The sequence below is a fragment of the Pimephales promelas genome, chromosome 10, assembly GCF_988280905.1.
Source record: "Pimephales promelas chromosome 10, fPimPro1.hap1.1, whole genome shotgun sequence".
NCBI classification, from domain to species: Eukaryota; Metazoa; Chordata; class Actinopteri; order Cypriniformes; family Leuciscidae; genus Pimephales; species Pimephales promelas.
Genome location: NC_142778.1, coordinates 26,450,933 through 26,593,518, shown reverse-complemented (window position 1 = coordinate 26,593,518; position 142,586 = coordinate 26,450,933). Strand labels below are relative to the sequence as shown.

General features: G+C 38.6%; 8 protein-coding genes and 2 long non-coding RNA genes across 12 annotated transcripts; 3 read left to right on the top strand and 7 right to left on the bottom strand.

The window, feature by feature from the left end:
* Positions 1–32,983: 32,983 nt before the first annotated feature.
* On the top strand, positions 32,984–34,563 carry LOC148977418 (uncharacterized). The gene is made up of 3 exons (XR_016145452.1): positions 32,984–33,913; positions 34,046–34,119; positions 34,201–34,563. It is a non-coding gene; the product is annotated as an uncharacterized LOC148977418 (long non-coding RNA).
* A 20,216-nt stretch (positions 34,564–54,779) lies between these two features.
* On the bottom strand, positions 54,780–66,289 carry uri1 (URI1 prefoldin like chaperone). Its single transcript, XM_039650487.2, has 11 exons — positions 65,587–66,289; positions 64,416–64,450; positions 64,005–64,083; positions 63,419–63,554; positions 63,244–63,335; positions 63,061–63,121; positions 62,784–62,970; positions 61,918–62,176; positions 59,406–59,554; positions 59,074–59,317; positions 54,780–55,585 (listed from the first exon to the last, which is right to left on the bottom strand). The coding sequence occupies exons 1-11, from the start codon at positions 65,668–65,670 to the stop codon at positions 55,403–55,405; spliced, it is 1,509 nt and encodes a 502-aa protein (XP_039506421.2). The 5' UTR covers positions 65,671–66,289; the 3' UTR covers positions 54,780–55,402.
* A 162-nt stretch (positions 66,290–66,451) lies between these two features.
* pdf (peptide deformylase, mitochondrial) lies at positions 66,452–67,870 on the top strand. The gene is made up of 3 exons (XM_039650488.2): positions 66,452–66,676; positions 66,880–67,502; positions 67,635–67,870. Exons 2-3 carry the CDS (start codon positions 66,917–66,919, stop codon positions 67,790–67,792), a joined length of 744 nt encoding a protein of 247 aa, XP_039506422.1. The 5' UTR covers positions 66,452–66,676; positions 66,880–66,916; the 3' UTR covers positions 67,793–67,870.
* Positions 67,871–68,064: 194 nt separating this feature from the next.
* Positions 68,065–71,754, bottom strand: spata2l (spermatogenesis associated 2-like). The gene is made up of 3 exons (XM_039650486.2): positions 71,605–71,754; positions 69,976–70,315; positions 68,065–69,870 (listed from the first exon to the last, which is right to left on the bottom strand). Exons 2-3 carry the CDS (start codon positions 70,312–70,314, stop codon positions 68,500–68,502), a joined length of 1,710 nt encoding a protein of 569 aa, XP_039506420.1. The 5' UTR covers position 70,315; positions 71,605–71,754; the 3' UTR covers positions 68,065–68,499.
* A 508-nt stretch (positions 71,755–72,262) lies between these two features.
* LOC120462057 (peroxisomal trans-2-enoyl-CoA reductase) lies at positions 72,263–76,630 on the top strand. The gene is made up of 6 exons (XM_039650489.2): positions 72,263–72,421; positions 73,061–73,168; positions 73,278–73,417; positions 73,556–73,652; positions 75,041–75,165; positions 75,325–76,630. Exons 1-6 carry the CDS (start codon positions 72,337–72,339, stop codon positions 75,499–75,501), a joined length of 732 nt encoding a protein of 243 aa, XP_039506423.2. The 5' UTR covers positions 72,263–72,336; the 3' UTR covers positions 75,502–76,630.
* A 669-nt stretch (positions 76,631–77,299) lies between these two features.
* On the bottom strand, positions 77,300–98,375 carry vps9d1 (VPS9 domain containing 1). Of its 2 annotated transcripts, none has more exons than XM_039650482.2 (16): positions 98,230–98,375; positions 97,587–97,659; positions 96,493–96,684; positions 95,821–95,983; positions 94,405–94,516; positions 92,283–92,345; positions 91,199–91,251; positions 90,945–91,032; positions 90,245–90,330; positions 89,637–90,160; positions 89,253–89,382; positions 87,833–88,038; positions 86,938–87,022; positions 83,050–83,154; positions 80,894–81,006; positions 77,300–78,402 (listed from the first exon to the last, which is right to left on the bottom strand). In XM_039650482.2, the coding sequence occupies exons 1-15, from the start codon at positions 98,326–98,328 to the stop codon at positions 80,895–80,897; spliced, it is 2,091 nt and encodes a 696-aa protein (XP_039506416.1). In that variant the 5' UTR covers positions 98,329–98,375; the 3' UTR covers positions 77,300–78,402; position 80,894. The 2 variants fall into 2 exon arrangements, with proteins under 2 accessions (XP_039506416.1, XP_039506418.1); XM_039650484.2 differs by lacking the exon at positions 77,300–78,402 and adding an exon at positions 78,409–78,805.
* Positions 98,376–99,654: 1,279 nt separating this feature from the next.
* Positions 99,655–107,377, bottom strand: utp4 (UTP4 small subunit processome component). Of its 2 annotated transcripts, none has more exons than XM_039650504.2 (17): positions 107,239–107,377; positions 106,734–106,899; positions 106,401–106,589; positions 105,802–105,886; positions 105,630–105,719; positions 105,313–105,518; positions 104,716–104,887; positions 104,525–104,616; positions 104,332–104,428; positions 103,304–103,368; positions 102,556–102,678; positions 102,267–102,420; positions 101,706–101,812; positions 100,542–100,637; positions 100,264–100,449; positions 99,990–100,100; positions 99,655–99,895 (listed from the first exon to the last, which is right to left on the bottom strand). In XM_039650504.2, the coding sequence occupies exons 2-17, from the start codon at positions 106,890–106,892 to the stop codon at positions 99,779–99,781; spliced, it is 2,049 nt and encodes a 682-aa protein (XP_039506438.2). In that variant the 5' UTR covers positions 106,893–106,899; positions 107,239–107,377; the 3' UTR covers positions 99,655–99,778. The 2 variants fall into 2 exon arrangements, with proteins under 2 accessions (XP_039506438.2, XP_039506440.2); XM_039650506.2 differs by having other exon boundaries at positions 107,184–107,324.
* Positions 107,378–108,227: 850 nt separating this feature from the next.
* On the bottom strand, positions 108,228–121,035 carry wfdc1 (WAP four-disulfide core domain 1). The gene is made up of 7 exons (XM_089116367.1): positions 120,549–121,035; positions 111,085–111,280; positions 110,801–110,884; positions 109,376–109,516; positions 109,128–109,178; positions 108,970–109,031; positions 108,228–108,876 (listed from the first exon to the last, which is right to left on the bottom strand). The coding sequence occupies exons 1-6, from the start codon at positions 120,666–120,668 to the stop codon at positions 108,973–108,975; spliced, it is 651 nt and encodes a 216-aa protein (XP_088972493.1). The 5' UTR covers positions 120,669–121,035; the 3' UTR covers positions 108,228–108,876; positions 108,970–108,972.
* A 6,910-nt stretch (positions 121,036–127,945) lies between these two features.
* Positions 127,946–129,227, bottom strand: LOC148977417 (uncharacterized). Its single transcript, XR_016145451.1, has 3 exons — positions 129,157–129,227; positions 128,460–128,927; positions 127,946–128,284 (listed from the first exon to the last, which is right to left on the bottom strand). It is a non-coding gene; the product is annotated as an uncharacterized LOC148977417 (long non-coding RNA).
* A 1,311-nt stretch (positions 129,228–130,538) lies between these two features.
* Positions 130,539–139,931, bottom strand: LOC120461978 (monocarboxylate transporter 13). The gene is made up of 4 exons (XM_039650362.2): positions 139,526–139,931; positions 138,946–139,089; positions 136,125–136,970; positions 130,539–132,975 (listed from the first exon to the last, which is right to left on the bottom strand). Exons 1-4 carry the CDS (start codon positions 139,773–139,775, stop codon positions 132,803–132,805), a joined length of 1,413 nt encoding a protein of 470 aa, XP_039506296.2. The 5' UTR covers positions 139,776–139,931; the 3' UTR covers positions 130,539–132,802.
* Between the last annotated feature and the right edge of the window lie 2,655 nt (positions 139,932–142,586).

Here is a 142,586-nt window from a genome sequence, read left to right as displayed (position 1 = left end):
CAATCTTCCCAAAACTCTGAATTCTGATAGAGGGCCATGAGACTTAGACCTGAGTGCAAAAATGGAGGCTCTAGACCCTTCCAGAGCTGAGATATCGAAACTCAAAAATTGGGCCCGAAAAAAAACGACAGTGGTACCCCTTACGTTTTTTTTTTGGGCGAAAAATTAAGTTTCTCCAATCTTCCCAAAACTCTGGATTCTGATAGAGGGCCATGAGACTTAGACCTGAGTGCAAAAATGGAGGCTCTAGCCCCTTCCAGAGCTGAGATATCGAAACTCAAAAATTGGGCCCGAAAAAAAAAACGACAGTGGTACCCCTTACGTTTTTTTTTTTTGGGCGAAAAATTAAGTTTCTCCAATCTTCTCAAAACTCTGGATTCTGATAGAGGGCCATGAGACTTAGACCTGAGTGCAAAAATGGAGGCTCTAGCCCCTTCCAGAGCTGAGATATCGAAACTCAAAAATTGGGCCCGAAAAAAAAACGACAGTGGTACCCCTTACGTTTTTTTTTTGGGCGAAAAATTAAGTTTCTCCAATCTTCCCAAAACTCTGGATTCTGATAGAGGGCCATGAGACTTAGACCTGAGTGCAAAAATGGAGGCTCTAGCCCCTTCCAGAGCTGAGATATCGAAACTCAAAAATTGGGCCCGAAAAAAAAAACGACAGTGGTACCCCTTACGTTTTTTTTTTTTTGGGCGAAAAATTAAGTTTCTCCAATCTTCCCAAAACTCTGAATTCTGATAGAGGGCCATGAGACTTAGACCTGAGTGCACAAATGGAAGCTCTAGCCCCTTCCAGAGCTGAGATATCGAAACTCAAAAATTGGGCCCGAAAAAAAAAACGACAGTGGTACCCCTTACGTTTTTTTTTTTTGGGCGAAAAATTAAGTTTCTCCAATCTTCCCAAAACTCTGGATTCTGATAGAGGGCCATGAGACTTAGACCTGAGTGCAAAAATGGAGGCTCTAGACCCTTCCAGAGCTGAGATATCGAAACTCAAAAATTGGGCCCGAAAAAAAACGACAGTGGTACCCCTTACGTTTTTTTTTTGGGCGAAAAATTAAGTTTCTCCAATCTTCCCAAAACTCTGGATTCTGATAGAGGGCCATGAGACTTAGACCTGAGTGCAAAAATGGAGGCTCTAGCCCCTTCCAGAGCTGAGATATCGAAACTCAAAAATTGGGCCCGAAAAAAAAAACGACAGTGGTACCCCTTACGTTTTTTTTTTTTGGGCGAAAAATTAAGTTTCTCCAATCTTCTCAAAACTCTGGATTCTGATAGAGGGCCATGAGACTTAGACCTGAGTGCAAAAATGGAGGCTCTAGCCCCTTCCAGAGCTGAGATATCGAAACTCAAAAATTGGGCCCGAAAAAAAAAACGACAGTGGTACCCCTTACGTTTTTTTTTTGGGCGAAAAATTAAGTTTCTCCAATCTTCCCAAAACTCTGAATTCTGATAGAGGGCCATGAGACTTAGACCTGAGTGCAAAAATGGAGGCTCTAGACCCTTCCAGAGCTGAGATATCGAAACTCAAAAATTGGGCCCGAAAAAAAACGACAGTGGTACCCCTTACGTTTTTTTTTTGGGCGAAAAATTAAGTTTCTCCAATCTTCCCAAAACTCTGGATTCTGATAGAGGGCCATGAGACTTAGACCTGAGTGCAAAAATGGAGGCTCTAGCCCCTTCCAGAGCTGAGATATCGAAACTCAAAAATTGGGCCCGAAAAAAAAAACGACAGTGGTACCCCTTACGTTTTTTTTTTTTTGGGCGAAAAATTAAGTTTCTCCAATCTTCTCAAAACTCTGGATTCTGATAGAGGGCCATGAGACTTAGACCTGAGTGCAAAAATGGAGGCTCTAGCCCCTTCCAGAGCTGAGATATCGAAACTCAAAAATTGGGCCCGAAAAAAAAACGACAGTGGTACCCCTTACGTTTTTTTTTTGGGCGAAAAATTAAGTTTCTCCAATCTTCCCAAAACTCTGGATTCTGATAGAGGGCCATGAGACTTAGACCTGAGTGCAAAAATGGAGGCTCTAGCCCCTTCCAGAGCTGAGATATCGAAACTCAAAAATTGGGCCCGAAAAAAAAAACGACAGTGGTACCCCTTACGTTTTTTTTTTTTTGGGCGAAAAATTAAGTTTCTCCAATCTTCCCAAAACTCTGAATTCTGATAGAGGGCCATGAGACTTAGACCTGAGTGCACAAATGGAAGCTCTAGCCCCTTCCAGAGCTGAGATATCGAAACTCAAAAATTGGGCCCGAAAAAAAAAACGACAGTGGTACCCCTTACGTTTTTTTTTTTTGGGCGAAAAATTAAGTTTCTCCAATCTTCCCAAAACTCTGGATTCTGATAGAGGGCCATGAGACTTAGACCTGAGTGCAAAAATGGAGGCTCTAGACCCTTCCAGAGCTGAGATATCGAAACTCAAAAATTGGGCCCGAAAAAAAACGACAGTGGTACCCCTTACGTTTTTTTTTTGGGCGAAAAATTAAGTTTCTCCAATCTTCCCAAAACTCTGGATTCTGATAGAGGGCCATGAGACTTAGACCTGAGTGCAAAAATGGAGGCTCTAGCCCCTTCCAGAGCTGAGATATCGAAACTCAAAAATTGGGCCCGAAAAAAAAAACGACAGTGGTACCCCTTACGTTTTTTTTTTTTGGGCGAAAAATTAAGTTTCTCCAATCTTCTCAAAACTCTGGATTCTGATAGAGGGCCATGAGACTTAGACCTGAGTGCAAAAATGGAGGCTCTAGCCCCTTCCAGAGCTGAGATATCGAAACTCAAAAATTGGGCCCGAAAAAAAAAACGACAGTGGTACCCCTTACGTTTTTTTTTTGGGCGAAAAATTAAGTTTCTCCAATCTTCCCAAAACTCTGGATTCTGATAGAGGGCCATGAGACTTAGACCTGAGTGCAAAAATGGAGGCTCTAGCCCCTTCCAGAGCTGAGATATCGAAACTCAAAAATTGGGCCCGAAAAAAAAAACGACAGTGGTACCCCTTACGTTTTTTTTTTTTTGGGCGAAAAATTAAGTTTCTCCAATCTTCCCAAAACTCTGAATTCTGATAGAGGGCCATGAGACTTAGACCTGAGTGCACAAATGGAAGCTCTAGCCCCTTCCAGAGCTGAGATATCGAAACTCAAAAATTGGGCCCGAAAAAAAAAACGACAGTGGTACCCCTTACGTTTTTTTTTTTTTGGGCGAAAAATTAAGTTTCTCCAATCTTCCCAAAACTCTGGATTCTGATAGAGGGCCATGAGACTTAGACCTGAGTGCAAAAATGGAGGCTCTAGCCCCTTCCAGAGCTGAGATATCGAAACTCAAAAATTGGGCCCGAAAAAAAAACGACAGTGGTACCCCTTACGTTTTTTTTTTTTGGGCGAAAAATTAAGTTTCTCCAATCTTCTCAAAACTCTGGATTCTGATAGAGGGCCATGAGACTTAGACCTGAGTGCAAAAATGGAGGCTCTAGCCCCTTCCAGAGCTGAGATATCGAAACTCAAAAATTGGGCCCGAAAAAAAAACGACAGTGGTACCCCTTACGTTTTTTTTTTTTGGGCGAAAAATTAAGTTTCTCCAATCTTCCCAAAACTCTGGATTCTGATAGAGGGCCATGAGACTTAGACCTGAGTGCAAAAATGGAGGCTCTAGCCCCTTCCAGAGCTGAGATATCGAAACTCAAAAATTGGGCCCGAAAAAAAAACGACAGTGGTACCCCTTACGTTTTTTTTTTTGGGCGAAAAATTAAGTTTCTCCAATCTTCCCAAAACTCTGGATTCTGATAGAGGGCCATGAGACTTAGACCTGAGTGCAAAAATGGAGGCTCTAGCCCCTTCCAGAGCTGAGATATCGAAACTCGAAAATTGGGCCCGAAAAAAAAACGACAGTGGTACCCCTTACGTTTTTTTTTTTTTGGGCGAAAAATTAAGTTTCTCCAATCTTCCCAAAACTCTGGATTCTGATAGAGGGCCATGAGACTTAGACCTGAGTGCAAAAATGGAGGCTCTAGCCCCTTCCAGAGCTGAGATATCGAAACTCAAAAATTGGGCCCGAAAAAAAAACGACAGTGGTACCCCTTACGTTTTTTTTTTTTGGGCGAAAAATTAAGTTTCTCCAATCTTCCCAAAACTCTGGATTGTGATAGAGGGCCATGAGACTTAGACCTGAGTGCAAAAATGGAGGTTCTAGCCCCTTCCAGAGCTGAGATATCGAAACTCAAAAATTGGGCCCGAAAAAAAAAACGACAGTGGTACCCCTTACGTTTTTTTTTGTTGGGCGAAAAATTAAGTTTCTCCAATCTTCCCAAAACTCTGGATTCTGATAGAGGGCCATGAGACTTAGACCTGAGTGCAAAAATGGAGGCTCTAGCCCCTTCCAGAGCTGAGATATTGAAACTCAAAAATTGGGCCCGAAAAAAAAACGACAGTGGTACCCCTTACGTTTTTTTTTTGGGGGGCGAAAAATTAAGTTTCTCCAATCTTCCCAAAACTCTGGATTCTGATAGAGGGCCATGAGACTTAAACCTGAGTGCAAAAATGGAGGCTCTAGCCCCTTCCAGAGCTGAGATATCGAAACTCAAAAATTGGGCCCGAAAAAAAAACGACAGTGGTACCCCTTACGTTTTTTTTTTTGGGCGAAAAATTAAGTTTCTCCAATCTTCCCAAAACTCTGGATTCTGATAGAGGGCCATGAGACTTAGACCTGAGTGCAAAAATGGAGGCTCTAGCCCCTTCGAGAGCTGAGATATCGAAACTCAAAAATTGGGCCCGAAAAAAAAAACGACAGTGGTACCCCTTACGTTTTTTTTTTTTGGGCGAAAAATTAAGTTTCTCCAATTTTCCCAAAACTCTGGATTCTGATAGAGGGCCATGAGACTTAGACCTGAGTGCAAAAATGGAGGCTCTAGCCCCTTCCAGAGTTGAGATATCGAAACTCAAAAATTGGGCCCGAAAAAAAAACGACAGTGGTACCCCTTACGTTTTTTTTTTTGGGCGAAAAATTAAGTTTCTCCAATCTTCCCAAAACTCTGGATTCTGATAGAGGGCCATGAGACTTAGACCTGAGTGCAAAAATGGAGGCTCTAGCCCCTTCCAGAGCTGAGATATTGAAACTCAAAAATTGGGCCCGAAAAAAAAAACGACAGTGGTACCCCTTACGTTTTTTTTTTTTGGGCGAAAAATTAAGTTTCTCCAATCTTCTCAAAACTCTGGATTCTGATAGAGGGCCATGAGACTTAGACCTGAGTGCAAAAATGGAGGCTCTAGCCCCTTCCAGAGCTGAGATATCGAAACTCAAAAATTGGGCCCGAAAAAAAAACGACAGTGGTACCCCTTACGTTTTTTTTTTTTGGGCGAAAAATTAAGTTTCTCCAATCTTCCCAAAACTCTGGATTCTGAAAGAGGGCCATGAGACTTAGACCTGAGTGCAAAAAATGGAGGCTCTAGCCCCTTCCAGAGCTGAGATATCGAAACTCAAAAATTGGGCCCGAAAAAAAAACGACAGTGGTACCCCTTACGTTTTTTTTTTTTTGGGCGAAAAATTAAGTTTCTCCAATCTTCCCAAAACTCTGGATTCTGATAGAGGGCCATGAGACTTAGACCCGAGTGCATAAATGGAGGCTCTAGCCCCTTCCAGAGCTGAGATATCGAAACTCAAAAATTGGGCCCGAAAAAAAAACGACAGTGGTACCCTTTACGTTTTTTTTTTTGGGCGAAAAATTAAGTTTCTCCAATCTTCCCAAAACTCTGGATTCTGATAGAGGGCCATGAGACTTAGACCTGAGTGCAAAAATGGAGGCTCTAGCCCCTTCCAGAGCTGAGATATCGAAACTCAAAAATTGGGCCCGAAAAAAAAACGACAGTGGTACCCCTTACGTTTTTTTTTTTTGGGCGAAAAATTAAGTTTCTCCAATCTTCCCAAAACTCTGGATTCTGATAGAGGGCCATGAGACTTAGACCTGAGTGCAAAAATGGAGGCTCTAGCCCCTTCCAGAGCTGAGATATCGAAACTCAAAAATTGGGCCCGAAAAAAAAAACGACAGTGGTACCCCTTACGTTTTTTTTTGTTGGGCGAAAAATTAAGTTTCTCCAATCTTCCCAAAACTCTGGATTCTGATAGAGGGCCATGAGACTTAGACCTGAGTGCAAAAATGGAGGCTCTAGCCCCTTCCAGAGCTGAGATATTGAAACTCAAAAATTGGGCCCGAAAAAAAAACGACAGTGGTACCCCTTACGTTTTTTTTTTGGGGGGCGAAAAATTAAGTTTCTCCAATCTTCCCAAAACTCTGGATTCTGATAGAGGGCCATGAGACTTAAACCTGAGTGCAAAAATGGAGGCTCTAGCCCCTTCCAGAGCTGAGATATCGAAACTCAAAAATTGGGCCCGAAAAAAAAACGACAGTGGTACCCCTTACGTTTTTTTTTTTGGGCGAAAAATTAAGTTTCTCCAATCTTCCCAAAACTCTGGATTCTGATAGAGGGCCATGAGACTTAGACCTGAGTGCAAAAATGGAGGCTCTAGCCCCTTCCAGAGCTGAGATATCGAAACTCAAAAATTGGGCCCGAAAAAAAAAAACGACAGTGGTACCCCTTACGTTTTTTTTTTTTGGGCGAAAAATTAAGTTTCTCCAATTTTCCCAAAACTCTGGATTCTGATAGAGGGCCATGAGACTTAGACCTGAGTGCAAAAATGGAGGCTCTAGCCCCTTCCAGAGTTGAGATATCGAAACTCAAAAATTGGGCCCGAAAAAAAAACGACAGTGGTACCCCTTACGTTTTTTTTTTTGGGCGAAAAATTAAGTTTCTCCAATCTTCCCAAAACTCTGGATTCTGATAGAGGGCCATGAGACTTAGACCTGAGTGCAAAAATGGAGGCTCTAGCCCCTTCCAGAGCTGAGATATTGAAACTCAAAAATTGGGCCCGAAAAAAAAAACGACAGTGGTACCCCTTACGTTTTTTTTTTTGGGCGAAAAATTAAGTTTCTCCAATCTTCTCAAAACTCTGGATTCTGATAGAGGGCCATGAGACTTAGACCTGAGTGCAAAAATGGAGGCTCTAGCCCCTTCCAGAGCTGAGATATCGAAACTCAAAAATTGGGCCCGAAAAAAAAACGACAGTGGTACCCCTTACGTTTTTTTTTTTTGGGCGAAAAATTAAGTTTCTCCAATCTTCCCAAAACTCTGGATTCTGAAAGAGGGCCATGAGACTTAGACCTGAGTGCAAAAAATGGAGGCTCTAGCCCCTTCCAGAGCTGAGATATCGAAACTCAAAAATTGGGCCCGAAAAAAAAACGACAGTGGTACCCCTTACGTTTTTTTTTTTTTGGGCGAAAAATTAAGTTTCTCCAATCTTCCCAAAACTCTGGATTCTGATAGAGGGCCATGAGACTTACCTGAGTGCAAAAATGGAGGCTCTAGCCCCTTCCAGAGCTGAGATATCGAAACTCAAAAATTGGGCCCGAAAAAAAAAACGACAGTGGTACCCCTTACGTTTTTTTTTTTTTTGGGCGAAAAATTAAGTTTCTCCAATCTTCCCAAAACTCTGGATTCTGATAGAGGGCCATGAGACTTAGACCTGAGTGCAAAAATGGAGGCTCTAGCCCCTTCCAGAGCTGAGATATCGAAACTCAAAAATTGGGCCCGAAAAAAAAAACGACAGTGGTACCCCTTACGTTTTTTTTTTTTGGGCGAAAAATTAAGTTTCTCCAATTTTCCCAAAACTCTGGATTCTGATAGAGGGCCATGAGACTTAGACCTGAGTGCAAAAATGGAGGCTCTAGCCCCTTCCAGAGTTGAGATATCGAAACTCAAAAATTGGGCCCGAAAAAAAAACGACAGTGGTACCCCTTACGTTTTTTTTTTTGGGCGAAAAATTAAGTTTCTCCAATCTTCCCAAAACTCTGGATTCTGATAGAGGGCCATGAGACTTAGACCTGAGTGCAAAAATGGAGGCTCTAGCCCCTTCCAGAGCTGAGATATCGAAACTCAAAAATTGGGCCCGAAAAAAAAACGACAGTGGTACCCCTTACGTTTTTTTTTTTTTGGGCGAAAAATTAAGTTTCTCCAATCTTCTCAAAACTCTGGATTCTGATAGAGGGCCATGAGACTTAAACCTGAGTGCAAAAATGGAGGCTCTAGCCCCTTCCAGAGCTGAGATATCGAAACTCAAAAATTGGGCCCGAAAAAAAAACGACAGTGGTACCCCTTACGTTTTTTTTTTTGGGCGAAAAATTAAGTTTCTCCAATCTTCCCAAAACTCTGGATTCTGATAGAGGGCCATGAGACTTAGACCTGAGTGCAAAAATGGAGGCTCTAGCCCCTTCCAGAGTTGAGATATTGAAACTCAAAAATTGGGCCCGAAAAAAAAACGACAGTGGTACCCCTTACGTTTTTTTTTTTTTGGGCGAAAAATTAAGTTTCTCCAATCTTCCCAAAACTCTGGATTCTGAAAGAGGGCCATGAGACTTAGACCTGAGTGCAAAAATGGAGGCTCTAGCCCCTTCCAGAGCTGAGATATTGAAACTCAAAAATTGGGCCCGAAAAAAAAACGACAGTGGTACCCCTTACGTTTTTTTTTTTTTTGGGCGAAAAATTAAGTTTCTCCAATCTTCCCAAAACTCTGGATTCTGATAGAGGGCCATGAGACTTAGACCTGAGTGCAAAAATGGAGGCTCTAGCCCCTTCCAGAGCTGAGATATCGAAACTCAAAAATTGGGCCCGAAAAAAAAAACGACAGTGGTACCCCTTACGTTTTTTTTTTTTGGGGCGAAAAATTAAGTTTCTCCAATCTTCCCAAAACTCTGGATTCTGATAGAGGGCCATGAGACTTAGACCTGAGTGCAAAAATGGAGGCTCTAGCCCCTTCCAGAGCTGAGATATCGAAACTCAAAAATTGGGCCCGAAAAAAAAAACGACAGTGGTACCCCTTACGTTTTTTTTTTTTGGGCGAAAAATTAAGTTTCTCCAATTTTCCCAAAACTCTGGATTCTGATAGAGGGCCATGAGACTTAGACCTGAGTGCAAAAATGGAGGCTCTAGCCCCTTCCAGAGCTGAGATATCGAAACTCAAAAATTGGGCCCGAAAAAAAAACGACAGTGGTACCCCTTACGTTTTTTTTTTTTGGGCGAAAAATTAAGTTTCTCCAATCTTCCCAAAACTCTGGATTCTGATAGAGGGCCATGAGACTTAGACCTGAGTGCAAAAATGGAGGCTCTAGCCCCTTCCAGAGTTGAGATATCGAAACTCAAAAATTGGGCCCGAAAAAAAAACGACAGTGGTACCCCTTACGTTTTTTTTTTTGGGCGAAAAATTAAGTTTCTCCAATCTTCCCAAAACTCTGGATTCTGATAGAGGGCCATGAGACTTAGACCTGAGTGCAAAAATGGAGGCTCTAGCCCCTTCCAGAGCTGAGATATCGAAACTCAAAAATTGGGCCCGAAAAAAAAACGACAGTGGTACCCCTTACGTTTTTTTTTTTTTTGGGCGAAAAATTAAGTTTCTCCAATCTTCTCAAAACTCTGGATTCTGATAGAGGGCCATGAGACTTAAACCTGAGTGCAAAAATGGAGGCTCTAGCCCCTTCCAGAGCTGAGATATCGAAACTCAAAAATTGGGCCCGAAAAAAAAACGACAGTGGTACCCCTTACGTTTTTTTTTTTGGGCGAAAAATTAAGTTTCTCCAATCTTCCCAAAACTCTGGATTCTGATAGAGGGCCATGAGACTTAGACCTGAGTGCAAAAATTGAGGCTCTAGCCCCTTCCAGAGCTGAGATATCGAAACTCAAAAATTGGGCCCGAAAAAAAAACGACAGTGGTACCCCTTACGTTTTTTTTTTTTTTGGGCGAAAAATTAAGTTTCTCCAATCTTCTCAAAACTCTGGATTCTGATAGAGGGCCATGAGACTTAAACCTGAGTGCAAAAATGGAGGCTCTAGCCCCTTCCAGAGTTGAGATATCGAAACTCAAAAATTGGGCCCGAAAAAAAAACGACAGTGGTACCCCTTACGTTTTTTTTTTTGGGCGAAAAATTAAGTTTCTCCAATCTTCCCAAAACTCTGGATTCTGATAGAGGGCCATGAGACTTAGACCTGAGTGCAAAAATGGAGGCTCTAGCCCCTTCCAGAGCTGAGATATCGAAACTCAAAAATTGGGCCCGAAAAAAAAACGACATTGGTACCCCTTACGTTTTTTTTTTTTTTGGGCGAAAAATTAAGTTTCTCCAATCTTCTCAAAACTCTGGATTCTGATAGAGGGCCATGAGACTTAAACCTGAGTGCAAAAATGGAGGCTCTAGCCCCTTCCAGAGCTGAGATATCGAAACTCAAAAATTGGGCCCGAAAAAAAAACGACAGTGGTACCCCTTACGTTTTTTTTTTTGGGCGAAAAATTAAGTTTCTCCAATCTTCCCAAAACTCTGGATTCTGATAGAGGGCCATGAGACTTAGACCTGAGTGCAAAAATGGAGGCTCTAGCCCCTTCCAGAGTTGAGATATCGAAACTCAAAAATTGGGCCCGAAAAAAAAACGACAGTGGTACCCCTTACGTTTTTTTTTTTGGGCGAAAAATTAAGTTTCTCCAATCTTCCCAAAACTCTGGATTCTGATAGAGGGCCATGAGACTTAGACCTGAGTGCAAAAATGGAGGCTCTAGCCCCTTCCAGAGCTGAGATATCGAAACTCAAAAATTGGGCCCGAAAAAAAAAACGACAGTGGTACCCCTTACGTTTTTTTTTTTTTGGGCGAAAAATTAAGTTTCTCCAATCTTCTCAAAACTCTGGATTCTGATAGAGGGCCATGAGACTTAGACCTGAGTGCAAAAATGGAGGCTCTAGCCCCTTCCAGAGCTGAGATATCGAAACTCAAAAATTGGGCCCGAAAAAAAAACGACAGTGGTACCCCTTACGTTTTTTTTTTTTGGGCGAAAAATTAAGTTTCTCCAATCTTCCCAAAACTCTGGATTCTGAAAGAGGGCCATGAGACTTAGACCTGAGTGCAAAAATGGAGGCTCTAGCCCCTTCCAGAGCTGAGATATCGAAACTCAAAAATTGGGCCCGAAAAAAAAAACGACAGTGGTACCCCTTACGTTTTTTTTTGTTGGGCGAAAAATTAAGTTTCTCCAATTTTCCCAAAACTCTGGATTCTGATAGAGGGCCATGAGACTTAGACCTGAGTGCAAAAATGGAGGCTCTAGCCCCTTCCAGAGCTGAGATATCGAAACTCAAAAATTGGGCCCGAAAAAAAAAACGACAGTGGTACCCCTTACGTTTTTTTTTTTTGGGCGAAAAATTAAGTTTCTCCAATTTTCCCAAAACTCTGGATTCTGATAGAGGGCCATGAGACTTAGACCTGAGTGCAAAAATGGAGGCTCTAGCCCCTTCCAGAGTTGAGATATCGAAACTCAAAAATTGGGCCCGAAAAAAAAACGACAGTGGTACCCCTTACGTTTTTTTTTTGGGCGAAAAATTAAGTTTCTCCAATCTTCCCAAAACTCTGGATTCTGATAGAGGGCCATGAGACTTAGACCTGAGTGCAAAAATGGAGGCTCTAGCCCCTTCCAGAGCTGAGATATCGAAACTCAAAAATTGGGCCCGAAAAAAAAACGACAGTGGTACCCCTTGCGTTTTTTTTTTTTTGGGCGAAAAATTAAGTTTCTCCAATCTTCTCAAAACTCTGGATTCTGATAGAGGGCCATGAGACTTAAACCTGAGTGCAAAAATGGAGGCTCTAGCCCCTTCCAGAGCTGAGATATCGAAACTCAAAAATTGGGCCCGAAAAAAAAACGACAGTGGTACCCCTTACGTTTTTTTTTTTTGGGCGAAAAATTAAGTTTCTCCAATCTTCCCAAAACTCTGGATTCTGATAGAGGGCCATGAGACTTAGACCTGAGTGCAAAAATGGAGGCTCTAGCCCCTTCCAGAGCTGAGATATCGAAACTCAAAAATTGGGCCCGAAAAAAAAACGACAGTGGTACCCCTTACGTTTTTTTTTTTTGGGCGAAAAATTAAGTTTCTCCAATCTTCCCAAAACTCTGGATTCTGATAGAGGGCCATGAGACTTAGACCTGAGTGCAAAAATGGAGGCTCTAGCCCCTTCCAGAGCTGAGATATCGAAACTCAAAAATTGGGCCCGAAAAAAAAACGACAGTGGTACCCCTTACGTTTTTTTTTTTGGGCGAAAAATTAAGTTTCTCCAATCTTCCCAAAACTCTGGATTCTGATAGAGGGCCATGAGACTTAGACCTGAGTGCAAAAATGGAGGCTCTAGCCCCTTCCAGAGCTGAGATATCGAAACTCGAAAATTGGGCCCGAAAAAAAAACGACAGTGGTACCCCTTACGTTTTTTTTTTTTTGGGCGAAAAATTAAGTTTCTCCAATCTTCCCAAAACTCTGGATTCTGATAGAGGGCCATGAGACTTAGACCTGAGTGCAAAAATGGAGGCTCTAGCCCCTTCCAGAGCTGAGATATCGAAACTCAAAAATTGGGCCCGAAAAAAAAACGACAGTGGTACCCCTTACGTTTTTTTTTTTTGGGCGAAAAATTAAGTTTCTCCAATCTTCCCAAAACTCTGGATTGTGATAGAGGGCCATGAGACTTAGACCTGAGTGCAAAAATGGAGGTTCTAGCCCCTTCCAGAGCTGAGATATCGAAACTCAAAAATTGGGCCCGAAAAAAAAAACGACAGTGGTACCCCTTACGTTTTTTTTTGTTGGGCGAAAAATTAAGTTTCTCCAATCTTCCCAAAACTCTGGATTCTGATAGAGGGCCATGAGACTTAGACCTGAGTGCAAAAATGGAGGCTCTAGCCCCTTCCAGAGCTGAGATATTGAAACTCAAAAATTGGGCCCGAAAAAAAAACGACAGTGGTACCCCTTACGTTTTTTTTTGGGGGGGCGAAAAATTAAGTTTCTCCAATCTTCCCAAAACTCTGGATTCTGATAGAGGGCCATGAGACTTAAACCTGAGTGCAAAAATGGAGGCTCTAGCCCCTTCCAGAGCTGAGATATCGAAACTCAAAAATTGGGCCCGAAAAAAAAACGACAGTGGTACCCCTTACGTTTTTTTTTTTGGGCGAAAAATTAAGTTTCTCCAATCTTCCCAAAACTCTGGATTCTGATAGAGGGCCATGAGACTTAGACCTGAGTGCAAAAATGGAGGCTCTAGCCCCTTCCAGAGCTGAGATATTGAAACTCAAAAATTGGGCCCGAAAAAAAAAACGACAGTGGTACCCCTTACGTTTTTTTTTTTTGGGCGAAAAATTAAGTTTCTCCAATCTTCTCAAAACTCTGGATTCTGATAGAGGGCCATGAGACTTAGACCTGAGTGCAAAAATGGAGGCTCTAGCCCCTTCCAGAGCTGAGATATCGAAACTCAAAAATTGGGCCCGAAAAAAAAACGACAGTGGTACCCCTTACGTTTTTTTTTTTTGGGCGAAAAATTAAGTTTCTCCAATCTTCCCAAAACTCTGGATTCTGAAAGAGGGCCATGAGACTTAGACCTGAGTGCAAAAAATGGAGGCTCTAGCCCCTTCCAGAGCTGAGATATCGAAACTCAAAAATTGGGCCCGAAAAAAAAACGACAGTGGTACCCCTTACGTTTTTTTTTTTTTGGGCGAAAAATTAAGTTTCTCCAATCTTCCCAAAACTCTGGATTCTGATAGAGGGCCATGAGACTTAGACCTGAGTGCAAAAATGGAGGCTCTAGCCCCTTCCAGAGCTGAGATATCGAAACTCAAAAATTGGGCCCGAAAAAAAAACGACAGTGGTACCCTTTACGTTTTTTTTTTTGGGCGAAAAATTAAGTTTCTCCAATCTTCCCAAAACTCTGGATTCTGATAGAGGGCCATGAGACTTAGACCTGAGTGCAAAAATGGAGGCTCTAGCCCCTTCCAGAGCTGAGATATCGAAACTCAAAAATTGGGCCCGAAAAAAAAACGACAGTGGTACCCCTTACGTTTTTTTTTTTTGGGCGAAAAATTAAGTTTCTCCAATCTTCCCAAAACTCTGGATTCTGATAGAGGGCCATGAGACTTAGACCTGAGTGCAAAAATGGAGGCTCTAGCCCCTTCCAGAGCTGAGATATCGAAACTCAAAAATTGGGCCCGAAAAAAAAAACGACAGTGGTACCCCTTACGTTTTTTTTTGTTGGGCGAAAAATTAAGTTTCTCCAATCTTCCCAAAACTCTGGATTCTGATAGAGGGCCATGAGACTTAGACCTGAGTGCAAAAATGGAGGCTCTAGCCCCTTCCAGAGCTGAGATATTGAAACTCAAAAATTGGGCCCGAAAAAAAAACGACAGTGGTACCCCTTACGTTTTTTTTTTGGGGGGCGAAAAATTAAGTTTCTCCAATCTTCCCAAAACTCTGGATTCTGATAGAGGGCCATGAGACTTAAACCTGAGTGCAAAAATGGAGGCTCTAGCCCCTTCCAGAGCTGAGATATCGAAACTCAAAAATTGGGCCCGAAAAAAAAACGACAGTGGTACCCCTTACGTTTTTTTTTTTGGGCGAAAAATTAAGTTTCTCCAATCTTCCCAAAACTCTGGATTCTGATAGAGGGCCATGAGACTTAGACCTGAGTGCAAAAATGGAGGCTCTAGCCCCTTCCAGAGCTGAGATATCGAAACTCAAAAATTGGGCCCGAAAAAAAAAACGACAGTGGTACCCCTTACGTTTTTTTTTTTTGGGCGAAAAATTAAGTTTCTCCAATTTTCCCAAAACTCTGGATTCTGATAGAGGGCCATGAGACTTAGACCTGAGTGCAAAAATGGAGGCTCTAGCCCCTTCCAGAGTTGAGATATCGAAACTCAAAAATTGGGCCCGAAAAAAAAACGACAGTGGTACCCCTTACGTTTTTTTTTTTGGGCGAAAAATTAAGTTTCTCCAATCTTCCCAAAACTCTGGATTCTGATAGAGGGCCATGAGACTTAGACCTGAGTGCAAAAATGGAGGCTCTAGCCCCTTCCAGAGCTGAGATATTGAAACTCAAAAATTGGGCCCGAAAAAAAAAACGACAGTGGTACCCCTTACGTTTTTTTTTTTTGGGCGAAAAATTAAGTTTCTCCAATCTTCTCAAAACTCTGGATTCTGATAGAGGGCCATGAGACTTAGACCTGAGTGCAAAAATGGAGGCTCTAGCCCCTTCCAGAGCTGAGATATCGAAACTCAAAAATTGGGCCCGAAAAAAAAACGACAGTGGTACCCCTTACGTTTTTTTTTTTTGGGCGAAAAATTAAGTTTCTCCAATCTTCCCAAAACTCTGGATTCTGAAAGAGGGCCATGAGACTTAGACCTGAGTGCAAAAAATGGAGGCTCTAGCCCCTTCCAGAGCTGAGATATCGAAACTCAAAAATTGGGCCCGAAAAAAAAACGACAGTGGTACCCCTTACGTTTTTTTTTTTTTGGGCGAAAAATTAAGTTTCTCCAATCTTCCCAAAACTCTGGATTCTGATAGAGGGCCATGAGACTTACCTGAGTGCAAAAATGGAGGCTCTAGCCCCTTCCAGAGCTGAGATATCGAAACTCAAAAATTGGGCCCGAAAAAAAAAACGACAGTGGTACCCCTTACGTTTTTTTTTTTTTTGGGCGAAAAATTAAGTTTCTCCAATCTTCCCAAAACTCTGGATTCTGATAGAGGGCCATGAGACTTAGACCTGAGTGCAAAAATGGAGGCTCTAGCCCCTTCCAGAGCTGAGATATCGAAACTCAAAAATTGGGCCCGAAAAAAAAAACGACAGTGGTACCCCTTACGTTTTTTTTTTTTTGGGCGAAAAATTAAGTTTCTCCAATTTTCCCAAAACTCTGGATTCTGATAGAGGGCCATGAGACTTAGACCTGAGTGCAAAAATGGAGGCTCTAGCCCCTTCCAGAGTTGAGATATCGAAACTCAAAAATTGGGCCCGAAAAAAAAACGACAGTGGTACCCCTTACGTTTTTTTTTTTGGGCGAAAAATTAAGTTTCTCCAATCTTCCCAAAACTCTGGATTCTGATAGAGGGCCATGAGACTTAGACCTGAGTGCAAAAATGGAGGCTCTAGCCCCTTCCAGAGCTGAGATATCGAAACTCAAAAATTGGGCCCGAAAAAAAAACGACAGTGGTACCCCTTACGTTTTTTTTTTTTTGGGCGAAAAATTAAGTTTCTCCAATCTTCTCAAAACTCTGGATTCTGATAGAGGGCCATGAGACTTAAACCTGAGTGCAAAAATGGAGGCTCTAGCCCCTTCCAGAGCTGAGATATCGAAACTCAAAAATTGGGCCCGAAAAAAAAACGACAGTGGTACCCCTTACGTTTTTTTTTTTGGGCGAAAAATTAAGTTTCTCCAATCTTCCCAAAACTCTGGATTCTGATAGAGGGCCATGAGACTTAGACCTGAGTGCAAAAATGGAGGCTCTAGCCCCTTCCAGAGTTGAGATATTGAAACTCAAAAATTGGGCCCGAAAAAAAAACGACAGTGGTACCCCTTACGTTTTTTTTTTTTTGGGCGAAAAATTAAGTTTCTCCAATCTTCCCAAAACTCTGGATTCTGAAAGAGGGCCATGAGACTTAGACCTGAGTGCAAAAATGGAGGCTCTAGCCCCTTCCAGAGCTGAGATATTGAAACTCAAAAATTGGGCCCGAAAAAAAAACGACAGTGGTACCCCCTACGTTTTTTTTTTTTTGGGCGAAAAATTAAGTTTCTCCAATCTTCCCAAAACTCTGGATTCTGATAGAGGGCCATGAGACTTAGACCTGAGTGCAAAAATGGAGGCTCTAGCCCCTTCCAGAGCTGAGATATCGAAACTCAAAAATTGGGCCCGAAAAAAAAAACGACAGTGGTACCCCTTACGTTTTTTTTTTTTGGGGGCGAAAAATTAAGTTTCTCCAATCTTCCCAAAACTCTGGATTCTGATAGAGGGCCATGAGACTTAGACCTGAGTGCAAAAATGGAGGCTCTAGCCCCTTCCAGAGCTGAGATATCGAAACTCAAAAATTGGGCCCGAAAAAAAAAACGACAGTGGTACCCCTTACGTTTTTTTTTTTTGGGCGAAAAATTAAGTTTCTCCAATTTTCCCAAAACTCTGGATTCTGATAGAGGGCCATGAGACTTAGACCTGAGTGCAAAAATGGAGGCTCTAGCCCCTTCCAGAGCTGAGATATCGAAACTCAAAAATTGGGCCCGAAAAAAAAACGACAGTGGTACCCCTTACGTTTTTTTTTTTTGGGCGAAAAATTAAGTTTCTCCAATCTTCCCAAAACTCTGGATTCTGATAGAGGGCCATGAGACTTAGACCTGAGTGCAAAAATGGAGGCTCTAGCCCCTTCCAGAGTTGAGATATCGAAACTCAAAAATTGGGCCCGAAAAAAAAACGACAGTGGTACCCCTTACGTTTTTTTTTTTGGGCGAAAAATTAAGTTTCTCCAATCTTCCCAAAACTCTGGATTCTGATAGAGGGCCATGAGACTTAGACCTGAGTGCAAAAATGGAGGCTCTAGCCCCTTCCAGAGCTGAGATATCGAAACTCAAAAATTGGGCCCGAAAAAAAAACGACAGTGGTACCCCTTACGTTTTTTTTTTTTTTGGGCGAAAAATTAAGTTTCTCCAATCTTCTCAAAACTCTGGATTCTGATAGAGGGCCATGAGACTTAAACCTGAGTGCAAAAATGGAGGCTCTAGCCCCTTCCAGAGCTGAGATATCGAAACTCAAAAATTGGGCCCGAAAAAAAAACGACAGTGGTACCCCTTACGTTTTTTTTTTTGGGCGAAAAATTAAGTTTCTCCAATCTTCCCAAAACTCTGGATTCTGATAGAGGGCCATGAGACTTAGACCTGAGTGCAAAAATTGAGGCTCTAGCCCCTTCCAGAGCTGAGATATCGAAACTCAAAAATTGGGCCCGAAAAAAAAACGACAGTGGTACCCCTTACGTTTTTTTTTTTTTTGGGCGAAAAATTAAGTTTCTCCAATCTTCTCAAAACTCTGGATTCTGATAGAGGGCCATGAGACTTAAACCTGAGTGCAAAAATGGAGGCTCTAGCCCCTTCCAGAGTTGAGATATCGAAACTCAAAAATTGGGCCCGAAAAAAAAACGACAGTGGTACCCCTTACGTTTTTTTTTTTGGGCGAAAAATTAAGTTTCTCCAATCTTCCCAAAACTCTGGATTCTGATAGAGGGCCATGAGACTTAGACCTGAGTGCAAAAATGGAGGCTCTAGCCCCTTCCAGAGCTGAGATATCGAAACTCAAAAATTGGGCCCGAAAAAAAAACGACATTGGTACCCCTTACGTTTTTTTTTTTTTGGGCGAAAAATTAAGTTTCTCCAATCTTCTCAAAACTCTGGATTCTGATAGAGGGCCATGAGACTTAAACCTGAGTGCAAAAATGGAGGCTCTAGCCCCTTCCAGAGCTGAGATATCGAAACTCAAAAATTGGGCCCGAAAAAAAAACGACAGTGGTACCCCTTACGTTTTTTTTTTTGGGCGAAAAATTAAGTTTCTCCAATCTTCCCAAAACTCTGGATTCTGATAGAGGGCCATGAGACTTAGACCTGAGTGCAAAAATGGAGGCTCTAGCCCCTTCCAGAGTTGAGATATCGAAACTCAAAAATTGGGCCCGAAAAAAAAACGACAGTGGTACCCCTTACGTTTTTTTTTTTGGGCGAAAAATTAAGTTTCTCCAATCTTCCCAAAACTCTGGATTCTGATAGAGGGCCATGAGACTTAGACCTGAGTGCAAAAATGGAGGCTCTAGCCCCTTCCAGAGCTGAGATATCGAAACTCAAAAATTGGGCCCGAAAAAAAAAACGACAGTGGTACCCCTTACGTTTTTTTTTTTTTGGGCGAAAAATTAAGTTTCTCCAATCTTCTCAAAACTCTGGATTCTGATAGAGGGCCATGAGACTTAGACCTGAGTGCAAAAATGGAGGCTCTAGCCCCTTCCAGAGCTGAGATATCGAAACTCAAAAATTGGGCCCGAAAAAAAAACGACAGTGGTACCCCTTACGTTTTTTTTTTTTGGGCGAAAAATTAAGTTTCTCCAATCTTCCCAAAACTCTGGATTCTGAAAGAGGGCCATGAGACTTAGACCTGAGTGCAAAAATGGAGGCTCTAGCCCCTTCCAGAGCTGAGATATCGAAACTCAAAAATTGGGCCCGAAAAAAAAAACGACAGTGGTACCCCTTACGTTTTTTTTTGTTGGGCGAAAAATTAAGTTTCTCCAATTTTCCCAAAACTCTGGATTCTGATAGAGGGCCATGAGACTTAGACCTGAGTGCAAAAATGGAGGCTCTAGCCCCTTCCAGAGCTGAGATATCGAAACTCAAAAATTGGGCCCGAAAAAAAAAACGACAGTGGTACCCCTTACGTTTTTTTTTTTTGGGCGAAAAATTAAGTTTCTCCAATTTTCCCAAAACTCTGGATTCTGATAGAGGGCCATGAGACTTAGACCTGAGTGCAAAAATGGAGGCTCTAGCCCCTTCCAGAGTTGAGATATCGAAACTCAAAAATTGGGCCCGAAAAAAAAACGACAGTGGTACCCCTTACGTTTTTTTTTTGGGCGAAAAATTAAGTTTCTCCAATCTTCCCAAAACTCTGGATTCTGATAGAGGGCCATGAGACTTAGACCTGAGTGCAAAAATGGAGGCTCTAGCCCCTTCCAGAGCTGAGATATCGAAACTCAAAAATTGGGCCCGAAAAAAAAACGACAGTGGTACCCCTTACGTTTTTTTTTTTTTGGGCGAAAAATTAAGTTTCTCCAATCTTCTCAAAACTCTGGATTCTGATAGAGGGCCATGAGACTTAAACCTGAGTGCAAAAATGGAGGCTCTAGCCCCTTCCAGAGCTGAGATATCGAAACTCAAAAATTGGGCCCGAAAAAAAAACGACAGTGGTACCCCTTACGTTTTTTTTTTTTGGGCGAAAAATTAAGTTTCTCCAATCTTCCCAAAACTCTGGATTCTGATAGAGGGCCATGAGACTTAGACCTGAGTGCAAAAATGGAGGCTCTAGCCCCTTCCAGAGTTGAGATATTGAAACTCAAAAATTGGGCCCGAAAAAAAAACGACAGTGGTACCCCTTACGTTTTTTTTTTTTGGGCGAAAAATTAAGTTTCTCCAATCTTCCCAAAACTCTGGATTCTGATAGAGGGCCATGAGACTTAGACCTGAGTGCAAAAATGGAGGCTCTAGCCCCTTCCAGAGCTGAGATATTGAAACTCAAAAATTGGGCCCGAAAAAAAAAAACGACAGTGGTACCCCTTACGTTTTTTTTTTTTTGGGCGAAAAATTAAGTTTCTCCAATCTTCTCAAAACTCTGGATTCTGATAGAGGGCCATGAGACTTAGACCTGAGTGCAAAAATGGAGGCTCTAGCCCCTTCCAGAGCTGAGATATCGAAACTCAAAAATTGGGCCCGAAAAAAAAAACGACAGTGGTACCCCTTACGTTTTTTTTTTTTGGGCGAAAAATTAAGTTTCTCCAATCTTCCCAAAACTCTGGATTCTGAAAGAGGGCCATGAGACTTAGACCTGAGTGCAAAAAATGGAGGCTCTAGCCCCTTCCAGAGCTGAGATATCGAAACTCAAAAATTGGGCCCGAAAAAAAAACGACAGTGGTACCCCTTACGTTTTTTTTTTGGGGGGCGAAAAATTAAGTTTCTCCAATCTTCCCAAAACTCTGGATTCTGATAGAGGGCCATGAGACTTAAACCTGAGTGCAAAAATGGAGGCTCTAGCCCCTTCCAGAGCTGAGATATCGAAACTCAAAAATTGGGCCCGAAAAAAAAACGACAGTGGTACCCCTTACGTTTTTTTTTTTGGGCGAAAAATTAAGTTTCTCCAATCTTCCCAAAACTCTGGATTCTGATAGAGGGCCATGAGACTTAGACCTGAGTGCAAAAATGGAGGCTCTAGCCCCTTCCAGAGCTGAGATATCGAAACTCAAAAATTGGGCCCGAAAAAAAAACGACAGTGGTACCCCTTACGTTTTTTTTTTTTTGGGCGAAAAATTAAGTTTCTCCAATCTTCTCAAAACTCTGGATTCTGATAGAGGGCCATGAGACTTAAACCTGAGTGCAAAAATGGAGGCTCTAGCCCCTTCCAGAGCTGAGATATCGAAACTCAAAAATTGGGCCCGAAAAAAAAACGACAGTGGTACCCCTTACGTTTTTTTTTTTGGGCGAAAAATTAAGTTTCTCCAATCTTCCCAAAACTCTGGATTCTGATAGAGGGCCATGAGACTTAGACCTGAGTGCAAAAATGGAGGCTCTAGCCCCTTCCAGAGTTGAGATATTGAAACTCAAAAATTGGGCCCGAAAAAAAAACGACAGTGGTACCCCTTACGTTTTTTTTTTTTGGGCGAAAAATTAAGTTTCTCCAATCTTCCCAAAACTCTGGATTGTGATAGAGGGCCATGAGACTTAGACCTGAGTGCAAAAATGGAGGTTCTAGCCCCTTCCAGAGCTGAGATATCGAAACTCAAAAATTGGGCCCGAAAAAAAAAACGACAGTGGTACCCCTTACGTTTTTTTTTGTTGGGCGAAAAATTAAGTTTCTCCAATCTTCCCAAAACTCTGGATTCTGATAGAGGGCCATGAGACTTAGACCTGAGTGCAAAAATGGAGGCTCTAGCCCCTTCCAGAGCTGAGATATTGAAACTCAAAAATTGGGCCCGAAAAAAAAACGACAGTGGTACCCCTTACGTTTTTTTTTGGGGGGGCGAAAAATTAAGTTTCTCCAATCTTCCCAAAACTCTGGATTCTGATAGAGGGCCATGAGACTTAAACCTGAGTGCAAAAATGGAGGCTCTAGCCCCTTCCAGAGCTGAGATATCGAAACTCAAAAATTGGGCCCGAAAAAAAAACGACAGTGGTACCCCTTACGTTTTTTTTTTTGGGCGAAAAATTAAGTTTCTCCAATGTTCCCAAAACTCTGGATTCTGATAGAGGGCCATGAGACTTAGACCTGAGTGCAAAAATGGAGGCTCTAGCCCCTTCCAGAGCTGAGATATCGAAACTCAAAAATTGGGCCCGAAAAAAAAAACGACAGTGGTACCCCTTACGTTTTTTTTTTTTGGGCGAAAAATTAAGTTTCTCCAATTTTCCCAAAACTCTGGATTCTGATAGAGGGCCATGAGACTTAGACCTGAGTGCAAAAATGGAGGCTCTAGCCCCTTCCAGAGTTGAGATATCGAAACTCAAAAATTGGGCCCGAAAAAAAAACGACAGTGGTACCCCTTACGTTTTTTTTTTTGGGCGAAAGATTAAGTTTCTCCAATCTTCCCAAAACTCTGGATTCTGATAGAGGGCCATGAGACTTAGACCTGAGTGCAAAAATGGAGGCTCTAGCCCCTTCCAGAGCTGAGATATTGAAACTCAAAAATTGGGCCCGAAAAAAAAAACGACAGTGGTACCCCTTACGTTTTTTTTTTTTTGGGCGAAAAATTAAGTTTCTCCAATCTTCTCAAAACTCTGGATTCTGATAGAGGGCCATGAGACTTAGACCTGAGTGCAAAAATGGAGGCTCTAGCCCCTTCCAGAGCTGAGATATCGAAACTCAAAAATTGGGCCCGAAAAAAAAACGACAGTGGTACCCCTTACGTTTTTTTTTTTTGGGCGAAAAATTAAGTTTCTCCAATCTTCCCAAAACTCTGGATTCTGAAAGAGGGCCATGAGACTTAGACCTGAGTGCAAAAAATGGAGGCTCTAGCCCCTTCCAGAGCTGAGATATCGAAACTCAAAAATTGGGCCCGAAAAAAAAACGACAGTGGTACCCCTTACGTTTTTTTTTTTTGGGCGAAAAATTAAGTTTCTCCAATCTTCCCAAAACTCTGGATTCTGATAGAGGGCCATGAGACTTACCTGAGTGCAAAAATGGAGGCTCTAGCCCCTTCCAGAGCTGAGATATCGAAACTCAAAAATTGGGCCCGAAAAAAAAAACGACAGTGGTACCCCTTACGTTTTTTTTTTTTTTTTGGGCGAAAAATTAAGTTTCTCCAATCTTCCCAAAACTCTGGATTCTGATAGAGGGCCATGAGACTTAGACCTGAGTGCAAAAATGGAGGCTCTAGCCCCTTCCAGAGCTGAGATATCGAAACTCAAAAATTGGGCCCGAAAAAAAAACGACAGTGGTACCCCTTACGTTTTTTTTTTTTGGGCGAAAAATTAAGTTTCTCCAATCTTCTCAAAACTCTGGATTCTGATAGAGGGCCATGAGACTTAAACCTGAGTGCAAAAATGGAGGCTCTAGCCCCTTCCAGAGCTGAGATATCGAAACTCAAAAATTGGGCCCGAAAAAAAAACGACAGTGGTACCCCTTACGTTTTTTTTTTTGGGCGAAAAATTAAGTTTCTCCAATCTTCCCAAAACTCTGGATTCTGATAGAGGGCCATGAGACTTAGACCTGAGTGCAAAAATGGAGGCTCTAGCCCCTTCCAGAGTTGAGATATTGAAACTCAAAAATTGGGCCCGAAAAAAAAACGACAGTGGTACCCCTTACGTTTTTTTTTTTTGGGCGAAAAATTAAGTTTCTCCAATCTTCCCAAAACTCTGGATTCTGAAAGAGGGCCATGAGACTTAGACCTGAGTGCAAAAATGGAGGCTCTAGCCCCTTCCAGAGCTGAGATATTGAAACTCAAAAATTGGGCCCGAAAAAAAAACGACAGTGGTACCCCTTACGTTTTTTTTTTTTTGGGCGAAAAATTAAGTTTCTCCAATCTTCCCAAAACTCTGGATTCTGATAGAGGGCCATGAGACTTAGACCTGAGTGCAAAAATGGAGGCTCTAGCCCCTTCCAGAGCTGAGATATCGAAACTCAAAAATTGGGCCCGAAAAAAAAAACGACAGTGGTACCCCTTACGTTTTTTTTTTTTTTGGGCGAAAAATTAAGTTTCTCCAATCTTCCCAAAACTCTGGATTCTGATAGAGGGCCATGAGACTTAGACCTGAGTGCAAAAATGGAGGCTCTAGCCCCTTCCAGAGCTGAGATATCGAAACTCAAAAATTGGGCCCGAAAAAAAAAACGACAGTGGTACCCCTTACGTTTTTTTTTTTTGGGCGAAAAATTAAGTTTCTCCAATTTTCCCAAAACTCTGGATTCTGATAGAGGGCCATGAGACTTAGACCTGAGTGCAAAAATGGAGGCTCTAGCCCCTTCCAGAGTTGAGATATCGAAACTCAAAAATTGGGCCCAAAAAAAAAACGACAGTGGTACCCCTTACGTTTTTTTTTTTGGGCGAAAAATTAAGTTTCTCCAATCTTCCCAAAACTCTGGATTCTGATAGAGGGCCATGAGACTTAGACCTGAGTGCAAAAATGGAGGCTCTAGCCCCTTCCAGAGCTGAGATATCGAAACTCAAAAATTGGGCCCGAAAAAAAAACGACAGTGGTACCCCTTACGTTTTTTTTTTTTTGGGCGAAAAATTAAGTTTCTCCAATCTTCCCAAAACTCTGGATTCTGATAGAGGGCCATGAGACTTACCTGAGTGCAAAAATGGAGGCTCTAGCCCCTTCCAGAGCTGAGATATCGAAACTCAAAAATTGGGCCCGAAAAAAAAAACGACAGTGGTACCCCTTACGTTTTTTTTTTTTTTGGGCGAAAAATTAAGTTTCTCCAATCTTCCCAAAACTCTGGATTCTGATAGAGGGCCATGAGACTTAGACCTGAGTGCAAAAATGGAGGCTCTAGCCCCTTCCAGAGCTGAGATATCGAAACTCAAAAATTGGGCCCGAAAAAAAAACGACAGTGGTACCCCTTACGTTTTTTTTTTTTTGGGCGAAAAATTAAGTTTCTCCAATCTTCTCAAAACTCTGGATTCTGATAGAGGGCCATGAGACTTAAACCTGAGTGCAAAAATGGAGGCTCTAGCCCCTTCCAGAGCTGAGATATCGAAACTCAAAAATTGGGCCCGAAAAAAAAACGACAGTGGTACCCCTTACGTTTTTTTTTTTGGGCGAAAAATTAAGTTTCTCCAATCTTCCCAAAACTCTGGATTCTGATAGAGGGCCATGAGACTTAGACCTGAGTGCAAAAATGGAGGCTCTAGCCCCTTCCAGAGTTGAGATATTGAAACTCAAAAATTGGGCCCGAAAAAAAAACGACAGTGGTACCCCTTACGTTTTTTTTTTTTGGGCGAAAAATTAAGTTTCTCCAATCTTCCCAAAACTCTGGATTCTGAAAGAGGGCCATGAGACTTAGACCTGAGTGCAAAAATGGAGGCTCTAGCCCCTTCCAGAGCTGAGATATTGAAACTCAAAAATTGGGCCCGAAAAAAAAACGACAGTGGTACCCCTTACGTTTTTTTTTTTTTTGGGCGAAAAATTAAGTTTCTCCAATCTTCCCAAAACTCTGGATTCTGATAGAGGGCCATGAGACTTAGACCTGAGTGCAAAAATGGAGGCTCTAGCCCCTTCCAGAGCTGAGATATCGAAACTCAAAAATTGGGCCCGAAAAAAAAAACGACAGTGGTACCCCTTACGTTTTTTTTTTTTTGGGCGAAAAATTAAGTTTCTCCAATCTTCCCAAAACTCTGGATTCTGATAGAGGGCCATGAGACTTAGACCTGAGTGCAAAAATGGAGGCTCTAGCCCCTTCCAGAGCTGAGATATCGAAACTCAAAAATTGGGCCCGAAAAAAAAAACGACAGTGGTACCCCTTACGTTTTTTTTTTTTGGGCGAAAAATTAAGTTTCTCCAATTTTCCCAAAACTCTGGATTCTGATAGAGGGCCATGAGACTTAGACCTGAGTGCAAAAATGGAGGCTCTAGCCCCTTCCAGAGTTGAGATATCGAAACTCAAAAATTGGGCCCAAAAAAAAAACGACAGTGGTACCCCTTACGTTTTTTTTTTTGGGCGAAAAATTAAGTTTCTCCAATCTTCCCAAAACTCTGGATTCTGATAGAGGGCCATGAGACTTAGACCTGAGTGCAAAAATGGAGGCTCTAGCCCCTTCCAGAGCTGAGATATCGAAACTCAAAAATTGGGCCCGAAAAAAAAACGACAGTGGTACCCCTTACGTTTTTTTTTTTGGGCGAAAAATTAAGTTTCTCCAATCTTCCCAAAACTCTGGATTCTGAAAGAGGGCCACGAGACTTAGACCTGAGTGCAAAAATGGAGGCTCTAGCCCCTTCCAGAGCTGAGATATCGAAACTCAAAAATTGGGCCCGAAGAAAAAACGACAGTGGTACCCCTTACGTGTTTTTTTTTTGGGCGAAAAATTAAGTTTCTCCAATCTTCCCAAAACTCTGGATTCTGATAGAGGGCCATGAGACTTAGACCTGAGTGCAAAAATGGAGGTTCTAGCCCCTTCCAGAGCTGAGATATCGAAACTCAAAAATTGGGCCCGAAAAAAAAAACGACAGTGGTACCCCTTACGTTTTTTTTTTTTGGGCGAAAAATTAAGTTTCTCCAATCTTCCCAAAACTCTGAATTCTGATAGAGGGCCATGAGACTTAGACCTGAGTGCAAAAATGGAGGCTCTAGACCCTTCCAGAGCTGAGATATCGAAACTCAAAAATTGGGCCCGAAAAAAAAAACGACAGTGGTACCCCTTACGTTTTTTTTTTTTTGGGCGAAAAATTAAGTTTCTCCAATCTTCCCAAAACTCTGGATTCTGATAGAGGGCCATGAGACTTAGACCTGAGTGCAAAAATGGAGGCTCTAGCCCCTTCCAGAGCTGAGATATCGAAACTCAAAAATTGGGCCCGAAAAAAAAACGACAGTGGTACCCCTTACGTTTTTTTTTTTTGGGCGAAAAATTAAGTTTCTCCAATTTTCCCAAAACTCTGGATTCTGATAGAGGGCCATGAGACTTAGACCTGAGTGCAAAAATGGAGGCTCTAGCCCCTTCCAGAGTTGAGATATCGAAACTCAAAAATTGGGCCCGAAAAAAAAAACGACAGTGGTACCCCTTACGTTTTTTTTTTTGGGTGAAAAATTAAGTTTCTCCAATCTTCCCAAAACTCTGGATTCTGATAGAGGGCCATGAGACTTAGACCTGAGTGCAAAAATGGAGGCTCTAGCCCCTTCCAGAGCTGAGATATCGAAACTCAAAAATTGGGCCCGAAAAAAAAACGACAGTGGTACCCCTTACGTTTTTTTTTTTTTGGGCGAAAAATTAAGTTTCTCCAATCTTCTCAAAACTCTGGATTCTGATAGAGGGCCATGAGACTTAGACCTGAGTGCAAAAATGGAGGCTCTAGCCCCTTCCAGAGCTGAGATATCGAAACTCAAAAATTGGGCCCGAAAAAAAAACGACAGTGGTACCCCTTACGTTTTTTTTTTTTGGGCGAAAAATTAAGTTTCTCCAATCTTCCCAAAACTCTGGATTCTGAAAGAGGGCCATGAGACTTAGACCTGAGTGCAAAAATGGAGGCTCTAGCCCCTTCCAGAGCTGAGATATCGAAACTCAAAAATTGGGCCCGAAAAAAAAACGACAGTGGTACCCCTTACGTTTTTTTTTTTTTGGGCGAAAAATTAAGTTTCTCCAATCTTCCCAAAACTCTGGATTCTGATAGAGGGCCATGAGACTTAGACCTGAGTGCAAAAATGGAGGCTCTAGCCCCTTCCAGAGCTGAGATATCGAAACTCAAAAATTGGGCCCGAAAAAAAAACGACAGTGGTACCCCTTACGTTTTTTTTTTTTGGGCGAAAAATTAAGTTTCTCCAATCTTCCCAAAACTCTGGATTGTGATAGAGGGCCATGAGACTTAGACCTGAGTGCAAAAATGGAGGCTCTAGACCCTTCCAGAGCTGAGATATCGAAACTCAAAAATTGGGCCCGAAAAAAAAAAACGACAGTGGTACCCCTTACGTTTTTGTTTTTTTTTGGGCGAAAAATTAAGTTTCTCCAATCTTCCCAAAACTCTGGATTGTGATAGAGGGCCGTGAGACTTAGACCTGATTGCAAAAATGGAGGCTCTAGTCCCTTCCAGAGCTGAGATATCGAAACTCAAAAATTGGGCCCGAAAAAAAACGACAGTGGTACCCCTTACGTTTTTTTTTTTTGGGCGAAAAATTAAGTTTCTCCAATCTTCCCAAAACTCTGGATTCTGATAGAGGGCCGTGAGACTTAGACCTGATTGCAAAAATGGAGGCTCTAGCCCCTTCCAGAGCTGAGATATCGAAACTCAAAAATTGGGCCCGAAAAAAAAACGACAGTGGTACCCCTTACGTTTTTTTTTTTTGGGCGAAAAATTAAGTTTCTCCAATCTTCCCAAAACTCTGGATTCTGATAGAGGGCCATGAGACTTAGACCTGAGTGCAAAAATGGAGGCTCTAGCCCCTTCCAGAGCTGAGATGTCGAAACTCAAAAATTGGGCCCGAAAAAAAAACGACAGTGGTACCCCTTACGTTTTTTTTTTTTGGGCGAAAAATTAAGTTTCTCCAATCTTCCCAAAACTCTGGATTCTGATAGAGGGCCATGAGACTTAGACCTGAGTGCAAAAATGGAGGCTCTAGCCCCTTCCAGAGCTGAGATATCGAAACTCAAAAATTGGGCCCGAAAAAAAAACGACAGTGGTACCCCTTACGTTTTTTTTTTGTTGGGCGAAAAATTAAGTTTCTCCAATCTTCCCAAAACTCTGGATTCTGATAGAGGGCCATGAGACTTAAACCTGAGTGCAAAAATGGAGGCTCTAGCCCCTTCCAGAGCTGAGATATCGAAACTCAAAAATTGGGCCTAAAAAAAACGACAGTGGTACCCCTTACGTTTTTTTTTTTGGGCGAAAAATTAAGTTTCTCCAATCTTCCCAAAACTCTGGATTCTGATAGAGGGCCATGAGACTTAGACCTGAGTGCAAAAATGGAGGCTCTAGCCCCTTCCAGAGCTGAGATATCGAAACTCAAAAATTGGGCCCGAAAAAAAAACGACAGTGGTACCCCTTACGTTTTTTTTTTTTGGGCGAAAAATTAAGTTTCTCCAATCTTCCCAAAACTCTGGATTCTGATAGAGGGCCATGAGACTTAGACCTGAGTGCAAAAATGGAGGCTCTAGCCCCTTCCAGAGCTGAGATATCGAAACTCAAAAATTGGGCCCGAAAAAAAAACGACAGTGGTACCCCTTACGTTTTTTTTTTTTGGGCGAAAAATTAAGTTTCTCCAATCTTCCCAAAACTCTGGATTCTGATAGAGGGCCATGAGACTTAGACCTGAGTGCAAAAATGGAGGCTCTAGCCCCTTCCAGAGCTGAGATATCGAAACTCAAAAATTGGGCCCGAAAAAAAAACGACAGTGGTACCCCTTACGTTTTTTTTTTTTGGGCGAAAAATTAAGTTTCTCCAATCTTCCCAAAACTCTGGATTCTGATAGAGGGCCATGAGACTTAGACCTGAGTGCAAAAATGGAGGCTCTAGCCCCTTCCAGAGCTGAGATATCGAAACTCAAAAATCGGGCCCGAAAAAAAAACGACAGTGGTACCCCTTACGTTTTTTTTTGTTGGGCGAAAAATTAAGTTTCTCCAATCTTCCCAAAACTCTGGATTCTGATAGAGGGCCATGAGACTTAGACCTGAGTGCAAAAATGGAGGCTCTAGCCCCTTCCAGAGCTGAGATATCGAAACTCAAAAATTGGGCCCGAAGAAAAAACGACAGTGGTACCCCTTACGTTTTTTTTTTTTTTGGGCGAAAAATTAAGTTTCTCCAATCTTCCCAAAACTCTGGATTCTGATAGAGGGCCATGAGACTTAGACCTGAGTGCAAAAATGGAGGTTCTAGCCCCTTCCAGAGCTGAGATATCGAAACTCAAAAATTGGGCCCGAAAAAAAAAACGACAGTGGTACCCCTTACGTTTTTTTTTGTCGGGCGAAAAATTAAGTTTCTCCAATCTTCCCAAAACTCTGGATTCTGATAGAGGGCCATGAGACTTAGACCTGAGTGCAAAAATGGAGGCTCTAGCCCCTTCCAGAGCTGAGATATCGAAACTCAAAAATTGGGCCCGAAAAAAAAACGACAGTGGTACCCCTTACGTTTTTTTTTTTTGGGCGAAAAATTAAGTTTCTCCAATCTTCCCAAAACTCTGGATTCTGATAGAGGGCCATGAGACTTAGACCTGAGTGCAAAAATGGAGGCTCTAGCCCCTTCCAGAGCTGAGATATCGAAACTCAAAAATTGGGCCCGAAAAAAAAACGACAGTGGTACCCCTTACGTTTTTTTTTTTTGGGCGAAAAATTAAGTTTCTCCAATTTTCCCAAAACTCTGGATTCTGATAGAGGGCCATGAGACTTAGACCTGAGTGCAAAAATGGAGGCTCTAGCCCCTTCCAGAGTTGAGATATCGAAACTCAAAAATTGGGCCCGAAAAAAAAACGACAGTGGTACCCCTTACGTTTTTTTTTTGGGCGAAAAATTAAGTTTCTCCAATCTTCCCAAAACTCTGGATTCTGATAGAGGGCCATGAGACTTAGACCTGAGTGCAAAAATGGAGGCTCTAGCCCCTTCCAGAGCTGAGATATCGAAACTCAAAAATTGGGCCCGAAAAAAAAACGACAGTGGTACCCCTTACGTTTTTTTTTTTGGGCGAAAAATTAAGTTTCTCCAATCTTCCCAAAACTCTGGATTCTGATAGAGGGCCATGAGACTTAGACCTGAGTGCAAAAATGGAGGCTCTAGCCCCTTCCAGAGCTGAGATATCGAAACTCAAAAATTGGGCCCGAAAAAAAAACGACAGTGGTACCCCTTACGTTTTTTTTTTTTCGGCGAAAAATTAAGTTTCTCCAATTTTCCCAAAACTCTGGATTCTGATAGAGGGCCATGAGACTTAGACCTGAGTGCAAAAATGGAGGCTCTAGCCCCTTCCAGAGTTGAGATATCGAAACTCAAAAATTGGGCCCGAAAAAAAAACGACAGTGGTACCCCTTACGTTTTTTTTTTTGGGCGAAAAATTACGTTTCTCCAATCTTCCCAAAACTCTGGATTCTGATAGAGGGCCATGAGACTTAGACCTGAGTGCAAAAATGGAGGCTCTAGCCCCTTCCAGAGCTGAGATATCGAAACTCAAAAATTGGGCCCGAAAAAAAAAACGACAGTGGTACCCCTTACGTTTTTTTTTTTTGGGGCGAAAAATTAAGTTTCTCCAATTTTCCCAAAACTCTGGATTCTGATAGAGGGCCATGAGACTTAGACCTGAGTGCAAAAATGGAGGCTCTAGCCCCTTCCAGAGTTGAGATATCGAAACTCAAAAATTGGGCCCGAAAAAAAAACGACAGTGGTACCCCTTACGTTTTTTTTTTTGGGCGAAAAATTAAGTTTCTCCAATCTTCCCAAAACTCTGGATTCTGATAGAGGGCCATGAGACTTAGACCTGAGTGCAAAAATGGAGGCTCTAGCCCCTTCCAGAGCTGAGATATCGAAACTCAAAAATTGGGCCCGAAAAAAAAAACGACAGTGGTACCCCTTACGTTTTTTTTTTTTTGGGCGAAAAATTAAGTTTCTCCAATCTTCTCAAAACTCTGGATTCTGATAGAGGGCCATGAGACTTAGACCTGAGTGCAAAAATGGAGGCTCTAGCCCCTTCCAGAGCTGAGATATCGAAACTCAAAAATTGGGCCCGAAAAAAAAACGACAGTGGTACCCCTTACGTTTTTTTTTTTTGGGCGAAAAATTAAGTTTCTCCAATCTTCCCAAAACTCTGGATTCTGAAAGAGGGCCATGAGACTTAGACCTGAGTGCAAAAATGGAGGCTCTAGCCCCTTCCAGAGCTGAGATATCGAAACTCAAAAATTGGGCCCGAAAAAAAAAACGACAGTGGTACCCCTTACGTTTTTTTTTTTTTTGGGCGAAAAATTAAGTTTCTCCAATCTTCCCAAAACTCTGGATTCTGATAGAGGGCCATGAGACTTAGACCTGAGTGCAAAAATGGAGGCTCTAGCCCCTTCCAGAGCTGAGATATCGAAACTCAAAAATTGGGCCCGAAAAAAAAACGACAGTGGTACCCCTTACGTTTTTTTTTTTTTTTGGGCGAAAAATTAAGTTTCTCCAATCTTCCCAAAACTCTGGATTCTGATAGAGGGCCATGAGACTTAGACCTGAGTGCAAAAATGGAGGCTCTAGCCCCTTCCAGAGCTGAGATATCGAAACTCAAAAATTGGGCCCGAAAAAAAAAACGACAGTGGTACCCCTTACGTTTTTTTTTTTGGGCGAAAAATTAAGTTTCTCCAATCTTCTCAAAACTCTGGATTCTGATAGAGGGCCATGAGACTTAGACCTGAGTGCAAAAATGGAGGCTCTAGCCCCTTCCAGAGCTGAGATATCGAAACTCAAAAATTGGGCCCGAAAAAAAACGACAGTGGTACCCCTTACGTTTTTTTTTTTGGGCGAAAAATTAAGTTTCTCCAATCTTCCCAAAACTCTGGATTCTGAAAGAGGGCCATGAGACTTAGACCTGAGTGCAAAAATGGAGGCTCTAGCCCCTTCCAGAGCTGAGATATCGAAACTCAAAAATTGGGCCCGAAAAAAAAAAACGACAGTGGTACCCCTTACGTTTTTTTTTTTGGGGCAAAAAATTAAGTTTCTCCAATCTTCCCAAAACTCTGGATTCTTATAGAGGGCCATGAGACTTAGACCTGAGTGCAAAAATGGAGGCTCTAGCCCCTTCCAGAGCTGAGATATCGAAACTCAAAAATTGGGACCGAAAAAAAAAACGACAGTGGTACCCCTTACGGTTTTTTTTTTTTGGGAGAAAAATTAAGTTTCTCCAATCTTCCCAAAACTCTGGATTCTGATAGAGGGCCATGAGACTTAGACCTGAGTGCAAAAATGGAGGCTCTAGCCCCTTCCAGAGCTGAGATATCGAAACTCAAAAATTGGGACCGAAAAAAAAACGACAGTGGTACCCCTTACGGTTTTTTTTTTTGGGAGAAAAATTAAGTTTCTCCAATCTTCCCAAAATTCTGGATTCTGATAGAGGGCCATGAGACTTAGGCTGCGTCCGAAACCGCATACTTCCCTACTATATAGTAGGGAAAAAGCAGTAGGCGAGCGAATAAGTATGTCCGAATCCTTAGCATCCATAAAGAGTAGGCGAGAATTACCAGAGTTTTACCAGAGATTCGGGCATACGTATACTTATAGTACGTCCGAATATTCCTACTTTCGTACTATATAGTAGGGGAAAACAGTATTTGAAAGGAGTAGTATGTCCGAAACCTCAGTACTCATAAAAGAGTAGGCGAGAAGTTCCCGGAAGATCTCCTGCTTTCGCCAAGATTTTTGAGTGTTCATCCGATGGATACTCTTCTATCCCAGGAGGCCACGGGAAAGCATTCGTCATTATCAACATCGCGGAGATCAGCGAAGCAGGGGAATTTCAAATGTGAGTAAACACGGTTCCTTGTGTTTAAATTGTATGTGTTAAACTACTATAGAGTACACGTTTTAACTGTTGAAGGTCTAAAGGACTTAGACAGTATAGTATAGTTGTGATTTTGCTGTAAACACATGTTTTATTAGTTAGTTAAACAGGGGAGCTCCAGTAAGTAGGCTACATGTAAGTTTCTAAAATGGATTTACATAGCTAACCATATAACGTTACATCTTAAACACGCTTATTTAAAATGTCTATTTACATCTGAAATGAAAATATTGTTTAAGTATTGCAGATGAGCACATCCCAACATGAAAAATACATCTGAGTGATGTAACGTTATGTGTGCTATTATGAAGGATAGTTCACTGTTGTCAACACTACTTACATTAGACAAATGTGCTGTAAATACGGTAAATAAACAAATCTATAAAGTAACTAAATATGTTATATTTAATTTGTCCCTTATTAGTGTTGATATATTAAGGATCATTTAAGTTGGATTAAAAGTGAGTTAACACATCAACCTCAGCATGTAAATTCAGTGTTGAGCTCATAATGTGAATCTTGTCTGTATGTTACAAGGACAGAAGAACACGCGTGTTTATCCGGTGGAGAGAGGCTCATGATGCTGAATGCTGTCATCAAAGGCTTTGAGTGAGTATACTACAGAAATGGATAACAAAATCTATTCAATCTTAAATTGTAGTTTATTTGAATTATTGTAAATTCAAGTAGAGAAATTACAACACTTTTCTGATTCTTGATTTCTGTGCATTTGCTTCATAGCTTTTGTGGTGGAGCAGGACCTGCAAGGAAAGATGATGGCAGCATTTGTTTTAGGGATTTTACTCAAATATAAAGTAAGGTTATTTTTAATAGATAAATCAAATGACATTGTGTTAAAATGACTGCTTTTGTATAATGTTTGTGCATTTTTGTAGGATCTGAAATGTCTGCAGACTGGTGTGAGCACTGAGGATGAGGAGCCCAGAGGTGCATCCTGGAAGTGGTGCCATGGATGAGTCCCTCCATCTCTCCACCTGCCCTTATGAGTCCCTCCATCTGTCCACCTGCCTTTACGAGACCCTCGATCTCTCCACCTGCCCTTATTGCCTCAGATTGTGAAGCGCAGCACAACAACAAGCTCTGGGAAGAAGGCACAGTCCCCTCTGGTGAATTCATCAGAATAAAGCTGCAGAATAGGAACCGCTGTGTTGAGTCGGCATGATGTGGTGTTCAGCGGCTGTAAATACATGCTTGTAGTTTGAATAAAGCTTTGTTTCATGTGTTGTTGACTTGTATAATGCATTTGTTTATTGTGATGGTTACTTTTATTTGTTCTTTTACTCATTTATTCATTTTTATTATTGTTGTCAGTATATAACATTTAATTATTTAATTAATGTATCCATTAATTCATCGATTGACTGATAATTGAGATGTTTCCCTGCATTTATGAATATAAATGTATTCATGCATAACTGTCATATGCAAAAACAAATTACATTTTGCTTGTTATATTAAGTTATATTTTTAGTATATAAAAAAGTTATATAATTAAGTATTGGTCAGCATTTAATATTATTATTTTGTTTAAGTTTTGGGGTGGGCTAACAATGCAATTCATTCTGAGGTAATATTAATTTTTAAGGAGTGATACTTACATTTTTCGAGTATAAAATCAACAGTTTTCTCCAAAAGAGATCTTCGAGCAGCTGCCCGTCTCCTTTGTGCAGACATTATAAACGCATAGGAAAACTGTTCTAGGTTGTGCTGTCAAGTCACTGATGTTATGAAGTGTTAGTACACCTGTCGCTCATAATTTAAACTTATAAACGTATTACATATAAGATCATGGAAAGTTACAACAACAGTCATAATGACAAAACAGAAAACATAAAGATCATTGGTTTGTGTACATCATATAGGCTACAGGAAAAAGGAACAATAACAAGGCTAAATATTTTTTAATAGTTCTTCAGAATACATGAAAAATTTTGTTGTTTTGTTGTTGTTGTTATAGGTCTGAGGCATGAAACGAGGTAAATTCATCAAGAAAAGGAGGAAAACTTAAAGGAGAAACGTTTTGGGTATAAAATAAAGAAATTAACAACATTCAAGAGGTGACGATTTGGGGGTTTCTTAATAAAAAAAAATATCAGCTGTTTCTTCAACAATACCACAACAAAATGAGAAAGTTTCATCAATGTCAAGATATTTATAGATAGAAGAATTAAACGTGTCGCTGTTCATTTCTTCGCGCTTGTGATATGATGATAACGCGTCGTAGTAGGTCACATGATAACGTCAACATGGCAGATGTCCGGTTCTCATTCATACTCAACGAGATTTGGCTATAAAGTACCTACTCTTTTAGCGCTCGTTGAGTAAGTACTTATTGAAATTAAGTACCTACTCATTGAGTATGCGGTTTTGGACGCAGCCTTAGACCTGAGTGCAAAAATGGAGGCTCTAGCCCCTTCCAGAGCTGAGATATCGAAACTCAAAAATTGGGCCCGAAAAAAAAACGACAGTGGTACCCCTTACGTTTTTTTTTTTTTGGGCGAAAAATTAAGTTTCTCCAATCTTCCCAAAACTCTGGATTCTGATAGAGGGCCATGAGACTTAGACCTGAGTGCAAAAATGGAGGCTCTAGCCCCTTCCAGAGCTGAGATATCGAAACTCAAAAATTGGGCCCGAAAAAAAACGACAGTGGTACCCCTTACGTTTTTTTTTTTGGGCGAAAAATTAAGTTTCTCCAATCTTCCCAAAACTCTGGATTCTGATAGAGGGCCATGAGACTTAGACCTGAGTGCAAAAATGGAGGCTCTAGCCCCTTCCAGAGCTGAGATATCGAAACTCAAAAATTGGGCCCGAAAAAAAACGACAGTGGTACCCCTTACGTTTTTTTTTTTTGGGCGAAAAATTAAGTTTCTCCAATCTTCCCAAAACTCTGGATTCTGATAGAGGGCCATGAGACTTAGACCTGAGTGCAAAAATAGAGGCTCTAGCCCCTTCCAGAGCTGAGATATCAAAACTCAAAAATTGGGCCCGAAAAAAAAACCGACAGTGGTACCCCTTACGTTTTTTTTTTTTGGGCGAAAAATTAAGTTTCTCCAATCTTCCCAAAACTCTGGATTCTGATAGAGGGCCATGAGACTTAGACCTGAGTGCAAAAATGGAGGCTCTAGCCCCTTCCAGAGCTGAGAAATCGAAACTCAAAAATTGGGCCCGAAAAAAAAACGACAGTGGTACCCCTTACGTTTTTTTTTTTGGGCGAAAAATTAAGTTTCTCCAATCTTCCCAAAACTCTGGATTCTGATAGAGGGCCATGAGACTTAGACCTGAGTGCAAAAATGGAGGCTCTAGCCCCTTCCAGAGCTGAGATATCGAAACTCAAACATTCGACCCGAAAAAAAAAACGACAGTGGTACCACTTTCGTTTTTTTTTTTTTTGGGGCGAAAAATTAAGTTTCTCCAATCTTCTCAAAACTCTGGATTCTGAAAGAGGGCCATGAGACTTAAACCTGAGTGCAAAAATGGAGGCTCTAGACCCTTCCAGAGCGGAGATATCGAAACTCAAAAATTCGACCCGAAAAAAAAAAACGACAGTGGTACCCCTTTCGTTTTTTTTTTTCGGGTGAAAAATTAAGTTTCTCCAATCTTCTCAAAACTCTGGATTATGATAGAGGGCCATGAGACTTAAACATGAGTGCAAAAATGGAGGCTCTAGACCCTTTCAGAGCTGAGATATCGAAACTCAAAAATTCGACCCGAAAAAAAAACGACAGTGGTACCCCTTTCGTTTTTTTTTTCGGGTGAAAAATTAAGTTTCTCCAATCTTCTCAAAACTCTGGATTATGATAGAGGGCCATGAGACTTAAACCTGAGTGCAAAAATTGAGACTCTAGACCCTTCCAGACCTGAGATATCGAAACTCAAAAATTCGACCCGAAAAAAAAAACGACAGTGGTACCCCTTACGTTTTTTTTTTTTGGGCGAAAAATTAAGTTTCTCCAATCTTCCCAAAACTCTGGATTCTGATAGAGGGCCATGAGACTTAGACCTGAGTGCAAAAATGGAGGCTCTAGCCCCTTCCAGAGCTGAGAAATCGAAACTCAAAAATTGGGCCCGAAAAAAAAACGACAGTGGTACCCCTTACGTTTTTTTTTTTGGGCGAAAAATTAAGTTTCTCCAATCTTCCCAAAACTCTGGATTCTGATAGAGGGCCATGAGACTTAGACCTGAGTGCAAAAATGGAGGCTCTAGCCCCTTCCAGAGCTGAGATATCGAAACTCAAACATTCGACCCGAAAAAAAAAACGACAGTGGTACCACTTTCGTTTTTTTTTTTGGGGGCGAAAAATTAAGTTTCTCCAATCTTCTCAAAACTCTGGATTCTGAAAGAGGGCCATGAGACTTAAACCTGAGTGCAAAAATGGAGGCTCTAGACCCTTCCAGAGCGGAGATATCGAAACTCAAAAATTCGACCCGAAAAAAAAAACGACAGTGGTACCCCTTTCGTTTTTTTTTTCGGGTGAAAAATTAAGTTTCTCCAATCTTCTCAAAACTCTGGATTATGATAGAGGGCCATGAGACTTAAACATGAGTGCAAAAATGGAGGCTCTAGACCCTTTCAGAGCTGAGATATCGAAACTCAAAAATTCGACCCGAAAAAAAAACGACAGTGGTACCCCTTTCGTTTTTTTTTTCGGGTGAAAAATTAAGTTTCTCCAATCTTCTCAAAACTCTAGATTATGATAGAGGGCCATGAGACTTAGACCTGAGTGCAAAAATTGAGACTCTAGACCCTTCCAGAGCTGAGATATCGAAACTCAAAAATTCGACCCGAAAAAAAAACGACAGTGGTACCCCTTTTGTTTTTTTGTTTTTTCGGGTGAAAAATTAAGTTTCTCCAATCTTCTCAAAACTCTGGATTATGATAGAGGGCCATGAGACTTAGACCTGAGTGCAAAAATGGAGCCTCTAGCCCCTTCCAGAGCTGAGATATCGAAACTCAAAAATTGGGCCCGAAAAAAAAAAACGACAGTGGTACCCCTTACATTTTTTTTTTTTTGGGCGAAAAATTAAGTTTCTCCAATCTTCCCAAAACTCTGGATTCTGATAGAGAGCCATGAGACTTAGACCTGAGTGCAAAAATGGAGGCTCTAGCCCCTTCCAGAGCTGAGATATCGAAACTCAAAAATTCGACCCGAAAAAAAAACGACAGTGGTACCCCTTTCGTTTTTTTTTTTTCGGGTGAAAAATTAAGTTTCTCCAATCTTCTCAAAACTCTGGATTATGATAGAGGGCCATGAGACTTAAACCTGAGTGCAAAAATTGAGGCTCTAGACCCTTCCAGAGCTGAGATATCGAAACTCAAAAATTCGACCCGAAAAAAAAACGACAGTGGTACCCCTTTTGTTTTTTGTTTTTTCAGGTGAAAAATTAAGTTTCTCCAATCTTCTCAAAACTCTGGATTATGATAGAGGGCCATGAGACTTAAACCTGAGTGCAAAAATGGAGCCTCTAGACCCTTCCAGAGCTGAGATATCGAAACTCAAAAATTCGACCCGAAAAAAAAAACGACAGTGGTACCCCTTTCATTTTTTTTTTCGGGTGAAAAATTAAGTTTCTCCAATCTTCTCAAAACTCTGGATTATGATAGAGGGCCATGACACTTAAACCTGAGTGCAAAAATGGAGGCTCTAGACCCTTCCAGAGCTGAGATATCGAAACTCAAAAATTCAACCCGAAAAAAAAACGACAGTGGTACCCCTTTCGTTTTTTTTTCGGGTGAAAAGTAAGTTTCTCCAATCTTCTCAAAACTCTGGATTGTGATAGAGGGCCATGAGACTTAGACCTGAGTGCAAAAATGGAGGCTCTAGCCCCTTCCAGAGCTGAGATATCGAAACTCAAAAATTGGGCCCGAAAAAAAAAACGACAGTGGTACCCCTTACGGTTTTTTTTTTTTGGGCGAAAAATTAAGTTTCTCCAATCTTCCCAAAACTCTGGATTCTGATAGAGGGCCGTGAGACTTAGACCTGATTGCAAAAATGGAGGCTCTAGCCCCTTCCAGAGCTGAGATATCGAAACTAAAAAATTGGGCCCGAAAAAAAAAACGACAGTGGTACCCCTTACGTTTTTTTTTTTTTTGGGCGAAAAATTACGTTTCTCCAATCTTCCCAAAACTCTGGATTCTGATAGAGGGCCATGAGACTTAGACCTGAGTGCAAAAATGGAGGCTCTAGCCCCTTCCAGAGCTGAGATATCGAAACTCAAAAATTGGGCCCGAAAAAAAAAACGACAGTGGTACCCCTTACGTTTTTTTTTTTTTGGGTGAAAAATTAAGTTTCTCCAATCTTCCCAAAACTCTGGATTCTGATAGAGGGCCATGAGACTTAGACCTGAGTACAAAAATGGAGGCTCTAGCCCCTTCCAGAGCTGAGATATCGAAACTCAAAAATTGGGCCCGAAAAAAAAAACGACAGTGGTACCCCTTACGTTTTTTTTTTTTTGGGCGAAAAATTACGTTTCTCCAATCTTCCCAAAACTCTGGATTCTGATAGAGGGCCATGAGACTTAGACCTGAGTGCAAAAATGGAGGCTCTAGCCCCTTCCAGAGCTGAGATATCGAAACTCAAAAATTGGGCCCGAAAAAAAAACGACAGTGGTACCCCTTACGTTTTTTTTTTTTTGTGTGAAAAATTAAGTTTCTCCAATCTTCCCAAAACTCTGGATTCTGATAGAGGGCCATGAGACTTAGACCTGAGTACAAAAATGGAGGCTCTAGCCCCTTCCAGAGCTGAGATATCGAAACTCAAAAATTGGGCCCGAAAAAAAAAACGACAGTGGTACCCCTTACGTTTTTTTTTTTTGTTGGGCAAAAAATTAAGTTTCTCCAATCTTCCCAAAACTCTGGATTCTGATAGAGGGCCATGAGACTTAGACCTGAGTGCAAAAATGGAGGCTCTAGCCCCTTCCAGAGCTGAGATATCGAAACTCAAAAATTGGGCCCGAAAAAAAAAACGACAGTGGTACCCCTTACGTTTTTTTTTGTTGGGCGAAAAATTAAGTTTCTCCAATCTTCCAAAAACTCTGGATTCTGATAGAGGGCCATGAGACTTAGACCTGATTGCAAAAATGGAGGCTCTAGCCCCTTCCAGAGCTGAGATATCGAAACTCAAAAATTGGGCCCGAAAAAAAAAAACGACAGTGGTACCCCTTACGGTTTTTTTTTTGGGCGAAAAATTAAGTTTCTCCAATCTTCCCAAAAACTCTGGATTCTGATAGAGGGCCATGAGACTTAGACCTGAGTGCAAAAATGGAGGCTCTAGCCCCTTCCAGAGCTGAGATATCGAAACTCAAAAATTGGGCCCGAAAAAAAAACGACAGTGGTACCCCTTACGTTTTTTTTTGTTGGGCGAAAAATTAAGTTTCTCCAATCTTCCCAAAACTCTGGATTCTGATAGAGGGCCATGAGACTTAGACCTGAGTGCAAAAATGGAGGCTCTAGCCCCTTCCAGAGCTGAGATATTGAAACTCAAAAATTGGGCCCGAAAAAAAAACGACAGTGGTACCCCTTACGTTTTTTTTTTTGGGCGAAAAATTAAGTTTCTCCAATCTTCCCAAAACTCTGGATTCTGATAGAGGGCCATGAGACTTAGACCTGAGTGCAAAAATGGAGGCTCTAGCCCCTTCCAGAGCTGAGATATCGAAACTCAAAAATTGGGCCCGAAAAAAAAATGACAGTGGTACCCCTTACGTTTTTTTTTTTTTGGGCGAAAAATTAAGTTTCTCCAATCTTCTCAAAACTCTGGATTCTGATAGAGGGCCATGAGACTTAGACCTGAGTGCAAAAATGGAGGCTCTAGTCCCTTCCAGAGTTGAGATATCGAAACTCAAAAATTGGGCCCGAAAAAAAAACGACAGTGGTACCCCTTACGTTTTTTTTTTTTGGGCGAAAAATTAAGTTTCTCCAATCTTCCCAAAACTCTGGATTCTGATAGAGAGCCATGAGACTTAGACCTGAGTGCAAAAATGGAGGCTCTAGCCCCTTCCAGAGCTGAGATATCGAAACTCAAAAATTGGGCCCGAAAAAAAAACGACAGTGGTACCCCTTACGTTTTTTTTTTTGGGCGAAAAATTAAGTTTCTCCAATCTTCTCAAAACTCTGGATTCTGATAGAGGGCCATGAGACTTAGACCTGAGTGCAAAAATGGAGGCTCTAGCCCCTTCCAGAGCTGAGATATCAAAACTCAAAAATTGGGCCCGAAAAAAAAACGACAGTGGTACCCCTTACGTTTTTTTTTGTTTGGGCGAAAAATTAAGTTTCTCCAATCTTCTCAAAACTCTGGATTCTGATAGAGGGCCATGAGACTTAGACCTGAGTGCAAAAATGGAGGCTCTAGCCCCTTCCAGAGCTGAGATATCGAAACTCAAAAATTGGGCCCGAAAAAAAAACGACAGTGGTACCCCTTACGTTTTTTTTTTTTGGGCGAAAAATTAAGTTTCTCCAATCTTCCCCAAACTCTGGATTCTGATAGAGGGCCATGAGACTTAGACCTGAGTGCAAAAATGGAGGCTCTAGACCCTTCCAGAGCTGAGATATCGAAACTCAAAAATTGGGCCCGAAAAAAAAACGACAGTGGTACCCCTTACGTTTTTTTTTTTTTGGGCGAAAAATTAAGTTTCTCCAATCTTCCCAAAACTCTGGATTCTGATAGAGGGCCATGAGACTTAGACCTGAGTGCAAAAATGGAGGCTCTAGCCCCTTCCAGAGCTGAGATATCGAAACTCAAAAATTGGGCCCGAAAAAAAAAACGACAGTGGTACCCCTTACGTTTTTTTTTTTTTGGGCGAAAAATTAAGTTTCTCCAATCTTCCCAAAACTCTGGATTCTGATAGAGGGCCATGAGACTTAGACCTGAGTGCAAAAATGGAGGCTCTAGCCCCTTCCAGAGCTGAGATATCGAAACTCAAAAATTGGGCCCGAAAAAAAAACGACAGTGGTACCCCTTACGTTTTTTTTTTTGGGCGAAAAATTAAGTTTCTCCAATCTTCCCAAAACTCTGGATTCTGATAGAGGGCCATGAGACTTAGACCTGAGTGCAAAAATTGAGGCTCTAGCCCCTTCCAGAGCTGAGATATCGAAACTCAAAAATTGGGCCCGAAAAAAAAACGACAGTGGTACCCCTTACGTTTTTTTTTTTTTGGGCGAAAAATTAAGTTTCTCCAATCTTCCCAAAACTCTGGATTCTGATAGAGGGCCATGAGACTTAGACCTGAGTGCAAAAATGGAGGCTCTAGACCCTTCCAGAGCTGAGATATCGAAACTCAAAAATTGGGCCCGAAAAAAAAACGACAGTGGTACCCCTTACGTTTTTTTTTTTTTGGGCGAAAAATTAAGTTTCTCCAATCTTCCCAAAACTCTGGATTCTGATAGAGGGCCATGAGACTTAGACCTGAGTGCAAAAATGGAGGCTCTAGCCCCTTCCAGAGCTGAGATATCGAAACTCAAAAATTGGGCCCGAAAAAAAAAACGACAGTGGTACCCCTTACGTTTTTTTTTTTTTTTTGGGCGAAAAATTAAGTTTCTCCAATCTTCCCAAAACTATGGATTCTGATAGAGGGCCATGAGACTTAGACCTGAGTGCAAAAATGGAGGCTCTAGCCCCTTCCAGAGCTGAGATATCGAAACTCAAAAATTGGGCCCGAAAAAAAAACGACAGTGGTACCCCTTACGTTTTTTTTTTTTGGGCGAAAAATTAAGTTTCTCCAATCTTCCCAAAACTCTGGAATCTGATAGAGGGCCATGAGACTTAGACCTGAGTGCAAAAATGGAGGCTCTAGCCCCTTCCAGAGCTGAGATATCGAAACTCAAAAATTGGGCCCGAAAAAAAAAACGACAGTGGTACCCCTTACGTTTTTTTTTTTTGGGCGAAAAATTAAGTTTCTCCAATCTTCCCAAAACTCTGGATTCTGATAGAGGGCCATGAGACTTAGACCTGAGTGCAAAAATGGAGGCTCTAGCCCCTTCCAGAGCTGAGATATCGAAACTCAAAAATCGGGCCCGAAAAAAAAACGACAGTGGTACCCCTTACGTGTTTTTTTTTTTGGGCGAAAAATTAAGTTTCTCCAATCTTCCCAAAACTCTGGATTCTGATAGAGGGCCATGAGACTTAGACCTGAGTGCAAAAATGGAGGCTCTAGCCCCTTCCAGAGCTGAGATATCGAAACTCAAAAATTGGGCCCGAAAAAAAAACGACAGTGGTACCCCTTACGTTTTTTTTTTGGGGCGAAAAATTAAGTTTCTCCAATCTTCCCAAAACTCTGGATTCTGATAGAGGGCCATGAGACTTAGACCTGAGTGCAAAAATGGAGGCTCTAGCCCCTTCCAGAGCTGAGATATCGAAACTCAAAAATTGGGCCCGAAAAAAAAAACGACAGTGGTACCCCTTACGTTTTTTTTTTTGGGCGAAAAAAATTAAGTTTCTCCAATCTTCCCAAAACTCTGGATTCTGATAGAGGGCCATGCGACTTAGACCTGAGTGCAAAAATGGAGGCTCTAGCCCCTTCCAGAGCTGAGATATCGAAACTCAAAAATCGGGCCCGAAAAAAAAACGACAGTGGTACCCCTTACGTGTTTTTTTTTTGGGCGAAAAATTAAGTTTCTCCAATCTTCCCAAAACTCTGGATTCTGATAGAGGGCCATGAGACTTAGACCTGAGTGAAAAAATGGAGGCTCTAGCCCCTTCCAGAGCTGAGATATCGAAACTCAAAAATTGGGCCCGAAAAAAAAAAAACCACAGTGGTACCCCTTACGTTTTTTTTTGTTGGGCGAAAAATTAAGTTTCTCCAATCTTCCCAAAACTCTGGATTCTGATAGAGGGCCATGAGACTTAGACCTGAGTGCAAAAATTGAGGCTCTAGCCCCTTCCAGAGCTGAGATATCGAAACTCAAAAATTGGGCCCGAAAAAAAACGACAGTGGTACCCCTTACGTTTTTTTTTTGGGGGCGAAAAATTAAGTTTCTCCAATCTTCCCAAAACTCTGGATTCTGATAGAGGACCATGAGACTTAGACCTGAGTGCAAAAATGGAGGCTCTAGCCCCTTCCAGAGCTGAGATATCGAAACTCAAAAATCGGGCCCGAAAAAAAAACGACAGTGGTACCCCTTACGTGTTTTTTTTTTTGGGCGAAAAATTAAGTTTCACCAATCTTCCCAAAACTCTGGATTCTGATAGAGGGCCATGAGACTTAGACCTGAGTGCAAAAATGGAGGCTCTAGCCCCTTCCAGAGCTGAGATATTGAAACTCAAAAATTGGGCCCGAAAAAAAAACGACAGTGGTACCCCTTACGTTTTTTTTTTTGGGGCGAAAAATTAAGTTTCTCCAATCTTCCCAAAACTCTGGATTCTGATAGAGGGCCATGAGACTTAGACCTGAGTGCAAAAATGGAGGCTCTAGCCCCTTCCAGAGCTGAGATATCGAAACTCAAAAATTGGGCCCGAAAAAAAAAACGACAGTGGTACCCCTTACGTTTTTTTTTTTTGGGCGAAAAATTAAGTTTCTCCAATCTTCCCAAAACTCTGGATTCTGATAGAGGGCCATGCGACTTAGACCTGAGTGCAAAAATGGAGGCTCTAGCCCCTTCCAGAGCTGAGATATCGAAACTCAAAAATCGGGCCCGAAAAAAAAACGACAGTGGTACCCCTTACGTGTTTTTTTTTTGGGCGAAAAATTAAGTTTCTCCAATCTTCCCAAAACTCTGGATTCTGATAGAGGGCCATGAGACTTAGACCTGAGTGCAAAAATGGAGGCTCTAGCCCCTTCCAGAGCTGAGATATCGAAACTCAAAAATTGGGCCCGAAAAAAAAAAAACGACAGTGGTACCCCTTACGTTTTTTTTTGTTGGGCGAAAAATTAAGTTTCTCCAATCTTCCCAAAACTCTGGATTCTGATAGAGGGCCATGAGACTTAGACCTGAGTGCAAAAATTGAGGCTCTAGCCCCTTCCAGAGCTGAGATATCGAAACTCAAAAATTGGGCCCGAAAAAAAACGACAGTGGTACCCCTTACGTTTTTTTTTTGGGGCGAAAAATTAAGTTTCTCCAATCTTCCCAAAACTCTGGATTCTGATAGAGGGCCATGAGACTTAGACCTGAGTGCAAAAATTGAGGCTCTAGCCCCTTCCAGAGCTGAGATATCGAAACTCAAAAATTGGGCCCGAAAAAAAAACGACAGTGGTACCCCTTACGTTTTTTTTTTTGGGCGAAAAATTAAGTTTCTCCAATCTTCCCAAAACTCTGGATTCTGATAGAGGGCCATGAGACTTAGACCTGAGTGCAAAAATGGAGGCTCTAGCCCCTTCCAGAGCTGAGATATCGAAACTCAAAAATTGGGCCCGAAAAAAAAACGACAGTGGTACCCCTTACGTTTTTTTTTTTTTGGGCGAAAAATTAAGTTTCTCCAATCTTCCCAAAACTCTGGATTCTGATAGAGGGCCATGAGACTTAGACCTGAGTGCAAAAATGGAGGCTCTAGCCCCTTCCAGAGCTGAGATATCGAAACTCAAAAATTGGGCCCGAAAAAAAAAAAACGACAGTGGTACCCCTTACGTTGTTTTTTTTTGGGGCAAAAAATTAAGTTTCTCCAATCTTCCCAAAACTCTGGATTCTGATAGAGGGCCATGAGACTTAGACCTGAGTGCAAAAATGGAGGCTCTAGCCCCTTCCAGAGCTGAGATATCGAAACTCAAAAATTCGACCCGAAAAAAAAACGACAGTGGTACCCCTTTCGTTTTTTTTTTTTGGGCGAAAAATTAAGTTTCTCCAATCTTCTCAAAACTCTGGATTCTGATAGAGGGCCATGAGACTTAAACCTGAGTGCAAAAATGGAGGCTCTAGACCCTTCCAGAGCTGAGATATCGTAACTCAAAAATTCGACCCGAAAAAAAAAATGACAGTGGTACCCCTTTCGTTTTTTTTTTCGGGTGAAAAATTAAGTTTCTCCAATCTTCTCAAAACTCTGGATTCTGATAGAGGGCCATGAGACTTAAACCTGAGTGCAAAAATGGAGGCTCTAGACCCTTCCAGAGCTGAGATATCGAAACTCAAAAATTCTACCTGAAAAAAAAAAAAAACGACAGTGGTACCCCTTTCGTTTTTTTTGTTTTTTTTGGGGCGAAAAATTAAGTTTCTCCAATCTTCTCAAAACTCTGGATTCTGATAGAGGGCCATGAGACTTAAACCTGAGTGCAAAAATGGAGGCTCTAGACCCTTCCAGAGCTGAGATATCGAAACTAAAAAATTCTACCTGAAAAAAAAAACGACAGTGGTACCCCTTTCGTTTTTTTTTTTTTGGGGGGGGCGAAAAATTAAGTTTCTCCAATCTTCTCAAAACTCTGGATTCTGATAGAGGGCCATGAGACTTAAACCTGAGTGCAAAAATGGAGGCTCTAGTCTAGACCCTTCCAGAGCTGAGATATCGAAACTCAAAAATTCGACCCGAAAAAAAAACGACAGTGGTACCCCTTTCGTTTTTTTTGGGGGGGGGGCGAAAAATTAAGTTTCTCCAACCTTCTCAAAACTCTGGATTCTGATAGAGTGCAATGAGACTTAAACCTGAGTGCAAAAATGGAGGCTCTAGACCCATCCAGAGCTGAGATATCGAAACTCAAAAATTTGAGGTCTGAATGGGTTAAGTTAATAACTGTTGTTACAGGAATATTTTGGAAACTTTTAGACAACTAACTCAGCAGCTCCATAACAATGCTGAAAAAGAGCATTCGAACAACACTGAGAAACAGAAAGCAAAAGAAGAAGAATGTTATCCATTGAAATAACATTTCTCACTTTGCTAACAAAAAAAACTGTGTGCATGGCATATAAATGTGAATGTAAATGTAAATCTAAAAAGACAGCTCAAATTTGAGTTTAAGAAGGCAAGAGAAGACAATGTGAATGGAGGAAAAAGATGTTTCCCTGCCACCACAAGTGTTTGGTAGCTTTGACAGGCACATCTCACACAGGCTGACAGCTCTGTCAATAGCCCTAGGATGGCAGGTCTGATTGACAGCTAGCAGGTGGTGGCTGAATGGAGTTGTCAGGGCAACTGTCAATCAGCAGCGTTGCCATGGAAACAAGGGAGGTAACACAGCTGCCTGTGGTGATCTATTGTTTTACCAGTCAAGCACATAGTACAGCACTTTCACTGCAAATCTCCAAAATGAATGTAATTGCTTCACATGTTTTGTCTCTGAAAATTGAAATAGGCTATATAAAATCCGACCAAAAGATGCATAACATGCATAGTAAAATCAGGAACAAGAAGACATCTCAAGCAGGCGATAAAAAAAACAGCTCTCTATCTTTTCAGCTTCATTCATAATTCATACTGCTAATTGCACTCAAGCTAAATCCAGGGCAGGTTTGTCATTCGAGCATAAATTGATACTCCCCATCTGGCTCCATTAGATGTGTTAACTACACAACTAATTGGTGTGTAATTGCCTTTAATAACTGTTGCTTTGAGATGAGAATCAGATGTTTCAATTATGGGGTGAAATGGCCACTATGAGGCACTATGGTTTGGTATAGCTGAAATGTTGAGTCTAATGATGACATATCCAGACTGAGCTCAGTCACCTCGGAGAGACTCTGACCCCTAAAATCGTGGATCAGCATGAGAGACCAGCTGGACGTTATAGAGCTCATTGGCCCAGAAGCGATTATTAGTGCGATCCTTATCTGTGACAGTTTCAGTAACACAGATGCCCCCCAAGTCCTTGAGACAGTGGCATAAAATAGAAGGCACCACAGTTCATTATTTACTGACACACCAAACAATCTGAAAGCACTGACCTAGGAGTGAGAATTAAAGTGATAGGTCTCCCATGTTGATTTACACTTTTTTCATATTTCTTCTGTGGAACATAAGAGAAGTTTAGCATGTTATTAAAGTTCATGCTGCTATTTTCAGTAAAATGGAAGTGCAACTAATATACAACCAGAAGGGGTAAATGCAGATGGTGGCAGACCTCAACGCCATGTTCGCACTCCTGCCTATCTCAAGGTCTACGATCTCACAGCTGCACAATGTACACTCACCTGATGTATTATTAGGAACACCATACTAATACTGTGTTTGACCCCCTTTCGCCTTCAGGACTGCCTTAATTCTACATGGCATTGATTCAAACAAGGTGCTGAAAGCATTCTTTAGAAACGTTGGCCCATATAGATAGGATAACATCTTGCAGTTGATGGAGATTTGTGGGATGCACATACAGGGCACGAAGCTCCCGTTTCACCACATCCCAAAGATGCTCTATTGGGTTGAGAGCTGGTGACTGTGGTGGCCATTCACAGTACAGTGAACTCATTGTCATTTTCAAGAAACCAATTTGAAATGATTCAAGCTTTGTGACATGGTGCATTATCCTGCTGGAAGTAGCAATCAGAGGATGGGTATATGGTGGCCATAAAGGGATAAACATGGTCACAAACAATGTTCAGGTAGGCTGTGGCATTTAAACGATGCCCAATTAGCATTAAGGGGCCTAAAGTGTGCCATGAAAACATCCCCCACACCATTGCACCACCACCACCAGCCTGCACAATGGTAAGGCATGATGGATCCATGTTCTTGTAATGACCACAAATAATTGTTAAATTTGTTTTTTTTTTTTTTTTTTTTTTTGTTGATTGTACATAATCTGTACTAATATAATCTCAACAGTATAAATGTAGAAAGCCTCATAAAATATGTGTACTGTTGGGGGCGCTGTGGGTTGAGAAGACCGGTTCGAAAAAGAGAGAGAAGAAGTGTAAAAAAGCGCAGTTCATGCATGTTGTTGTTCACGTAAAAATTGAGCTCAAAAATCTGTCACAGAAACAAAAGAGAAAACAACCGGAGCAAATAAATCTACAGAAAAGAACTGATTGTCGTCGTTATTGTCCAAGGGGGCAACATTCTCATTCTGTTTATGCCAAATTCTGACTCTACCATCTGAATGTCTCAACAGAAATTAGACTATTACAATTTAGCAAATTGTAGCTTCTTTTTCCTATTTGTAGTGGAGATGAGTGGTACCCGGTGGGGTCTTCTGCTGTTGTAGCCCATCCACCTCAAGTTTGTGCCTGTTGTGGCTTCACAAATGCTTTGCTGAATACCTCGGTTGTAACGAGTGGTTATTTCAGTCAAATTTGCTCTTCTATCAGCTTGAATCAGTCAGCCCATTCTCCTCTGACCTCTAGCACCAACAAGGCATTTTCACCCACGGGACTGCCGCATACTGGATGTTTTTCCTTTTCACAACATTCTTTGAAAACCCTAGAAATGGTTGTGTGTGAAAATCCCAGTACCTGAGCAGATTGTGAAATATTCAGACCGGCTTGTCTGGCACCAACAACCATTCCATGCTAAAAAAATTGCTTAAATCACCCTTTTTCCCCATTCTGACATTCAGTTTGGAGTTCAGGAGATTGTCTTAACCGGGACCACACCCCTAAATGCATTGAAGCAACTGCCATGTGATTGTTTGATTAGATAATTGCATTCATGAGAAATTGAACAGGTGTTCCTAATAATCCTTTAGGTGAGTGTAAACCGATCAGACAGCCAATGATATCTTATGCTGCAGAGGTGCCACGGAGAGGAAATCCATCAGATGCTGCCAGGATTTCTCCCTCCCTCTCTGACAGAGCCTCTAGTCCCGTGAGTCAGTATTTCTGGAACTTGGTAGATGAGTGGTCGTCGGCTGCTTATAATAGAGAGCATTCCTATGAAAGCCATCAGTTAAGAGCTCCTATACCCTTTATTCAACCTCAGTTTTCACCATTTCATCGACCTTGTGAAGAGACTGAGTGCTGTCATCAAATGAGGGAGAGGAAGCCACAGGAGAGAAGTGCTCAGCTCGCTACACATCATAACCACAGGAGAGAAGTGATGAGCAGGTCACCTGATCCAAAGAGGACCAAGAGGCTATCCGTATCCTGGAGATGACTCGGGTTGAAGTTAATGGCATCCTCCGCTATGCAACACCTTTATTGCGCAAGAAGGACTTCCCCTTGTTCTGTGCTCCTAAGGAAGCAGTCATGCCTAGTCTCAGAGACATGGAGTGTCGGCTTGCTTGGTCACCAGAGAAGACGGAGAAGTATAAGTCTTAGATAAAGAAGCTGAAGTTGACTGGTGCCGCCATCAAATTGCAGAATGAGGGAAGGGAAGCCACAGGAGAGAAGTGGTATATACCACACCATATGGTCACTCACAATGATAAGAACAGCTTGGTGTTTAACTGTTCTTTCGAGTATGAGGGGCTAAACCTTAGTAAATCCTTACTACCGGGTCCAGTCATGAACCCTTCTCTTCTGGGTGTCCTCTTGCGGTTCAGGGAACATAGTGTGGCCATAAGTGATAAACGCAGTGACCTGTGTCGGATGATAGTTATGAGTGGCAAGTACTTCCCTTTGGGACTATGTGTAGCCCCACTGTACATCCTTCGCTCTTCAGCGACACGTGGCGCTACACAGTACAACTGATGAGGTTGTAAGATTCTCTGTAGACAGATGCTTCTACGTGAACAATTGTTTTCAAAATTTGAGATCTGTTCAAGAAGCACGACTATTAGTTGATAAGTTACGAACCCTCCTATCCTCTGGTGGTTTTGACATCCGGCATTGGGCCAGTAATGCAGCAGAAGTTGTCAGTCATCTACCTCCCAAAGTCAAGTCCCCTAAGCTGAAGTTGTGGATTTCTCAAGACAAAGCCGACCCACGAGAGTCAACCTTGGGCCTGAGCTGACATTGCTACCTGGACCATCTTGGGTTCAAATACCAACCTGTCACATACAATGCCTTGACAATGCAGAGCATCTGGAAGCTGGCAAGTCAGTACGACCTCCTTGGCATCATCCTTTTGTATACTACAAGAGCCAAGGTGATCATGCAGCAGCTTTGGCTAAACAACCAAGACTGGGATGATCCACAACTCCCAGGTGAGCTCAGGCAAGCATGGACAAACTGGGAAGAGGAGCTTAAATTCCTATTGCAGGTAACAGTTCCAAGTTGCTATAACCCCTCCCATATGGATCAATCAGAAGTATACCAAAAGATTCACGTTTTCAGTGATGCCTCTGAGAATGCATATGGGGCTGTTGCTTATCTGCATTTGGAAGGTAACCAGGGGATACTCAACCTTGCCTTTCTTCTAGCCCGGTCAAAAGTGGCCCCACGAAAGCATCAGTCAATACTCTGGCTTGAGCTCTGCGCCGCCTTGGTAGGTGCACAGTTGGTGAAATGCTCACAACTGAGCTCACTCTAAAGTGGGACAAGGTCACCTATTGGACTGACTCTACTATTGTCCTCCACTGGTTCCTTTCTGAGTCCTGTAGGTACAAAGTCTACGTGGGCACCTGGATAGCGGAGATTAGGAGTTGACCGACCAGACAGAATGGCGATACATACATTTTGAAGGAAACCCTGCTGATGACCTGACTCGGGGTGAGAGACTACAAGACTTTATTGGGCCCAACAGATGGCTTCAAGGTCCGAAGATCCTACTGTAACCTCAGGAGGAGTGGCCCACTCACCCCACCTCACGCTTTCCGAACTCTGAAGATGCTGCTGAACTGAAAGGAGGAATATTCTGTGGGATCACTAACACTGTGCCAATGAAAGGAAATACAACCACTGAAAAGATTTGGTGGAAGCAATTGCACAGGAGCTGCATTGGGCAGCTACCCAGGATAAATCTCCTCCAACAGGTACCTACAGAGAGGCAGACACTGTTGCCCTGAGAAATATACTGCTAGATAGTTTCCCTGAGGCTGCTAAAATCCAACAAGCCAGTTCGCTACAACAGTTGGTTACTATGTCTCTCTCTCGCACTTTGGAGGTAAGTGGGAGAGGGAGATCCGGTCAGTATAGGTTCAGAAACGGTGTCCGAAGAAGTGCTTCAGACAGTTTTGATTTGAGATTGAAGCCATCCTAAATTCTAAGCCTTTAGGATATGTTTCGGCAGATCTGGCTGATCTGGACCCAGTTACTCCAAATTGCATGCTGATGGGGCGGTCAAATGGTTCCTTACACCAGGCCGTGTATCCAGAGTCTGAACTCCTCACAAAGCGGAGATGGAGACACTCCCAGGTATTAGCTGACAGATTCTGGTCTGCATTTATAAGGCACTATCTACCGGCAATGCAGATGAGGGAAAAGTGGCAAAAGACCATAGCCTAACATCAAGCCTGGCTCTCTAGTCATGTTAGTTGACACCCAACTACCTCGGCTTAATGCATCTGCCAATCGCCCTGACGCAGCAGAATGAAGCGCGAGAGAGAGGGAGACTTGCACGGGACTAGGAGAAATGCAAGTGTGCGTCTATAACTGATTGTGAGTAACCGTTTTGATCAGCAGACAATCCTTGTTTAATCATATTATTTATTTTCAAAGGCAATCTGGTATTTGGCCGCTAGATAGTCAGAATGAACAGTGTGAGAACTAAGCTTGCACGTTTGGTGCATTTACAAGCTGTTCACAATATAATACCGCAATTGAGGATATCTTCAACCTTTTCCATTTTTTGTTTATTTATGTTACTATGATATTATGCTTAATTCTTTGTTAGGTTGAAATGGGTGTACTGTATAGTGCGCTGTGTGACACTTTCGGTTTCAACGGGCCGATTATGTTTACTTAAAGAGCAACAGTGCCAAATTGCATTGTGAAATTGGAAAGTTGAGTTATGTATATTAGAACATTATATAGTGTAATGCAATGTGATAGTGTGATTTATTTTGATATTACAGTCAAGTCATGTTATGCTGATTATTTCTTTATGTTTCATTGTAGAACTACATACATCACACAGATCAACACATTCTCAGTGTTCAATAAGCCCCTTTGATTCTATCAGACTGTCATCCATTTCTGTGTTTTGATCGACACACCAAGAGAAAAGGCTAGATACATTCGAATCACCTTAGAACAGAATCCTAGTTTAACTACTTAACAATTCTGCCCTACAAAGCAAAAAGGCAGTAACTACGCAGAGTGCAGAACTGAGAAAAATGACTTTTGCTAGGGCTTTTTGCAGTTACTGTACAAACAACTACCATTTTTCTCTAAAACGACACGCATTTAAGATAAGATGTTTTGTCACATAACAAAGGATGCCTTAAATGTCATGAAAATTGTAATAATTAATGCTTTACCAAAACTGCAGTTACTGCCTTTTTGCTTTGTAGGGCAGAATTAGTGTCCATGGTGAGTGACTTATGAGTGGCAAGAACTAGAACACTTGTGATGTATGAAAACAAACTAAAAGACATTAACATAAATATAACTGTGACAGTCGAGAGCGAGTCTGTTGACAGATTTATTATTTTTTAAAACTACTTTTAACAGTTTTTATTTAAAACCAAGCTTTGCACTGAAGTCCAGCTAAATGACATAAAAAAATCAGCTCCAAGCCATTTTGAGCACGGCTTGAGATCATGCTTGAAAAAAATTTGATTCAAGTTGATCATTCAGTCTTTCTAGACAGAAATTAATTGAATGGACAATGCTTCATTCAGCCCAGCTGCTGACTCAGAATCTGTCCACATCCAAATGTCAATTTGCTGATGGATAAGTCTGCAGTCAAACACAAGTGACTGATACCGGTGCAAACAAAGGCATTAATGGAGGCAGTCCTACTCAGAAGTACCCAGTCCTTGCCTTTAAATGGCAAAAGTAATAATGGAGCACTCTCTGGACTATTTTGACTGTTTCCAAGAAGGTGAATGCTATGCGAACAATGACTCTTAAGATGTGCCTGTGATTTATTATGATGCATCACATCATACAACACAAATACATACAGGCCTAGCTTGAGTTGCCTCAATAAAGTTAGTGACAAAAAGACATCCTGCCACACACCATTTATATATATAAACACACAAAATCTGAGCATCCTAAACAGTTTTTGCTGGGAACACGTCACCTTTAGAGTCAATTTCAGTTGGTAAAAGTCTATAGCTTTCCCCCTCTAAATGCAGAAGCTTGTTTAGGCTTTTAGTAAGAATAAAAAGTGCAATGCTTTGGCGCCCTCCAATGGCTCTGACTGAGCAACACCACGATGACAAAAGAGTTGCTTCATCATTACAATGAACCCTTATGCATTGTTCAAATTCAGAGAGGTTGATTAATAGATTTATGCAAAAAAAATTTGAAAAAAATATTTATCTGATACATTTTTACAGCAGTTTAAAATAGTGGCTGTTTTCAGCCACGAGCATAATGAACGGGTAGTAAATTTGCCCAGAGTGTAATGTTAAGTTAAACAAATTCAAAGCATTTTCTCAAAATATGTGTCAAAATAAGATTTGTCACCAAAAAATCATTTCATTTGCTGAAACACAGAGAAAATTATGGCCAAAATAAAGACTAAGAAATAGGCTTAAGACATCCAGAAACTAATGCAAAAATGTATGCTTCGTGTAGAAACTACAATGAATCATGTTCTGACAAGTTAAAAAGCGTGTATAGTCAAAATCATTTATTTTGTTCTTTTTCACTTTCATCATCTTTCTTGCAGTCACTAAAAAAGCTGATGTACATTAGGTCAGAAACAAAGCCAAAACTCCGTAAACAATACAAAAGAAGATAAAGGACAGTCAAAGACAGAATTCAGGAGGGATAAAACTTTTTTTTTTACGCTGACAGAAATTTACAGCCGATTCATTGCCAATATAGGTCAAAGTTGCACACATATTTTATGAATTAACAGAAGTTTTTTCCTTTGATAAAGCATTTTCCAGAGAATCCACATCAACCACGTCATAACAATGACAGCAGTCATGATGCCCCTAACATTTTTACCATTATTTACCTAATAAACATAATAATATACCAAAATGTGCAGCTTGTCTATATTTAAACTATTTGGCAATAAAACAAGCAAACTGTTTGGAAAAATAATGTATATTCTTCATTTCTCATATAAAGCAAATAAAATGTCAAGCGTGCATGTCACAAAACGAAACATGACAGATGAAAGTATAGAAGCAGAGTGGAGGACAGAGGCAGAGGGCAACTAGTGAGACATCAGTCTTGCAGCTACGCATATAACCGAAATCAAACGCTGTGTCCTAATGAGATGAACTTTCATTTCTGATGTAACCGTGTAGCTTTGAATTTTGACATCCTTTTGGGTGGCTCCTGAGGTGCTTCTTGGCCCACCTCCTCCAGCTTTCTCTCCGGGATTGTGGGTAAGGCAGGAGGGGCGATGGTCAGGTGTGGGATTGAGCAAGGCAGGGGGTCCTTTTCAATCACTGTGCCTGTAAAAGCCTAAAACACAAAAAGATATTTAAATATTTACTGAGATTAATTTTTGATTTAAAACTTTATTGATCGTTTTAACAAATTGTTCACATTAAGATTAATAGCATGCAACTGCAATACAATAGAATACACATTTTATTTCTATTGAACATTTAAAACAACTGCAGCTGACCATAGTTCTTTCCAGCTAAAATAAATACAGTTACATACATCCACACAAACAAATCCTGTTTAGTCTAATCCTATCTAAAATACTACAAAGATTTGTCTTCAAACTAGACTTAAAAGGCATCCACTGATGGGGAATATCTAATATACATTGGAAGAGAGAACAGCTACAGAAAAGGACCTACTACCCTTTGATTTTAATCGAATCACACAGAACCATCTGGTTAGATCTCATATGCTGAGTGTTAAATAGAAACAAAAAAGGTCAGAAATATATTTTGGTGCAAAACCATGCTAGGCTGCCAGCCTCTATCTCGATAAGACAGGGATGTCCAATCCTGCTCTTGGAGGGCCACTGTCCTGCAAAGCTTAGCTCCAACCCGAATCAGCTAATCAAGGTCCTAAAGGAGTAGTTCACTTTTAAAGGTCCCCTGACATGGGGTTATTTTATTATTCTATAATGTTTCCTGGGTTGCCCTTATAATGTTAGCACGTTTTTAGATCAAAAATAGTCATAATTTATAAATAAAAGGCATTTTTCCCAGCCTGATTTTTGCCTCTGATTTGAATGCTCTGTTTGAAGGGGCGTGTCTGCTGTGTGTAACCGGCCTCTGCTGTTATTAGCGGACATGCTTGCATATGAAATAGCTACATATTACATGTGAAACTCTCTCGAATACTTTTACTACAGCTATTATACTTTTTTACTATTACAGATATCGAGATTACTGAATCATGAGAAGTTTTTGAAGTATTTAGATTCTCATCACATAAAATATTGCTGTGATGAGCATTGAGCTGCAGATGACAGTCTGTCGATCGCGAGAATGAAGATCTTATTGCAACGCAGTTTCTGCACTCTCTGCTTTCACCAATGCAAACCCGATGATGTACATACAGTAAGAGTTTCGTTGTGCAGTGTAACGCAGTTTCTGTTCTCTCTAAAGCCCGGAACTCGTCCGCTCTCGTCGAGGTAAAAAGCTGCACTTGAACTCACCGAGAGAACTGCAGCCGACTGTCAGCTAGATTGTGCGTTCTGCGCCTGCGTTTAATGAGCCAACTGTCTATTTCTGCAGATATATTAGTCTATATTCGTCATTCAAAAAGGAAAACCGACGCTGCCGGCTGCAGATACACATTCAACTCAACTTTTATTTATAAAAGCACTTTCAAAACCATTAAAATGGACCAAAGTGCTGTCCACAGGCAATAAATAATACACATAACGTAAACAAAGCAGCGCGTGCTTACCGTTTTGAATATCAATCCTGCTAAACACTTTTTTTAAATAAGATTATTTTCATCCTACTATAAGAAACGATGTGAAGTTGATATTTTAGTCACTGGCTTGACTTACTGATGCATAAACAGTATCGAACGATTTTGAGAGAAAGATTAACTTACCTGTCTCCTGCCTGTTTGGACCATACAAAACTTTGGGAGATGAGTCGGCGCATTTCCAGAGAAAATAAAATGAACCCATTGTTTCTTCAGAGGCTCGGACGAAGGAACTAAAAAATACTTTTGTGTTCATTTGTACATCCGAACACTGAGCAACTGCCATGCTTCGCTCGTTTGCAAGCCATGATATCTCTCGAGGAAAAACTCAAATCTCAAAGCTATTTCTCTAGGAAAAAATAAAATAGCGCCTGTGCGTGTTCGTACTTCTTGTTCCTAGCTCGTTTTCTCATGGTCGGGCCAAATTCTCTGGGTGGGCAAAGCAGATAAAGGGGAGTAACCTTTCCCCTGTATGACGTTATATAGGGGAGATTCAAGATCAGCGCGTCTGAGATGCAGACGGATGCAGAGAAGAGAAAAATAGCCAAAGCTCGGTTTACACCGATTGAAAATTCTAGACACGAGGGGACCAAATACAGTCTAGGGGAACTCATATTAATGTTATAAAAAACCTCAGAAAATGAAAATTTCATGTCAGGGGACCTTTAAAAAACGTTTGCTGATAATTTACTCAACCCCATGTAATCCAAGATGTCCATGTCTTTCTTTAGTCGAAAAGAAATTCCAGGATTTTTCTCCATATGATTTACTGGGCACCAAACGGTTCAAGGTCCAAAAAACAGTTTCAGTACAAACTGCAAACTGTTCAAAGGGGTTTAAACGACACCAGACAATGAATAAGTGTCTTATCAAGCGACAGACTGATCTCATGAAGTAGCGCGTGTATGACACGCCAATTCGTATTTCCATTTTTGGCGTGCTATCAAGACGCATAATCGCCTTTCAGCGTGTTTATGAACGCCGTTGACTTACCGTTATATAAATATATGACTTACCTCAACCCTGTCCCTAAACCTAACCGTCACTGGGGTAAATGGCATTTATGACTGTTCCCTTACCATCCTAGGTAAAAAAAAGATATGACTTACCTCAACCCCATCCCTAAACTTAACTGTCACTGGGGTTAATGGCATTTATGACTGGAGATTTGACTGCGTGTTCAGACACGCGGAATGACGCGGACGTTAATGGCGTAGACATATACGCATACACGCGGACACACGCGGATAGCACAAAATGCGTGGAGATAACACGCCACCTGACTCGAAAGTGGCGTATATGTTTACGCAAAAGTCATGATGTCATGTTGCAAGCGAAGTGATCGCTCATTTAAAAATTACATAACAAAGTTTGTTTTATAAGCTCAAATGCTCACCTTGGTCTGTTCTGTGACGAATGCTCGTGACTCTCCTGTTCGAACTCGTTCATCAAAATGAGTCAATTCGTTCGTTGAATGAATCAAATGACTCAAAAAATGATAAGTTCATTTTGATAAACGAGTTCGAACAGGAGAGTCACGAACGAGCATCACAGAACAGAGAAAGGCGAGCATTTGAGCTTATAAACTTAAACTTTGTCATCTTAAACGATCGTTTCACTTTTTAAGACCCTTATTCATCCTCTGGAATCATTTAAAGCCCTTTGAACTCCTGAAACTTTCTTTTGGACCTTGAACCGTTTGGTGCCCAGTAAAGTGCATTATATGGAGAAAAAAATTTAATGTTTTCATCAAAAACCTTAATTTCTTTTCGACTGAAGAAAGAATGACATGGATATCTTGGATGACATGGGGGTGAGTAAATTATCAGCAAAAGTTTGTTTTTTTTAAAAAGTTTTTTTAAAAGTGAACTACTCCTTTAATAGGCATAAAATTCTTCAGGAGAGTGGCCCTACAGGACCGAGTTTGGAAACCCCTGCGATAAGAGTTTCAGATCAGGTTAAGATTTTTTTTTTAAAGGACTGGGAGATAGATGAGGTGATTTTCCATTTTATGCCAAATTTAACCAGCAGCAACAAACATAATGTACCTCAAAGCGTCCGTTAGTGCGGGGACTCGTCCCAGTAGGGCTCTCCTCCTCTGTAATGCCATCGCTGGTATCACTGTGCATGGCATCATCATGGCTCCATGAACGTCCAAAAGCCGCACGGCGCTCTTCAAAGTCAGCTGTGCTGCTCTCACTGGTGTCACTGCACACGCTGTTCTCACGGCTGCGAGACTTCAAAATGGACTTCCGTGGTATTGGCTCTCCATTCACCAAGTCCACAAACACCCTAAAATCATAGACTGTGTTTAAACTGAAGAGCTAAAAAAAAAACACAAGCACTGGAAGACATGAATTAAAATAGATAAGGCTGTTACCTATAAATATCTGCTGGGCTTGTGATCTTGTAACTCTCCAGAGAATGGCCGTTACTTTTGCCATTTTTCTTTTTTCGTTTGGCTTGCTCCTTTTGCTCTTTTCTTTCGCTGAACTTTAGAGTGGTGTTCTTTCCTGTATTTATCCTGACCTTCAAAGGGAAAAGGGAAGATTGAAAGATAGTATTATGCTAAATATTTTATTTCCAAGACAGACAGGAGAAAATGATTCAATGCAAAACATAAAATGTTTATAATGCAAAACAGAATGTTTTAAAAGTTTGGGTTTGGTAAGATGCAATGTTTTTTGCAACGTCTCATGTCCTAAAGTCTGCATTTATTTGATCAAAAATAAGTACTTTAAAAAAAGTAATATTGTGCTGAATTTTCAGCAACCATTACTCCAGGCTTCAGTGTCCCATGGTCATATTACCTTTTCTTTATAAAATTCTAGAGAACATTGTCTCAACTTTTGGCTATCAATTCTGTACATGAAAAATTACAATCCAGTTTTAAATATTGTCACAGTATTTAAAACCAATCACCAACAGGGGGGTGGGTGTTGAGAGGTTTTGTGCTCGTACACAGCTGCACGCGAAGTCAGAGCTGAAGAAGAAGCCAGCGTCTATCAATGAACCCATGTCAGTGATTGGTTGGAACACTATTTATTTTGGTTTTGAGTGATGGGCCTTTTTGGAGGGTGGAATCGCTGATACAACCTTTAAAGCCAATTGTGAATTATTTGGGAGAACTAAAACTCTGGCTTGCAACTAATTTCCTGAGCCTTAAAGCAACACCAAGTAACTGCGGTTGCCCTAAAGGTTGGAAGCGGAATTGTCCATTACTGCTGTCGTAAATAATTTAGCCTACCGCATCCTACTGTCGCAGACACATGCAAACAAATGCTATCTGTTTTTCCAGCACCGGCTTTGGAATCATAATGACAATTCAAAAGCTACCCGGCTGCTAGGTATCTTACATGTAGTTGTAGTCTCCTGTCGAGTACACCTATCGGCAGTTGGCTTTATGCACAGCTGCACTACTTCCTGAACTTCAGCCAGCTCCTTTGTTTCCTGTCTGACATTATTGGACAAACTGATTAATCTAGGTGTGTCTGATTATTGTTGTTGTGACTACTGAGGTCAGGTTAATCCACACCTGGATTAATCAGGTTGTCCAGTAATGGCAGACAGGAAACAACGGAGCTGGCTGAAGTTCAGGAAGTAGTGCAGCTGTGCATAAAGCCAATTGCAACGATTGCCGTGAAGCAAGTCAAATTTGTAGTTTTCTTATGTCACATTCGGACTACAGAAATGCGACCCGATCTGGCAATCTTACATAGCGTGGATATATCAAATAAAGGACCGCAAAGCGGGGACATTAGTGCATTTCACCATGTCACGACATGATGAACCACTGAAACGATTTGGAAAACATTATTTTAAGGTAAAAAATCTTACTTAGTGTTGCTTTAATGAGAAAAACTGAATTTATTGTGTTTGGTTCAAAAACACGGTGTACATGATTTTGATTTGCATCTTTACCACCTTATAGTACTACATGTCAGAAACTTGGGTGTTTTGGTTTGATAATAGTCTTAAACTCGATAAGCAGATAAGTACTGTGGTTAAGTTGTGTTATCGTCTTCGTCTTCTGTCAAAGGTAAAGCCGTTTTGGTCCCTAAAGAAATTTGAAACGTTTATGTATGCTTTCGTAACATCATGACAGGACTACTGTAACACATTGTATGTCGGTCCACATCTATTTAGTTCAGAATGCAGCGGCTTGGTTCCTTTATAAGAAGCGTAAACATGAGTCTGTCATGCTAGTCTTAATCTCACTACATTGGCTGCCGGTCAAATATAGAATTGATTTTAAAATTCTATTGTTTGCATTTAAATACCTTCATAACATGGACCACAGTACTTATCTGATCCGTTACATCCCTGCACTCAGTCAAGGTCAAGATCTGCTAATTCTGGACTATTGCAAGTTTCTAGGACAGAGGTGATTGTGCCTTTTCTATTATCAGCCTTAACTATGAAATAGTCTCCCAGTTTATCAGAACTACCTCAACTTAATCTATTTTTAAGTCTACTCCAAAGACTGTCATAGTTGGTGTTTAATATATCTTGACTTGCTGTTTTATGCTTTTGCTTCAACCTATTTTACAGCTTGTCTTTTATTGTTTGTAATTCTTGTTGATTTGTGTTTTGACTATTGGTTTTCTTATGTTCTTGCACAGCATTTTTGTCAACTTCAGTTGTTTTATAATTGTAATTTATAATTAACACTGTATTGTATTGTATCCTTCAGAAATGAATCTAGTACGCTGATTTGTGCTCAAAAAGCCATTTGAAAAATTTTGCGGCTTAATGATATTGTGGAAACTGATCCTTTTTTTTTCAGGATTCTTTGATGAATTAGAAAGCTCAAAATAATAGCATTTATTTGAAATAAAAAAAAAATATTTTGTAACATTATCTAAAAGAGTTTTGTGTAACTATTGACTAACCTTTTTGAATTCCACAGTGTGAGAAAAGTAGATAGTTGGAAGCCCATTATCTGTTTCCTCCTCACAATCTTCTTCCTCATCCCCCTCGTCCTCCTCAGGGTGCGAGCCATTAATGCCGTTCATCTGACCGAGAGATGACGGTACCCAGCCATTTTCCTTCTGATGGCCATTAACCTGGACACCGCTGCCACCATCTGCTTCCTTCTCTTCCTCTGAGGAGGAAGTGGTGTCTTCTCCATTAGTGTCTGTGCTGTCCAATCTGGTGTAACGGGGAAGAAAATAGACCAAATCTATGAGTATCCTCTTAAATGTTTGGTGTAACAGCTCCTTTTTCTGTACTGTATGTGCATTACATTTTCATACTACTAATAATAATAATTTATGCATACGTGGTATGACAATTTCCTTTTTTTGTTTGTGATAACTGAATAAGGATTTAACAAAAACCATTTAACTCAATATGTATGCTAGGAACCAATACTTGATTGATTTAAAGAGAAAGACCCTTTTGTGTCCCATAGGAAAAAAGTATTAGCTAATATAATTTTACCCCAAATAAACTTTTTTTTTTTTATAAATGTTTTTAAAGAAGTCTCTTATGCTCACCAAAGCTGCATTTATTTGATCTGAAATTCAGTAAAAACAGTAATATTGTAAAATATTATTTCAATTTAAAATAACTATTTTATATTGTATTATATTTTAAAATCTAATTTATTCATGTGATGCAAAGCTGAATTTTCAGCTTTCAGGGTCACATTTTAATATGCTGGTTTGGTGCTCAATAATCATGTTATTATCAATGTTAAAAATGGTTGTGCTAAAAAATATTGAACACAGTGTTAGGTTTCCAGTGTTTTTTTTACCGGTATCTCGCATCCTGCAGTTCCTCCTGACGCTCTAGATCATCAAGTCGAGCCCACAGCTCTTCCTCTGACAGCACCCCTGTCTTTCGCTCTTCATCAACTTCTTCCTTCTCTTTGTCCTCTTTCAGGTCCAACACATACTCCTGCTTAGGTTTAGAGTTGGGTTTGTGTGCCAAACGATGTTTTCCTGGGGAAGCACAATAGAGTGTAAACGTCATGAACAATAAAAGTAGAAACAGCCTGATAGTACGACAGATAGCCCGAAGCTGAGATTTACCTTTGGTAACTTCTTCCTCATTTATTACCTCTTCTCTAATATCTACAAAATCTCCACTACCCTGTTGAGAAAGAATGGATGTGATTTTAGGTGTGTCCTGAAGTTTCTTCCAGAAATGAATACATCAGTATAAGATTTCCAAATAATGTCACAGAGTATTGAGGTCATAGGTATGACACTTACACCAGTCAATTTTTCAAGATCCTTTGTAAAATCTGCCCTGTTCTGAAAGTTCTTCATCACTTTTTGTAAGTCATCTAGAGCATTTTTGACATCTGGAAAAAATGAAATAAATCAGGTCAAGCTGTACGCATTATTCAAAACTGGTCAATGGGAAATATTAGTAGAAATAACTCACGTTTCTTCCTGTGTTCCACAAGAGTGTCGGCTTGTTTGGCAGAACACTTTGCAAACCAGTTATCCCCGAGGAGCACCGTTAACTCATTAGTGTGAACTAGCTTTCCCGGCATGAAAGCCAAGGGACCAAATGGTACCTATCATGTTAAAAAAAAACAAAAAAATAATGAGCAAAATCAGGGCTTCCAGTAAAAGTGTCACTATCAAATCTGACAAAAGGTCCATTCAATACCAGGATCAATTATAGATAACTATTGGTCTCCTCACCAATACTGTTAACATTATGTTACCGTGTCAGGCTGGCAATGGTTTTATCCTTCATTAGCTGAAACAAATTGTTCTGAAAGGGATTCCATTGAAATTGTTCCTCTATGGGACTACAGTACAGACCTTATTAAAACTTATTCAATATTATAACTTTATTGTTATAGTCATTGGTATAAATGTGTCTTAAAACCAGCTAAAAGGATTGAATAATCCTCTGATGATAAATTTAATTAGACATTTAGTTGCTCAGGCATGCAAAATATTTTGTGTATGTAGACACACAAGTTGGATGCATTGGTAATTGAAATGTGATGCCATACCATAATATCATAAGACAACTTATCAGGCAAGGTCCTGAGGCGGTCCTGAAGAGATTCATAGTCTTTTTCCACTTTTTCCCTGTCAATCACAGAAAAATTAATCACTTAGAAGGTTATTACTGGTTTGTTGACATACAAATTCTATTTTTGTCCAACCTACAGAATATCTTTTGAAAATACTGAAAAGGAATATAACAAAAGGCTGTCAAATCTTTTGTCATAACCGTCAAACAAGAAAGTGATTCACATTATAAACAGCATTTCCATTCCAAATATAAACATGCAAAAAAAATAATAAATAATAAAAAAATACAAGACAAGCTAATGTGCAGCTAGAATACACAGTTATATACATTGATACGAATGTTATGCATGTCTGACACATCTGTTAAACTACATAAGGACACTCACCAATGCTCAATTTGACTTCTGCAATCTTTCACCACCTGTTGTGGAAGACAGTTGTTCATTTCACAACCACTGAAATTCCCAAAATGCCACTGTGACAATCACTGCTAAACTATCTGCAATATTTGGGTAATGTGAATTGACCATTAGAGTGAATGATAGTCCTAAAAAGTTACTTCTTGTGAGAAGTTGAGACAAGGTACCATAAGGATGTTTTGGCAAGGTCATCATTAAAAACAATATACAAGTAAAACAACTAAAAAGAGTCTGTAGGCTCACAAATAGCTCAGTACTATTTTGCTCAGAGAAAATGAAGCCCATTAGAATGGTTTGCACAGTGACATTAATTAATAACATCTATTACAATAATGAGAAAGATTTTTATCATAACAACACTGAACATTACAAGGTCAATATGCTTATTTCTCATGGAAATTATGTCCCGTGCAAATCATCTTAATGTTCCTTCTGCAAAATAAAATTTTCACAGTAAAGTTGATTATTTTTATGTTGGAGAGAAATATTACCCAGGTATGTTCTTTACTGGCTTTAGGAGATTCACCCACCAATAGAACAACATAAAACATGTCTTATAAACAGAAGTTTGAGTATATAAAGAAAAATACTCCAGTCTTGCTGACGTTAAATGAAGCAGTACAAATGTAGCTTATTTATCCTCCAATGTCAATACATAGGTAAAACACTTTTTGCCTTTCACCTACTCGTGTTACTCAAAATATCATGGAAATATAAAGTTAGTTAAACCTTAACTTCACAAGGAGTTATTTCACAGCATGTGTAACGTTACTATCTACTGCTTGCTGCATGCATTTTGGCAACGTGGACAACTTTGTATTCGATTAAACTAGAGTTTACATTGTTTGCTAGCTACCACATGTGTGATAATTTATGGTTAACATTATAGAGAAAAATTGCATGTACATTAATTTAATTGCGAAGTATAAAAAAAAACATATAACCAAACAAATAGCTAACACGTGATACACAAAGGAACTTTCTGGAAAATGCTACGCGTCTATGCGACTATACTGCAAAAACAACATAAATAGATAACAGATAAACTGGTGCTGACGATAAAACGCATGCATTGAGTTTTAATATCTGCAGGAATGCATCGGTGGTATATGAAATAAACATTAACGTTACTCCTGACCTTTCTGTGCTCCTCTTTCAACCTCTCAACACCTTGAGGCAAATCAATAACGTTACTCCGTTTGACTTTTCCAATTGCAGCCATTTGGTCGTGAAGGATGTCATCCACAATAAAACAAGGTTTGTTTTCAATATCCAAAACAATGAATGCTCAGGGGTTTGAAGTCCTATAGAAATGTTTATGAATGCAATTCGATGTGTTGCACTCAATCTGTCGCCTCGTAGTCATCAATGAAGCAGAACAAACGGTCCAGTATATCGAGATTGAGACCATTTCACACGTGCATGGTACGATGTCGATCTTATCCCAAAATTTCCTCTTGTTTACAGTCCACGAACGGCCTGTTTCCCCTGCGCCATGTTCATCTGATCACGGATGTAGTAACGTTACGTCCCAGATATCTTTCCGCACAACTACGGTGAAAACACGTGATGATCGCCTACTTCACTTAATTATTTTCACTTTCATTTAAAAAAAAAAATAAATGAAAAGGTTACGATAAAGTAGATTTCTTACGATTAAATAACGATATGGACTGAAAGTAATTATCTGCATGAAGCTACATAAATTATACTATTATTCTAACTAACTTACTTAGAATTAAAGACGTGTATATTATTTTTTAATAATCATAAAATATGGTGCTATTAATGGTAAGATTTGTTTGATTGAAAATGCTCGTTCCTTGATATGAAAGGGAGGTGGTGTAAACAAACATCGCGTTCACGCTGACTATATCACGTGATGTTTTGAAACAGGACGTAACTTTTTGAAAATGATTTTACCAAAATAAAAGCCTTCCACGCTATGCATTTCCCTGCACGATATCCATGTGGTGTAACCGTAACCGTAAGTTAATACGGTTTTAATTTAATATAATTTAATTTAATCAGATATTTAATTCAATTTCATATTAAAATACTCAGACTTTTATTTTAAAGAAACAACACGGTGTCATAGGTGTCTCAGTAATTCCGTTTTCCGGAATGGTCTCTCTCTGACTGTCCTCCTCACATTGAAATGCTTCTAGCGGTTTAAAAAAAAATCTGATGTGAAATTCTTATTATTACAGGAATTAATTACAGTACTGGTGAGTATTGACACTTGCTAATAAAAGTGACTGTATCCAATGTTTATTTCACTCCTATATAATTAATGTAGCTACTTTTTAGTTATTACTGCTTACTTATGTAAACATACATAAATATTCAGCTTTGATGAGCTAAAATAAAACAGACTTGTCCACATTCAAATTTATTTTGAATGACATGTCCTTTTTTTCCCTTTCTCCAGTTGTCAAGAGAGAAGCTTTCCACTACAGCTGCCAGTCATGATCAGGCACTGGAGGACATTTTCACATTGTGTCTTAAGAAGTCAGACAAATTATGTACTTCCAAAACCAGTTAGAATACTTCTACCCTTGTCATCACTCACATGTACTGCAGCCCCACGTACTCATTCTACCAACATCAAGATGCGGTCCTACTTACAATACATGACAAGGAAATTCAAAGGTGCACCGGCTCCTCCATATAATCACGTGTGCCAGGTCGGAGATCCTGTGTTACGTTCACAGGCTGCGGCAGTGGAACCTGGAGCCATTCAAGGACCAGAGGTGCAGAAGGTCATAAAGACTCTGGTCAAGGTGATGAGAACGCTCGAGTGTGTCGGCCTGAGCGCACCCCAGATTGGTGTTCCTCTACGGATATTAGCCTTGGAGTATCCCAAAAAAATGTTGCAAGAAAGCTCAATCACGTCCATTGAAGCCCGGGGTCTGGTGGCAGTGCCCCTGATGATTTTTGTAAACCCACAGTTGCGTGTACTAGATGGACACACCGTCATCTTCCAAGAGGCATGTGAGAGCATCTGTGGGTATTCAGCATCCGTTCCACGCTATATGTCAGTAGAAGTCTCAGGTAAAAGTATCGTGCTGTAAAATGTCAAAAAAAGAAAGAAATGCCAGACTTAAAATCATTGTGGCAACCTAAATATTTACTTTATGATGTTATTTCAAGTATCAAATAAAAACAGTTGTCTTCTTTCCAAAGGTCTTAATGAGAAAGCAGAGCCCGTCACCTGGAAAGCGAGTGGGTGGCCGGCCAGAATACTGCAGCATGAAATGGATCACCTCAATGGAGTTTTATATATCGATCGCATGGACAGTAAAACCTTCATTAATGTAAAATGGGAAGAGTACAATGAATAAAGCTTTGGGAACTTTATTGCAACCTTACCTTTGGATTTCAGAGATAATGGAGCTTTAATTAAATCCTTTGTTATCCGACACAGGCCTTTTTATCACTGTTTATCACATTTCACTACCAGATATGACCTCAACTTTCCTCTTTTCCTTTGCGGATACTAGTATATGACTTTGTTGAGATTAAAACACCATCCTCAATAGTAGGATATTTTTTTTATTATATAACAATGTTTAGGATTTTGATCTTTTAAATAAGACTAAGAGTACAAGCAGAATTCTCTTACATTCCCTTTATTTTTATATTAACTCCATGAAACCATCATAATAATAAACATGCATTATATTTAACAATTATATGGCAGCATAGTACATTACTCTAAACATAATAACTGGTTAGAAATGTTGCTAAGACCCAAAACCATAATTTTCCCAAATATTGGACTGGCCATCGCACAATCTCAACCAATAATATACAGTTATGAGCTGTGTTATTGTATGACATAAATTGGTAAGTGATAATTAACTACTGTGAACTTTGTAACTTTTTTTTATAATATATGGCTCCTATCAAGATGTTGCTGATATCAAAAAATCAAAAGTGTAACAACAGATTGTCATGTATTTAACCCCAAGTACTTCAGATCTACTGTGCAATTAGCAAAATAACAGGCAGTCTTCAACCACACATGATCAACACTGACCCATAGATGTTATACAGAGGAAGAGGAGATGAAAGGCATTCCACACTTGCACACCATGACATTTTTAAAGCAACATCGCTTGCAATACAGGACACCACAATACCTGCAGTAGGTGAAAAGTTCAGAACTGAAGCAAGTGATGCATTTAGTTCCAAAATCTTGTATTTTGTGTTCTTGAGAGCAATGCCGTCCACCAAAACACCCAGATAAATGAAAGGCTTTACAAGTGAGGCATACGATTTCAGGAAAATGCTTTTTATCTGTCAAGCAATGATTGAAAAATGGTTTTGGTGCAGGAGGTGTTTCCTGGGGGTACTGCACACAATGCTCATACTTCACACAGTTTTGCACATCTTGACATAAGTCATGGGCGTTATACGAGGTGTGACGCATTGCATTCACTGGAGCTTCAAGACATGTGTCCTTCTTTTGACCATTCACTCTTTCTCCTTGAGGGGGCTGTAATTTTCCTGTGGGCAGTACGTGGTGATTTAATTTGCACTTTTGAATGCTATTACAGTCGTGGTCATGGATTACCTGGCAGGTGTAGCAAACCAAAAATGTATCACAAGTAGAATCGACCATGCAATTATGTGTCTTCAGGGAATCTTTTTCCTTGGCCAATCTAAACTGGTCTTGTGCTAAATAAAGGTCTTCGCCTTTGTATGGGCACAGCGCTAAAGTATGCCCTTTTGAAAGGCACTCTATATAATGGCTACACGATGGACTGTGAACATGTTTGCACTTCTCACACTGGTATATATAAAATAAATCTGGTGTGATACAGCTGCACATCCCATTTACTCCTGCTGGTCTCTGGACACTACCTTTCGATTGATCTTCACCAAAGCTTTCCATTGGACCCGGACTGTTGATTGATCTTCTCTGCCCGGCAACGTCATTATTCCTCATGTCTGAGTCAGGCTTGATCTCTTTTGGTTGCGTATAAGAAGAGTGTGGTGGTGAAAAAGGAGCGGATGTCACGTCTGTCTCCCCTGTGTACAGATCAAGCTCAGTGTCCACGCCGCTTGTCAGGATGGCGTCCGCAGCACTAGCAACCTCTGACTTTTTCTTGGCGTTGTCTAATGCTACCTGAAGACTGTGGCCCGCCTGCCTCTCTTTAACTAGCAGAAGAACCCACTCCACACCTCTGTGCGCTGAGCCCAAGGAGGAAAGAAGCAGCTGGCACTCCATCCGGGCAGTGAAGAAACCACATGCTAGAGCGAGTATGAAATCAGAAGGAGCTGGTTTGGAGTTCAGCGCCAACTCCTCGTCTTCATTAGATATTGAAGGCTGGTACCCAAGCAATGCAAACAGCTCTTTAGCCTGCTGAAGGGTCAGTGCAGGTTTGATCAAATGGGTGAACATGCTTGAAAACGTCTGGTGAGATGGAAGAGGAGTTTATTTTAAGGAGGAGAAAAACAAAAGCATTCAGACAATTGAAAAATCTAGCTCTGTAGGTGTAACACCAGTATTTCCACATACCTTAACCAGTCTGTACTCTCTTCTCCAGGGAAAGACGTAGAGGTTTAACGAAGCGAGCTCCAACACTTCAAAGGCCTTGGCAAGTTTTTCAAGCCCCATTTGCCCAGTTTTAGAAGGAAATTCATGGAGAGATTTTTCCATCACTGTCAGTGGATCTAATCCATGTAGAGTATGTATTTTCTGGGCATTGTTATTGCAAAGGAGCACCTCTACTTCCTTACACAGTCCCTCATCCCTGCATACTAAACTTTGATCCCCCTTCTCAATTCGTCTCTCCAAGTTAGTCTGGTACCTATTTATAAGACCATTCTGTGTCTTTTTATTAGCAAAAGAATTCATCCTGTAAGACACAATAAAAGAAGTGTGTTTTTGACAATCAAATTATATCAATAAATATCACAATAAATCACATATCAAAAATTAGTAATAATCACAAGTCTCTTGGAATATGGTGGATGACATCTTTATAAATCCACTGCTGTTCAAAAGTTTGGGATCTGTAAGATTTTTAATGTTATTAAAAGAATATTCTTATGCTCACCAAGGCTGCATTTATTTGATTAAAAATGCAAACCAAAAAAACAGTAATATTGTGAAATATTAATACAATTTAAAATACTAGTTATTTGAATATATGTTAAAATAATTATTATTTATTCCTGTAATGCAAAGCTGAATTTTCAGCATCATTACTCCAGTGTCACATGATCCTTCAGAAATAATTCTAATATGCTGATTTGCTGCTCAAGAAACGTTTATTATTATTATTACCAATGTTGAAAACCACAATGTAAAAATATTAAAAAAACAAAAACATCAATACTTTTATTCAGCAAGGATGCATTCAATGAGAACATAAGTTATAGTAAATACATTTATAATGATACAAATTTTTTATATTTCAAATAAATGAAATAAAACTTTCTATTCATCTAATAATGCTGGGGGGAAAATTGTGCACCGCTGTTTTCAACACTGATAATAATAATAATAAATGTTTTTGGTTTTGTTTTGTTTTTGAGCATCAAGTTAGCATATTTGAAGGATTTTTGAAAGGATCATGTGACACTGAAGACAGTTACGATGCTTTTAAATATAGAAATTAAAATAGAAAACAATTATTTTAAATTGTCATAATCAAAGAAATGCAGCCTTGGTGGTGAGCATAAGAGACTTCTTTAAAAAAAAAAAAAAAAAAAAAAATCGTAGAACCGATCCCAAACTTTTAAACCACAGTGTATAGAACCATAAACATGTTATTATCTAAAGATTAAATATGAACTTCAAATTCAATCAAAACAACCCGCCGATTGCTGAATATGTGAAAATTTAAACTATCGAAACGTAAATCAACAGACTAAAGTGAAAGTGAAGTTGGAAAACAGTTCCGTAATTTATCTAAAATCAGCGTTCTAAATAATACTTTAGTCATTAAATTCAGATTTTGTAAAAGTATATTTGAAGTATAGCGCATTGTTATGGGCATAAACTACGCTAAGAGCATAGATCTTGTATCTTGTTACCTTTCCATACCAAAAACGAACTTCTTAAAATCAAATCATCAAAGCTCGTAGCACATTAACGCCATTCACATAAGAATGTTACGAATGGAAAAAATAGATTTGTTACCTGATCAACGTTCAGCAACCAAAACAAAACGCTTTGATAAACGCCAGTTGCTTCTCGGCGGAGAAACTTTTTTCATTTTTTTTTTTTTTTACATCACTTCCGTATTCGGCTCACGTGAACGTTGCTGTTTTCGGAATCGGATTGAATAAAAGTAAACGTGTATAAACATTAAAATTGCAATTAAATAACAATTACAGTAATTAAAAGCAATTGAAATAATAATAAAAAAATAATTCACATTTGCCTTTTTTCATATATGAAAGTATTCCATATAAATCTTGAGATCCCTATTCCAAATTTAAGCTCTTCTAATTTTTTTATTAAAATACCAAAATAATTTATTTTCATTTAGTTATATACATATATAAATATTTACACTCTATGATTTGTACACACCAGTGATTGTCCACAAGAGGGCGCTATAATCTAAGATGGAGACTGTCGGTAATATTTGTTGTGACCTTCTGACACTTTTAATAGTTTACTGATATGACATTACTGTTATAGTGTATTTTTTCAGTCGTAAAATTAATTTTCCAAAAAAAAAAAAAATACTTTAAAACTAATAAGATAAAGATAAAAGAATCCATAATTTGGTGGGAGTGTCATTCTTAAAGGGGCGTGTCATTCCTGCTGCGGTTAGATTTAAAGATCTTGAGCAGCAGGAGACATGAACCCCGTAAACCATAAGCAATCTCAGACGTCTGCACTGCTGCCGCAGTTGTGTGTGCAATGTCAAACGAGGACAGGGTGGTTTTAGCGCTCGGTGGAGCAGGAACCGTTGGCTCCGGCATAGTGAAAGCTCTCCTGGACAGAGGTAAGAGCACATTAAGTATTTAAACTTAAAGTAAATAAGCATTATCTTAATAACAAATTATGAAATATTATTTATAATTATTCATAACAATAACAACTATTATTAGGCCTATATTGTATTATGGTATATTTTTTAGACTTTATTATATTAATTAAATGATGATATTGTATTATATTATATTATATTAATTATATTATATTACATTACATTTATACATGACAGCCTGTAACATCAATTGGAAGTGAATACGAATGATTTGTAGATCAGTTCATTTTAAAATGCTTCTATAAAGAATCATGTTTACTACATGATTTAATAAACACACACAACCAAACTAGACAAAGTGTAACAGTAGCCTAAATTGACCACACTGCTTTCATCTTTCTTAATGTATTCTCTTTTTTTTTTTTTTTTTTTTGTGCAACTTTATTCAGTCCGGTTATGATTAGGAAAATACTCATAAATCAAATACTCATAAACCATGCGATTATTAGAGGTTAAAACGAGGAATTATTTTCAATTCCGATTCTGTAATTTAAGTCTAAGCCGATTAAACATTTTCCTTTCTTTTACTTTATTTTGTAAAAATTCATTTCGTTGCATAAATAGAATTCTTTTTATATTGAATGTGTGGTTTAGGTTTCAAAGTTGCTGTAATCTCCAGAGACAACAGCAAGTTGGAGAAACTCAAAGGGTTTGTTTCACCCAACACAAAAAGTAACCTGACCACTTTAGTGGGGAATGTTGGTAAGAATCTTCTCCCTTTGCAGTTTTTTTTTTAATGTTATCTTTGCAACTCTAGTCATTTTGAGGTCACATTGATTTTGGATCGTTTGTGACTCTCCTAATCTATAAGGCTCAGTGGAAGGGGTGGAGGAGGTGAAACAGGCCTTGCTTAAGTCTGTGGGAAAGATCACAGATGTGGTGTCCTCTCTGGGCTTCAGCTGGTGGCAGGGAGGTCCACCACACACTCAACCCCTCAAAGAACTGCAATGGGTGAGCTTCAAATACCTCAAAAGACCTTCCACTCTTTATACCTGCTCATATGATCCACATTTTGCTTTCTGACCTAACTTTCATGTTTGGGTCTTCTCCCGTCATTTCATTGCTCGAATCTTCTCTAATCTTCTTCAGGTTATTGAGACTCTGCTTTTCAGCACCTTTGTGTCTTGGAAAGCGTTCTTTCCCCTGGTGAGAGATGATCCCAACTGCACCTACACATTTATCACAGGTAGGTTATCATTTGCCCTCCAAAACATATATTTAGTTAAAGCTATTTAGTTGTGTGTGGAAAATAATCTTGTGTTTTGTAGTATATATATTTGAAGTGCACATAAGAGAGTATGAATAGATCTACTTAAGTCCAAATTTATATTTTAGCTAATTCAAAATCACTGTTTATAGGAGCTGCACCAATGCGCAAATATATAGTGCACAACAGGTTATTAAAATGTTTCGCACACTAAGAAAAAATGGTTCATTTGAAGAGATTAGACAAAAAAAAAAATTTGTCATTACTTACGCTCAAGTCGTTCTAAACATGTATGCATTTCTTTCTTCGCCTGAACAAAAAAAGAATATATTTTAAAGCGTGTTGGTAATCAAACAGTTGGCGGCATCCATTGACTTCTATGGTAGTTCAAAAAATATTATAAGTCAATGTGGCCCATCAACTGATTGGTTACTGACATACTTCAAAATATATTCTTTTGTGTTCAAAGGAACATAGAAACTCATACAGGTTTGGAACAACATGAGGGTGAGTAGATAATGACATGATGACACGTTTTTCATTTTTAGGTGAAATATCCCTTTAAGAGCTGTTCACTGAAAACAATCTATGGAATCTATTTTTTGGAAACATAATTTAAAAAAAAAAAAAAAAAAACATCAGGCAGATAAAAAAAAAAGAGTTTAAATTAGGGCTGTCAAACGATTAATCGCGATTAATCACAATTAATCGCATCCAAAATAAAAGTTTGTGTTTACATAATATATGTGGGTGCACTGTGTATAATTATTTTGCATACATATAAATACACACACATGCATGTATATTTAAGAAAAAAAATATGATTTATATATAAGATATTTATATTTAAATTATTTATAAATCTATATACAGTATTATATTTAAATTATTTATAAATCTATATACAGTATACACATGAAAATATTTCTTAAATATATACAAGCATGTGATATATATATATATATATATATATGAAGAGTTCAGATGCAAAAGCCTCTAAATGTCATTTGAAATTTTCTTCTTTAATGATGATTTTTATCAAAGTTGTTTAAGTTCAGTAATTTCACTTAAATAACAATTAATAGGTAATTATCATTGCCATTTAAGTGAAATCACTGAACTTAAATATGCAAGCTTGATAAAAATGACCATTCTAGAAGAAAATTTCAAATGGCACTTAGAGGCTTTTGCATCTGAACTCTTCATATATATAAATATATAAAATGATTATACACAGTGCACCTACATATATTATGTAAACAACACAAACTTGTATTTTGGATGCGATTAATCACGATTAATCGTTTGACAGCCCTAGTTTAAATGTAAAAAGTAAATGACTCACCCTGCTTATCTCTGTCGCACAGGAGGTGCTGGAGAGAAAGTGTTGATGCCTGGCACAGGGTTCCTGACCGTAGGGGCGGCAAGCGCTCTGGCGTTCTGTCAGGTTCTGCGTGAGGAGTACCCAGAGGTGCCATGCAAACTCAACCAGGTGTGATTGTCTAAAAGCCTCATCAAACTCTCTAAGTTCATGGGGTTATACTCCGGCCACGACATGTAGACTCACTGTAGATGCTTTTAATTAAGTGTCATGAAAGTATTTCCTCATATTTGTTCCTCTATGATACCTGTCTTTATAATCTTCCAACAGGTGAAAATCAATACGGGTGTGGCGGCCCCAGACCGAATGGCCCCCGGGTACCTGAATCACTTGGATTTAGGGGAGGCTGTGGCTGCGCTGGTGGAGCGCCGCAACACGTCCCACACAGTCTTCTCTGTGAGCTGTCCTGCCGATCTAAAAACTGTTATCTTGGGGGACAGTCTGTAAGCCTGACTCGTCTTCAGATTTTCCTCTGTACTCCCTTTATCCTGTTAGTATGCGTGCATTGTTTTAATTGCATGTAAACAAAACATTCCTCTATTGCAAATAGCCAGCTTTGTCATAGTACAGTCATAGCCTTGACATACTCATTGTGCTCGAAACAAATCAATATAATAGGCAATGGAATGGTACAAATGTTTGGAGTGCAGCAGAGCATAAACTCCTTGGCCCTGGATATGTAAGCTTGACATCGAAGAAAAAAGAGACGTGAGAACGGATGTTAAAACAAACTCTTTTCCTCAAAGTAAGATAAAAAAAAAAAGTGTTGGCACACTTGCGTCACCATAGCGTGACTCCCTGCCCTCGTTCACCTCAAACTTATATTATTGCTTTCATGGCTCCAATTATTCCCAGCCGTGTGGCCCATAAGAAGCGTGTGAGGGGGCGAGGGATTCAGAAATGGCCGGCCTCCAAAGTGGACGATATTGTTTTTGTTTACTGTTATCATATTTGCATAAACGCTTTAGTGAAATAAATGTAAATTTGCCATTAAACAAATCTGGATTAAGTAAAGTGTCTAATTAAAGATGGGGAAGAAGGTTAGAAGACTTTGTCAGTTTATAGTCTGTGGTTTTGCTGTAGACAAAAAAGTTACAATTCTCTCATTTACTCATCCTCAAGTTGTTCCAAACAATAATATTGGATGATGTGACTAGATTGATTTCCGTTAAAGGAAAATCTCATATGGCTGTAAAATGACACGGGGGTGAGTGAATAATTCATTTTTGGGTGAACTATGACTTTAAATCTGAATTACGGACCAAAAAGTGTGCCATTCTCTTCGCATCACCTAAACACATAATCTCTGTTACTCAGTTTAGTGTTTGTCTTGAGTGAAAACAATACATGACTTGGCGCATTTATCTTGTGTGTCGGAGGAAATTAAAATAATAAAAAAAGAAAATCTCCTGAACTCCTTGTTTCTTTGAAGTCGTGACAAGAGCCACAAAAACTGAGGGTGTGATTCGATCAATGCTGGATTTCATTAAAATCTGGCTTGGAGTCCTCATTTCAAAATTGGTTAGGGATTTGAAATATTTAAAACAATGGAAAAAAATCCAGTCTGGCAAACAAAGATGTCCCTTTTCGTGAGAAGCAAAAAGTTTCTCATCAGTATTTTCAAATTTATGTTTTGACTGACAAACTCTTTAAATTGCATAAACAGTTAGCTTAGGAAATATCAGGGACGCAACATTTCAGACCAACAGTGACAACTAGAAACCACAAAAGGTTATGATGAGCAACCTACTGGCTTTTTAATGCAATTTTAGACAACTCAGTCCATCTAGTAGTCACACTCATTTCTATAGATCAAATAAAACTTAGATCACCATTTGCAAACTCTTGCTGTGTTTTGGCATTTAACCCCAAGGCTTGTCTCAAGCTATTTTGGGTGCCACAGACAGGAATTGGGGCATTTATGTAGAGGGACAACAAGACAAGTGGACTGGAAGGGATTTAACATGCCACCCATCGACAAAGTCTCACACAGTGAAGCCGTTAGAGTAATAGTCATCCATACAGAGGGTATTCTAGGACAGAGGTTAAGCCTCCTGATGCAGAGTGGCATGTTTTCTCCTTCGGCCCGGAAACTTTCAGAACAATCCAGACATCAACAATTCAACAATCAGGCGGTTTGGACTCCCTCTGCGCAAGCGCTTCTCACAGCGTTTTCCTTCCCTTTCAGATTATAACTAATCAATTAGAAGAAGGATGGGTGGGAGGACTGCAAGGAACACTCAAACAAAATTACATGTCTTTATTGTTAGAAAATTCACATACCATATATTTTCAAACCATGCCCATGTGCATTGTCCAATCCCAAAAGATCAAACACAGACTCTAACAAGGCTTTGTAAAAAAATACATGGTTATACGGTCTCTACAGACAAAGAGAATCAAGCTACATTCACATTCATTACAGATCTTAAGCAACAAACACAAAACTCTGCTCAAACAAAACATATAAATATATTTATTTATGCCTTTGTGTACACACACACACACACACACACACACACACAATACCCATTTCTTATTAAATCTCAACATCAGTAACATCAGACTGAAGACAGTTATTCCAGCAGCATTAGTGTTTCTTGCACATCCAAGCTTTTTTTCACATTGATTTCATTTCTTTGACTATTAGTGAAAAGCATTTAAATAACAAATTAAGATATATATGTAAAAAAATATATAAAACCTGTACAGCTTAACATGTCTGCTTAGTGGTTTGTTTACCTGCAAGAGAAATGCACGGCTCAGCATATAAAAATCTGCAAGACCAAACTTGACAATTTTGCTCTATTCCTTTTTTTCTACCTTCCTATTTTACTATTCCTACTCAGGCTAAAATTCTGAGCTCAAATACAACAAAAACTCTGTATTAGTGTCGCACATGTTTAATAAATAGGGTGTAACAGAATGATAAATGCTAGTAGCGCTTTAGTATCATTTATATTTTATAAAAGTTTGTGGGAATACCATTTTAACAAAAATAAAAATTCAATGGGATTAGAATATATAGAAATAATAATAATAATAAAAAAACACTTTCACAAGTCCCTTCTTAACATCTGGCTCATTTCATCCCATGCACTATTTGTTTTTGTTTTTTGTTTTTTTGCTTTGGCTACAACTGATCTCATTTCTAACCACATTCGGCCTGAACCACATGAACCTGCCCTGTAGCACCCAAACACAGCATAACCTTCTCCAGTCCCGTCAATGCGGCAGGTGGGGAAGATTCGAACAGAACTAAACCCTGGCATGATTTGGGGCTAAACAGGCTGAGTTGAGGAGATAAAGCAACTCCTGAGGACTATCAAAAACCACTGGCTACGGCACCTAGAATCAAAACACAAAGGGTTCTAATTAAATTGGATGAACAAGAACAACATGAACCAGCCAGCTACTTTAAAAGCACAATCTGGTACAGGAGTAAAAGTGAATGAAAGTGTTCTCCATCACTCTGGCAGGGGTTGAAAGTTTGTTTGACTTTTTGGCACGTTTGACAGTCTCCATTGGGTAATCTAATTAGAACTTAAGCCACCATAGACTATCATTATTTCAGTAACGCAACCTTGAATAGAAACTTCAGCCTGTGGCCAAAAAAACTGCACCATTTCACTTGAAATCAAGTTGAAAGTTCAGCAAGGTCAATGTAATCCATCCGTCAAGGTAAAAGAGCAGCATTAGTCTGTGATCAGGGGAACCGCCCATTCCTCCCCTTCCAATTGTTTCATTTAAGCTGTGGTGGATGAAAACAGAGGAGCGCGTTTCAATGTGGGACGCCATAGTGCAAGTGACAGCTGTACAGACATTGCGCTCTGCGAAGTTAAACGCTTGAATAAAGCGGACTGACATTGTCGAGTAGAATAATTGGTTTAGTTAATCTTTCCCCAACCCACTATATGACAGTTCTTACTAACTGAAAGAATATCTGAAAGGCATAAAACCAAATAAAAATAAATAAAAAACCTCATCAACCGCTCAAATGTTTGGAGTCCGTATTTAAGTTTCTGAAATTCTCTTTTGCTCACCTACCGCTCTGGCTACTTTGACGTGTGTATAGTGTGACAGTTAACGAAAAAAGGTTAAAGGGATACTCCACCACTTTTTCATATTAAACCATGTTATTCCCTTAAATAAGACGAGCTGATACATGCCCCTCTCGTCTCAAGGGCGTGCACTCAATCGCGCGATTCACTTTGATCGCACTTAACTAGCCCAGTTCATTCAATATGGGCCAAGCAGAGAAGCGACCAAACACCTCCACGTTTTCCCTGTTTAAATACAGTTACACAAGTAGTGTAACTCGAACTAGGACGGTGACACAAAACAAAACGTTACGCTTTTCTAAGCATGTAAAATGGATAACTGTGGAGAACTTGAAAAATGGAGAACTTTCTCGGTTTGCTTTCACAGTTCAGACATAACCAAATTTTCTTATGTAAACCGTGCATGTATTTGAGAGTATTAGCGAAATAAGACTCGAAAGATAACTTAGTCCAGCAGCCAGGCGCTGTTAGACACGCTTTTAGTGCATGTGCGCGTCGGGTGTTCGCGCTCAGAACAGCGCATCAGCAGTGAATGATGTTTAACCGGCAGGGCTTTAAAGCACATGCAAATAATGAACTTTTGTGAACTCCCTTAACTGATTTGGCCATTCCTCTGCGTTAATATTTTATGTGAGTATTTGTCGCGTTGTACACTGCTGTTGAGACGGACGCGTCAGAACTGCAACTGATAGAATGCACGATATACATATATCTATAAAAGCAGTCAGCAGCTTGCTTGGAGCAAGGATCATAGCGCAAATTTGAACTATATCGACATATCGCCCAGCCCTACTGGGGACCTAACGGTGATGTTATTGTAAACTGACAACGATAACACAGTAGCGCGAGAGCGACTGAGGTACGAAATTGAGCAGGTGAACAAGCTGAACGCAAGTACGTCCTTGTTGATACTTGGAAAGGAAGGAAGAATCTGTACGCATGTCAGCCATTATGTCCTCATATCCTCTCCTTTTCACTCCGGCAGCCGACACCCGTCCCCCTCGCCCTTTTATTTTTTTTTACAGATCTGCATGATTCACGTAGGTCACATTTTCAGGTCGGAAAAACCGGAATTCCGGATTAATCCGGAAAAATCACATCCCTGCTCATATATCGCGAAAAGAGTAGCAAAAGCTTCAGTCTGCAGCTTCAGATTCAGAATACAGGTTTGTGACTGTTGACTGCGAGTGCAAATCTCAGCGTTCAACTTCAGATTTTTATTTTACAGGTTTTCACATCGGAGCTGTGAATGTAAATGTTTGCGTTCACGTACGAATATTTATTGTACAAGTTCTCAAATTCACATCTACGTGCTCTCGAGTTTAGCTACTCATTTACCTTCATATGGGGGCAGCACTGTTAAAAACAAAAACAAAAAAAAAAACGAATGATGAGTCGGACAAGAAATTTAAGGTCAGTACGTGAAATGTAAGACCTCCTTATCGGGAATTTCAGATTTTAAGACATTTTCAGACATTAAAAAGCAAAAATTTTATTTAAGAGGTTTAAAAACGTTTTAAGGACCCGCAGAGACCCTGTAGAGATGTTGTAACATATGGAAGCATACCATTTCATTAAACAACGTAATCACATTTGATCAACTTGATGCGTTCTTGCTGAAAATAATTCATTTGTAGAAAAATTAATGAATAAAATCGATCCAACAATCTTAAATGCATCTACCTATATAGGCAGCTCACTAGGTTTTGGAACACAGATGTGGGAGTTTTTCCAGATGATTTCAGATAACCTGAAATTATATAATTGGCTTTACCTACCTCAGGTGGTTTTGGCAGATGTGGTTGGAGCCCCACCCAAGAACAATGACTCGACATAGGTCAGCGCGCTCTGCATTGACGTCAGGCAGTACCCCTCCTCTCCAATCAGATACCTGCAGACACAAACACTTCATTAGCACTTCTCACAAGGGAAAACAAGATCTCTTCCACTCGGGGTCAACTTCAAGTGAACCCATCTGTTAATGAGACTAAGACACGAGAGATCAAGCTTGAAGCCAAGGATCAGCATGTTGGATGTGAAGAGAGGATAAAGTGATGGAGAAAATGAGAAAGGCAGAGAGTATGAGACAGATCATTGTTCTCTCAGTAACCATAAAGAAAAAACAAAAACAATTGAGTTCATAAGGAATATTCCCACACTTTTTGATCAATTCAGTATAAAAAAAGTTTTGAAACTACATAATAGGCCTTTTTTTGGTGAACTATACCTTTAAATCAGTCAGACACATTTATATTGACCCATTTAAATGAAACCTGTTAACTGTGCCTAAGAACGAGAACACTTCCTATCACAACTTCCCTCACACGCTGCAGAGAGAGTTCCACCCTCAGTTCCAAGCCACAGAGCATCATAAACTTCAGAAGATATTTTATTTGTATTTTTATAGGGAGAGAAAACCCCAAACCAGAATATACCCAACATTCCTTGTTAAGTGCCAATCTAACCAGCCTGTAAAAATGTCCAATTTATACTGATAAACAGAGCTCAGGGCTGTGGTCAGAGTAGACACGCGAGAGTAGAGCACAGGAGGGGTCAATGAATCCCAACAACACCACTCAGGAAACAGGTCAAACGGCTACCTATAGAAACAGAGATTTCACGGTTGTGATTTCTATCGCTCAATATCATTTTTTTAATAAAAAGTTGTCAAAGTTGGACTCATATTACCGGAAAGCACTAATATTTGATGGGTTTATTCCAACATTTTAGACTGGAGGGTATTTTTCTAGCTGAAATATTTATTCACACATCTGAGACTGCAATAGATGACACTTTTGACACGATTATTGGCAGCGAGTGAGGTCGTGTTCTGTTGACACGATACATGCCTAAAGGACAGAAAGACTGGCACTTAAAAGGATGTGACAAGCCAAATTTTCAAACAGCGTCATACCACCATCAAAAAGTGATGCCAAAAGTTTGACAGATTGACAATCTGTTTTGGAGATTGTCTGAAATATGCCACTTTCTATTGCATAATATTTAGTCAGTGTAAAAGCCTATTTGTAAGGGCTTTTAAAGGTTCCCAATTTTGTTTTGGAGGTCTCCTATAATAAAGTGCTTTTTGAACTTTGATGCATGTAGACCTAATTTTCTCATAATACACATTACCTCAAGAGTGAAAATGACTTCTAGAAGACTCATTCTCTATAAGCCCTGCCTTTGAGCGCTACTCTGCTCTGATTGGTCTGATAGCCCAGTCTGTAGCGATTGGTCGACCGTTTGGTCGAAATGTCCATAACTTATATTTGTAACAACAAAAACTGTTTTACTATATTTTTTATAAAATAAATGCAACCTTGGTGAGCATAAGAGATTTTTCAAAAACTTTTGAACAGTAGTGAATATATAAAGTGTTTCCTTGTTGACACGTCTGTGGTTACTGACTGAGTTTTTTCTCCATTCGGTCACTTGGAGTTTTGGTTCCTTGCCACTGTTGCCTTGGCTTTTGGCTTGCTTAGTTGGGGAAATTTAATATTCTACAATATTATTGATCTGTGTTCTATTATTTTCATGATATCCCTGTGAAGCTGCTTTGATACAATCTGTGTTGTAAAAAGCTCTTTCTAAATAAAGGTGACTTGACTTACTTGCCATTGATCTCATATACTACTAGTCACTTCATTCTAAGATTTGTATGCATGCATGTATTGTGTGTATATATGTATATATATATATATATATATACACATATTTTTATATGTGTGTGTATGTACAGTATGTGTGTGTGATTATATATATATATATATATATATATATATATATATATATATATATATATATATATATATATATATATATATATCTCTGTTCTACAAAATTTCTTGTGGCATGGCAATCTTTGTTCATATTCAATTCATGAATACTGTTACTGAACAGTTAAATTATATGGCATTTGATATTGAGGACTTACCCCTCATGGATGAACTCTTCCAACGCCGCACATTCAGACACCAGCTGAGGCATTTCACTGCGTAATGCCACAAATGCCAGGATGGGCAATAGGTCATCGGCACCTCTGAGAAAGAGAAAATAGAAGAAATTAACAAGACATGAAGTATATAAAAAAAAAAAAAAAATCCAATGACGCTTCTTTCCAGGATAAACTATTCTCATAAAGGACATTAACAGAATATAGAAACCCCATGATTCATGTGATGAAGGGACACTTGCGTGAGAAAGTAGCTGGGTGTCCCCTTTCCTGCCGGACTGCAGGACACCTGATATGTTTTATACAGGTGAGAATAGCTCTACATACCATCCGTTTCAACATTGGTTCTGCAGCAATCAAAAGAACGCTCATGCACCAAAAAGGTGTGCTGGCATGACACAGCCATTTTCTTGTTCAAGCCTGTTTTGGCTAAATTATGGCACAATCTGAGCATTTAATGAAAAGCTGAAGAGCTTGGTGATACGAACTTCGGAATAAATGTGAAGCCAAAATATAGGGGCTATGGAAATTTAAATTTAATGAATACCCATATGCCCCCTCTTGTCCTTAAAAGACAAAGATAGAGGAAAAGATAGACAGAGGAAAAGACTGATGTGCAGAAGGAAACAGTAATATAAATTCAAGTGTGAGTGAATGTAATCCAGAAAGGAGAAGAAATAATGAGTGAGCAAGGAGAGACAATGGAACAAAACAACCAAAAAAAGTGAGAATGGCTAAATTGTTCATGTTCATGCATGCATGCATGAGGAGATTCATTCTCCCTCACAACCAAACAAAGTTAACAGCAAAACAAAGACAGAATGCGCATTGGCTGTGCTACCGGGGCAAAATCAGGGCAAGTCTCACAATGACATTTCCAAGCAAATCACTGATGCCTTTAGCATAAAGCATAATCATTATTAAACCAATGTTCAAACACAACATGGAAAACACCCAAATAATGCTTAAGAACCAAAGCCTTTGGGTTCAGAAAGCAATGGTCCATTGTTCTGGCGAAAACAAACAAACAAAAAAAATATCAGGCGAGGGTAGTGTAACCAAAATTACAATCATAAACGATAGTCGTTCAAAAAAATAAACAAACCCTTTAAATAATCCAGTCAATATTTTACAATTTTAAATAACAACAGAACATAGTAAATGAAGTAAAAAAAAAAAAAAAAATAGAATAAATATTCAAATACCTATAAAACAGAAAATAGCATTTATATAAAATATAAATGTAACTTAATTTAACATTTAAATTATTATAAAAATGTTATACAATATAAAATACATATTCAAAAAATACCTATAAAAAAGACAATTAATTAAAAAATAAAATAACTATAAATGTAAAAATTATTAACTTAACATTTAATTTTTTGTTATAGAAATAATATACATTTATGGTTTATTCAAAGCCTACATCCCGTCTATACGAGACACAGTGTCTGCATGCACCACTTTCTGTGTTGTGCACAGAATAAATAGTATAACAGATTCTGCACCAGTTGCTACATTTTCTACTAATTACACAAGCTAAATGTTCAACCTTAATAGAAAAACAAAACTGGATGTCATAGTATAAGAGATGCAGACAGTGCTCTAAAAACAAGCATCTACATCAGTCACTGTAATGGGGTGCCAAACCGCTGTCACCAGCGAGCCTCTGCTCGGCAAGCTGTGATGCAAAGAGACACAAGCAGATATGACGCAAGTGCTCATTCTACCCACATTTCCTAGTAGAAAGCAAGCAAGAGACAGATGAACAGGCATCAGTTTTTTAATGGGTGTGGCGGGGCCGAGAGAGGGTACAAACATCATAAAGGACCACATAACGTCCCACTACAGTTTTCTCCTATGCAGGATGCTAGCGTGAGCTCACACTTTAACTGTCGAGATTGCAGCTAAAACAGGAATAAATTTAAGATGTTTTTCAAGAGAGTGGAGCAGACGCTGAGGTCTGTGGGAGATTTCCCACAGAGAATCTGAGCCAAGTACACTCACTCTGATAAACCTGAATAAATACAGACATTCAAGAAAAAGTGTGTCATCAGGAAGATATTACTCTGGTTGAACACACCCGTTTCATGCAGTGAAAACAGAATTCAAGACTTTTCAAGTAAAAAGAGGTGACAGTTTAATCTCGCCAGCGTCAATTTATTTGCCAAGCGCCAGGGATGTGCAGAGAGTTGCTCAGGGGCAGGAGCTCAAATGTAAAAAAGGGGCATATAAATATGTATTAGTAGTATTATAAGTATAGTAGGCCTATATAAGTACCCAACCAGCCAAAAGTTTGGACACTAGTAAAATTTTTAATGTTTTTGAAAGAAGCATTTTATGCTCATCAAGGCTACATATTCTTTCTTTCTTTTTTTTAAAAGAAATTTTAAAAAGTGACAGTAAAGACTTGTGAATCACTTGTAAATAATAATTTCTATTTTAATTTATTGTTGTTCTATTTAACTTTTTATTCAATGAATCCTGAAAAAAAAAAGTATTCAAAAAACAGTTTCCAACATGAATAAATCAGAATATTCAAATGATTTCCGAAGAATCATGTGACACTAAAAAGACTGGATCATTGGCTGTTGAAAATCCAGCTTTGTATCACAGAAAAAAAAAAACTATTTTTTTAAAAAGTACATTAAAATAGAAAACTATTATTTTAAGTGGTAATGATTTCTATATGTTTGATCAAATAAATGCAGGCCTGATGTGCATAAGAGACTTGTATAAAAAAAAAAAAAAAACCACAACATTAAAATAGTAGTGACCAAATTTAGTAAACCGTGAAAAATAGTAAACAGTGTATCAATTTACATAGACAAAATTCAAGTGACTTGAATATGCTGCTACTTACCATTAATGCTACTTTTGCTACATGTTGTGACAGATGACAATTGGTCGGTGTATTATAAATGACAAACAGGCTTCAATGAATTATGTAATTTTAAAATATGTGTGATACGTTGATTTATTTGAAACGACACTACCTTTTATTATTATTGAAAAAAAAAGTTAAAAAAAAATTGCCATTCGGTTCCAGAGCAGATTGTGGAATACCTATACGTTTATGCATTTTCACTTTCAAACGCATAGCATTTGCTACGGTTGCGCCTGCCATCCATTAGTTTTCGACCTTCGAAAACGGAGTCTGACTTCTTCAGTCAAGCCCGAAGCCAGACAGTTACACACAACCAATAGCAACGCGACGCGTTAGGGCAACGACACCGACACAGACTGACAGAAAAGTAAAAATAAACGTGAATTTAGGCTACTTTAGTCTTGTACAAATCGTCATTTTAAATTATCAAATGCATTTTGTTTTGACCACCATAATTATCAATTGATATTTGTTTGAGAAGGGTACTTTTGATTAATTTTAAAAAAGGCAGCGGCTCAAGCACCCAAAGCCCCCTCCCCCTCTACATGTGCCTGACAGGAGCTGTATGAACATCTAATGAACTAGCATGTTCCACAAGTATCTCTCGGCAAAAGAAAAAGCTCCCTTTTTGTTAGAATAACGATCAATTTTACTTGACCTAAGCAGTTCTACATTCAGACTCTCAAAGTGCATCAAGGCCAAACTCTGCTCCAGACAGGGCGACCCACTTAGAGAGGAAGTCAGCTCCGAGCGCCCCGCAGGGGCCAGAGGGTCAAGACAGGACCCCTGCTGAGCTTTGGCCTCCATGAGGTCTGATGAAGTCTGACACAAGGCCAGCTGACAAGCAGGAGATTGTGTTTAAACAAGTCTGAACTCCAACATACTAAAGTTGCTTCTTGATTGTTTGTCTTTTTTTTTTTAAATGACAGCGAAATGGACAAAGGGTCACAGCAACACGTTATAACTTTGTGTATACTCACATTGCTGCTGATTTGGGTTGAGGGTCTTTTTCTTGCAGGAGGCGGTACTCTTCAGCACAGCCACAGATAATTCTTAAAGTTCTCACTGCAATGAAAAACAGCTGCTGTCAGAAAAAATACTGGAATTGTACCTAAATGGTGCATAATACCATAAGGGTACATATTGGCATTAATATACAACCTTTAGGTGTAGAAACATACTTTGTATATGTTTTACACATCATTTATGTAATATCATTTAAGAACAAAAGTACGAAAAAAGCCCATTTCTGGCACACACACAAACAGCTTTGGTAAATCAATTTTGAGTGTCACAAGTCGAAATGACAAAATGAGTCATAATTATGACCATTTTTTTTTTTTAATTGACTTTAAAAAGTCAAACATAACGTGTCAAATTAAGACATCTCGATTTTGACTGTCAATTATGACTCAACTTCAAAATTGACTCGATTTCGACTGAAATAATTTATTTTATGACAGTAAGTCATTTGTGATAGTAAGTCAAAATTATGACTTCACACTTTAGTCAAAATTATGATGTCAATTATAAGATGAAGTCAAAATTATTACATACCAAGACTTTTAAAAATAAGTCAAAGATAAAAAGTAAAATACAAGATGAAGTAGATAATGGCATGTTGGCTATTCATCTCGTTAAAATTCTTTCTCCTACCCCAGCTTAATATCGAGAAATAGTTAGAAGCCAGAAATCTGTAGTCAAATAAATCTCTTCTTAAAGGGTGGGACTATCTGTCTGTCAGAGCAGATGGGGAGAGTTTGTTAAACACATTAGACATTGTCGTTTTTAATTCTGTGTATGCATTGAAATAACATACAGTAGAACACACAGAAAGGGTTTGTGGTTTCATTTTAAGCATCTCAGAGATCTTACCAATACACTCAAGTTTCTTTTGAGGACAATAGTCTCTACACAAAAGCTTCAACTCCTGTACTGCCGACTCATATGGGTAGGAACCATGCATCGCAGTGGTGTCTCTAGGGAACAATTTGGATGCTACACCAAGGTCACCAGGTGAAACATTACGATGAAGACGCATGCTGTTCTCAACAGCCAGCTCCCGTTCATGATTCACTCGCCTAAAGAGTCAAAAGAAACACATAAGATAATATGTTCTTTAACTAAACCAATAAAGCAGCTAGTGTTTTGACAAAATAGGAGCAGTTGTAAGGGAAAATGGTATTTTCAGCCATGCTGTAACTAAAGAACAAATGTATAAGATACAAATTGACAAGCAGTGCCATCTACTGCTCAATAACTACATAAATCATGGAATGACACAGCAATCTCTTCCACCACAAGGAAAGGCTGCCCACTGCAGAGCCAGTGAGTTGAGCTTGACGTCTCTCTGAACCTAATCGGTGGAGCTAGGTTGTTTAACTCCACTTTTAGATATACACACACTCGCAGACTTCCCTAAGCACTTCTTCTAAGGGAATTCCCGCTGCCATTTTGAAGTGGGTAGGAAAGTTTATTTGGACAGTGCCTAGACCCCTCGATTTTGACCGAGCGAGCGAATCTACTATATATGAACAAATCCATAGACCACTATGCAAAGCTTGACCTGAAAAAATTAACACTGTACATTAGGGGTGTGCAACATTGACCAAAAAATAAATAAATAATAAAAAAACCTGATATTCCCAAAGTTTTGTTGATTTTAATGCATTTTTGTGCTGGTACCATGGCTGGTTTAGGCCTGCTGTTGACAGCTGATTCACAAAGATATTCATTCTATGTGGTGGTCAGTTCACAGCAGCGACAATTTTATTTATTTTTTTTAAATTCAACATTCAAATAAATTATATTAGAATAACAACATTATAGGGCTGTTACTAGTCAAATTAAATCATTATCAACAAAATCCATCTTTGCAGTGCAGAGGTGTCAAGCGGCATTAATATATTAACAATTGCATAAATAATGCAATGCGATTTTATTCAATATTTAAATATGAAATTATTTCTAATTTGAAATTTAATTAAAGGGTATTTTAAATATAAAACTAAAACGTAAAACTGCCTGTAGGTGGTTCAGCATTCAGATACGTCCATGTCAAAATGTCATCCGGAATTTAAGACCATTCATAAGTAAAATAAGACTTTTTATAGCTTAAATTTTATTACCTTAAATTTTAAAAATCTAGTTTAAGACTTTAAGGATCCACGGGAACCCTGTTAACTGAGACTCGCCTAGACAGGCATTTTGACATAACTTTGGTGTGAGCCCTCACACAACCCCAAACTTTTGAAAGGTGGTATTATTTGTGAAAAACACCCAATTTGTGACCTACCTAAAGAGTGCCAATAGAGGGCGCCAAATAGGGGTGAAGAAGACTTCCTCTATGCTGGCCACACATTGGTCCTTAGAGACGGCAGTGTTGAGACATTCAAAAGACAGAAGACACAGAGACAGCAGGCGATCTGTTTCACACAAAGACAAATCCATTTACCATAGAGAATCAGCCAACTAGTACATTTCACAAAAGGACCTTTGACAAACACGTTTATGGTGGATTATGGCGTTGTTTACACCCTGACGCAGTATAAACGCATGATACAACCCTACAGATCCCACTGGCTATAACAGGGGATTTCCATGATTGCTGAACTCACGTTGTACATATCTAGAGTCACAACTAAGGCCTCAGTCACACAACAAACAAACATATATTTACCGATAGCATTGTGAATATCTTTGACGATGGTTTTCAAATGTCCCTTCAGAGCACGCTCCTCACGATCATGAATGTGAGACTCTAGGTCCATGTGTGTTGTGCCAAAGGTCACATCAGAGTCTGTATCATCTCCACTTTGAGAAGGAACCCAGTCCAGCTGAGTAAGAAACTTCTCCAGATCCTCAAAAGAGTTCTCCCTATCTGTGGAGGCCAGAGATGATGACTCGCGCAGTTCAGTTTCGGATTTAATGTCGCTTAAGTTGAGGTCGTGGGATGGTGAAAGGGAGATAGAGGCATCCGATAAGCTGTGTGTCAGAGCAGATTTGAGTGAGCTCTGCTGCTGCTGTGAAGAGATATGACTGTCGAACAGGAGCAGGCTCTGGGCGCTGCGGGATGGCTTTAAGGGTAGCGAGCAACCAGGCACTGTGTCCAGAGGAACACACTGGCTCACTATGGGATACAGTCTGCTATACACATGATACTGAAGCTTCTTCAGCAACTTCATGACTGGGTGATCTGGGTAGCTGGGATCAAGAAAGACAAAAACAGATGACATTAGATACAGAAGAAACGCTCATTTATTTTTACAGATGACACCACGAACCTACCTGAGAAGACAGGAGATAAGACCTGTAACCAGTGTCGGATCATTTGGATTCATTTTCAGTTTAGCCTTCCAAATTTTTGGCCATTCCTATGATTAAACCAATGAAACCATTATTTATACATAATTGAGAAGAAATGTCAAAACTTGGGGTCGGCAAGGATGCCGTTCTTCCCATTACCTACAAACATTTCTTGAGCACCAAATCAATAAATTTATATTTACATGAAGGATCATGTGAGACTGAAGACTGGAGTGATGACTGCTGAAATTTTTTCTTGGTCATCACAGGAATAAATTACATTTTAAAATATATCAAAATTAGTGCTGTCAAATGATAAAAATATTTAATCGCAATTAATCGCATTAAAGTCATAGTTAACTTGCAATTAATCACACATTTTTATCTATTTTAAATATCTCTTGATTCCTTTTTGTCCCATTATTTTAATCTTATCAACATGGAGAAGTGGATCGGCTTGCTTTGTGCAAATATTTTTTATTGAAAACAACATTGACATATACGGTGTTCAATTTCACACTAACATTCTCACTTGGAGCAAATAATCTCTCACACAATGTAACACTGTCCATCAATACAAGGGTGAAAGAAATACTGACGAGGTCCTGATATTGACAAACCGATGCACAAAGATACATAAAGTGTCTAAAACCAATCAACACAACAATATGAATATACTTACATGATCATGCTCATATTCAAGCACACTTGCATACAGAACTCGCTGCTCTTGTTCCTCAGGTGTAATGGTCCCACAGGTTGCAAACCGCCTGCAAAAGTGCAATTTCATGCATAGAAATTAACATTAAAATTCTAGAAAATTGAGCATTAAATGGCTTAAAGGAAGAAGAAACATAATATGCAAAACTCATAACACTCCATGTGCAATTTAACATTATGAATGTCCATCTGGCCCACGGGTCAAAAGCTGCTCACCTGTTGGCTTCTTCCTGCAGCCGAAGTCTCCTCTCCTCCATTTTCCTTTGAAGCTGCAAGCGCTCAGGAAAACTCCCAACAGTTTGAAAAATTACCACATTCAGAAAAATCAGAAGCAGCTAACTTTGCTCACAGCACATCGATTAAAGGGAAATGTCACCCAAAAAATGAAAATTCTGTCATTATTTACTCAACCTCATTATGCACCATGTTTGCGCTTTCAGTTCAGTTGAGCATCAGTTTATGTTCGCTGACACACGAGAATGAACTTTATTGGTTCTCGCATGTCATTCAAACCAGCTTGACCATCTGTTTAGCACAACTGATGTGTGAGTTGATCAATGTTTGTATGAGAACAAAAAATAAATTAAATCTAAATTAAATCTATTCATCATATAAAACTATTGTCTCTTAAAAAAACAAAACAAAAAGTTGCATAGCTGTCAATGGAGGGACAGAAAGCTCTCGGATTTCATCAAAAAAATAATAATTTTCCGAAGATCAACGAAAGTCTGGAGTTTGGAAAGAAATGAGGGTGAGAAATTAGTGACAATTTCCATTATTGTATAACCATATACATTGTTTAAACTAACATATTTTTGTATAAATGCTGTAGTGCTTTAACTTAAGCTTTCAGTAATTTGTTGAAATGATGTTACATTTTGAAAAGGATATTTCATGAATTGCAAGCAGTGTGTTTCAATTTTAAAACGTACACAGAGCTTTAACAGTGTGATTAATAGAAACCTCTGGTTTGCAGAGAAAGCACAAAAGGTCTAAGACCAGACCTTGAAATTGGCATTTAACAGAAATTTCTTCCCTATTGTGACGCATATTCAAGTGAAACGGATTTTTAATGAGAAAAAAAAATAATAATAATAATTGTAGCCAGTGAACACATTATCAGAGAAGAGGCTGCTACAAAGAGGATGGGTTAAAATTATCATTATTATTATTATTTAATGTGCATGGATAAAAGATTTATAATAGCACTGCAATATTATATAAAAAAACGAAGATTTGTCCATTTTTAGTTCATGGTGACTTTAATAAAAGCCACAGCCCAGGAAACCATAAAGGATACTGCATCTTGTCTTGCTTTGGCTATTATAAGATTCTCCATCATTTGCCTCTGAAGTGAGAGAGTCTGTATAAAGAAAAAAAATAAAGATTATTATACAAGTAATTATTTCAGTTTCAACTTTGATTATTGCCATTTAATCATTAGTAGAATAAAAGTTGAAGAAAGTTTCATGACTATAGTGCAGCATCCCACCAGATTTAACTGAGTTAAAACACTCACAGCAAACAGTGATCATTCAGTTTGCAGGGACATCCACTATAGCTATTAACAAAAACTAAACTATTTCTGTCCATAACTGTTCAACAGTTCGAACCTATTTGTAAATCACACTTTTGTTTTACTCTATAGATTTTATGCCAAATTAACTTTCAAATATATAAAAAAGTATTGCCAATTAACAAATTAACCTAATGAAGTGAATCAATAATGGACTTTTAAAAGTAGACTTAGCAAAATGCGGTCAGTCAAAATTGTTTTAGATGGATCATGTCACAGCATGACATGTCATCTTTCCGTAACAATTTACAGTAAGGTCTCATTTGCTAGCATTAGTAAATGTTTAACTAACATGAACTATTTTTTTTAACAGCTGTTTATTGTTTGTTTTTGTTACTTAACAGTACATTCATGTTAACACACAACTTTTGTATTAGTACATGTATTAGTTGTATTAGTTTTTTGTATTAATAAATGTTGAAATGAACATTGACAAAGATTGACTAACGTTACTATAAGGTTAGTTAACTAATGAAACCTTATTTTAAAGTGGTAACGTCACCCAAGTTTACAATATTATTTTTCAATATTGAGTTTCATTAGGCAAAGATTTATGATTTTGGCATAACGTTACACAAAGTAACCAACGTTTTTCCCTCCAAACCGTTAAAGGAAGCCGCTTATTTTGAACAGAACCAGTTAACGTTAACGTTACTTTTTTTCCCTCGCCACGTAAGTTAACGTTAAATGAATAAATCAAAACGAACCTTCCAGAATGTCTTGAGCTTTTTCCAGTATAAACGAAGATCCATTGCTTTTTCTCTGTGTCTCCGCATCATTCTTGAAAACTGGACTGGACACAATGTTTGCACAATGTCCGCTGTGTTTGACAAAACTTATACGAAAGAACCTGCCATGCAACGAACTGCGCTATTAAACTATGATAGCGACCGCAGACGAAATATGAATTGTCTTTATCTATGTGCGGCCAATCCGTCGCCCTGAACACCTAACTGGATCCCACATTCACTTCAGAAGTCACAGCAACAGCACATGGACATGTGAGCTTAGTGAATCGCGCAAAGCCATTTAAAACAAGAGGTGTGGCGTCAGAGGTGTTATACGCATGCGCACAATAAAAAGGTCATGGTGCGTAAACATCCGAAATAAGGTCAAATTTGGGTTACACTTTACAGTAAGGATAATTGGTTAACATTAGTTAATCTAGTAACTAACATGAATTAACAATGAGCAATACATTTGTTACAGTATTTAGTAATCCTTGTAGATGTTAGTAAAAATCCAGCTGCTCATTGTTTGTTCAAAGTGCCTTTGATTTTAATAATGTATAAGTAAATGTTGAAATTGATATTAAGTAATATTAATAAATGCTGTAGATGTATTGTTTATTCTTGGTTCATGTTAACAAATGTAGTTAACCCTATTGTAAAGTGTTACCATTTATAGTTTTTCTACACATACGAAATTTTATATATTATGAATGCGTTGAACCACAAGATTGGAAAAAACACAGTGTGGAACATTTTTTCCTCACCTTCCTGGATCTATTTCATTAATCATTTTTTTTTTTCATAATTTTATTTTTCCTCTATTCATTTTTATTTATTTTTTTGCTAATTCCCTTTTCTTCATAATTTAATGGATTTATAATTATTTACCAAAAAATATATTAAAAAAATACAGCAGAAAAAAAGAAACAGATTCAAGAAGGCACTATGGCACTTTATTTTAGGGGCCCTTGTATGTATGTATATGTGGTTTTTTTTAATAATAATTTCCAAGAGTAGAGCATACAAGCATAGTATTTTTTTATAGTCTAAGATTTATTTATTTGTTTTTGCTTTTTTTTTTAATACAAACTCACATTTAATTTTTCTAAACTTACCAATGAGGTTTTTTGTGTGGCCTGACCAGGGGTAAGTCTTGCCAGTCGTGCTTCATAATTAGCCTTAAGTTTCTGGTTCAGACGTGACGCTTCTTCAATAGGCGTTAATTCCCTGTCATACACATACAAAAACTTATTATTGTGAACATTCTGTGCATTAGTGGCAGCTCTTAGTGAGACTAAAAGAATGTGATGTACTATTGACTTCCTGTATATGGATGCAGAATAGATTTGTTCTCTATCACAGAACTGATAACCTTGAAAGATCAATTGTTGAGGCTTGGGGCCACAGGAAGTACAGTACACATAACTAATGTGAACCATGTGAACCCTGATTTAAAAAAAAAATAACAGTGATGAACAACCTAATCTTAAATGTTGTGGATAGCGGATAAAAATAATGATAATCTTTTGTAATAATTTAGATATTAAGGAAAAGCTTTATGTCTTGGGCTCTTTCTCTTACAGAGGCATCATCCAGAATAAAAAAAAAATTGGTTTCTTAAAGGGTTAGTTCACCCAAAAATGAAAATTAGCCCATGATTTACTCACCCTAAAGTCATCCTAGGTATATATGACATTCTTCTTTCAGACGAATACAATCGGAGTTATTTAAAAAAAAATGTCCTGGCTCTTCCAAGCTTTATAATGGCAAGGAATGGCCATATATTTTTGTCATAAAAGTCCAAAGTGCATCCATCCATGAAAAAATTGCTTGGTTAATTGGCTAATAAAGGCCTTCTGAAGAGAAGCGATGGGTTCGTGTAGGAAAAATATCCAATTTTATATTTAAAACTTCATCGACTAAAATAACTAGCTTCTGGCAGATGGCCGAAGTCGAAGCATACAGCCATCTGCCGCAAACTAGTTATTTTAGTCGATAAAGTTTTAAATATGGATATTTTTCCTACACAAACACATTGCTTCACTTCAGAAGGCATTTATTAACCACCTGGAGACATGTGGAGCACTTTTATCGTGGATAGATGCCCTTTGATGGACCTCAAAACAGAAATCGCCATTCAATCCCATTATAAAGCTTGGAAGAGCCAGGACATTTTCAGATATATCTCCAATTGTATTCGTCTGAAAGAAGAATGTCATATACACCTAGGATGGCTCAAGGGTGACTAAATCATAGGGTTTACTCTATTATTAAATGTAGAGCTATGATGTGGTGAGAATTATTTTTATATTAACACTATTTTAAATGTTAACATGTTACAGTGTTACGTATATCTTGTTTTTGTTTGTTATCTTGAATGTATTAGATTTCATAATATATCTTTGGGAACAAGATGTGAACTCAATGATCAATGGATTTTGGGACTCTGTACCCATCGTTACATAAGTTCCTACACATTCTGCTGGTATATATACAGTGCTTATGAAAATGTCAATGGATTACTGACTCACTTTCGGTTGTCTTGTGACTCAACTGTCTGAAACTTTTGGAAGACTTCAGGTGGCAGAAAGGGGGAGCCTGCCACCCCTCCCTCAGAGAGGACTCTGCGATGTTTGGTGGGCTGTTGCTTACTTTGTTGTGTCACAGAAACCAATCCCGGCTCATTAGAAATTTCTACAAAGAGAAGAGTTTGGAATATTAAGTATACGGTGTATATATATATACATATATATATACTGCATTTACAGAAAAAAAACAGCAATTCAATATACTTTAAAATATGATTTATTTCTGTGATGCAAAACTGAATTTGTATTAGCCATTACTCCAGTCTTCAGTGTCCAACACTGATAAGTGAGTATCAAATCAGCATATTAGAATCATTTCTGAAAGACCGTGTGAAGACTAAAGCTGCTGTCACAGGATTAAATGAAATTTTTAAATACATTAAATTACAAAACAGTTATTTCAGGTTGTAATAATATTTCACAATATTACATTTTTTAACTGTATTTTTGATAAAATAAATGCAGCCTTGGTAAGCATAAGAGACTACATTATCCTGAAATAATGTTTTAAAATTTTAAAAATCATATTTTTGAAATAAATGTCTATATGTTAAATAAATTGGAAGTTGCAACTTCAGGGACCTCCTGATTGAAAACCAGGAAAAATAGGCTCACCTGATATTTCGAGATCACTTAATGCATTAATAGCTGGAATGGTGGTCTGTTTGGGATCGGACAGAGAAGTGGAGGAGGTGGCAGGTGTAGGGGACTCTTGCTTCCTTATTATACATGATTTGACCCTCTCCAAACATTGCTCAACCAGTTTCACCATCTTCTCTAATTCCACCGACTCCATCTCTCCTTCCACTGCAAGAGGAAGTGCATAATTTATATTTAGTAGCTCATCCAGAAAAAAAAAAGGTACAATTTGATGGTCTGAAGTGAGTCAGTTTATGATTCACTGCACCAACAGACGCAGACCAATTCCGACAGTCACTAGATTACAGGGGCGAGTTGCATAAACTGCTAAGACTAGTCTTACAAGTTAGTCATCCAATTTTTTCTTTAAGACTGTTCATAACTTTTTCAAGTTAGTTACATCAAAACGTACATTGGTCTAATTTGATACCGAGCAGTAAGATTGATTACCACTAACTAAGTGCTAGTTGGTCAATGCTGGCTAGTAACTAGTAAAAAACTAGTACTTAAGACACTGTCTTAACATAATGGCTATGTTTATGGAACTGGCCCCAGGACGTAACTTCTCAAACATTCAAATTACGATTCAGCATGACAACAAAACCGATTCCTGATGGTGCGTTGTGAACTTGCCTTAAACAATCAGGTTACTCTGCATGGACCTGAAAAGCTAATCATGAACCAATGTGAGAAGATCTAGCCTTATCTTAATAGAGCTTTAGGAACCATTTAACGCAATCTTTTCCACTTAAGATACAGCATATTTTAATCCACAAAAAGGACTGTGTGTCTTGTCAATCAAATTCACTGATGTGATGATGATGAAGCACATAACATTGTGTGACACATCAAATCTCTTCCTTTAAAGTCCTCCAGTTCTCTCTTGAAATAGGAAGCCGGGTCACAGCACATGACAATGACTGTCATAGAGGAAATAAAATGTATTGTGAAATGACAGTTGAAGGCTAAACGCTTATCACTTTTGAATAGAAGTGTTGGAGGATGTGTAACTGTAGTAACGTTACATTTCTGAACTCTCATAACGCAGTTTTTAAGTGTGAATAACTTACGTGTAGACGCGGCCTCTTCAAGCAGAGCATGGGAGATGTAGTTGATACTTCTTAAGTATTCACAGTATGCCTCCTATAAAGAGAAATAAACAACCACAGTGGGTGTGGCAGGAAGATTTTATTGAATCTATTCGGCAACACAGTGCCTGTTAAATTTAAGATTTGTTGCTAGATGTCCTTTTGAACTTCTGTGGTATCTCGAGTTGCCACATCTAACGCCACCCCTCAAAGAGAGAAGGACAACATCATGTATTATCTAAATCTGCAGTCTATGTAAGCTCAAACCAGCTCCGATTAATCGTTAAACACTCTGAGATCAGGTGATTCGGAAACAGGTAACGTTAGCTGCTAATTAGATTTATTTAATAATATCTAAAAGTAAACTATGCAAATCACCATTGATATGATTGTATCCCAAGAAAGTATCAGTATTTTAAAATAAAATTTTTATCCGTACTTCATTGAAAAAAGTTCACATTTTGGACACGATCGACTGGACTCACAGTTTTTTTGAGAAATCATGATCATCAGCTTCTATCAATGTTTACGCTGATAAATGACGTCGCTCTCGCATGCAGCTATTGGCTAAATATGACCATATCTGGATCAAACAATGCAGGTTTCAAGATATAAACATGTCAACCTTGTGTTTGTTGCTGGTGTCCAGCTGAATGGCCACTTTTACAAGCTTCATGGCATTCTGCAGTGGTCTCTGATTGCTGTCACTGAGAGGGGCGGCCATCCTGCCAAAACAATCACGCGAGTTTGACACTCAGCAGCATAACAGCAACAACCTCTAGTGACGTAATTAGCGTGTTTCAAAATAAAAGGCCTTGATAAAAATAGCTTCAAATGAACAAAGAAAATACTTGGTATATTATAAAAATATATTGTAATATATTAGATAGATATATAATATATCTAGATTGAAGTGACACTTGAGGTATGTGCGAATAACAACGCATGTTCAAGTAACGTTAATGCTATTCAGTCATTATTTACTCAATCCAAACTTGCTATTCTAAAAGCATGTTATTTAAAAAAAAATCTATAAGTAAAACTTAACTACAAAAAAGCAAATATTCAAAGACTGAGATTAAAGTGCCTATATAGGATATAATTAAGTAACCTATTTAACTACACCAATTAAGTTAATGTGGTATTATCTTTGACAGAGGTAACTTAAAATGAAGGGCACACGATATATGAAAACTATGAGCCTAAGGGAGAGTGCAAATGAGCCTGCAATATGTTAACTGTAATTTGTATGTGTTCTATGGAGTATGTAATATGTAGGGCCATTAAGAGAGTGTGCAATATCTGTTTGTTTTATTTTTTTGCTGTGAATTGTCTTTTTTTTTTTTTGCTGTCTTGTAAAGCTACGGAATGGACAGTGTCCATAATAAATTTCCCTTCGGGGACAATAAAGTATATATCAATATCAATATATCTTATTTAATAATACAATTGAGCACTTATATGTAATTATGGTACTTATTTTGAAAAAGCTTTTATTTCTACATTTCATCTGGTGATAGCCAATTTTTAATAGGGTCTTATTGTTTTATTTCGAGTCATTTTAGTACTTCAAGCACTGATCCATTATATAAATTTAAATCTCTTTCAACAATTCTAATTTTCATCTACTTTTATTTTAGTTTTGTTTCAATTTCAGTCATAGTATTTAAGTTTATTGCCATTTCCGCATCACTGGCGATTACACGACAGACATTAAACATTTAACAACATACTATCAAAAGTACAATATCATAAAAACAAACTTAGAAAAAGAAAAGTACATGTTCAAAATAAGTACAATTCTATAATAGATTATATAAATGTATTTTACTTGTGCTAAAAATACACAAACCTGGATCCATTAATAAGTCCTTAAAAGTTTGTCCTGATAACGACTGCATTCTCATAACATTAAAGATTGGGCAATGGGCAGTCCAAAAGAATATGTTTTACAGACAAGTTGGTACTGGTTTTAGTTACTAATAACAACATCGATGTCAGAACATACCGAAAAATGTCAAACCTAAAGAGAAAAGACCAACACAGAAACTATGGTAAATTTCTTTTTAATACGGTCGCAGCAGTTTTTACAATGGGGGAAGAGGGGAAAATGTGCAGACTCTGAATAAAACACTTTCTCGCTGAGGCCACAAACATAAAAGGGAGATTTACTCTTAAGTGGCAAATCTCTTTTGTTTAATGGGTGCAGGCAACTGAGTAGATATGTCCACTAGAGGGCGCTCAACCACCACCAGAGACTGATCTGACATCAGCTCAACATGCAGTATCTCCTAAAAGACAGAAAGAGAATAAAAAGTAATTAATTTTCCAATCCAAAACTTCAGGAAAATGAAAAAACACAATGTACATGTTGGTCCCACACACCCGGAAGGTCTTGCAGACTTTGAAAGCATGGCTTTGAGATTTCCTCTTTTCCTTTGGGAGGCTCTTCAGAGTAAGCTGATTGAGGAATTGTGTCTTGACATCAGGAAGTGGCTAGAACAGACACATGCATTTTTTTAAAATTCATTTAAAAATGTAATTAATAATAGATGTAATTAATAATAATAGAAACAATTACAAACATTAATTCTAAGCGTGGCAAATGCTTTCTGAAGTCACTAAATGTGATGACAGAGCATGACTAAGTCAGCCTCACCAGGCTTTTATCAATGATGCAGAACATGTAGGTATCATGCAGGATGACATGGGATGGATTTTGGGGATTAAACATAACGTTGAGGCACGGTGTGTCTCTTTCCAGCCAGATATAATGTAGGCCATTCCTTTGCACCAATCTGCTCCAGTCAGTGTATTGTTTCCGCTCTATGGAAAACTCAAACATCTGTGGTGAACAAAAACGGATAAGATCAAGAAAAACAATCTAAGCCACTTCAAATCACATCTATGCAATTCAATTGAGGTCACCATAATTACCCGTTGATCTGCATGCATCATGAATAGACAGTTTGTTTCTGGGTGGATGGCCATGGCGCTGACAGCAGAACTGTATATAGGGACTTTGCAATGAAGCTGAAACATATGAAGTAATCGTTAAACATCAATCTCTCTTTTTATATATATAGTGATGGGGATAAGTTAGAACACCCATGCTAAAGTTGCCTAAAAAGAGGAAAAATACAACCTTTAAGGACACCAATTTTCTTTGCGTATGAATAATGTATATTAAATAAGTAAATAAATAAATGTTACTCCTTATAATACAGGGTGCCTAAGTCAGGAGACCCCAATGTTAAATTCCCATAGAGTCAGGCAGATTTTTATTTTTAAAGGCCCGTTATTTCATGGATCCAGGATAATATGCATCCTGATAATGCATATTATCCTTTGAAATTAAAATATCCCCACATCACACACCCTTCACCATACCTAGAGATTGGCATGGGGTACTTTCCATAAGATCATCTTTCAATGCAAATCAAACCAGCTATTAGACTAACTGAAATAAAACCATGTCTATATGGTGAAGGGTGTGTAATGACGTGGGGATATTTTAATTCCAAAGGCCAAGGGAACTTTATCAGGATGCATATTATCCTGGATCCATGAAATAAATGGCCTTTAAAAATAAAAATCTGATTGCCTCTATGGGAATTTAACATAGGTGTGTCCTGACTTGTGCACCCTGTATTTTAAGGATTAATATTTATTTATTTATGATACATTATTCATTCACAAAGAAAAAATCCGGACGAGCAACAATTTTACTCGGACAAGTGAATGGCAGATTTACTTACACACATACACTGGTAGGCAGTGGCCCACCTTACCTGGTGACCACATCTTGGTCCAATAGAATTTATAGTTTACCCACCTCTTCTTTTTCTGGCTGCAACCCTCTACTTTACACACATGAATTTGCATTTTCTTAAGCCTGAGGCTTGTTAAATCACTTTTGATGTGAAAGGGTCTTTACATTTGCCAAAAACAGAACTTTTTTGATATTATTAAACAAACAAGCAAGCCCAGAGCAGGTGAGAAAAAAAGTAATGTAAGGAAATATTTTCCATAACCTTTTAAGGGAGTAACACAATATTGTAAAGCATTCATTTTAAAAGTAACACTGGACATAAAACACACCTCCTTTGTATGCAGGTTGTAGACGTGAACCTCGTGGTCACTGTTAGCAGAAGCCAACCATTTGCCATCCTCGCTGGCAGCCAATAAGTGAATGGCCTGATGGGAACCTGTTACAGGAGGATAATCTTGTTACATACACACTTCTGTTTGAAGGTTTGGAGGCTTTAAAAAGTTTTTAAAAGGTCTCTTTTGCTCACCAAGGCTGCATTTATTTGATGAAAAAAAAAGTTAAACAATAATATTATTGTAATTTAAGGAAACTTAAGTGGTGGCAAAGCTAAATTCTCAGTATCATTACTCCAGTCTTCGGTGTCACATGACCCTTCAGAAATCATTTTAATATGCTGATTTGATGCTCAAGAAATATTTATTTTTGTCAACAATGTTGAAAACAGTGCTGCTTAATATTTTTTTCAGGATCCTTTGATAAATATGAAAAGAGCAGCATTTACTTAACATTATAATTGTCTTTACTGTTACTTTTGAACAAAATGCATTCATTTGGGAATCTGTGAAATTAATTTTCACAGCGGCCAAAAGATAAATCCATATAGTTCTCACCTGATTTGGGTTTAAGGGTGCCCACAAGCTTGCAACCTGATTGGCTGAGCAAGACCACATGCACTGATGACTTTGTAGAGGCAGAAAACAAATGGGAGGAGTCTGAGGAGAAGCAAAGCTTGGTTGAGCTGAGTACCTTTGGGATTTTGGACATCTGAATAAAGAAGAAAAAACAACAACTTTTTAATCAGTTTTCATTGGACCTTTATCTAAGGCCATCAGACACTTCAATATTCAAGGAGAGTCTATGCATTCTTTACCATGCTAGTTTTGTGGAAATCTACAGTACCTTGGTGATGCTGATGTTGTTGTTGTCGCAGTGTAGCCTGTAGAGCCCTAAACTGCTGGATGTGGAATATGCAATCCATTCCCCACAGGGAGATACGGCACTGCAGCGGATGTGATCCTCTCCCTGCAGATAAACATAACTTAATTCATTTCAGCAGCACTATGGATGTCACAACTCAACACAAACTGCAGAAAGTTATACAGATGACAATTAAAGCTACACTGTGTGATTTTTACCCCCATCTAGCGGTGAAAAGGTATATGACCTTCGAGTGAATATTAGTTTCTGTTCCTCTCAATTCTGATTTCGTTTTAACTCCTACGGTGGCCAATGTAGTCCAAGATTAACATGGCTTCCAGTTCGACCTCGTCCATGAGTGTTAACTCAAACGTAAACGCGAAAGGCAAAGCTTGAATTAACGGGCATGTCCCTCTTTGGCTAATGTACTTTCAAGATGGAGGGGCAACATGGCGACCGACATTAGAACCCCTTACCCGTATGTATTTTCAATGGCATATTATACACTCACGAGAATACTTTATTACTTGAACGAAGTAAATATACATTAATGAGCACATATATTTTTGAAAGAACTACGTGTTTTTGGCTAAGAATAAACAAAAAGAGTTACACAGTGTAGCTTTAAATATGGAGATTTTAATCTAAACCAATTGTAATGTTTAAAAAATATTCTCGTCATGCTTTAAAGAAAAAAAAATTACATTGATTTTCAAAGCAATAACAGTACCTTCACTTTCAAATGAAGCAATTTCTCTGGATTTCTTTTTACAAGTAAACTGCTTCCTGGTATACCTGAAAACAAAAGATACATAGATAATAAAATGAAGAGGAAAAAAAATGACATCTCTGAATGCTCCACATGAAAAGAAAGAGCGTTAGACGGATGGCTACTTTGAAGCAGCTCAAATGTATGATTTTTTAACAGTATGGCGTTTTTCAACTGCATGGTAAGGTACGGTAAGGAATGGCTGAATTGTGGTCAGTGAACAAAGTGCAGACGTTCCTCTCGTTGGTTGCCAAGGAGTGGATAAACTATAATGATCAGACTAAATCCCACCCACTTTGAAACAGTACTAACTGCAGTGTAAAAGCAAACCAAGCTAAAGCAAACCGAGCCGTGCTGAGCCGAGTCGTACCACACAGTGGAAAAGCGAAGCGACCCGAACAGTGCCGCGCCGAACCATATTGAGCCGTACCAGCAGTGGAAAAGCGCCATTAGTCACTACACGCACCACCTTTCAAAGGTTTGGGGTTGGCATAATGTTATTTAATGTGTTTGAATAAAGTATCTTATGCTCATCAAGGCTGCGTTTGAACAGTAATAAAGTGAAACAGTATTACAATTTAAAAATAACTTTTCTATTTTAATACACTTTAAAATGTAATTTATTACTGTGATGACAGCTGATTTTTTAGCATCACAACTCGAGTTGACAGTAAAACATTTATAATGTTCAAAAAGTTTTCTCCCTTCTAATAAATGTTGAAGAGTCTTTTGAACCTTTTATTTATCACAGAATCCTGAAAAAAAAAATGGCTTCCACAAAAAGATTAATTAGCACCAAATCAGCATATTAGTATGATTTCTGAAAGATCATGTGTAATTCCCACAATTCTATTTACATCGCTTCCTGGCTTTTGATTAACTTTTTATCATTCTAAAATGTGGGAAATGGTAATTGTAAAGAAAGATTAGGTGAGTTCAAACATCTAACTGGTAGTCAATATAAATATCACATTGAGTAACATCTTCACCTTGTCCTTCACTCTCTCCTAGTCTCCAAAGCTCCAAATGACCAGGGTACTGGAAAAGAATCAGGCCTGCATTTCTTGCACAGGACACCAGACTCCTCTGCAATGAAAAAGAGCAGAAAAAGTTTTAAGAGTCAATTACAAACACGTTTTCTATGTGCATGCCACAATTTCACAGTAACTTCACAATACTCACATGAGGAAAGATAATCTTCTGGAAGGCAGAGGCCGATGACTTCACTTCAATCTTGTCTAATAAAGGTCTCACGACCAGCTGTGTATCCATACCTGAGACGAGAAAGCTCTTTTAAACGAAAATACTTCAGACATGTGATGGATTGTGTAATGAAGGCAGATCTGTTCGAATCATCTAAAAAAAAAACCCACCTCCCGAAACCACAGCCGTGGTGATCTCCGCCACGGCTCTGACATCATGAGTGTGGTTCCTAAATGTTCTGGTTCTGACCCATTCTTTGTCATTCTTTTCCAGAACCGAAGAGATGAACTGGAACTGTACCACAAATCCTTCGGATGTCCCGGCCACAAAGCTGTCCTCATTCTGTCATTCAAGAGGGTACAATAAGAATTTTCCTTGTAGTATGTCATGTACTCTATATGTACAAGAATGCATTAAAAGAATCAAAGTGACAGTAAATACATAAAAAATGTTACAAAAGATTTCTATTTCTGTCTTTAAATTCACCAAATAATCCTGAAAAAAATGCATCATGGTTTCTACAAAAATATTAAACAGCATAATTGTTTTCAACATTAATAATAATAAGGAATGTTTCTTAAGCACCAAATCAGAATATTAGAATGGCACTGACACTGCTGAAAATTCAATTCAATATTACACTTTTTGCTGTATTTTTAATTAAATAAATACAGCCTCGGTGAACATAAGAGACTTCTATAAAAATATTTTAAAAGCTAGCCTATAAAGTCATGAATTTGACTGCAAATTCACAGCAATCTCCTCACCTGAGAGGCCGATAAAGCCAGCACGTCACATTTTGAAACATTATGGCTTTTGATTAGTGTACCAGTGTGATCATTCCACATTTTGACCATTCCCCCAGAGTCTCCACTGATGATGGTCCCATCCGAGAGGTAGACCACACACCACACCATGCACTCCTTACTGCGGGATATCCCCCTGTCAGTCAGCATTCTGTGAATAGACTGGCCTAAAAAAAAAAAAACATTTCACACATAACTACATTAAAGTTCTCCAGCTCATGTACTCATTCTACATGATTGCAATAAGGTGTTTTGGAAGAAAGACAAATTCTTTTTACCTGTCTCCACATTGAAAATCTGGATCATATCTATCATCCCAGCAGCTAATTTGGAGCCTGATGGGTGCCAGGACAGAGAGATGATGCGGCCTATGGAATAAGGTCGACAGATGTTTAAACGTTTTCTATTTTCTAATAAACTAACCATTCAAGACATGCATCTGAAACTCACCTTTCTGCCTGTCCAGATTTCTCTCAAACTGTATTGTGTCTTCATTCACGGCAAACAATTTCACAGTTCCGTCTTCACAACCAACCTACAAAAATGGACAATTCTTACTTATGGAATATAATATTTACTATAAGTGTATGTTTCATGTGCCCTCGTAGTCTTTAATCAAAATAAGTTCCCCTCCCTCTTGCACCAACATCTCTGATAATGCGTTTACTAGCATGAGGCAGGAGCGCGTTGCCTTCGGTGACGATGCTGAATGGAGAGTGACTGACAGCCGCAGCGGAGGGAAAAGTTTACATGATCTTGAATTTAATGACTTAAATATTAATATACATCTCACATTATACTATATAATGGCTTCAGAACACTTATAATATAGCGCACAAAAACATTATGGTGCTTTATAATGTTTTTGTGCCTTTTGTGGGGCTTAAAAATAACAGAATAGCATACGCAAAATATCAGATTTGGACCAGGCTCGTCTGACCGATACCCGATCCGGCAAAACAATCGGATCGGTGCATCCCTACTTGAGGGTGAGTTAATTATGGGATCATTTTTGGGTGAAAAAAAAACCTTAAAGAAAGCAAACCTACCGCTACGTGTGTTCCTTGTTGATTGCCTGTAATGGCCCAGATTGGCCCTCCATATGCATCTATGGTGTATTTCACTCTCTGGTTTATCAGGTCATACTCAGTTATCTGACCGTTTAGTCCTGCACTGAACAGACGCTCACCAACCCATGTCAGTCCTTCAATCCCACACTGCTCTCTGCCAGGGATGATCTGTGGACATAGGAAACATAGTTAAGCATCTTAAACACACTGTTTGCTGGTCAAAAACCATTGTTTCAACAGCTCTGGAACCAATATAAAGATGTCTATGATCACTGATTTGATAAATATGACAAAGCATTACTTAACGTGTACCTTTCCTTGGAAAAATCTGTCTGAACAGAGGAAAATCTCCACAGCTCCGTCCATCCTCGCCACTGCCATCGTTTCGTTCTGCTGGTTGAAAGCCAGGGCTCTGATTGCTGACGGCATGTAATCAAAGAACCGAACCCGGTGAACTTTAAACTCCCCCATCGCTGATCTGAAATATATAGACATCATAATAACATTGTTTTTGTCAAAGAAGCGGTAAGTTAATATAATGGTCAAGTAACGTTATTTGACTCAGTGTGAACTGGTCACTCGTGAAGAAAACTATACGAGGAGTTCATTTAACTATAAACGTAGCGTTACCCGTTTAAATATCAATATTTGTTAGAATATTTTTAAAAAGTGGCTCCCGTATCATGTTATGGTTTATTTCTGATGTGAGTGTGACTTAGGTTAACCAACTTTCTACTTATTTAGGTGATACAGCCTTAATACCGTATGATCCGAGAAGAACGGAATGCAATAACAAAATCCCAATCTCGTTTCTTACCCTCTTTTCGAGTGTATTTTATTCTCTTTCAGATGTTTATATTTCCACTTAGAAGTAAGTTAGTACACACGTTGTGCAGCAGGATCCACCACGTTGGTTACTCTTGACCCCGGAAGAGAAACCCACGCCTACCGAAAAGTAATTTCAAAATAAAGGTCCCGAAACAACACGAAACTAATTATAAGTAATTTTACATACAAGTTAATTCTATAATAAGAATATAATTACATGAATTAGATTATTAATGTTACATTTTTTTAAATATACTCATTCAAGATTCAAGAAAGCTTACACTAGCTTTGTAGCCTATTCTTCAAGAAACATTATCTCACTCTTTCATTCACTTGCAAATATTAAAAATTAACCACTTATAAAACAGTAAATAAAGTAATATAGAAATAAATAACATAAATAACGAAAACTTGTTGCCTATCTCTGATGTAGCCTACCTACTCCAGTCAACAAAACCATAAAGTCTTATAAATTTGCCTTTATGAATGTGAAATTTGGTCAAAATATAAATAAATTAAAAGCACTTTTCATCTTCATTAGTGAGGTATGTCCTGTCCCCCATGTACATTAGCCTATATGTACAGTTATTACAATAACTGGGTACAGTACTAATCTTGAACCCACCCCTAAACCTAACCTTAACCCAGTTACCGTACTTTCTTACTGTAGGTGTACACTGAAAATAAGTGCACCTATTGTAAAATAAAGTGCAACCATTAGTGAAGCTAGTATATTTTCCCATAAAATTGAGAGAGGAAATGTGTGTATTTTACACCACAATATTTAACAAAATAAATGCAAGATGGTTTCATTAAACATACTATTCATATTTATATAGCTACCTTTTTATTTTTTTAAAGTAAAGGTTTGCTGGATAAAATCTGTGAATAAAATTTGAAGAGGACATCTCTCTTCATTACATTCAAACCTCGCTTGTACCACGTATAAAAACATATCACGACAAAGATATATTTTGTCAACTGTTTTATTTGGAATTACAATGGAGTAATATGCAGCACCAATTTCAAATGTCTTGATTTATTAAAGACTGTGGTTTGTCCCACTTGTCAGACTCTTATAGCTTATCAGAGAGAAGTGGAGAAAACACAGACCTGGACAATGAGTCACAGTAAACAACAAATAACTGCAGTTTTGGATTGAAGCACCATATGAAAAACAAATATTTTACAGTGATGGAACACAGCTAGAATTGAACTGCTGTTTTGGTTATGGTCGAGAAAAAACACTTAAACACATGATTTTTTTTTTTTTTTTTTTTTTTTAAAGAAAAAAAGTTCAGACTCAGCAGCATAAAAACCACACAAAGTATTATTCTCAAAACTTTCAAATATAGTTAATTCTGAGGGAATGTGCTTTTTACCCGAAGCTATGCATACATAAGACAGATGAGCTCTTTGATCATTTCTGTTCGGTTTTTTGGCTTTTGTAAGAGGTAGGGAATTTTAACTTTCCATTTCTGTCTCCATATTAAGCAGCCATGGAAAATAGCACCAGATGTGAAATGATCTCTGGTTTAAGCTGAAGAGAAAGGCTTGTCCAGTTATGTTGGATTTGATGGGTGGGGTTACTACCGTCCTCTAAAATGGAACCCACATTCAGTCACCTAAATGAGAAAAAAAGATAATCCCTCTTGTAAAACAGAAATGACAAAAATCAGGATTCATATGCAATGGTAAAACTCAACTAAACCCAACTCACCTCTCAACCCAAGTGCTTGTGTGGATGTTTCTCATAGCTCACTGCATTGTTGGAGTTACTTCCTGATGAATAAAGATAAAATCATTGTCAGTATGGCTGCTTTTTATTCTCCCCCTTCCTACAGCTGAAACACAAAATAAATTGGTGGTCACACTGACCTAAATAATCCTTGTAATCTTTGAAGGACTTGTGTCTCAGGCTACGTCCATCTAGAGGGAGAACATTTAAATGAGTTTATATTTGATTTAAATGTATTAATTCAATCTGTTGTTGTATGTTGAATGTAATCTTGCTTAGGTGTTTACTGGAACAATGTTTATAACCACCATATAATGTAAACACATGTTTGAGTGGACAGAGGAATGGATGTATGAATCAACAATTGGATGGAGGAGCCATTTTAGACCTGAGTTTCCACGCTGTTTGATGCACTGGCCTCGGTTTGGGATCCCAGCAGAGGGGTTTCCTGGGTTTATGATGTGGCACTCGTAACCAGTTGGGCAGAGCAAAGGCTCATCTCCATCCTCTGTGGTGCTGCAGGCCTCAGCTACACAAACACAGAAAAGCAAGTCACTGGTTTATGCATATCTATTCAAACCAGTTTACCAATATATGTTATATATATATATATGTTGTATTATTATGGGAATATTGGTTTGAGCAGCAGAATGTTTTATCACAGGCAAAGTGTGCATATGTGTGTATACTGCCAGTAAACTACCTGCAGGTGGCAGTGTCACTGCTAGGGATGTATATACAGAGGGGTCAAAGTTTGGCTGCTAGAATGGGCCAGTTAGACCATTCTGGAGAGTTTTCACAGATATTATATATATTCCTCAAAAAATAAATAAATAAAATAAAATAAAAATGGCCAAACCCCTTAAACCCCCTAAAATGTTAGGTTTATATTTAAAAATCTTTGTCACGTGATCAGGGTTCCAATGTTGGTTAATGGTAACATGCAGATAAGCAAATACATCTTTTATATAGCATAACATAAAATATTAAATCTAAAAATTATTTAAAAAATAAATATAAAATAATTTTATATAAAATAAATAAATATTGTCTATAATATAAAATCAAATATATTATACATTATATTTATAAATTATAAAATATGTGTATGTGTGTGTGTTTATATGTATGTATTTGTTAATTATTTATTTATTATATATTTATTTATTTATTTGTTAAGTTATTTGTTTTATTTTAATATTTTTTATGATTTAATTATTTATTAGCCTTTCTCAATTTTCGAAATGTTCTTATTTCTAATAGATTTCTTGGTAGCACTTTATTTTATAGCCCTGTTACACATGTTCCATACATGTACTTATTATAGGAATTATAATAACTAGGTAATAACGAGGCACTAACCCCCTGAACTGATCCCTAAACCTAACCTTACCCTGTTACCTTGTATTGCTATACTTTCTAAGGTAAGTACACTGTAAGTAGCTGTATGTAGTGCATGTATACTGTAAAATAAAGTGCAACTGATTTTTGGACATGAATAGACATTAGTCAGGGTGGTGTTTTATTTAATTGTTGACAAGAATAAAAATGAGCCTGTTAGGTAGAAGTGTTCAGCTGATGAAACATCTTTCCAAAAACTTTCAGCAAAAACTCATAAACAGGCATAAACGCATAAAAAAACGCATAAAACAGGTTTGAAAGTTGTGAAAATTACATGTGATCTGCATGTGATTGCAGCACCTTGTTTTCATTCACGTTAAATTCAATACAATTCAAAACTCTAATATTGTTCCAAACAACAAATAATAGTGAGTCACTCTGTCCACTAATTCATTGATTAATCGATACTCACCCTGCAGAACCTCCTCTGGTCCATCTAAAAGCCAGCCGTTCCCTCCTAACCACCGCGGCTTGGGCTGAACCAACCAGTCCAGCACTGACCAAAAACAAATCAATACACATTATAAGCATGGCCAAAAGTACTCATGATTTACCTGACACACACCCTGCTCAGTAACTCACACCTCATGAGAGGATCAATTCATTGTAAAATCCATTTGCTCTGCTAAAGCAAATGTGTGTGTCTGTGGGGTTGCTTGTAGTGATTATTGAGCAGAACAAAGTGTGTTTTCTCACCGGGTGGAGGTTGCACTGACTCCAGGCAGGCGTAGATGCAGCCGTTGTAACAGCACCGTTTGTGTCTCTCACACTCAGAATCTGACCGGCAACCCGGCACCTCACAGGCCCGCTCGGGAAGCATCTGGGGCGGCGGGGGACAGCGGTCGTTCTTCTGGTGCTGAGTGGTCTGAGGATGGTTGGGGTACTCATAGTCCTGAGAGATAGATAACTTATGTAAGAGATAGTAGGGGAAAATAAACCATCACACAGGCTGATCAGGACCCGTCAGTGATTTCTGAAAAATGCTGGACTGCACCACAACACACTTAAGGCCAATTTATACTTCTGCGTCGAGGGTACGCAGTAGTGTACGGCCTAGGCTACGCACGTAGGCGATGCCGTCGTGAGCATTTATACTTCTGCTTTCAGGTCTTGGTTGCTCTGCAGTACTGCTCCGAAACGCTAGTTGGCGGCGGAGGGTTTTAATGTTCCACTGTGTTTAGATTCCTCGCGGCTAGGTTACTACAAGCAATGGCGACTGAAAGAGAGCGGATCATGTTGGAGTTGGAGCTTATTGAGGTGGAAAAACAGTTCACTTTAGTGAAATTACTAAAACTAAAAGGCAGAAACGAGAGAAGACGTCAGAGGAGATGGTACGTGCGGAAATGCGTAGGAGAAAATGCAATGCCACCAAGCCGACCAATCACAGATCTTGCGGTCCGCGTTGTTGCGGCGTGTAGTTACATTTTTGAGGAGGTGCGCGTCAGGCTACGGCGAAGGGTACGCGGTATGGTACGCGTCTGTGCGCCGTACCCTACGCAGAAGTATAAATTGGCCTTTATAGCCAATCAGCAGTAGGGGGCATGTCCACAGAGAGTGAGCAAGAGGGAAATTTGAAGAAAAACTGTAGAAAGAGAGGTCGCTGAGAGACATTACAATAGAGAAAAGGTCAGAGGAACATCTTATGATCAGGCGAGAGCTTTAAGACCTGCGTTAATATTAAAACAGCTTTCCAGCGTTAGAGAGACCTGCCGGTAAGCGGGACGGCCTGAAAACGGACACAGAGTTTGCTTTGTTTTTGATTCATACGTGAACATCAGTTTTTCTATGTTACACAGAACCAAAATATGCTGTTGTTGTAATGTTAGATGTAACAGGACAGGTTTAATTGTCATTATTTGTCTGGAGCCGGTATGCTGCTGCCGAATAACAACAAACTCTTGTGTTGTGTACTGTGTGTTCGTATTTTGTTCTTCCTTGTCGTTCGTGAGGTATCTTTAATTCATTTTTTACTTCTCTTCACGTAAGGAGACATCCACGCTTGCATTTTGTGTTTGTGCAATGAGCAATGAAGGGAGGGCTGTGTTTGTTTGGGTTGATTTCAAATATTAGCAGTGTTTCTAAGAAATCAATTAAAAATAATTTTTTTGTGTATTTTATTGTATTTTAGTTCGTTTTTTTTAAAATTCATTTATGGTTATAGATTTAGATAATATCTAATAAGAAAAGGGAAAAACTTCGCAATCGCCCTAAGCAGTGTTATACGCGAGACACAAAAGTAGCACTGGTTTTAGTTCCCTGGAAGAGCTGTCAGAAATGCAGTGTTTCCAAGGACAAAGTTTTATGTCTCGTATAGCTGTGACACTGTTTTCTCTGATTTAGCGCTGTTATTATAACCAATATAACAGGAACACTGTTAAGGAACATAATACCTCTCATACAGATGCTGGCTAAGGAAAAAGGCTTTTTATCCAATCTGGGCCTTTCTACTCTATAGTTTTCTTCCTCCCATGGGTTCTTCAATGGGCTCATAGATCTGCCTGAGCCAGGTTTCAGTTTGCACTAGAGGTACTCTTTAGGGGTGAACTCTATTCTGAGAGCCCTCCTCCATTCTCTCGCTCTTTCTTTTTTTTTTTTGTACACCCTTTATTACCGTGGCCAAGTATATACTAAAATGCTGCTGAAAATCCAGCCCAGATCGGTTTAAAATGCAGACTTGTAGAGCTTCATTCTTCTTCAGAGAGTCTTTTATTACAGTCGAAATGTGGCTGTGATTTTGTTTGCTAATTAAATTATGGGTTTGTGAACTGCATGCATCTTAAAAACTCAGCATGTTCACTTGGCAAGTTTGGAGCTTAGCTTTCAAACAGACTTTTAAAATAAAAGCAAATGGCATGAGCCCATTGCGGTTGTTTTTGCAATTAGATTAGATTGTCTTTTTACAGAGTAGAAGAGCACACAGGGTCAGTAAGACTTAATGTGAAGTCTCTTTTGCTCACCAAGGCTGCAATTATTTGATTAACAATGTGTTACATATTAAGACCATTTAAAATAACTATTTTCTGTTTTGATATGGTTTTATTTTATTCCTGTGATGGTGGAGCTGAATTTTCAGCATCCTTATTCCACTCTTCAAGAGTCACATGAGTATTCATTAATTTGAATATGCCGATTTGATTCTCAATTCTTATTATCAATGATAAAACCAATTTATCAAAACATTTATCTGAAATATGTAAAAGGCAAAGTCTTTACTCTCACATTTATTTAATCCTGGTTAGAATCATGCCTTTGTTTATTTAACATACAGATTATATTTCCTCAAGAGGAAGTGGAAGTGTGCTCTTCCTGTCTGGAAGGTCCCCCGATGCTAAACTGTATATGTCTTTCTGCTTATCTCTCTCAAATTCTCTGTCCCTGCTTGTAAGATATCAAAACAGTTTGTTCCGGTCCTCTGCTTTGATCTGACAATGATGCTAATATTTCAATTAACAACACAGGATTGATGTTTGACAGTTTGATGCTGCTTTTGCTAGTTTCTTAAAGGGGCCATATAATGCCATTTTTCTACATATTAACTAATTTTGTAAGTTAATATGAATGTCTAGGGTCTAAATGAAAACTTTGTAATATACCTTTATTAAAAATTATCATTAGTATTTTAAGAAAATATTAATTTTACCTGGTCAAAAACACCTCTGTTTTCAGCACGCCGTTTCAGTGCATATGCCTTTAAATGATAATGAGCTTTGCTCACTCCGCACCTCTGTTTTGATGGCGTTTGATACAACCATAGACTGTAAAAAATATGGACAAAGCCTCTGTGATGTCACCCATAGACTCTCTGAAGAACGGGGTTGAGGCTGTTTATGGGGGGTATGGGCGGCGCCATACTGGAAAATCTTGGGAAATACAAGATACAAAAGTTTCAGAAAGGATACAGAGGTGGTATGATGTGTTGTGTCAGATCATGGCCGAGACGTCAAATTCACTCGGCGCAGCCCGTTATCAACTGTCAATCAAAGTTAACCGCCCTTATTTGTTATCTAAATACGTCCTAAACTAACGAATTAGAAAAAAATGTACTCCCCTCGCAGTTGTCAGGCATTCGGAACATATTAAAGATTACAATAAAAGTCCATGGGACCAAACTGTAAACATATGAATTTATGCTGTGAAAATTGAGATTTTAACATGATATCCATGGATATTTGCTCCCTTTTGGGACCGGCTTCAAGCGGATTTGAGATGTATTGCAGTTTTTCGCACTTCCGGGTAGGCTTCAGCTTTCAGATTAGAATGTTGTCGCCTGGATATACAACGCACGTGGAGTGTTGCCTTGACAACAGTTGAAGGTATATTTTAGAGAAAGAATGACAGCAGGAGTCTCTGAGGACACATCTGTGCAACCGTATCAATCTGAACCGGAGTCGGACCCGGAACAAGATGACGGCCGCAAAGAATTTCGAAAACTAAGGCTCAAACAGGACGTTTCTGAATGCTGTGTGTTTACTGATGTATACGTTAGTTCGTTGACAGATTGACGTTACAACTAATGGTCATGAAAAACTTTTTTCCGCGATTTGCAAAGATTAATATAAAGGTTAATAAAACTTTACACTCACTTCTTCTGGAGGTGCAGCGGGAACATAAATAGTCGCCACCGATTCTTTTTTCAGGAGCAGCTTCATAGCAAAATCAGCTTTATAATTACCCTCGTTTATAAATCAGTCTTCTGGTGAGAAAGGATGCGCTTAAACATGAAAGCATTGACGTTGCTCGTGGGGAATATTACCTTCGAAACAAAACTCAGCCACTGCGTCTTCAGCGGTTCGGATTTAGGAACATCAAAATGACTGCTGTGTTCGTTATTACCGAAGAAAGAACACCACAATCGCTTAGACAGCGTATCAACAATGACGGACTATGATGACAGCTCGCTCAGGGTGGGTCTGTGTTGAAATGCTGCTGTCAATCAACAATTGTGGGAGGGGCGTCCGTTTTATTGACGTCACAAAAATGAATGGCTCAATTTCGAGGCCGGGGAAAACATATAAGGAGATTAAAACAAAAACACTGGATGGACTTTTTATCATTATATGATGGTTGTGTACTGGCACTGCCAACACACATTTCAGTACAATCAACTTGTAAAACTCCATGTACCATTTTATCACCCCTTTAACACAAATGCAAGCAAAACATTCGAAAAGAGGTGTGTCCTTGTCTGGTGAAAAATGTGTGCACTATTAACTAAAAGCAGCCTATTATTTTAATTTCACCAATGCTGGTTTAAGCACTGCAAAATTACACTCCCTCATCCCTCCAGAGGCCACATAACATCCTTTACTTCCCATGTAAATTGTAACTCCACCCTGTTACTGCTCAACATCCTTCAAGTTCACTGAGTTGAGGCCCCTATTAGTATGAACAATAAGATTTGAACTAAATACATGTTGACATACTTAGCACTCTGTAGAGTGGCCTTCTAAGCAATCATTAAGATAATTATGAGAGGAAAACTAAATAGCCCCCTTTCCTCTCTCTCTCCAAGTTCCTCCATTGTGCTGTGATTTAAGTCTAGACGTCTGCATGTTAATTTCCTGCTGAGTTCTGGGTATTTTACAGCTTCTTAGGTGCTTCAGAGGCTTGGCTCAGTCTTAGTTGAGCTAAATGGAGTGAGTAGGATGGGGTCTGTATGATTGGCAGATCTGAAGATGGGAACCGAAAGCTTGATGAGCTAGGGTTAAGGTCACTTGTTTTAGTGTTTCAACTCTTTTCCTGATAAACTATTTCCCGATTGAGGTTGGTTGAGGTAAATAAACTGTACATGAGAAATGATTTTTTTCCCTTCCCCTTAAACTTATTGTAGTACTGTATAACACCACCCAAATCACCCTAGCAATGCCCTAGCAACCACCTAGAACACACTAGAAACTGCTTATAGTAGCCACAAAGTAACTAACACCCTGGAGACACCCGGATCACTCCAGCAATATCAATGCCTAACAACCCAGAAAACTGCCTAGAATACCCTAGCAACAATACCTTGAGTTTTACCATGGCAAGCACCACTCTCGTTTTCTTCAGAAACTTTCAAATTGTTTTATGTTATACAATATTCGACTCAGTGTTATTTAGGCAACAACTTTTTCTTACAGTGTAATGGGCAAAATTTCTGGTAACACTTTAGAATACGGTTCCTATTAAAGGGTTAGTTCACCCAAAAATGAAAATTCTGTCAGTATTTACTCACCCTCATGTTGTTCCAACCCCGTAAGACCTTCGTTCATCTTCGGAACACAAATTAAGATATTTAAGATATTAAGATCGCTCCTGCATACAGTCCATAGGCTTCTTGAGGGACTGGCTCTTGCTGTCCTCGAAAAGTCATTAAAGACATCGTTAAAATAGTCCAAGTGACTACAGTGGCTCAATCTTAAGTTTATCAAACGACGAGAACACTTTTGTGCGCAAAAAACAACAAAAATAACGACTTTATTTCAACTATTCGTTTATTTCTCCCTCTGCGCGAGTCAGGTTACTAGTTTAATAGCGTAAGCTTCTGTTATTGTACGTCACACGCATCACACACACATGACCAGCATCAGCCAATAGTGAGCCTACGTGTGACGTAGCTACGCAATCACACTACGTTAACTGACTTACAGGCTCATGGAGAAGGAAGTGATAGTTGAAATAAAGTCGTTATTTTTGTTGTTTTTTTGCGCACAAAAGTGTTCTCGTCGTTTGATAAACTTAAGATTGAGCCACTGTAGTCACTTGGACTATTTTAACGATGTCTTTAATGACTTTTCGAGGACAGCAAGAGCCAGTCCCTCAAGAAGCCTATGGACTGTATGCAGGAGCGATCTTAATATCTTAAATATCTTAATTTGTGTTTCGAAGATGAACGAAGGTCTTACGGGGTTGAAACAACATGAGGGTGAGTAAATACTGACAGAATTTTCATTTTTGGGTGAACTAACCCTTTAACTACTGTATTATGAACTAACAAGAAACTCTGATTAACGAATTAGTAAGTAATAGCGCACAGAATTCCCACAGAAGTATGTAGTAACACTTTCATCTGCGCACTACTTACTAATTCGTTAATCAGAGTTTTTTTAGTTACTAGATTGTTAATAAACTTTTTCAGTAGTTCGAAGCATTGAAAAAAATAGTAGTTATTGATTAGTTAATAGTGAAGTACCACTTTCATCTGTGCGCTATTACTTACTTAAGTTCATTAATCAGAGTTTCTTGTTAGTTAATACTAGATTGTGTTACTTATTGGTTCTAGTGTAGTTATTCATTAACAAAGGAACTGTATTCTAAAGTGTTACCAAATTTCTTAATGAAAAGTGCACATAGGCTATTTTATCTAAACATTGCAGATGGGCATGGGAATATAGCCTCTGCATCTATAGATTTTTTTTTTTCAACTGTTAGACATGTTTATGTTTCATTTTCTGGTGAAACTGCTATTTCTATCTCAGCTGACTGGGATTAATGTTGAACTGCATCAGAACACATGACTGCAGCGTTAGCTTGAACTCATGTTGGGTATTAGCTGGAGTTAAACACCACTACAGTCAAGTTCTTCTTCAAGACTTTATACTTATAAAGATGATTCCCTAAATGACTGTCATGAAGTTAGCTTAGGACAACAAGAAGCTTCCAACAAGTTCCAGGGTGTTAATCAAATACTTTAAGTTCCAAATGAATAAATATCTTGCAAAAACTAAAAGTGTATGATTATCCTCTTGTAAATGCTATTTATGGTGCAAAACATTTACAGCTCCATCAAGTTTGAAATAACCTGCCATGCAAGCAGATACTCCACTGTAGATTTAGAGTCTACTAGCAAATAGAACCTGAAAGAGGAAGACAGACACTTCGCATCGCCTCAGGACGTTGTTGACAAGTTGCTCTAAAACATCTGTCATCATCTCTGTCAGCGTTTGAACCGTTCGCCCTTGGCTTGTTAATCGTCACTGTGGATCTCAGATATTGATGGGGTTGTGAGGATACAGCAGAGCTGAGATGACCACTCACATGCCTTTACATGTCCTACAGAGACACAGACTGAGCTGTTATATGCTGAAAAAAGTTGATTCCACGTTAGTCTTTTGTAATCGCTATCTTTACAAAGATGAATGAGTGTTCAGCTTTATAATCATTCTGTTTTACTTTAGCAATCCAAACCCTACAAAACAAGCTCATGGATTGATTACATTCTGATTCAGAGTAAAACAGTCACAAGCATTTTTAAGCAAATGCTTTGAAAGGATTAATAGCCCATGGTTGTTCGCAGTCATGAGTGAGCTGGGAGCCAGCTGGACAATGATGGCTTTTGGACTGATTCAGGCCCACCCAGAAAATACAGAATGCTGGCTCGAACCCACTTTCTCTCTACTCCAAAAAACAAAACAAAAAAACAAAAAAAAAAAACAGCTCATCTACTTTTCTAACTCCTGTTATTGCTGTTTTTTTTTATTAAGAGAGGTCACATAAGTGGAATGATCTCAATATCCCTCATTGTGAACCTATTAGGATTCATTGAGCACTGTATACTGTGTCTATATACCCATGCTTCATCATGCAGTTCACACCAAGAAAAAGAAAGAGAGGACAGTTAGGGAATATAGCAGATGTTACTTGTCATAATGCCTAATGGAATGATAAATTAACAAATAAAAATGAATGAGCGGACTTTTAAAGACAAAATCAAAAAGTAGACAGCTCACTTAACATGATACAAATATGAATTACGAGAAGGTTACTTTGGGCACGCTTCATTTCCTATGGACGGATCCGTTTGTAAATCTTGTCAATCGTGAATTCCACAGAGGAGCCGTATAATGAGAATAACTCTTGAATGCAGTAAGTTGGGAAGGGATATCCATCCGGCACAAATTCCACCGTGCCATCCCTTGTTAATTGTTATCAATCAAATGTAGACTTATCGGGATTAATGAGCAGAGGGTCAGAATCCTGCTGCCTAAAGTCCTTGTGCTTCTGTTGCACACACAATACATATACTGTCTGATTATTCGAGCGTAAGCACAGCAACTCTGGAGTCACAGAGACACAGTGTATTCATTACTCACCCCCACTGTGGACCTAAAAGTCTCACAGATGCCATCCTCTGCCTACACTACCAACAAAGGGCCAAAAGAGTACCGTCCATGGCATTACCATTTTCCCGATCAAATGTATGAATATGGTATGACATGGTATCATGCCATTTTTTAAACATGTACCATAGTACTATGAAAATACCATGGTATATCATTATGGTTGGTACCAATCACTACCTTGATACCAAAATATGGTATGAACATGACAATCATGCAATTATCACATCAGATTGCATATTTGCACATGTATTTGAATTAATAGGAAAAAATATATAGATAAATACAAATATAAAAGATAGTATAATTATAAATGGATCTTTTTTCTTGCCCAGCACTAAAATATTTTCCATTCCATTCAAAAAGTGCCAAAAAAGTTACACTTTTAATGTACTTTTTGTAATAGCTTAGTAATACCATATTTTTGTATGTACACCATAGTGCCATGCAATATCATAATAAATACGGTGAGTGAATAATATCATTCAATACCAGTATACGGTAAGTACCGGTAAGTTTTATGTTTATACTTTTTAAAACGTATTACATTTATCAAAAGTAAAATACATTTATAGTGTTACAAATGGTTTCTATTTCAAATAAATGCAAAATATAACACAGTTTCAACATTGATATTTATAAGAAATGTTTCTTGAGCACTAAATCATCATATTAGAATGATTTCTGAAGGATCATGTGACTCTGAAGACTGGAGTAGGCCTAATGATGTTGAAAATTCAGCTTTGCCATCACAGGAATAAATTACATTTTCAAGTATAAAAGAGTTATTTTAATTTTATTTCACAATATTAAAATTGTTTCTGTATTTTGATCAAATAAATGCAGCCTTGTTCAGAATAACAGACTTCTTTCAAAAACATAAAAACAATTCTTGATAACAGACTTCTTTCAAAAACAGTGTACATTAGTGTACTATATTTCTTCAAAAAAAGTGGCCGCTTATCAAATAAATGCAGCCTTGATGAGTATAAGAGGCGTCTAGTGTCAGTCAAGTGCGTGCACCCACACACACACACACACACACACACACACACACCTCACCTTTTGGTTGAGTCCCCTCTTCCTGATCATGCGTGCATTCCCTGAATCAGATGCCAACAGCAGAAAGAAATAGATCAGCACAACTGGCACAAACCCAGTCCGGATTTGACAGCCCGGCATGGTCCCGCTCTTTCAGCCTGATGGTCCTTCTTTTCTCTCAGTAATCCTCAGACTTTTGAAGTTGCTCCCACCGTTCAAAACTTTCTTGTTGGACGTTTTTATGTTGTGACTTCCTCCAGCATTTATGCGTTTAAGGTCTCTGTCCTGTTGTGGTTACATAAATTCTTCTACAGGAAAGTTTAGTGCCATGAAGAGGAAAAAAAAAACCTGCAGAGAATGGACACAAAGAACACCACAGCAGGAGTGAGTGAAGGAGAATTCAAAGAAAAAGAAAGAGAAAAAGAGACAGCTGTCTGTGCAGCGGTTATTCTGAGGAGAGGGTTAAATGTGTCTACTGACACGAAAAGCACATGGTTACTCTGAGAGAGGGAGGGAATGAGAAAGAGAGGCAGGGCGAAAAAGACAAGAGTTTTTTTCTTAGACTTGTCATTTTATGAGTTTTCAGCCCTGATACACAAACAGCCTACTTAATATACAAAATACTATACAAAAGTAGTACAGTAGAAAATCTTATCCTTCACATATTTCCTTTTGTCTGAAGGAAATGTTATTCCATTATACTGATCCCATGTGATCTGTGAGTGTGTGTGTGTGTGTGTGTGGATGTGTTCATTTCCATGGGAAAAAAACAGAATGGGTAGACAAGCAGAAAGAATGAAAGCATGTGGTGAATTCTGAGGAAGGGGCCACTAGTCTTTGAAATTTCACGTTCCCTCCTAAAGTAGGACATCCCGCCTCCTGCCCCACACTCTCTGTACGCATGTGTACCCCTGCTACAGGGGCTGGGGGGAAAAAAAATCCAGAAGGAATGCCAAGTCCATTTTAACCTTTAACACCCCTGCTTTTACTGGATGCAGACACTTGTGTGATTATTTTAGGGGTTAGAAGACATATATGCTAACAGAATATTCCCAAAGTGAAAGAAAATGATTCCAGAAATTGTATTATATCCCAGGTAATCTGTAAAAAAAAAAAAAAAAAAATCACATGTTTTTTTTATGTCATGTCTTAAATTTTAGGTATATGTTGTTATATTAAATGAATGCAGCTTTAGTACAAGTTTTTATTACAAGTGTCATTAGTCTAGTCAAGTATGAACTTTAGATTAGAGTTATTAAGCTATAAAGCAATTACTTTATTTGAACTTGCATTAAATACATTAATGTAAAAATCACTAGTTTGTGTAACCTGTTGGTTTGAATATTGGTCTGAATGCTTAATTTTATATGTGAAATTTGTGATAACTTGATTTACGTTCATTTTAGATCACAGATTTTTAATAAACTGGCAAGGGACAATATGAAAATTAGTCTTGCTTCTGTTAAATGAATTAATGAACAAATTAATCTCCACCCCCTCCCCCCACATAAAATAAATGGAATATTTTTCTATGGTCCAGTCCTTTACACTCAAATTCACATAAACTTGAAGGATTAATGAATAACAAACGTAAGAAATAATGACTCGTGAAAAAAAGATCTGCATAAAAACACCTGCATGGCATGACTACAATAAGTGAAGTGAATGCACATGTGTCATCTGATGCGCAGCTGTTCTGATTCTTTTGATCTCTGATTTTTGTAAAGCTTTGATACAATCAATTTTGTCTCCAACCAACGATCAGCAAAGATCAGTCTGGGAACAGAGCATGTTTATAATGATCATCTGAACTGCCCTCTTTCTAAGCATCTGTCGAGTAAACAAGAAACACGTGACTGTAAAATTCAAGCTGTTGTGTGAGAAAGACCTACAAGAAGTATTATGTGCTGTGTTGTTTAAAGCTACACTGTGTGATTTTTACCCCCATGACGATCCAGTGAATATTAGTTTCTATTCCTCTCAATTCCGATTTCGTTTTAACTCCTACGGTCGCCAATGTAGTCCAAGATTAACATGGCTTCCAGGTCGACCTCATCCATGAGTGTTAACTCAAACGTAAACGCGAAAGGTGAAGGTTGCATTAGCGTGTATGTCCCTCTTTGGCTAATGTACTTTCAAGATTGAGGGGCAACATGGCAACCGACATTAGAACCCCTTACCCGTATGTATTTTCAATGGTATATTATACACTCACGAGAATACTTTATTACTTGAACGAAGTAAACATATATTAAATGAGCACATATATTTTTGAAAGAACTAAGTGTTTTTAGCTAAGAATAAACTAAAAGAGTTACACAGTGTAGCTTTAATGTTGCTCGTACTGCAAACTTCCAATGTCCGTGGGGTTGTTGTACTTTTACTATCTTCACAACATGATTGGTGTATTGTGGAAATGAGCTTTCACGATTTACATGTGGATGAAAGAAAACAGGGGCCTGAACTCACTGTGCTCCGGAAAGAAAGAAGATAAATCTGGAAGAATATGCTATTCTTTTTCTCTCTTTTTACGTCTCTCCCTTTGAAACAAATACCTTTGATTCTTGCATGTAGGTGCATGTAAGTGATGTGGGCTTGAGTGTGTGTGTGTGTGTGTGTTGTCAGGCACTTGTAGACACTTGAGTGTTACACAACTCTCTAACAGTGTCATCCTAATTTAATATTGTCTCAAGTATTTCAAAAACTGTATTTTCTATCATATCTCCATTAGGACCTCCATCAGTCTGTTCTCGTATGGAGTTCATACCAAACTTTCAACAGCTGTTCCTTTCACTCCTGTTTAGGACAGCCCCTCTCATTTGTCCCCATTATAGGCCCACCCAACAACTGAGAATGACAGAAAATGAGAGAAAGAGAGAGTTAGTGAGAGGTAAAGGAAAGAACTAAACCACTTGGGTATTATCCTGTATAATCCCTCAAGCTTTCCCGATTTTTCTTCTCCAACTTTGATTTCTTGCTGCTTTGAAGTTCACCCTCTCTGTAAGCAGTATGTCTCCCTTTGTCTGGCCTCACTGCATAGTACAACACTGTTTCATTCATAATACATAATATAACTTTCTATAAAACTTGAACTTCAAACGCTGAAGGTTGATAAAGCATAAGCATAAAAATTAGACACAGTGGCCACAAAAGCCACACATAAAGGATAGTTCACCCGAAAATTCTTTTAACATTCACTCACCCTCATGTACAGTATGACATTCTTTCCTCTGTGGAACATAAAATAAGGCATTAGGGAAATGTTATTTTTTTTCCATATAATTCAATGGTCACCAAAATTAATTAATTAATTAATTAAAGGTATAGGTATTCAACCGCATGAGGGTGAGTAAATAATGACAGAATTTTAAATTTAAAATGTATTTATGCCTTTGGGTTAATCTACAAAACACACAGAATTCATTACCCTAACTTAAATTTAATATAATTTTTTACACGCAATTTAATTTAGTTAATAATAAATAAATCTGTTTAGTTGTGTCAACAATTTTGTTGATTAAGGTGAAATTAATAATAACTTTATTACATTTATCGAAACAATTTATTTTAATGTTGATCTAATCTAAAAAAAGGTTGGTTACAGAGGTTTAACAAATTTTCTGTCAATTTTGTCCATCATTATACACACACACACACACACACACACACACACACACACACACACACACACACACACACACACACACACACACACACACATATATATGGCTGTTAAACAATTAATCGCGATTAATCGCATCCAATAAAAGTTTGTGTTTACATAATATATGTGGGTGCACTGTGTATAATTATTTTTATATATACATACACATGCTTGTATATATTTAAGAAATATTTTCAAGTATATATACTGTATATAGATTTATATATAAATTATTATATATGAATATAAATATTTTATATATAATTAATATTTTTTTCTTAAATATACATGCATGTGTGTGTATTTATATATATACATAATAATTATACACACAGTACACACACATATATTATGTCAACACAAACTTTTATTTTGGACTGGTGTATTATTTAGATCAGTAAGAGTGACTTAGCACTCCTAAATGTCCAACATAACTATAAACTTTAAACACTAACCTTCCCTTTACTGAAAAAAACAAAACAAAAACAAAACAAACAAACATAAAATGACTCTTAATATTTAAATGTTCTCTCCTAATGCAGTCCCTTGCAAGGTTTGCTGGGAACTACAGATCCACAGCCTGGGTAAGTTGTCCACAAAAAAAAAAAAAAAAAAAAAAAAAAAAAAATCATGTTTAACATATAAATAAAGTAAACTTCATCTTTAAATGTGAGGTGGATTGAACAAATTGAAATTAAGTCCATGTTACCTTTAATTAATTTAACTGAAAAAGCAGAAATTTGCAATTGTAAGAATGGTGTAAGAATTATGAGATACGTTTTTTTTTCTTCTACCTCATGTGTGCAGAAAGAGCACAGCCTGTCCAATTTTAGTGCAGTATGATTTCATTAAAGTATTGTAAGCCTATAAGTCGATCTTAAAAACCACTGGCTTATGATGCTTTGGGGAAATACAGCCCTGTGTCTGTGTTTGCTCAGTCTGTAGTCTTTGCCTATTACTTTTCAAAGAGTTGGTCACATATTCTGACACTTTTTAATTTTCTGTTCAGAGACAGGCAGAATTCCAATTTGTTATAATTTCTGTCCAATTTCGCAGGTATTTTCCTTTTGTCTTTGATATTAGATTCAGTCTAATTCAGTTTTCATCCTTAGGCTTCACTGAACGTTTCCATCAAGCAAGGTCACACATGCTTCATTCTAAAAGGCTGTTTCTGGGGTTGCTGCCGAAACTGGACTATATGAAGGTCAAAGAAAAGAGGCCTGGATTTACGGGAGGGAGATATGTCTGGAGAAGCGGATCTGGGATCTGTTATTCCACTTTACTCCATCAACTGTTTCCAATTAAAGACTTCAAAAGACTCATCGCCTCAACTGTGTTTTAAAAAAAAAAGGATCGCTCAGGTCACAGGAAAACAGCAAGAGTCCTATCTCTCAGTACAGCATTATTTCTTCTTCTAGTTGGGATTGACTAATGGGATCAAGTGTCAAAAACTATATACAGCATAACGGCCAATTTCTACTTGAAGATATGCAACGCATTCTCACCCCAAGGTGTCACCTTTGACCATGCTTCAATATTTGATGCTTTAGGTGCCCTTTAGCGTCAGTTACATGACGCGATCCTACGCTAAAGGAAAGCATCAGTTAGATGACGCGGTTAGGTTTGGGTCTGGGGTGGGGGTGGGTTACGCGCGATCCTAGGGCGTCATCTAACGCTAAAGGGTTTCTAAAGCATCAAATATTGAAGCATGGTCAAAATGGTCAGTTAGGTGACGCCTTGGGGGTGAGAATGGGCTGAGATATATACTCACAGTGAATGTAGTGAAATGTCAATATTATAAAGAAAAATAAAATGATAAGATCAGTGTTTTTATTTGTTAATTCAAAATATTAAAGTTACACTTATGTAGTTTTTCAACCTTCCTAATATATTTCTAAGACCCTTGCGATGGTACATCGACTTACAATAGGTTAAATGGCAGGTCTGCCACAGCCTGATGTGGACTGTTTCGCTTTTACTTGCATATGTAACTTCAGGTTTCGAGTAGTAACCAGAGCACAAAAAGAACTACAAAATTCGACTGCTTTACGGCATACATCACTTCCCTCATCACTTCCTCAAATTGTCTGTGGCCATTGCAGATGTGATATAGTGGATTTTATTATGGGATTTTATGTATATAGGGTATCTTTTCAAATGCATTATATTAGTAAATGTTATTTTTATAATATTGTTTAAATGCTTATTTGTGCTTTGTTTAAAAAAAAGAAGAGTGTTATGTTCATTTATTAAATTCATTATTTTAATTTGGCATGACGTCATCGCACTTTAGTTTGGTGCGTGCTGTGATGTGCTTCATTAGGCTTGTTTGAGATGAGCAAAATCTGTGCAGAACCGATCACTAGTGATCAGCGCGAGATATGCGGCATGCCGGTTAGAAATGTGTCCGAGTGTGGTCAAGGGGGTAAGCCTCGCGGGGGGCTGCCATTGTTAGAATTCCATTGACTCCCATTAATTTTGGTGTCACTTTGACAGCGAATAATTTTACATCTGAGGCGTCCAAAGACTCCATTTGTCCATTATTTATTTATGAAGAAACACGACAATGTATAAAAGGCTCCATTACATTGTATCTTACGTTATGGCCCTGTAGAATTAATTTTTGTAAAAACAGGCTAACTATTGCGTCATAACGAATCGACTCTCTGTTGACATTAGAGAAATACCATATAGACAGGAGGAGAAGCTCGCAAGCTTCGGACGTGGAGGAATAAAGTCCGATAAAGTTGAGGGAGAAGCCCATAGAGAGTAATAAAGTTGATCCTGCTGCTAGCTCATGGACAGCTAATACTCACTATCTCCGTCTCTGTGAGATTTGGAAGGGAATTATTCAGATTTCACTCGACACAGCTACTAGAAGACATTCCAGAGAATCACCATGGACAGCTACAGTATATGTGTGTTCTTCTCCTCAGCAGCAGCCCATGTCCATCAATTATACAAGTCATCCTTCAGGTTTTGCAGCATCACAGTATTATCCCCAGCAGTACATGGAGCCACCACAACCGTCCCCTTATCAGTTTCCCATCCCAAGCCCCGTCCTTCACGAGCAGACAATGTTTCCATTGCCAGCAGCGTCAAGCAGAGGCACCTTGCACCCATTGTTACCACTGTGGCAGCAGTGAGCATTTCTTAGCTGGCTGTAGGAGTAAAAATCACCAGGCCACGGCCACAACTGGTGCGTATTTGTACAGAACTTTCAGGAATGCTTTCCTTAGCATAAAAAAAAAATAGAGTACATACCTTCATTAATTTGGTGACTGCAGAGGGACTCAACATATCGTGATGGCCTTGAACTTTTTGATACCCTCCTCACTCCGAAAAAAGGGATGGTCGCCCAGTGGTTACTATCAGTGTGGAGAATGGAACAGACCATGACATCACACTCAGCGGCAGGATAGAGCTAGGAACATTGCAGCTGTTTAAGTCTGTCTTGCCAACGCCAAAGCCACAGCCTCTGTCATTCAGGGTCCACCAGAAACAACTGGTAGAAATGGCAACCAGGATTCATGGGACCCTCCACTTGATGCGAGCCATTTTACTCTGCTCCAACAACAACAATTGAAGCTGATGTTGTGGGAGGAAAGTCATGCCTCAAAGTCAGATGATGATATTGGCTGTGTTCCAGATTTACAACTGAGCATTTCTTTAAATGATAGCACCCCTGTTACCCGCACATACACATCAGTTTCTAAACCATTATACCAAGAAATGAAGGACTACTTACACAACCCGATTGCTCAAGGATGGGTGACCAAGTCTCATCGCCCATTCTCTGCATCCAAAAAAAGATGGCAGTCTCAGGCTGTGTATTGACTATAGGGGCATGAACAGCAAAACAATCCCTGATTGGCAGCCAATAACCAGTGTGCAGGATATCCTAGATGGCTTGGGGAGCAATCCGTGGTTCTCTCTTCTGGACCAGGGAAAAGCATACCACCATGGGTTCATGTTCCCAGCAAGCAGGTATCTGACTGGATTTATGACACCATGGGGCCTTCACGAATGGATTCGTATCCCTTTCAACCTTATGAATACGCATGCAGCATTCCGGCGGTTTATGGAGGAATGCCTGGAAGGATTGAGAGATAAAATTAGAATACCTTATTTAGATGACATCCTGGTCTTCACTGAGTCCTTTGACAAACAGGTAGAAGCGGTACTGAGAGTGCTGATAAGGTTGCAATCCCATGGAGTAAAGTTAAAAACCAAAAAATTGTGAGCTTTTCAAGAAGGAGGTACGTTACCTGGGAAGAATTGTCGCAGCTCTCCCGGATTGCCAGTCCCCTCTACCTCTTAAAAAACAACACTGATGGTCAACCACAGAGGAAAGGAAAGCAAATCGATTGAGTGGACAAAACACCATCAGGAGATACTTTAGAAGTTGATTGACTGCCTGGTTCAGCTGCCGGTTTTAGGGTTTCCAGATTTCTCCCAACCATTCATACTCCATACGGACGCATCCAACCAAAAGTTGGGAGCAACTTATATCAGAATCAGAAGGGCAAGCTTAGAGTAATTGCCTATGGTTCCCGAACTTTGACAGCAGCAGAGAAAAAAATACCACCTGGACAGAGGAAAATTGGTATTTTTAGCTCTGAAATGCCACCGGGTGTAGATGGGTATCAGAGCTTGCAGACTTCCACTTTATCATCCGCTACCATCCCGGTAAGGAAAACGTAGATGCAGACTTACTCTACAGGATGCCAGTCGACCTGGAAACGACAATGAGAGAATGCACTGAGAAATTCTCCTCTGACTGTGTAGGAGTTGTAGTACAAGCAATGTATTCAATTTTAATCCAAATGTCCCTTGCTGTGGCCTTTCAGAGTGTACCAGTATGTGTGGAAGACAATGACGGACTCCTCAAACCCCTGTCAAAAGAAGAAATTAGACAAGCACGAAAGGATGACAAGGACATAAACGTAATCATTAAACACTTACAGACAGGATCTTGGCCTCCTCAGCAGTGGCGGTCGGTCAACTCGCTATCAAAAGTTCTTCTGAGAAAATGGAATAAGCTAAAGCTGGATGAACATTCTGTTTCGCAAAACATTACCCAGGAAACAGCTGGTATTACCCACTCAGTTCAAAGGGAAACTGTTCTAAGGGAACTGCACAATGAGATGGGTAATCAGAGTCTTGACCGCACCACAAGCCTTGCTAGGGATAGGTTCTTCTGGCCCTACATGCAGAAAGACATTGAGAAATATGTCCTGAGAACCTGCTCCTGCATCAAAAAAAGAAAAAATCATGCCGTGAGACAAGAGCACCCCTTAAAACTATCAATACGACCCACCCATTCGAATTAGTGTCTATTGACTTTTTTTAATTTAGATAAATGCAAGGGGGGGGTCATAAGTACATTTAAGTTATCGTTGACCACTTCACCCGGTTTGCACAGGCCTATGCCACAACCTCAATATAAGCAAAAACAGTGGCTGATCCTCTCTTCAATGATTTCACCCTCAAGTTTGGTTTTCAAGTGAGCGAGTGAGCGAATTCGGACAGCCGTTTCTGACAGAGACGCATTCTGACACGCGTCCCATTTTCTCACAAATCTCTACACACATCAGTGTTAATAGGCAGGATTTAACGACTACTGCGTAATTGCGTTCAATATTTTTAAGGCTTTAAACTTTTTTTTTCACATGCCAACCGCGGTGCCGCGGTGTTGCGACTGAACACTGGTCACACCGACTACCGTAGCAAGCCTAGCGAGCGTGCGTGTGCATGCGACAGTAGGCTGCGGTAGGCTAAATTATTTACGACAGCGGTAATGGACAATTCCACTTCCAACCTGTAGGGCGACCGCAGAGGAAAAGTTCCTTGTTGCTTTAAAAACCATTGTTTGGTATTTGAAATAAAGCCAAAATAAAATAAAATATAAATATTAGATAACATCCGAAATAAAACTAAAAAATATCAACAAAAGTACAAAACTAAACATTTAAAACTAAAATTATAAAAATAAAAGCTTATTCAAAATACTATATTACTTAATTTGACGATTCTGATAAACTTATACACAACTTATACTTATTAAAACTAAAATTAAGTCAATTGAGTGGCCTCCTTCTTTGTGTGCATGTATTTGGTTTACTAGGTACTCATGTGTTAAATTAAAGGGTAATGAGGGAATATAAAATATAACAAAATATTTGAATATTAGGGGAAGTGCAAACAGTGAGCCTGTGCATGTAAACCGACTTAAACGTCAAGAACGTTTTTTGTATGTCGTTGAAGGCTCATTTTGTCTAGAGCATAATGTTTGCTTTCTCAGATTCATGGTAACAACCATAATGAAATTTATGTCTGTTATTTAAAAAAAAAAAAAATCCAATTTGGAAAGGCGCTTATCTGTGAAACACACAGACAGCATACAGAAAACACATCAAAGTGCAGATGTAAGGAAAAGATTATTGTGAAGAAAAACAAATGCTTTGATATGTTGTAAAGATGGTTTAGCTTTGATCGGTTGCTGTATAAACAGCAAAGATCTAGACAGTAATGTCTATCGTGTGGTTTTCTTCAGCAGGATGTGCCTCTGTTTTAGTCTATGCCTTCATGTTTATCCCATATAGATTCAAGATTAAGGTATTTTAAAGATTTTGAAAAACAAAACACACTTTAACATACTGTTTTACCCTGTTTTAACCACACCTATGAATAATGAAGCTACTTCAGACCAACCCCTTTTTGATTTGCGTCCATAGACATCCCGCTGGTTACATAGCAACAGCGCTGAGATCCACCCACAAAGTTACTTGTGTTTTGCGCTTGATAGTTTAGCTTTTCATTAGCGTTAAAAGGAATAGTCAAACATTCACGTATATTTAATGATGCATAGATATCATTCAAAAACCTTTTCATTTATGGAATCAGATGGAATAACGAGTTAATACATAAGATAAAATGTATTGCATTTAATTTTTAAATAAATGCAACTCTAATGACTTTAACTCTAATGAAAATAACTTCCCCTTTGCCATGAGAAAAGACGGAACACGTGTGAGACCTTTACCTCTAATCAAATAGCGCCATTGGATTGAATTAGACGGTCTAACAGTAGCTAAACCATGAGTCAGCTTCCATTAGTCCATTAAGGTAGTGTCCATTTTCCAGACTTACTGGAGCAATAGATATGATGAAATATTGCTTACAATTGCATAATTATAGAACTACATGAGAAGATTTCCCAGAATGTTTCACTTAGGTGAGAAAGGTCTGTTCCCTTTTCCTTCTGTAAGGGATCCAGTTGAGGCAAGTGTAGATGAGAACAAGTGCAGTTTATCACAAACAAAATTAAACATGAATTAAAAACGGACATGAACTTACACAACAGAAGTCAGAGTGAAACAAAACTTTGAAAGACACATGGCAAACATGAGGGCATAATTACAGATGCAACAATGAACAGACGATTAACCAATGACAAGACACATGGCAGGATCACATGTCAAACAGGGAATCACATGACAGACATGGATCATGACATGAAAAAAACAAAATGTGACGCCTTCATAGAATGGACAGATCAGATCAGTTTACACATCTCTAATCATACATCTCTGATCTCTAATCACGTGAGGAAGGTTGAGCTCGGCAAGCCTGACGTAAAGAGATATAGACTTAGTTAGTAGACATGACATGAAGAGACTCAGGCTTGGCAGGCATGACGTTGAGGCATGATTAGCATTAGCCTATGTCTAAGCTCGTCTTACTCTGATTACTGCTGCCATTTCACCAGGAGGCATATGTCAGGAAACCCGCTTCCTAAGCTAGACCTGTTTTTAAGAGGCAGAGAAATTTCGGAGAAAAATAGAGGCACGCTTTCACTGGTTTTTCTGTACATAGCACAGGATACATAATTAGGTGAAATTTACGCTTTCCCTGCCATCTCTTTGTGTGACACTACCACTTTCCCCTTGACCATCCCATGAATGACACTAAAAGCGCATTTGCCATTTTCAGTTCCCATGACACACAGTCTGCGCTTTCATCTCGGTGCGTCCCGTTCGTACATACCTCGCCATGGTTTTATGTGCAATGTGCAAAAAGAAATTCGCCTGAAGTGGGCACAAAAGTGTTAGTACATCTGGCCCTCAGACTTGGCAGTCGTGACGTGAAGAGACTCAGACTTGAAACAAACAAGATTGAACATGAAACAAAAACATGGCATGGCACAGAAAAACAAAAAATCAAGGACATGAACTTAAACAACAGTGAAACAACTTTACCAAGACACATGGCACACATGAGGGCATAAATACACAGACTAATGACAAGGGACACCTGTGAACAATGAACAGACGATTAACCAATGACAAGACACATGACAAACAGGAAATCACATGACAGACATGGATCATGACATGAAAAAAACAAAATGTGACAGCTTCATAGAATGGACAGATCAGATCAGTTTACACATCTCTAATCATAATCTCTGTGTGGTGAAACATGAATGCATCAAAATCCTGTGTCCAAAGTAGTAACGTTATACTGCAAAAAAAAAAAAAAAAAAAAAAATGCACATTCCACAAGAGCCTCCTCTTACTAACTTCTTCCAAAGTTGGAATTCTTGTTTTCAAATCTGATCCTCGCATCCTTTCCCATTGTCCAAATTGATATCTTTTCCCTTTTCCATCCATTTTTTGTTCATCTGATGTAATACAAGCAAAAACAAGGCAGACACGAGAAGAGCCACGCCTGCCATCAGGAAACCAGCACCATAGTCACTCATTTTGTCTATGAAGATTCCTGTAGAAACAGTGGGAGAAACTATTTCAATTATATGACAATGATATCATTGTCATTTCACTTAGTATGAGTAAATGAATGCACAAAATAAAGCTTAAAAATAACAAAAAAAAGGAATATGAAATATAATAGAAATAATAATAAAAACCTAGATATATAATATCTATTGATTTCTTGGTAAGACTTTACAATACGGGTGCACTAATATGCATTAATTCATACTTAACTAATGCACAGATAATCATGAGTTACTGTATAACTCATGAAGAACTAAACCATTAATTAATGATTACTGCATCAGCATCTAATAAAGGGTCTATATGATTAATAGATAAAGTAATACATGAATTGGTATTAATTCAATGTGTCATTGTGTATTAATTCCTTAATAACATATTTTATTAACTAATAGTGTAAATTAATGTGTTAATTACCACAATTAGTCAAAGCTATGCACTTCAACTTCCAGTTGTCTGCTTTAATTAATCATTAGCTAATGATTTGCAAAGGCATCACATTGTTATGACTTTACTTGTTGAGGCACATCATTATTAACTAGTCATTTAGTAATTGTAGTAATTTGCACATGAATTTGCACTAACAATGAAGTATTTACTCATGTATTAATGCATATTAGTGCACCTGTCATATTATCTGGAAGTTGAAATACAAGGCTTTGGCTCATTCTGGTTATTAACATTAACATTAATTAACACTATTAGTTATAAAAGAGTTATTATGGAATTAATCCACAATTACATATTTAATTAATAACAATTCATGTATGTACTAATACATTAACCTTACAGACTCTTAAATAGTTCCTAATGTGGAAATCATTAATGAATAGCTTAGATAATCATTAGTTACACATTAATTCAGTATTATCTGTGCATTAGTTAAGCATGAATTAATCCTTATTAGTGTACCCGTTTTGTAAAGTGTTACCGATTTCTTTTTTAATAACGGGGAAAAAGTGCACCAAGAACTGTCATCCATGCATCCTGTATTTGCCTTTTTTGCCATTAAAAGGCAGATCAATGAAAATGTTTTCTGAAACTGTGGAACATATTTGAAATTCAGACCAAACCCAAATTTCAAGTTGTGTAATTTTAGGCAGTCAGACCAAAATACATTCTTAAAATTTGTATGCACGAAAAATCTCAGTAGATATTGTTTTTGACGGCATGTGAACATCTTAATAAATAATAATATACATTATATGTATAAAAAATCTCAAAAACAATTAAAAATTATACAAAACAGGTTATCTCTAATGGCTTCCTTTTATCAAAGGTAAGTGATAAGTGATATAATAATGTCAAATCACGTTTTGATTTCCTTTAATACTGAAATCAAAGCTATTAGTTTGCCATTAAAACACATACTTGCCCATAGAAATCTCACCTCGACCAATTCTAGGCTGTTGTAGGTGGTTGCAAGGGCATTTGTATGCGTTTTCGAAGGTATAGGAGGTTGATTGGGCACAAGCACCTAATTAGCCTGCAGTTGTTCGTTCATCATCCCACCTCCTGCTTTTATGCCCAACCTGCTTTCTGAATGCACATTTCCCTGTACATTATTTTAAACGATCAATCAATTAAGCACCAAGGAACAGAGCGCCTATGAAATCAGTGATGCAGTGATTATTTGAGTCATCTTTTATAATGCCACAGTAAAGGAGTTTTCCAACCCGATTAAAAGTCACTGAGAATAACTGCAGCAGAGCTAATTTATGGTGTAATTACACTGCTGGTTATGGAGCAGCAGACACTTCCAACCTGTAGTGCCTAAAAAAAGCGTTTCTCTCCTCCCAACCATTAGTCTGTGCTCTATTTAATGGGCTAAAAACCCAAGAGATTCATATAAGGTACATTAGTCTTCCAGTATACAGATATGGACATGGTTTTGGCAGTTGATCCTTCTAAATGGACAGATGAGGCTTTTCTGAATGATTTAGTGTTGAACTGCCTACAGCGTAGGAGAGGTTTTTGGCTGTACAGGGGGAGAACTCTTCCAACTTGTACCATGTCTTGGCAGATATTCTGAAGTGAAAAACGTTAGGTAAGGGCAAAATGTCATTATTTCTACATTACAATACCATCTATTTGAAGCTGCCCTATCAGAGCTTATCATCTGGTAATCAATTACAGCTATTATATGTATTGCTGTTCTTGGCTGGTAGATTGTTTGTTGATTCTTTGGCCACTTTTGTAGTTCCGCTGATGTATTGTTGCAGTACCGTTTCTGATGTGTTCTGAGCAGAGGGCACAGAAAAAATTACAGCCAATGAAACCAAATGAACGGTTTAAGATTTTTTTCAGGGCAGTGGCTTGCTATTGAAAGGGGGAAAGCAATTTATGTAGTGACCAATAATCCATGAAATTAACACAATAGCCGAGTGCATTTCTTTGAAAGGCGATGTTTTATGAGAAGATAACACACTATTACTGTAAACTGAATCCTGTCAGGCATTAATGAGAAACCTCATCAAAGAAATATGATGAGGGAAGGGAATGCATTAGGATGACTGATAAAGTGCTTCTTAAACAATAAAACAGGACATCTTGTGTTTGCACAATGTTAGACTATTGAGTAACTTCTATAGAGTAAAGTCATTTGTTGGTAGATGTCATAATAACTTACTCAACATATAAATAAAGAAACAAATAAATCTAAAATTTATCACAAATATAATATAATAAACTTTTTTCCTCATCTGTCCATTTAGAGGGATCAACTGCCAAAACCATGTCCATATCTGTATACAGGAAGACTAAATATATATAAATCACAAATATAGTATAACCATAATAATTGATTGTAATAATTATTAATACCAATTAATTACACATAATTTTAATTATATATTACATTATATTTGTGATTTATTTAAATTACACAATCAACTAATAATAAAAAACACATATATAATATAATAAAATAAATTACAAAATATAAAAATTATATTATTAATTAGTTAATATAAAAAAATACTATTATATTTTTGTTCTAAATATTTTGTGATGTGTCTTACAAATATATATCTAACAAAAGACAGTCCATATATATATATATATATAGCAATTATACTATACTATATATATATAATTATAGTAATTTGGTCAAATTACTTTTAAACATCTCACCTGCCAAAGGTGGTCCAAGAAGGCCACCACTGCTGCGGATGAGCATGAAGAAACCCAGAGCACTCCCTAGCCTCTCCACCCCCACCACTTCCGCCAGTACCGTGATGTGAATGGATACGGTCGCGCCGAAAACCAGTCCGTAACCCGCACTGAACAGCGCTAGCTGGGTGAAAGTGGTAGCTAGAGGGCAGAGCAACAGAACAATGCCCAATAGAATAACTGTGACAGTCAGCTGATGGACTGTCTTTACCAGCCGCAGATTAGCCACCCACCCGAAGAGCAACCGTCCTAACAGGTCCAGCACTGCAGAGATGGACATGAGAGCGGCTGCCTGGTACTCCTCCACTCCTTGACTGCGGGCATACGGAACCAGAAAGAGAGCTGGAGCGAAGAAGCCAAGAGCAGCAAAGACACCAAACATTGTGTAGACCATGAAGCGAGCGTTAACAATAAGTGTGTAGTCCATGTAACTTGTGATTTTGACCTTCAGTGGATCTGATTTTTTCGAGTCTGAACTGTTTTTTGAACTTTTCAAATCTGTGTGAGTTTGCGATAACAGTTCCAGCTCATTACAGTCATTCTCTACCAGCTCTTTAGAAGGAACATGTCTGTTGAGTGGTCTTAGAAGAGCTCCGCACAAACACAAGTTGAGCTGGAGAGCCCCCAGGATCAGCATCGCTCCCCTCCAGGAATACTGATCCACCATGAACTGGAATGATGGGGTCAGGATGAAAGTGAGGATGCACTCTCCTGCGCTGGCCAGAGCATTGGCCACCGGCCGTCGCTTTTCAAAGTACCAGCCCAGCATGGTGACAGTAGGGGTCCAGGTAAGGGCGTAGCCTAATCCTGTAGAGGACAAAACGAGAAGGACATTTAGAGCAAGCTTTTTTTTTTTCTTTGACAAGTCATTCATTTTGTAGGGTAAAACATTGTTTAAATGTCACTGGCTAAATGGACAGCAGTATTGCAAGGTTATAAGTAGGCCTATTACACATTTATTTTTAAAGTACAGAATTTATATATTTTGAATTGTCCAATTTTGTCAAAATATTTTGCTCAAATGATCTTTGGACTGAGCTGCCCAGAAATGACTGAACAGAATTTCATGACATACTGGTAAAAAAAAAAAAAAAAAGTTATGATGTTGCAAACTTAACAAGGTCGACCCAAAATATGTTTAGAAACTATAGTCTGGCCAAACTTTGATCAACAGAAACGAAAATCGGTAAGCTTCATCAGAACGATGTTCTGAGGGTCCATGCCAAAGTTATATGAATAATGGCTACTTTGGCTAATAACTTTTGAACAGTTTGTCAGAAAATCATAAATGTGTAAAAAAAGGTATATATGGATTCCTTGTGTCATGCCGAATCCATGGTTACTTGAATTTGCCAAGATTGGATGTACCACATATCCGCCATTTTGAATTCTGTAATAATTGCCATATCTTTTAAACTATTTGACATATCTTCACAAAATTTGGTAGGGATCATCAACACCATGACCTGAAGGTACATGAGAAGTTTGAACAAAGCGCAACCTAGTTTTCAAGAGATATAAGGATTTTTGCAAATACGCTAATAACTTTCGAAAACATTGTTCGAAATTATTAAGGTTAACCCAGAGATTGTGGGTTTGAGTCCCGCGTGTGATAACTATAAAATTGTGTTGTGTTACGTCATTTAGATTCTCTGGGTGAGCGTAGTACTAATCTTTCTTCCTCTTGGATTAGACAATTAATATGTTTTGTTCGTTCTGTGTTCGTTCTCATCTGAACTTCTGTTCATTTTGTGTTGATATTTCACCTATACTTCTGAACCAGCTGTGTTTCCATACATTCTGCTGCTGCACTGCTTTTGCTGCTGCTACATACATTTATGGGAGTTTCACTTTCAGGCACAAAATTTATGGGAGAGTATTTAAATGAATCAATGCAGGGTGATTTACTATGGTTTGCACTCATCAATTTAATGGTGTTTACGCCATTATTTACCACCCCAAAAAAGCACGTCTTAAACCAAACGCTACCTGATTACATTGGTCATTATGGAAATGATCTGACTGCATTTGTTCTTTAATTTGCACGTCATCAGTAGATTACGCAAACAACTTTCCACTTCATAATCCCAGTGATGGGTAGGTTTAGGGGCGGGGTTAGGGGTAGGTCATTCGTATGAATTCATACGAATTGGGTAACTCGTAATATATGTATGATTTAGCAAAAATCGTACAAATTCGTGCGAGTGAGGTCACATGAATTTGTACAAATTATCCACCCTGTAAAGCTACCTGGCCCTTAGTGTTTTATTAATCAGACAAAACCAGTAGATTTAAAAAATAATAATAAAACACAGTAAAAAAAAGAGTTATCATTTATATAATTATAAATAGTGCATAATCAGTGTCTAATATTTAAATAATAATTAAGATTGAATTTAACTGATTAATAAAAAAAGAATAAAGCAAACCAAAATATATGTTAATACTAAAAGAAAGTGGTAATTAATGAATTTAACAAAATGAATAACTTACTCAAGCAAGTAATAAAGAATCGTAAATTAAAGAGAAATAGTGATAATGAACAAAATATATTTTCATCGTTTTTACTCTAAAACTCTAAAGCCTCGTAGACAAAATGTTCTTCTTTCTTTCTTTGCTCCAACAACTTTCCTGTCTCATCATATGCTTTTCCCTCTCCCATACAGCTGCTATAATTGGCTTATGACCTTTTCAAGTTGTGAATCAACGATGAAACAGGGGAAGCGTGAATGTGTGTGTGCAGGAGCACAGCCATATGCTCCACTGCTGGCTGTGCTTTTACCTGTAAAGAACCCCACAGTGATGTACAGCTGTAGCATATCCTGGGCATACGACCCGGCCACCATCCCAATGCTGCTCAGCAGACCCCCCGCCATGACCACGGGCCGATGACCGAAGTACGCGCTCAATGCAGAGCCTACAGGGGCTGAATCACAGAACAAGCACACACTTATGACATTAGCCAAGTGCTCTGTCAGCCCATGTAAAGCTATCATACTGGGAGACAGAGAAATGGAGGGTAACACAAACTCATATTTCCAGTCTCCTGCTTAGATATATTTCAGTCTCACAATGTTTAAAGGTCTGATGGTGCCGGAGAACATGAAAGTGGCTCTGACATAAATTAAAAGATTACAGTGAGCTTGTGTGTTGGCATGCATCTTAATCACACATTAGATCAACAGAAAAGACCAAGTGTGACAGAGTTTTTTTTTTTTTTTTTACCACATATTCATTTTGACATTTACAAACAAATAAACATCCGTCAGTACATGTCTGCAGTTAGGAATTCAAAGGCAAAGGTTACTGAGAGTGTAAGGGAAGGGAGCCCCCTGCTGGTTGAAACTGAACCTGGTACATACCCCCAAAATGTACTGTTGCCACAGAGATGGATGTGATCCATGAGCTTGTAGTCGCCGTGGTTGCAAAGTAGTGCTGGATTTCTACGAAGAACACACCAAAGGACTTGATTACACCGAATGTCAGTCCAAAGACAAGGAAGGTGGAAAGCACAATGAACCAGCCATAGCCTCCATCCGGGGGACCTGCAGGCCGAAGTATTCTTCTCTTCCCTTGTGGTTCCATTGAAAGCTCAGAAGAAATGTTCATCATCTGCCATCTAAAAAAAGAAAAACACGTTTTTATAAAAATGGAAACGCATAAATCCACACTGCCCAGTCAGCACTGATCTTCTCTGAGCCCAGTAACACGAGACGAAAGTGATATAGTTCATCAATTATTATCTCTGTGTCAAAACAGCTGAAGAATGATTAACTACAACATGCCATAATCACATTGCGCCAAACTGAACTAATGTTGTGTGCACATGTTTTTTTTTTAAATGTATGAGGCAATGAATATGTAACCACTGTCAATACCCCTACAAGAATAGTGAACACACTATAAACTTGTGGCTGACCTGCACCCACAAACAGTGAGATAACTACTTTTTCAGTTAATTCTTTGGCAAGTTCCTGTCCCTCAGGGTGATTTATATTCCCTGATATCTCAATGTGTGAGAAAGTCTACTGTCCAGACAGAGAAACTCCACCCCAAGTAGTGAAACAAATCTGGGAAAGATTTTACGAAGCAGAGGTGGACCATTAAATCTCCACATCTCTGAAATAAGCCGTCACCTTTATCTCTCCAGCCATAGAGGGCGGTGTGGTCATGGAATACCTTAGAAAGGTTTTCACAAAAGGGGACTCTTATTAAACCTGAGCTAAAAAAAACCCTCTTTATTTGTTTGACATCAAACATGACATCATGACTTTTGCGTAAACATACACACCACTTTCGGCGTGTTATCTATACGCATTTTGAGCTATCCGCGTGTATGCGTGTATGTCTATGCCGTTAAATGTCCGAGTGATTCCGCGTGTATGTACTGTACATGCCGTTAAATGCGAAACGAAGCAAAATGTAGATCTACATCTGTGTAGCGATATTTTTTTCCCTAGGATGGTAGGGGATGACCAATAAATGTTATTAACCCCAGTGACGGGTAGGTTTAGGGACGGGGTTGGGGTAGGTCATGTATACAGTAATGTAACGTTAAGTCAACGGCGTTCATAAACACGCTGAAAAGCGATTATGCGTGTTGATAGCACGCCAAAAATGGAATTGGTGTGTCATACATACGCCTTTTCAACTTCAAGCCTGACTTCGTCATCGTCAAACTCATATTCTAGTGAGAATATGAGTCTGAAACTGCTTCATAGGGCTTTGATTATGAGGTATGCCGAACCAGAAAGAAAAAAAAAACTCTTCACTCAATTGGATAGTCGGTAGACCTACAACCAATCAGAGCAACGCAGTAAGGCAACTACTTTGCATTTCACAGTTGTCAACAGAACTTACTTATATTAGATGTAAAATAAGGAGTGTTGCTTCACTTGGTCCTCCATGAGTGCGACCAAAGGAGAAACCACAACGACCACAGGCTTTTCATTACGTCCCATCTTCTTAGCGACCATCGGAGCCAGCTGATATGGTACTTTTCCCGAATTATGTAGGAAGGACGGCAAAAATATCTTTCTGATCGACAAATGCCTTGATTGCAGTTTTCTGTTCGTCTATTAAAATTAATGCGCTGTCGATTTATTTTACAACAGACACGACAGCGGAATCTATTACATCTCAATTCTCCAGCTGCAGTCATCTTTGAGGGAAACCACTTAGTGCTCTTTGATAACGTCCCTGCAGATCATCTGTCCATCATCGTATAAAGCCCGCCCTGGCAATTTGATTGGCCCGATCATTTTTTTTGACTGATCATAATAGGGGATTATCACGCTGATACGTAGTATTTCCGGATTCTGTGATCTGTGTGCACTGCCACTTCCGTTGAATCACCGATCTCACTGGTGAACTGATGAAGGACTACACTAAGTTTATTTATACGGCATCCCTGGTAAATTAGTCTGATTCACTAAAGTGCCGGCTGCAAACAAACGTGCTACCTTGTTTTATTGTAAAGTTTTAATCCACTTCTTCCTTATACTCAATTCAGTCGGGAATCCATGAAAACTTAAGTAGGGTTGGCGTTGTTTGTTAGATTTACAAAGTGGAACAGAGCAGTGACATATATAGCATTCGTCTCAGGCATTGTCGAACTGCGTCGGAAGTGGACATGCACAAAGTTGACAAATCCCGCCCATGAAACCCGGAAGCGTGATAATCCCCTATTACTCCTGAATGGATCAAGTCCAGACCGAACTTCCCGACCAAAAAATGTTGTGGGCGGAGTTCGGGCTGGCATCCAGGCTATGCCATTTCATGAGATCAGTCTGAATATTATTGTTTTTAGCTGAATACAAAATGTTGACATTGTATTTTTTTTGTTTGTTTTACAAGAGCGTCTGTCATTTACCACACGCTTTTTTTTTTGAAGTCCATGTAAGGAAGTGCAGTGGCGCGCTTTCTATGTGATGTGCCATTCTCAAGGGGGTAATCCACCTGCCGCAAACTGAAAAACATGTTAACTCCTAACTAACTACAAGCGTTACCTTGTTATCCCGCAATGTTTACACAAGGTAACGCTTGTAGTTAGTTAGGAGTTAACATGTTTTTCACTTTAAAATAATGGGCCACATCGATTCACTAGTAGTTCCTGCGGGATGACAAGGTAACGCTTAAGTAGTTATTGAGGAGTTAACATGTTTTTCACAAATGATACAAGTTATTTAATTTTATATTTGACACATACTGTACAGGTTCTGTGAGGCACTAATATTCTAACAAACACTGTAATCTGGAAGATGTGGTTTTGGGCTTATCGTAACATAAATGCAGCCAATTTCTTCATTAAAGATGCTAATTGTTTTTGACAAGTGCACATCAATGTTTATATTCATGTCCTAAAGAGAAGCTACTGTAACATAAAGTTATAGGTCTTTGGAGTCTGAGATATATGTGACTGAC

What these genes read in the sequence shown, in the direction of transcription:
- uri1 (XM_039650487.2), bottom strand. Translation starts at nt 65,670, where the DNA reads ATGGCTGCAATTGGAAAAGTCAAACGGAGTAACGTTATTGATTTGCCT. An exon ending in AGAAGTCAAATTGAGCATTG is followed by an intron (nt 64,084 to 64,415) that starts GTGAGTGTCCTT and finishes TGTGATTGACAG; the next exon opens with GGAAAAAGTGGAAAAAGACT. An exon ending in ACACTGTGGAATTCAAAAAG is followed by an intron (nt 59,555 to 61,917) that starts GTTAGTCAATAG and finishes TTCCCTTTGAAG; the next exon opens with GTCAGGATAAATACAGGAAA.
- pdf (XM_039650488.2), top strand. Translation starts at nt 66,917, where the DNA reads ATGATCAGGCACTGGAGGACATTTTCACATTGTGTCTTAAGAAGTCAG. An exon ending in TATGTCAGTAGAAGTCTCAG is followed by an intron (nt 67,503 to 67,634) that starts GTAAAAGTATCG and finishes TTCTTTCCAAAG; the next exon opens with GTCTTAATGAGAAAGCAGAG.
- spata2l (XM_039650486.2), bottom strand. Translation starts at nt 70,314, where the DNA reads ATGAATTCTTTTGCTAATAAAAAGACACAGAATGGTCTTATAAATAGG. An exon ending in GAGAGTACAGACTGGTTAAG is followed by an intron (nt 69,871 to 69,975) that starts GTATGTGGAAAT and finishes CCATCTCACCAG; the next exon opens with ACGTTTTCAAGCATGTTCAC.
- LOC120462057 (XM_039650489.2), top strand. Translation starts at nt 72,337, where the DNA reads ATGTCAAACGAGGACAGGGTGGTTTTAGCGCTCGGTGGAGCAGGAACC. An exon ending in CCCTCAAAGAACTGCAATGG is followed by an intron (nt 73,418 to 73,555) that starts GTGAGCTTCAAA and finishes AATCTTCTTCAG; the next exon opens with GTTATTGAGACTCTGCTTTT. An exon ending in TGCCATGCAAACTCAACCAG is followed by an intron (nt 75,166 to 75,324) that starts GTGTGATTGTCT and finishes ATCTTCCAACAG; the next exon opens with GTGAAAATCAATACGGGTGT.
- vps9d1 (XM_039650482.2), bottom strand. Translation starts at nt 98,328, where the DNA reads ATGGCCGCCCCTCTCAGTGACAGCAATCAGAGACCACTGCAGAATGCC. An exon ending in GAGTCACAAGACAACCGAAA is followed by an intron (nt 94,517 to 95,820) that starts GTGAGTCAGTAA and finishes TGTGTATGACAG; the next exon opens with GGAATTAACGCCTATTGAAG. An exon ending in CCAAAGCAAGACAAGATGCA is followed by an intron (nt 91,252 to 92,282) that starts GTATCCTTTATG and finishes GAGCGCTTGCAG; the next exon opens with CTTCAAAGGAAAATGGAGGA.
- utp4 (XM_039650504.2), bottom strand. Translation starts at nt 106,892, where the DNA reads ATGGGGGAGTTTAAAGTTCACCGGGTTCGGTTCTTTGATTACATGCCG. An exon ending in ACAGATTTTTCCAAGGAAAG is followed by an intron (nt 106,590 to 106,733) that starts GTACACGTTAAG and finishes CTATGTCCACAG; the next exon opens with ATCATCCCTGGCAGAGAGCA. An exon ending in CACCCTTAAACCCAAATCAG is followed by an intron (nt 101,813 to 102,266) that starts GTGAGAACTATA and finishes CTCCTGTAACAG; the next exon opens with GTTCCCATCAGGCCATTCAC.
- wfdc1 (XM_089116367.1), bottom strand. Translation starts at nt 120,668, where the DNA reads ATGCCGGGCTGTCAAATCCGGACTGGGTTTGTGCCAGTTGTGCTGATC. An exon ending in AGAGGGGACTCAACCAAAAG is followed by an intron (nt 111,281 to 120,548) that starts GTGAGGTGTGTG and finishes TCTATCTCTCAG; the next exon opens with GACTATGAGTACCCCAACCA. An exon ending in GTCAGTGCAACCTCCACCCG is followed by an intron (nt 110,885 to 111,084) that starts GTGAGAAAACAC and finishes GTTTTTGGTCAG; the next exon opens with TGCTGGACTGGTTGGTTCAG.
- LOC120461978 (XM_039650362.2), bottom strand. Translation starts at nt 139,775, where the DNA reads ATGATGAACATTTCTTCTGAGCTTTCAATGGAACCACAAGGGAAGAGA. An exon ending in CACTGTGGGGTTCTTTACAG is followed by an intron (nt 136,971 to 138,945) that starts GTAAAAGCACAG and finishes TGTCCTCTACAG; the next exon opens with GATTAGGCTACGCCCTTACC. An exon ending in TCTTGGACCACCTTTGGCAG is followed by an intron (nt 132,976 to 136,124) that starts GTGAGATGTTTA and finishes CTGTTTCTACAG; the next exon opens with GAATCTTCATAGACAAAATG.